Source organism: Lepus europaeus, chromosome 9, assembly GCF_033115175.1.
Source record: "Lepus europaeus isolate LE1 chromosome 9, mLepTim1.pri, whole genome shotgun sequence".
Classification (NCBI taxonomy): Eukaryota; Metazoa; Chordata; class Mammalia; order Lagomorpha; family Leporidae; genus Lepus; species Lepus europaeus.
In genome coordinates, this window is record NC_084835.1 from 12,639,600 (window position 1) to 12,782,308 (window position 142,709).

General features: G+C 48.9%; 2 protein-coding genes and 1 long non-coding RNA gene across 3 annotated transcripts; 2 read left to right on the forward strand and 1 right to left on the reverse strand.

The window, feature by feature from the left end:
* Positions 1 to 5,418: 5,418 nt before the first annotated feature.
* Positions 5,419 to 24,680, forward strand: LOC133766809 (uncharacterized). The gene is made up of 3 exons (XR_009866761.1): positions 5,419 to 5,509; positions 14,273 to 14,363; positions 24,390 to 24,680. It is a non-coding gene; the product is annotated as an uncharacterized LOC133766809 (long non-coding RNA).
* Positions 19,781 to 87,325, reverse strand: RAB7A (RAB7A, member RAS oncogene family). Its single transcript, XM_062200564.1, has 6 exons — positions 87,145 to 87,325; positions 37,204 to 37,264; positions 35,753 to 35,879; positions 25,168 to 25,386; positions 24,855 to 24,983; positions 19,781 to 21,226 (listed from the first exon to the last, which is right to left on the reverse strand). The coding sequence occupies exons 2-6, from the start codon at positions 37,254 to 37,256 to the stop codon at positions 21,131 to 21,133; spliced, it is 624 nt and encodes a 207-aa protein (XP_062056548.1). The 5' UTR covers positions 37,257 to 37,264; positions 87,145 to 87,325; the 3' UTR covers positions 19,781 to 21,130.
* Positions 87,326 to 121,040: 33,715 nt separating this feature from the next.
* RPN1 (ribophorin I) lies at positions 121,041 to 140,242 on the forward strand. The gene is made up of 10 exons (XM_062200565.1): positions 121,041 to 121,343; positions 124,533 to 124,597; positions 129,958 to 130,264; positions 133,048 to 133,257; positions 134,066 to 134,258; positions 135,195 to 135,294; positions 136,479 to 136,617; positions 136,842 to 136,961; positions 138,420 to 138,665; positions 139,645 to 140,242. The coding sequence occupies exons 1-10, from the start codon at positions 121,083 to 121,085 to the stop codon at positions 139,825 to 139,827; spliced, it is 1,824 nt and encodes a 607-aa protein (XP_062056549.1). The 5' UTR covers positions 121,041 to 121,082; the 3' UTR covers positions 139,828 to 140,242.
* Positions 140,243 to 142,709: the final 2,467 nt, after the last annotated feature.

Sequence of the window (142,709 nt, forward strand, 5' to 3'; positions counted from 1 at the left end):
CCCCTGATAAGCCCATCTGAAGTAGGGGTCCCCTGCCCCCCCCCCCCCCCCGTCAGCCTTCCTCCTTTCTTCTCCCCGAACTCCTTGTTATTTTTTGCATTCATATGTGAGTCTCTCTGGCCCCCACCAAGTCCCCTGCGTCTGGCCAACAAACACTTGTTTGAATCATGGAAATACGGAGTCCCCACTCAAACAGGGACGTTGGGCCTACGGCCCTGCCACCTAGCCACCTGCGGACAGCGGGTCCCCACGCCGCCAGCTGCCCGGGCTTGGAGCAGGGGCTCCGCCCGGGCGAGGACACAGGCTCAGGCTTCGGAGGCTGAGGGATCTAACTTGTGGAGCCGCGGGAGACGGGCGCTATCTCTGGGTCCGAGCAGCAGCGCTGCCCAGCACCAGCCTCCCATGCCCAGTAGCCTTGAGAGCGCTGCCCACGCGTGCCTTCCCTCGGCGCCCACGGACAGGGCTCTGCCGCCAGCGCGGCCGTTAGGCGTTGGGCGCGCGCGCCGCCCGGCCCCGCCCTCGTCTCCATAGAAACTCGGGACGCCTGCGCGCGGGGCGGGGCGGGGCGGAGAGAGCCGGAGAGGCCCAGACCCGCACTGCATGGCGACCCTGCCCTGCTCCAGGACGGGGTGGGCGCCTCCTTTAGCAACGGGGGCACGACTGACCCACGGCCCAGAGAGTTTGTGCCCTGGGCCGTGGTTTGCTAGCAGCCCGGGAGCTGCAGACCTGCTTGTCCTGCCGCTCTGGGCGCAGTTGAGCTCCGTGTTTGCCGTGGGTGGGGCCCTTAGGGACGGCGAGGGGGAGGCTGTGAGCGCAGGGGGACAGAAGCCCTAGGAGGACCTTTCTGCTCCGCGGACTGCCCCCGTCTCAGATCGGGGCCAGCTCCTCACAGAAGCTCCGCCCGGGCACTCTGCTGTCTTTGATATGCCTGCACCTGCTGGCTCCCTCCCTCCATCAGCTCCCCAGCCCAGGCCACATTTGTGCCTCCCTGTAAGGGGCGGGGCAGGGGTGGGGGAACAGCTGCTGGCTTCTTTCCCAAGATCCCCTGCACAGATTTTTATTTATGTAATTGTTTTATTTGAAAGGGGAGAGAGAGAGATCCCATATGCTGGTACACACCCCAAACGGCTGCAACAGTAGAGGCTGGGCCAGGTCAAAGCTAGGAGCCTGGAACTCCAGCCAGGAGTGGCAGGGACCCGAGTACGTGGACCGTCACTGGCTGCCTGCGCTCAGAGCCTCCCCCCTCAGCATGTGCTTTAGCAATAAGCTAAACTTGGAGCCAAGATTTCACCCCAGGTGCTCAAGTGTGCAATGCAATTAATGCAGTTGTGTCTTTATCAGGAGTCCGAGTAGAAGATGTCAAAGGTTAAGAATTGTCTATATACAGGGGCCTGCCAAACAAAGCTGATGACACCTGAGGCCACCTAGCGGAGCTGGCTTCTAGAGTGGCCTTTCTGAAAAATTGGGGTCCAGCATTGTGGCATGGTGGGTAAAGCCACCGCTTGTGCCACTGGCATCCCACATGAGCACTAGTTTGAGTCCTGGCTGCTCCACTTCCAATCCAGCTCCCTGCTAGTGCACCTGGGGAAGCAACAGGAGATGGCCCAAGTGCTTGGGCCCGTGCACTCATGTGGGAGACCTGTAAGATGCTCCTGGCTTCCATCTGGCCCAGCCCCACCCATTGCAGCCAGTAGGGGAGTCAATCAGCCAGTAGAAGGTCTCTTGCTCTCTCTGTCACTCTGCACTTAAAATAAGCCTTCAAAAAATTTTTGAGAGTTCTCATCCACCAGCTCATTCTCCAGTTGCCCACAAAATGACCAGGATTGGGCCAACTGAAGCCAGGAGCCAGGAATCAAATCCTAGTCTCCCACACGGGTGGCAGGAAAACAACTACTTGAGCCATCACTGTTGCCTTCCAGGGCGTCCATTAGCAGGAACCTGAAGCCGGGAGCAGAGCTGAACTTGAAACCTGGCACTCTCACATGCCACTTGACCTCCAGGGTGGCCATCTTCTACTACTTTCCCTGGCCATAACAGAGTTGAATTGGAAGAGGAGCAGCCAGGACTTGAACCGGCACTTCAGGCCAGGGCATTAACCCAGTGTGCCACAGCGCCGGCCCCCACAAGATGATCTTAAGAGGCAGGAAATCGGTATTTTTCCTATATAATCTCTTGCACACATATGTGTGCGTCTATATTTAAACAATAGACTCTAAAAAATTCAGATTAAAGAATAAAACACTGTGGCAAGTAAAACAACACTTTTGCAGCCCTGATTGGCCGGCAGACTGGAGCCACGGTGGACTTCAGTGCACTTGCAACATCATGCCGCTTGTGACCTTGGCAAGGCTTGCTTATTTATTTATTTATTTATTTATTTCACATGGGATGCCGGCACTGCAGCCGGCGGCTTTACCCGCTATGCCACAGCACCAGCCCCAGGGCTCCATTTATTTAAACACTGCTGGGCGCCCCATCTCTGCATGTGGCAGAGCCGCGAGGGCCAGAGACTTCCGCCCTGTTAGCAGGGCTGTGTGCCCTGCAGGGCGGGCCCCTGCCTGGCTCCCTGAGACGTAGCGGCTGCTTCGGGAAGATGTTTTGCCAAACCAGTCAGCCCTGGTTCTCTTGGCCGCTCCCCACTGCGCGCAACTGCCAGTCCTGCCACCAGGGTGCGCCCGTCTCCTGGACCGCTCCCCGGAGGCTCCTGGGGCGCCCCGGAGGCCGGAGCGCTGGGGAAGGAAGCAGAACTCACTGGCTCCCGGCTGCTGCCACAAGCCTCCTCGAACCCAGCCCGAGATTCTCAGACTCGGGGCTCCAGCCACGCTGGCTTCCTCCTCGCCTGGTTTCCGGGCTCACCAGCCACCTGCCGCATCACCAGCTTGGCACGCACTGCGGGCACAGCCGTGCGAAGCCAAGGAGCGGCTGCCTCCTCCAGGCCTAGGTGTTGGCTTCCCAAAGGGACAGGAGAGCCACAGCTTCCTCCAGGGACCCTGCAGCGTGCAAGGAGGGCGCCGCGGAGCAGCTCTGCCGGCTGCAGGTCTGATCAGGAAAGGAGAAGGGGCGTCTCTCTCCCCACACAGAACAGGAACGGACGCGCACCTTGGTTTTTCTTCCCCAGTATGGGTGCTGGACGCAGTAATTCCGGACTCCTTTCCTACTTCCTTTTTTTTTTTTTTTTTTTAAGATTTATTTATTTGAAAGGCAGAGTTAGAGAGATTCTATCCGCTGGTTCACTCCCCAAATGGCAGCAACAGCCAAGGCTGGGCCAGGCCAAAGCCAAGAGCCAGAAGCTTCATCCGGGCCATCATCCGCTGCTTTCCCAGGCCAATTAGGAAGGAGCTGGATTGGAAGTGGAGCAGCTGGGACTCAAACCAGCACCCACACGGGATTCCCGCACTGCAGGTGGCAGCTTAACCTTCTGTGTCACAGCGCCGCCCCCTTTCCTACATCTCTAAGAAGCCCTGGACTCAAGGTCTGTGCTAGTACCCAGAGGCATGGTTCTCCCGTCCCTGGGTGAGCTTTTAAATATACGAAGCTGGGGCCGGTTCTGTAGCCCAGCAGGTAAAGCTGTCACCTGCATTGCTGGCATCCCATATGGGCACCGGTTCAAGTCCCGGCTGCTCCACTTCCTATCTAGTGCTTTGCTATGGCCTGGGAAAGCAGTAGAAGATGGCTCAAGTCCTTGGGCCCCTGCACCCACATAGGAGACCCGGAAGAAGCTCCTGGCTTCGGATCAGTGGAGCTCAGTCATCTGGGGAGCGGACCACCAGATGGAAGTCCTCTCTGTCTCTGTCTCTGCCTCTCTGTAACTCTGCCTTTCAAATAAATAAATCTTTTTAAAAACTTAAAAATACCCAGCTTGGGGCCCACGCTGTGGGTTTTAAGTTGCAGCTTGCAATGCTGCATCCCTTTTCAGAGCCACAGCTGGAATCTCAGCTTCTCTGCTTCTGATCCAACTTCCTGCTTATATGCCTGGAAGACAGCAGAAGATGCCCCTGCCACCCTTGGGAGACCAGGGTGGAGTTTTGGGCTCCTGGTTGCAGCCTGGCCCAGACCTGGCTGTTGTGGTCCTTCGTGGAGTGAACCAGTGGATCTGTCTCTCCCTCTCTCTGAATTCTGCCTTTCAAAAAAAGAAATAAGGGGCCGATGCTGTGGCATAGCGGGTAAAGCCACCTCCTGCAGTGCCGGCATCCCATGTGACAGCACCAGTTCAAGCCCCAGCTGCTCCTCTTCTGATCCAATTCTCTGCTAATGTCCTGGGAAAGTAGCAGAAGATGGCACAAGTGCTTGGGCCCCTGCTCCTGTATGGGAGACCTGGAAAAAACTCCTGGCTCCTGGCTTCAGACCTGCCCAGCTCTGGCCATTGTGGCCATTAAGGGAGTGAACCAGCGGATGGAAGACCTCTCTCTCTGCCTTTGCCTCTCTGTAACTGTGCCTTTCAAACAAATAAATAAATCCTAAAAAAAAAAAATTTTTTTTTAAAGACAAGGCTTGGGGCCAGCACTGTGGCACAGTGGGTTAAAGTCCTGGCCTGCAGTGCCAGCATCCCATATGGACGCCGGTTCAAGTCCTGGCTGCTCATCTTCCAATCCAGCTCTCTGCTAACGGTCTGAGAATGCAGTAGAAGATGGCCCAAGTGCTTGGGCCCCTGCACCCACATGGGAGACCAGGAGGAAGCACCTGGCTCCTGGCTTCGGATCAGCTCAGCTCCCGCCGTTGCAGCCATTTGAGGAGTGAACCAGCAGATGGAAGACCTCTCTGTCTCTACCTTCCCCTGTAACTGTCTTTTAAATAAATAAAATATTAAACAAAGACGAGGATTGTGGTGCGCCTTGCAGCGCATCAGGTTAAGTGCCGCTTGGGACACTCAGAGTGCCTGGGGTCGAACCATCTGCTGCTTTACTCTCCAATGGCTGCAATGGCCGGGCTGGTCAGGCTGAAGCCAGGAGCCAGGAACTTCATCCGGGTCTCCCATGTGGGTGCAGGAGCCAGAGGGCGTGGGCCATCCTCCGCTGTTTTCCCAGGCCATAACAGAGAGCTGGATCAGAAGAGTAGCTGGGACTCGAACCGGTGTCCACATGGTAAGCCGGCATTGCAGATGGCGACTTAACCCACTGTGCCACAGCACCGACCCCTAAATCTCTACTTATCTGAGAGGCAGACAAGTATCTCTCCCCCGCCCCTCTCTCTCTCTGTGATTTTTCAAATGAATAATTTTTTTAAAAAGTTTAGCTGAGCTAAAACTCTCGTTTACCCACAAAGTGGTGCTGTTTCTTTAACTGTCGGTAGATACGCCCACCTTCCCAGAGTGCACCTGTCCCATCCGGGCCCCAAGCCCAGCTGCCTATCAGATTGAGGTACCGCCCCTGCCTTATAAATAGAGGCGGAAGTCGGAGAGACGCTCTCTCAGCGCGCCATGGGCCGGCGCTGCTCGCTTTGCTCTTTCCGAGGCTCTCGTTTGCTCACCGCCGACCCGGCTCGGACGGACCTCTTCCATTCTCGCTCAGAGGTACTATTTTCAGGTTTTTCGCTATTTTTTTTTAAAATTTATTTATTTAAAAGCATAGTTAGGGCGAGGTCTTGTATCCGTTGGTTCACTCCCCACATGGCCGCTGGGGCTGGGCCAGGCCGAAGCCGGAGCCAGGAGCTTCCCCGTAGGCCGTCCTACCCTGCTCTGCCCGGGCCATTGGCAGGGAGCCGGGTCGGAAGCGGAGCAGCTGGGACTGCAGTCCACGCTTGGGTGAAAGGCGGCGTCGCGGGCAGCGACAGCTTCACCTGCGCCGCCCGCCGGCCCCCCGTTCGCAGGTTTTTCTTCCTGGTGTTGACGACCACCCTTGGGCCCGCTCCAGTTGGGTATGCCGCTGGGGCAGCCCCCACCAGCACCTGTGGTTGTGTTTTATCCCCTCACTGTCAGCTAATTCCGTTCCTGTTCGCATTGAAGACTCGCCTCTGCTTGGTGTTCGGGAGACCAGACCCTGGCTTGGAAATTGCCCACGTCGTATCCAGGTCTCCTGTGTGGGTGGGTGGCAGGGACCCAACGACTGGAGCCGTGCCCGTGGCCTCGCAGGGTGCACATGGGTGGGACGGAGCAGCCAGGAGCCCACCTACTCCAGCGTGGAACGTGGGTGTCTTCGCCGCAGGGCACAACATAAGCACCAAGGCCTGAGTGTTTTTTGTTTATTTTTACTTGTTTGAAAGGCAGAGAGAGAAGCATCTGCCATCTCCTGTTTGACTTCCCGATGTGCACGACAGCCCGGGTTGGGCCGGGCCAAAGCCGAGAGCCAGGAACCCAGCCCAGGCCTCCTGTGGGGGCGGCACACCTCCGTGGGCTTTGCCGGGGTGCCCACCAGAAGGAGTGTGTATCGGAGGTGGGGCGGGGACGCTTGTCTCCGGCACTCTGACATGGGGTGTGGACGGCCCAAGCAGCAGCTCACCCCACTTTGTCACAGCGTCCACCCCAGATTTTTTTTTTTTTAACTCTGACTCTGCTGATGAGTGGAGGCGGCACTACAGCCTTGGGGCACACCGAGACAGTGCCTTGGCAGCTCAGTTCCCTGCAGCCAGCCAGAGAGGGAAGCTGGGATGCTGGCGGGGACCCCAGCACCCTAGTTTCTGGCCTGGCGGGGGAGCCACGGAAATCCCTGGGCCCTAGGGGTCGGTGTGTCTGCCCAGCTGCTGAGTCTGCCTCTGGCGGCAGGGCTGGGCGGAGCTGCTGGCAGGTGTTCTGAAAGCCGCAGGATCAAGGAAAGTGGTTTCAGCCTGCCGCTGCTTCCCGCACCTGGGCGCCCTCCTAACTCAGCCGGCTCAGACGCCCGAAGCACAAGGCTGAGTGCTCGGGACTCGGCAGCCGGGGTTCCGTTCCTCTGCCTTGGATCTCTGTGGCTGGGAGCGGTGCCATCGCGGGCCACCAGGACTCCCGGGGAAGGGGCACGTTTGCCAGACAGCTGCAGAAGCCGCTGGGGTTTTGTGTGAAGAAGCCTCATTTTGAGGTTCCTTTCCTTCAGGCACTGATGTGTCTTTGAGTCAGTAGACTTTTTCATTTCAGAAAATCATGAAGTTGACCATTTGAACTGTTTTAAATGTACAGTTCCATAGCATCGAGTGCATGCAGGGTTGTGCAGCCCCCACCGCTGTTTATTTCCAGAGATGGGACAGTCTGAGGTGGGCATCCCAGGCGGTACGCGCCCCTCAAGTCAGTTTCTGGATATGCTGTGAGATAAGGCTCCAGCTTCCTTCTCCTGCATATGAACATGCAGTTCTCCCAACGTGAACTGATGGAAAGACTGTTGTTCCCGGGCCGGTGCTGGGGCACAGCAGGCAAAGCCGACACCTGCAATGCTGGGCATCCCATATGGGCGCTGGTTTGAGTCCTGGCTGCTCTATTTCCAATCATGCTACCTGCCAGTGTGCCTGGAAAAGCAATGGAGAATGGACCAAGTGTTTGGACCCCTGCCACCCACGTGGGAGACCCAAATGAAGCCCCTGGCTCTTGTCTTTGGCCGGGCCCAGTGCTGGCTGTTGTGGCCATCTGGAGAGTGAACCAGAAGATGGAGGATCTCTCTGTTTCCCCCTCTCTAATACTCTTTTTTTTTTTCTTTTTTAAAAATTGACCTTAGTTCTTCTTATTTTTTTTAATTTATTTTTTAAAGATTTATTTATTTGAAAGTCAGTTACACAGAAAGAGGAGAGGCATAGAGAGGTCTTCGATCCTATGGTTCACTCTCTAATTGGCCTCAATGGCTAGAGTTGTGCTGATCCAAAGCCAGAAGCAGGTACAGGGGCCCAAGGACTTGGGCCATCTTCTGCTTTCCCAGGTTATAGCAGAGAGCTGGATTGGAAGTGGAGCAGCTGGGTCTCAAACCAGCACCCATATGGGATGCTGGCGCTTCAGGCCAGGGTGTTAACATGCTGCGCCACAGTGCTGGCCCCTCTCTTTGTTACTCTTTCAAAGTATATAAATAAATCTTGGGAAAAAAAGAAAACACCGTGCTTTTCCCATTGAATGGTCTTGGCGTTCTTGTTAAAAATCAATTGACGGGGCCGGCGCTGTGGCTTAACAGGCTAATCCTCCACCTTGCGGTGCCGGCACACCGGGTTCTAGTCCCGGTTGGGGCACCGGATTCTATCCCGGTTGCCCCTCTTCCAGGCCAGCTCTCTGCTATGGCCCGGGAAGGCAGTGGAGGATGGCCCAAGTGCTTGGGCCCTGCACCCGCATGGGAGACCAGGAAAAGCACCTGGCTCCTGGCTTCGGATCAACGAGATGCGCCGGCCGCAGTGGCCATTGGAGGGTGAACCAGCGGCAAAAAGGAAGACCTTTCTCTCTGTCTCTCTCTCTCTCACTATCCACTCTATCAAAAAAAGAAAAAAAAATCAATTGACCAGAGATGTGAGGGTTTGTTTTCCGCTCCCCATTCAGTTTGATTGGTTTGTCTTTTAGAAACAGTGACACAGCCCTTTGATTACTATCGCTTTGCAGTAAGTCTAGAATTAGGAAGTGCAAGTCCCCCAACCTTATTTATTTTTGAAAATTTTTAAAGATGTATTTGAGAGGCAGAGTTACAGAGAGAGGGAGGGGAACAGATCTATTCTCTGGTTCACTCCCCAGATTTCTGCAATGGCCATGGCTGGCACAGGCTGAAGCCAAGAGCCAGGAATTCCACCAGGGTCTCCCATGTGGGTAACAGGGCCCAGGCACATGGGTCATTTTCTGCTGCTTTCCCAGGTGCGTCAGCAGGGGACTGGTCCTGAGTGGAGCACCTGGGACTCAAACCAGAATCCATATGGGATGGCGGTATCACAGGTAGTGACTTAACCCTCTGTCCAAAGCGCTGGTCCTGTTGTCAAGAGTGTATTGGCTGCTACTCAGGGTCCCCTGATTTTCCATATGACTTTTAGGATGAATTTTCCTATTTATGCAAGAAATGCTGCTGGGATTTTCATAGGGATTGCCTGGAATCTGAAAGTTGTTTTGGGTGGAACAGACATTTTAACAATGCTAAGCCTTCCAATATGTAAATACAGGACTGTCTTTGCATTTGTTTAGGTTGTCTTTAATTTCTTTGGACCATACTCTTGTTAGCTTCCACTGTACGAGTCTTTGGGCTCCTTAGTTATATGTATCCCTGAGTATTTTTTTGATGATGCTGTTGCCAATGGAATTTTTCTTAATTCAGTTTTGGAATGCTCATTGTTTGTGTATAGAAATGCCATTCGTTTCTGTATATGGATTTTGCTTCCTGCATCTTTGCTGAATAGTTCATTATCTTCAGCAGTTTGCTGTTTGGTTGGTTCTTCACAGTGTCCTATGTGTAACATGTCATCTATAAAGATATTTTTTATCTTTTTCTTGCCTGCCTGAACTTTTTTTTTTATTTGACAGATAGAGTTAGACAGTGAGAGAGACAGAAAGGTCTTCATTCCATTGGTTCACCCCTGAAATGGCCGCTATGTCCGGCGCTGTACCAATCCAAAGCCAGGAGCTGGGTGCTTCCTCCTAGTCTCCCATGCGGGTGCAGGGCCCAAGCACTTGGCCATCTTCCACTGCCTTCCTGGGCCACAGAGAGTTGGACTGGAGGAGGAGCAACTGGGACTAGAACCAGGCGCCCATATGGGATGCTGGTGCTGCAGGCTGAGGATTAACCAAATGAGCCACAGCGCCGGCCCCGCCTACCTGTACTTTCAAGAACTTGCAGGACTGTATGGAAAGCAGGCCTCTTTGTCTTGTTCCTGATCTCGGATGCACAGCTTTTTACTTTCATCATTTGGAGTTTTTATGTATGGCCTCTATCAAGCTGAGGAAGTCCCCTTCTGTGACTGGCATACTGAGTGGTGTTTTGTTGTATTGTTGTTGGTAGTTTTGGCCGTGAAAGGGTATTGAATTTTGTTATGCGTTTTCTGCCGTGAGGCTACCATGTATCCCCACTTTGATTCTCGTAGCCCATTCCCTGGATTGGTTTGTGTTGAGCCATCCTTGCATTCCAGAAAGCCCAGCCACGGAATTGGTGACTTGGTAGAATTTTGGTGCTCTCCAAGACACTGTGAATTACTGTCAGAGTTGGAGTACCTATGCTGCAGCAAGGAATGACAGGTGACTAGCTTCCCTGGCCTCCACAACTCTTTTTTTTTTTTTTTTTTTTTGACAGGCAGAGTGGATAGTGAGAGAGAGAGAGACAGAGAGAAAGGTCTTCCTTTTTGCCGCTGGTTCACCCTCCAATGGCCGCTGTGGCCGGCGCATCTCGTTGATCCGAAGCCAGGAGCCAGGTGCTTTTCCTGGTCTCCCATGCGGGTGCAGGGCCCAAGCACTTGGGCCATCCTCCACTGCCTTCCCGGGCCATAGCAGAGAGCTGGCCTGGAAGAGGGGCAACCGGGATAGAATCTGGTGCCCAAACTGGGACTAGAACTCGGTGTGCCAGCGCCACAAGGCGGAGGATTAGCCTGTTAAGCCACAGCGCCGGCCTTTTTTTTTTTTTTTTTTTTTAATATTTATTTATTTGAAGCGCAGAGTTATAGAGTCAGAGGCATAGAGTGAGAGATCTTCCATCCACTGGTTCACTCCCCAAATGGCTACAATGGGTGGCCCATTGTAGCCCATCCGATGCCAGGAGCTTCTTCCGGGTCCCCACGGGGATACAGGGGACCAAATTCTTGGGCCATATTGTGCTGCTTCCCCAGACCATAGCAGAGAGCTAGGTGGTAAGCAGAGCAGCCAGGACTTAAACCGGTGCCCATACTGGATGCCAGCACCATAGGCGGTGGCTTTACCCTCTCTGCCACAGTGCCGGCCCTAGGTAACTTTTTTTTTTTTTTTTAAAGATTTGTTTTTTATTTGAAAGTCAGATAACAGAGAGGCAGAGGCAGAGAGAGAGGGGTCTTCAATTCACTGGTTCAGTCCCCAGATGGCTGCAATGGCCAGAACTGCGCCAGTCTGAAGCCAGGAGCCAGGAGTTTCCTCTGGGCACTGCAGGTGGCAGCTTTACCTGGTATGCCACAGCGCCGGCCCTCATTGACTCTTCAGGTAGCCACGACAGGGAGATCTGGGCCAGGCTGAAGCCAGGAACTCTGTCTTGGTCTCCCAAATGGGTGGCAGCAGCCCAAACACTTGGACATCTTTTGCTGCCTTACCAGGTACATGAGCAGGGTGCAAAATTGGAAGTAGAGCAGCTTGGAGTCCAGTGGGTGCTCTGACATGGGATGCTAGCATCAGGAGTGGTAGCTTAACTCCTGTGCCAGGACACTGGCCTCTTTCCAATTTTTTATATGTTTTTTAAAATATTTATTTATTTATTTGAAAGTTTAACAGAGACAGGTGTTCACTCCGTAAATGGCCAATGGTTCACTCCCTAAATTGCCGCATACCACAATGCCAGACCCTCTTTTTCCAGTTTTTAAAAGGAAATCTAGAAAGCTGGGTTTTGTGTGATAGTTTCCCGTGTAAAAAACAGTGGTTGAAGGGCCGGTGCTGTGGCATACCAGGTAAAGTCGCCATCTGCAGTGCCAGTGTCTTATATGGGCACCAATTCAAGTCCCAGTTGGTCTACTTCTGATCCAGCTCTCTGCTTATGGCCTGGGAAAGCTGTAGAAGATGGCCCAACAGCTTGTGCTCCTGTACTCGCGTGGGAGACCCTGAAGAAGCTCCTGACTCCTGGCTTTGGATTGGTCCAGGAAGGGCAGTACAACTCCGGCTGTTGCAGCCAACAGGGGAGTGAGCCAAGGGGTGGAAGACCTCTCTGCTTCTGCCTCTGCCTCTCTGTAACTCTGCCTTTCAAATAAATAATAAATCTTTAAAAAAAAAAAAACAACAGTGGTTACATGTAGGCAGAGTGGGTTCAGCAGTGTGTGCAGGGCTGCAGCTTGGTGGCAGTGGTAGGACGCTCAGAGTAACCACTGGTGATGTGTATTCAGCATTTTAAATGCCAAACCTCCAGTGTCTTAGGAAGCAGCAGTGGGCTGTACATATTCCAAAGTACAGTCCCTAAAATAGTTTTTATCAGCTAAACTCTGGCTGCCATCAGAATCAACTGGAGGGTTTTTTTTTTTTTTTTTTTTTTTAAGATTTATTTATTTATTTGAAAGGTAGAGTTACAGAGAGGCAGAGAGAGATAGAGAGGTCTTCCATCTGCTGGTTCACTCCCCAGATGGCCGTAGCGGCCGGAGCTGTGCCAGTCTGAAGCCAGGAGCTTCTTCCAGGTCTCCCACGTGGTTGCAGGGGCCGAAGGGCTTAGGCCATCTCTGCTGCTTTCCCAGGCCACAGCAGAGAGCTGGATCGGAAGTGGAGCAGCTGGGATTCGAATCAGCGCCCATATGGGATGCTGGCACTGCAGGTGGTGGCTTTACCCACTATGCCACTGCACTGGCCCCCTGGACAGGTTTTAAGAGGCTATCTAGGCCCCACCACAGGTCTCTAAGTCCAGTAAAGCAGCAGAGGCCCAGGCTCCCAGGTGACTGACACCCAGCCTGGCTCGGTAGACAAGACGTCTCCTGGCCAGTTGCAGGTGGCTGATGAACTCTGGATCAGTTTTCTTCTCTACAGAGGCTGTACCTCAGCAGGCTGACAAGAATTAAAATGAGTCATGAGAGGGGAACCTAGGGCACAGGAAAGAAAAGTTAGAGTGAGAATGACAGGGAGCGAACAGGTAGACAGGCTACAAGCTGCCTTGTGAACCCCCTGAAGTTCAGTGTTGAAGGCCCAGCACCTGTACCCCAGCACAGAACTGTCGTCGGAGATAGGGCCACTGAGTTTGTGATAAAGGTGAAGGGAGGTCTGTGGGTGTCTGCTAATGTGACACCTGGGAGCCTGGGACAGACACAAGGGGAAGACGTGAGGAGAGGCCTAAGAAACAGCTCTGTTGACACCCACCCTGGCTCCCAAATGGTGAGAAAACAAATTTCTGCTGTTGAAGCACCATGCGGTCTAGTGTTTTTTACAGTAGTCCTGGCACAGGATCCAATCACAGGACGAGTCAATGAAAAAGTGGGATCTGGAAGTGGTTTGGGACTTGGTCATGGTCAGTGTTAGGTTCAGGTTAATGACCATCAGAGTTACAGGGAAGGTAAGAGCCAGGGTCAAGATGAGGACAAGATCATGTAAGTGTTAGATGGGTTGAAGTGTGGATGACAGTTTGTGTCCCAAGGATGATTACGAGTAGGGTGGAGGTACAGGTCAAGGTCAGATAGCAGCTTCAGGACTACAGCAGCTATTTCAAGGTCAGGAAAACTGACATAGTCAAGGCAAAAATGTATTACAGGATAGAGGTCAGATTTAAAGTCAAGTTCAGAATGAAACCAACCATAATCACAATGAGCAAGGTTAGGGTCTGGGTCCGTTCAGAGTCAGTGGCAAGGAAAATCCAAAGTTCAGTGTCACTTCACTCTTGGGCCTTTAAAGGTAAGGGTGGCTCAAGGTCAGGCTGAATCTTAATGTGCAACGTGGCAGAATGCTGGTCAGCACCGCGGAGAAGACTAAGGCCAAAGTCACAAGGACAAGGCTGGGGTCAGGGTGAAGGTTATTTTAAGGCCAAAGCAGCTCAAGGGGCTGGCATTGTGGCACAGTGGGTTAAAGCCCTGGCCTGCAGTGCTAGCATCTCATGTGGGTATCAGTTTGAGTCCTGGCTGCTCTACTTCCTATTTGGCTCTCTGCTATGGCCTGAGAAAGCAGTAGAAGATGGCCCAAGTGCTTGGGCCCCTGCACCCACGTGGGAGACCAGGAAGAAGCTCCTGGCTCCTGGCTTCGGATCAGCTCAGCTCCAGCCGTTGTGGCCAGTTGGGGAGTGAACCAGCGGATGGACAACCTCTCTCTGTCTCTCTTTCTCTCTGGCTTTACCTCTTTCTGTAACTCTCAAATAAAATACATCTTTGAAAAACAAAATAACAAAGCAGCTCAAAAACAGGACTATCATCTTATGACAGGATGACTAACAAGGTCAGGTTCAAGATCAAGAATAAACTTAGGGCCTGACACAGCCAGGATAATGCTCAGGCTGTTTCAGATTCAAGGCCACGAAAAACATCAGTGTGTTGGGTTCAGTACTGTAGTTCAAGTTAGTCCTGTCGATTGGATGCAGTTTAGCCCCCAAGGGCTCCTGTGGTGCAGACTCGGTCCTTAATGTGGTGACGTTGGGAGCAAGAGGTGGACCTTGAGTAGCTGTAGCCTCGAAGGCCACTGAGGTTCTTGTGGACCTCGGGTTAGTTCTTACAGGAGGGTTAGGAAGAGAGTAAGCGTGGCCTGGCCTCTCCTTACCCTGGCTTCTTACCTGGTCCTGTTCTCTCCCTCTAGCATGTGCACCTGCCATTGTGATGCCATCTGCCAGGATGTCCTCACCAGAGCCAAACCAGTGCTGACACCGTGCTCTTGAACCTCCGAAACGGTGAGCAGAGTAGACCTCTGTTCTTGAGAAAGTCACCCAGTTTTCAGGCATCTGGTTTTAGTAATGAAAAATGGACTAATACAGCTTGTATGGCAAGTTAGAAAATGAGGGCAAAACATGGTCAGGAGAATGCTGAGGGTGAGGACAGGGGTGTCCTCATTAGGGCCAGAATCAATTTCCAAGGCAGAATAATGTTTGTTTTAGGATGTCAGGATTAAGGTTCAGGATCATGGTTAACTCTTGTTCAAGACACAGAGATCAGATGCTCATGACTCAGGTCCATGTCAGGACACGTGTGGATCTGTCTCAGATGAGGGCCAAGGAGTGAGTGAGTGTCAATCAGTGTGAGAAGTTGCCAAGATGTTCAGAGTTAGGATAAGGGTCAACTTCAAGATGATGATCAAGTTCAAGGCTGTAGTCAGCATGCCGGCCTCAGGTCAGTCTCAAGGTGAAGATCATTAGTTGGCATTTAGTTTTAAAGTGTGAACAATAACGAGAGATGGATATAGATCTTCCATCCATTGGTTCATTCCCCAAATGACTACAATGGCCAAGGCTGGGCCAGGGCAAAGCCAGGAGTCTGGAGCTTCTTCCAGGTCTCCCATATGGGAGGGGCCCAAGCACTTGGGTCATCTTCTGCTGCTTCCCAGGCCATCAGTGGGGAGCTGGATCGGAAGTGGAGCAGCTGGCATATGAATTGGCACCCATATGAAGTGGCACTTTATTGGGTACACATAATGCTGGCCTGTGATGCTTAGTTTCAAATTCATGTCAAAGTCAAAATTGGGGAAATTCATGATTAGAAAGACAATCACAGGGTTAGACCTTGAATCATTTAGAATTTAAAAAAAATATATTTATTTTATTTATTTGAAAGAGTTACAGAGGCAGAGAGATAGAGAAGTCTTCCATCAGCTGGTTCACTCCTCAGTTGGCTGCAACAGCCATAGCTGTGCGGCTCTGAAGCCAGGAGCCAGGAGCTTCTTCTGGTCTCCCACGTGGGTGCAGGGGCCAAAGGACTTGGGCCATCTTCTGCTGCTTTCCCAGGCCATAGCAGAGAGCTGGATCAGAAGAGGAGCAACTGGGATTAGAACCGGCACCCATATAGGATGCTGGTGCTTCAGGCCAGGGTGTTAACCCACTGCGCCACAGCACTGGCCCCGAATCATTTAAAAAAAATTTTTTTTTGACAGGCAGAGTGGACAGTGAGAGAGAGAGACAGAGAGAAAGGTCTTCCTTTGCCGTTGGTTCACCCTCCATTGGCTGCCGCGGCTGGCACACTGTGGCTGGTGCACCGCACTGATCTAAAGCCAGGAGCCAGGTGCTTCTCCTGGTCTCCCATGTGGGCGCAGGGCCCAAGGACTTGGGCCATCCTCCACTGTACTCCCCGGCCACAGCAGAGAGCTGGACTGGAAGAGGGGCAACCGGGACAGGATCTGGCGCCCCAACCAGGACTAGAACCTGGTGTCCCGGCGCCGCAGGCGGAGGATTAGCCTAGTGAGCCGCGGCGCCGGCCTCATTTAAAATTAAAGTCAATTTTGTTAAAAAATTTTTTTCCTTAAATTATTTATTTAAAAGGCAGAGTTAGGGGGAGAGACAGAGATCTTCTGTCAGCTGTGTCACACCCCAGATGGCCAGGAGACAGGAGATTCTTCTGTGTCTCCCATGTGGGTGGCAGGGCCCAAGCAATTGGGCCATCCTCTGCAGAGAGCTGGATAGGAAGTGGAGCAGCCTAGACTTGAACCAGTGCCAGATGGGATGCAGGCACTGCAGACGGCGGCTTTACCCGCTGCACCACAGGGCCAGCCCCTCAAGTCACTTTTGAGGCTAAGATGAAGTCAAAGGTATCTCAAAGCCAGGGAAGATTAAGATCAGAGTCATGGTAAAAATTGAGTTCAAGGTAAAGCGCAGTGACCAGAGCCGTGACGAGTGGGTAAAGCTCTGCCTGCAGTGGGTGCCAGTTCAAATCCTGGCTGCTCCTCTTCTAATCCAGCTCCCTGCTATGGCCTGGGAAAGCAATGGAAGATGGCCCAAGTCCTTGGGCCCCTGCACCCACGTGGGAGACCTGGAAGAAGCTCCTGCCTCTTGGCTTTCAATCCATTCAGCTCCGGCCGTTGCAGCCATCTAGGGAGTGAACCAGTGGATGGAAGACCTGTCTCTCTCTGCCTCTGCCTTTCTGTAACTCTGCCTTAAAAATAAAATAAATCTTTTTTAAAAAAGTGTAAGTTGGCCGGCGCCGTGGCTTAACAGGCTAATCCTCCACCTTGTGGTGCCGGCGGCACACCGGGTTCTAGTCCCGGTTGGGGCGCCGGATTCTATCCCGGTTGTCCCTCTTCCAGGCCAGCTCTCTGCTATGGCCCGGGAAGGCAGTGGAGGATGGCCCAAGTGCTTGGGCCCTGCACCCACATGGGAGACCAGGAGAAGCACCTGGCTCCTGGCTTCGGATCAGCACGATGCGCCGGCCGCAGCGGCCATTGGAGGGTGAACCAGCGGCAAAAAGGAAGATCTTTCTCTCTCTCTCTCTCTCTCTCTCACTATCCACTTTGCCTGTCAAAAAAAAAAAAAAGTAGTAAGTTAACAAAATTTAGGAGACATGGTCAGAGTCATGCTGAGATTCAATTTCAGGGTCAAAGTTGTTAGATGAGGTGGAAGATCATGGTGTAGATGAAGTTTTTTATTTTTTTAAACATGCTTAATGTGTATTTTCATCTGCTTGAAATGAAGAGCAATGGAAACACGGAGAGAGTGTGGGTAGGGAAGAGAATGACGCCCGCAGTTGCCAGGGCTGGGTTAGGCCAAAGGCAGAAGGCACATCCCATCTGGCTGCAAGGGCCTAAGCACTTGAGTCACTGCTGCCTCCTAGGAGGCATTAGCAGGAAGCTGCACTGGGGGCAGAGTTGCTGGGACCAGTATGGGATGCAGGTGTCCCAAGCAGCTTAACCCACTGTACCACAGTGCACACCCCTCCCCTCGAGAAAAATTGACAACAGACATCACCCCCCTCCAAAAGTGTTTTTTTCCACTTGATTTGAAAGGCAGACAGAGAAAGATCTTCTATTTGCCGGTTCACTCGCCCAGTGCTGCCAGGAGCCTGGAACTCCGTGGAGGTGTTCCCCATGAATGGCAGGGGCCTAGTACTGGGGCCGTCCCTCACCTGCTGCCTGCCAGGCTGTGCATTGACAGAAAGCTGGATTGAAAGCAGAAGAGCCAGGACTTGAACTAGATTCTCTGAAACGCGTGTGAGCATCCCACGTGGCGACTCTAACCACTGTACCAAATGCCCGCCCCTGTATGAAGTTCCAAGTCAGGATTAAACAAGGACAGGTTCAGGAGAGTGACCAAAAGGAGTTTCAAGGTTAATGTGATGTCCATGAAGATTTCCAGAGTCCTGATGGAGAGCTGGTTCAGTATCAAGGTCAGGTTCGTGTTAAGGTAAGAGTCAGGTGAAGCCATGGTCTTGGAGTGTGTGTGGTAGAGCATCAGGGTCTAGATCAGAATCAGTGACTCAGAGTGAACATAAATGCCCCCATAGACATGGGCTCAAAACAAGCTTACAGAGTTAGAGCCAGTTAAGGATGAGACTAAGCGTTAGTACTGAAAAGAACTCGTACTAAATGCAAGCAGGCTCCCCTGCTGCCATCTGACACCAGTAACCCCACATGGCATGGTGGTATAAAGCGGGAGGCGCGTGGCACGGTCTCGCTGCGAGATGCATGGTGGGATACGAGGCGCATCCTGCTGCACGCTATTGGCAGGCATGCGAGATGCACAGCCCTAGACTGAGTCATCTCAAAGGTCGACTCTGAGAACTAGTTCCTGTGAAGTGACAGCAGCTTAAGCAGTGGCACGTTAATTTCAATGCACGTTCTTAACGTGAAGAGGAATTAGAAGGAATCCGAGGAAGAGTTTAGATGAGAATCCCTCTTAGTACGACGACTCGGGTATTCCCAAAACCAACAACTCCTAGCTTCCAGGGGCAAAGCAAAGTGAGTAAGCCCGGCAGCACGGTGCACGCTGGGCAGAGGGCCTTTGCCTCACTCAGGAGGACCGCGGAAACACATCTGGACTCCTGTTGCTTCCAAAAAGTAGCTTTACTGCTTCTCAGCAACTGAGCTGCGAAGAATGCAACCGCAGCTACACAGACTTACCTCAGTTCACGTCCTCGCTCTGAGGACGAACACGCTCCGAAGAACTCAAACGCAGTCCTAGAGCTGTCAAAAGCAGGGCTCATTATCATGGCTGACTTAACTTCCAAGTCATGACAAGGGTCAGATTCAAGGTCATTTAAACAGGAATCATGTTAGGATGATTACCAGTGACAGTACGGGGGTGAAGATCACGGATGAGGCAAGTTTAAGGCCAAGGTTAAAACCATAGTCAAACATGGTAATGATTGAGATCAGGGTCACTTAGAAGGTTTTCTTCAAGGTCACTTCTAAGTTAAGGCAGGTCCCTTTTAAAGTGATCATCGGTGTTAGCATGAGGGTAGACATCAGAAGTTACGTCCATTTTAATGTCTCACTCTAAGTCAGGACCAGAGGAACGGTACCCTGATTCATGGCTCTGGGCATTAGTGGGCCCTAAGCTGGAGAGGACTCTGCTCCCCTAGAGACCAGTAGCAGCCGGTGCAGTCCAGCGTGAAACTTGGCAGTGGAAAGCACCGAGGCGGTGCAGTTGTAGGTGTGCGTGGTCGCCTGCGGGGCAATGCTCACATGGGAGGTGTGGCCGCGAGGCATGAGCAAAGCCACTGAGGCACCTCAGGGAGGTGGAAAAGGAGACGGCCACAGCAGAGGAGAACCCAGGGTCTGAGCAGTGAGGCACTTCTGCAAAGCCTCCGAGTTGGCTTGCATGTGTCAGAACACAGGGCTTTGCTGCCGAAAAACACAGAAATATGTGGTATCTAAGTGTTAGCAACCAACTCAAGGAAGACACGCAGGGGCGAGTGTCTGGCGCAGCACTTGGGACGCCCATGCCCTGTGTCGGAGTCACTGTGGTTGTCTGGGTCTGCTTGTGACTTCAGCTTCCTGCTTAGTGTGCATGCTGGGAGGCAGCAGGTGATGGCCCCACCTCTGGGTCCCTGGTACCCATGTGGAAGATCAGGGCTGGGTTATTGGCTCTGAGCTTTGGGCCTGGGCGGCTGTTGCTGCCTTGAGAGGTCTGCTTTTTAAATAATGAAGACAGACACCACGGGGCTATGGTTATAGCTACTCCTACAGGCTGTGCCTGGCCTGTGGGGCACCAGCAGTTCGCTGCTGCTCCATCCAGGGTTCCCACGTCTCATTACTAACACTGAACTAGGCACAGGTGTCAGGACTGGCCGCCTCGGAGAAGCCTGTGTGTCCCGCAGCACCCCGTGCCTGGGAAAGCACTTGCTCTCTGAGCCAAGGCTCTGGCAGAAAGAAGGCAGAGGCAGATGGTCTTGTTCTGGTTAAATTTTATTGGCATCACGTTCATCTCTTTACAGAAGAACTCGGCCCACACCCTAGAATGTAGACCTTTGGAAAAGGGGGAAGTGCTCTGTTACGCAAGCTACAACGCAGGGGCAGGTCCTAGGAGGGGGACAGAACTGTCAGGTTCCAACCAAAGAAACAGGTGCATTAATGATGGGCAGTCGTAGGGTGACGGGGAGGAGAGGAGAGGCTAAGAGGTCTGCTAACCTAAGGACACCACAACCCTGAAAAGAACGCCTTCTAGAACAAAGGTAGAATCACCAGGACAGACGTTAGGGTTTCCCTTCCCTCCTGCAGCAGGATGCTTATTTAACAGGGGCGTTGTGAAGGGTGGAGCAAGAAAGGAAACGAGAAAAAAAGGGAAAATGAAAACTCCAATTTTTGCAGTAACAGCTGTTTATCCATTGCACACACCACTGTATTAGGCAAATCAACCTTTCGGAAAATTTAGACACAGAAGGGCTCGAGACAGTTTCCCCCGGAGAGATGAAGAGCGTTCTGGCTCTCCAGTCCTTGATAAAGGCGCCATCATTCGTGCATCTACTGTACAGAACACTGCCACGATTGGATGTCCAAGTCCCAAGGTGCTGACGCTCTGTAATCCAGACAGGGTTCAACCCTCCATCTCACACACCTGCATTACAGGACTTAACACATAATCCAAGAATTTCTTACACTAATTTATACATTTTTAATTGGTTGCATATATTAACATGTACTATAAGATTTTTTTCTAAGAAGCATTACATAATAAATGGATACTGTAAAAAGATCTGATTAGTTAAAAGTAACAAGCATTAACAGATACATACAAAACTCAGCCTGATGAGACTGGGTGTGAGCCTGTAACGAAGCGCGGGGCACCAGCCTTCCCAAGGGGCAGCCTTCAAGGAGGGGGCGGGGTATAGGGTAAAAAGACCACAAGACCGTTAAAAAAATCAGATAACTAGTTGGACAGATTAACTGTAAACAGTTCTCTCTCTCCAGTGGACACAAAGAATAGCTTCCAATGCTGACTCCACGTGAGAACACGCTGTGCGGCCGGCCTGTCCTGCAGCCACACACGAGGGCTCATGTGGGCGGGCAGGCCCCTAGGAGCTGCCCCAGGCATGGGCTGGAGTTTGCCTGCTCGCATCAGATCTGTGTGTGTGTGTGTGAGAGAGAGAGATGTGTTGGGCGTGACTGTCTGGAGGGTTTCTTTTGGCAGCTGGAGGTGAGAGATGACTCTGTTTGGTTTAGGAGAGGAGAGGGGCTTGTGTCTGAAGGCCTAAGTGTGTTCTTGTTGTGAAGACTCTGTGCTCTACTCTCACTGCCTCTTCAGCAGCTGCAGCTTTCTGCGGAGGTCTTGGCCCGGTCGTTCTTGTCCAGTTTGATGGGTTCCGGAAATTCATTGTACAGTTCCACCTCCGTTTCCTGGGCAGAGAGAGGAAGGGGTTGATTACTTAGGGCCCTTTCTGCACAGGAGTCAGCCCAGGGAGGTGAGGAGGGAGCAGGGGGCAGTGGAGGGGGCTCTGAGTGGCAACTGCCAAGTGAGTGTGAAGAGGGAGACTGGGGCGGGAGCAGCGCAGGCTTCCCGTATGGTCTGCATTGTGTCTAACTCGCCAGGCAACCCTGGTGGATGTGCTGAGGCTGGGCGCCGGCTGCCCCTTTTGCTCCCGGAACCCCTCTGCACCTTGCCTTCTTGCACTCAGCTTTCAGACTGATGCCCTGTGGCTATCATTTCTTTTTCTTACAAAGGCGTAACAGACTTGGATGTCCCGAACGCCGCCGGCTGAGCGGCATGGCTGCGTGTGGGGTGGGTGCACAGTAAGTGGACCATGGCGCTGCAGCAGAGCTCTCGCTGAGTGAGCAGGTTTCCACTGAGGAGCAGCTTGCTAGTCTGGGGTGCAGAAAATGCGCCCTGTCAACACCACGCACCAGTGTGAGTGGAGGTAGAGCTGGGAGTGTTTCTATTCGTGACAAATTCTCTACAAGAAATGACTGCATGCACAGTAGCCATGGCAGTAGCAAGCCTCTAGAGCAGTTTTAAAACCCCCACGCCCGAAGTTGTACAGTTCCCGGGCTTTCTGTGTATTTGCAAAGCTGGCAACCATCACTACAGAAGCCAGAACATCAGTACTCCTCAGTGGTCACTTCCCCAGCCCAGTGCACCATCTACCTCAAGTCGCATAGCTTTACCTACTCTAGACATTTAACTTAAAAAAACTTTTTTAGAAGCTTATTTGAAAGAGTTGGGGCTGGCATCCCATAGGGACACCAACTGGGAGTCCCGGCTGCTCCTCTTCCTCTGCTGTGGCCTGGGAAAGCAGTGCAAGATGCCCCACATGCTTGGGTCCCTGCACCCATGTGGGAGACCCAGAAGGTCCTGGCTATCTGGGGAGTGAACCAGTGGATGGAAGACCTTTAACTCTGCTCTTTCACTTTCCAGGCAGCCGAAAAGGCTGGGGCTGGGTCAAGTCACCGCTAGGAGTTTATCTAGGTCTCCCGTGTGGGTGCAGGGGCCCAAGTACTTGGTAGTCCATTTTCCACTGTTTTTGCCTGTTAGGCCACAATGCTGGACTCTGATTTAAATTTTTAGTTATCTGACAGACAAAAAAATTGAGGCAGAGAGAGAGACAGATCCTATCTTCTGGTTTACTCCTCACATGCCCAAATTGGCTGGGCAGGATCACAGTGGGAGTGCACTCCAGAGCTCCCACATGGGGGCAGGAACCCAGTTACGTGAGCCCTCACCACTTCCCACTGGTGGCAGAAAACCAAAGTAGTCAGGTCCAGAGCTGGCTTTTGAGCCCAGGAACTCCCACACACCACACCAGGTGAAGTGCCTAGCCTTGAAAACCTCTAAGTATTAATTATTTCTCATGAAGCAGAATCCTGTGAGACAGGCTCCTGAGCTTCCCTGAGCACGCACGCTACAGCAGGCACCGGCTGCTGTATTCCTTGTTACTGCTGGACCCCATGGCAGGGGTTGGGGAACCCAGTTTTTTCTGTTTACTCATCAGCTGATGGACATACACACTGTTTCCGCTATTACAGTGACAACCATGACCTAGTCACCCAGTACCTCAGAATAGCCAAACACTGAAAATCTTACTGTAGGCTATGAAACAAGACCTAAACCAAAAGCTGTGAAAAAGAAATGTTTGTGTCTCCAGTTCTTACGTCCAGTGAATACGCACAGCGAGGGTCGGTGTCCTGGCCACGAAGAGGGCTCTCAGGAAAACCCGACTCTGCCAGCACCTTCAGCCTGGATTCCAAAACTGAGCCAACAGCATGTGTGCCGTCCCAGCCCCGTGCAGGGACCCTAGCCCAGCAGCCTGAGCGCACCAGTACAAGAGCAGAGACGCAGTTCCAGTCCAGCTCGCAACAAGGTTTTATTTGGGGATGAATATAAACGAGACTGAAACTACTACTTTAAATGGAAACTGTCCCCCAAAGAGCCAAGAAAACCAGAAACAAGAGTGAGTGAGGGACAGTCTGTCTGTTGCACTACAGAGGCGGCCTGGGCCCCAGAACACGGCCGTGGCCGGCACAGAAGGAGGAGACCAGAAATAGATACCAACATCCACAAACACTGAGGACAGCAAAGGTCACGTTGTGATTCGTTTATGTAACAGGGACTATTAATATCTGAAACAAGCAGTTCTCTACCTCCGAGAAGAGAGCCGAGGCAACGTGTAACCTCCAAAACAACGTACCTGCCTAGAGACTCCCTCGATTCTTAACAGTCGGCTGGCGTATGTAACTGTTTATCCTTATTTCACTGTTAGTATGCCAGGAACCCACAAGAATGGCCGGGTGTCCAGCCAAGTGCTACGTACTGGGCCTCGGCAGCAGACAAACACCAAATGGCCAAGGGAGGGACTCGTCACCACCCAGGTGACAATGACTGGCAGTGGACATGGATGCCTGCTGGTAGAGAGAGAGAAAACCCACATTGTGGGTGAGCACTGAAGTACCGCTCCCCTTGGAAAAGCACTACGATAGCACCTCTTACTAACAGGACATCCGATCATCTAACCCAAGGGACTAGCACGATAACAGGGACACAGTCACCGAAAACAGAAACTGACAGTAATGCCAGGGAACAGGTGGAGAAATTTCTTAACACACATTTGGATTCTCATGCAATTACATGAACATTATGGAAAATGCAAGTTATTAACCAAGGTGTGGGGATGGGTTCAAAAGGCCCCAGGGTGCCCTGATCTTCATTACTACAGAGCTGGCTGCGTCTTGAGTGAAGAGCTCCTCAGTGGGCAGGAGTGCAGCCCTCAGCAATGCCCAGATTCTCCAGTCCTGGAACAACCCAGGAAGGACAATCTCCCTACCCACGCAGCTGGTGGTGTGGCACAGTGGGTTAAGTTGCCACCTGGGACAGCAGCCAAGCATGGACTGAGTGCTTGGGCCCCCGCACCAGTGTGGCAGATCCAGAGACATTCCAGGCTCTTGGCTCACCCCAGCCATGGCAACCATTTGGGGAGTGAACCAGCGCGTGGAAGACTACCTTTCAAAAATGCTTTTTTAAGAAGTTACCCAGCAGCTATGAATAAAGTTTTCCCGCCTTTTCTTACAGGGAAGGTGACGGAGGCTCATATTGGCAGCAGAGTGAACTAAAGTTCATCTCCTCAAAAACCAGCAGCAGGGGCTGGTACCATGGTTAAAGCACCAGCCTGTGGGTGCCGGTTCGAGTCCCCATTCCTCCACTTCCGATGCAGCTCCCTGCTAATGTGTCTTGGAAAACATTGGAAGACGGCCCAGGAAGAAGCTTCGGATCAGCTCAGCTCAGCTCTGGCCTTTGTCTCTTGTCTCTACCTCTCTCTTTCAAATAAAATAAAATAAATCTTCAGCAGCCCAATCGGGAGCCTCCTAGCAAGAATGGCGTCAGACAAAAGCTTCTAGAAATGAAAGGGCAGTGAAGCCTAAGTAGAACCCAGATAAACACAGAGGTTCTGCTGGCTACACAGCAGAGAGTTGACTGGAAAAGATGGAGGCCAGGCAGGGCTGGGCCAGGGGCACCCACCAGCTGCTGCGCACCCACCTGTTTAAGTGCGTTCCGTGCAATTGTCTGGAAGGCCTGCTCCACGTTGATGGCCTCCTTGGCACTGGTTTCGAAGTAGGGAATGTTGTTTTTGCTGTAGCACCAGGCCTGTGCCCTCTTTGTGGCCACCTAGAATAGGAAGCATGGCATGTAACATTCTGTCCCCAACCTGCAGCCATTTTTCAAGGACTGAGACAATGACTAAAGCACTTAGGAAGGGAAGATCGATGGTTAGAACTAACACTAGTTAGAACTAAGAACCATGCCTAACATCCAACAGAGCCCTCCAAATTGCCCCACCTTTAGCACTTACTTGTCTGTTTTCGAGGTCAATCTTATTTCCCAACACAACAAAGGGGAAGTTTTCCGGATCCCGGGGACTGGCCTGGATGAGAAACTCATCTCTCCAGCTATCAAGCGTTTTGAAAGTGTTGGGGGCGGTCACGTCGAATACCAGAACGCAGCAGTCCGCACCTCTGTAGAAGGCTACACCGAGAGACTGGAACCGTTCCTGTCCTGCTGTGTCCCAGATCTACAGAGACAAAACAGTCACTCCTTGGGAGATGCTGGGCAGAGCAGCAAACGCGCGTGTCTGTGTTTTGCCAGATAATGGCCGGGACTATAGGGCTACCCACAAAGACAAGTGACTTCTGAACCAGAGCACCCCCGCAACCCCAACTGTGTGTCTATTGGGGGGGGTCACATTTGAGTGCAAACACTAGGGTGCTAGAAACATTTTGTCACATAAACAGGTAAAAAATTTTTAAGAACTTACTTGAAAGAATTACAGATAGAGGGACACATACACACACACACACACACACAGATCATCCATCCACTGGTTCACTCCCCAGATGGACAGGCTGGAGACAGGAGCTTCATTGAGGTCTCCCACAGGGTGGCAGGGCCAAAACACTTAAGCCATCTTCCGCTGCTTTTCCCAGGCCATCAGGCAAGAGCTGGATTGAAGTGGAGTGGCTGGGACGTGTACTGGTACCCATGTGGAATGCTGACATCACATTCACCTGCTATGCCACAATGTCATTTCCCATGGACAGAGACGTAAAATTCAAACTTAAGATTCACAGATTCTAGGAACCTTCAGGAGTTGGAGGCGATTACTTGAAAGGTACATGTTTCATGTATGAAAAGTTCAGTATGTTTTATTTATATAGTGCAATTTAAAAAAAACTAGGACTCAGCATTGTGGTCCAGATTAAGCCACTACTTGTGATGATGGCACCCTGTATGAGAATGCCAGTTCAAGTCCCAGCTGCTCCACTACTGATCCAGTTCCCTGCTAATGCACCAGGCAAAGCAGCAGATGATGGCCTGGGTAACTGCAGCCCTGCCACCTAAATGGGAGAACTGGATGTATGTCTTGGCTCTTGACGTAGCTCAGCCCTGGCTATTTTGGCCATCTGGGGAGTGAACCAGTAGATGAAAATTTCTGTCACTCTGCCTTTCAAATAAAAAAACCAGTAAGTGTTAAAACAACAGGGGCCGGTGCTGTGGCGCAGAAGGTAAAGCCACCACCTGCAGTGCCAGCATCACATACAGCAGCCAGTTCAAGTCCTGTCTGCTCCATTTCCAATTCAGCTCTCTGCTATGGCCTAGGGAAGCAGAAGATGGCCCAAGTGCTTGGACCCCTGCACCCACGTGGGAGACCCAGAAGAAGCTCCTGGTTTCAGATTGGCCCAGCTCTGGTTTTTGCGGTCATTTGGGGAGTGAACCAGCAGATAAAAGACCTCTCTCTAACTCTGCCTTTCAAATAAACAACAACAAAACACCCTGTTAGAGGTCAAGAAAAAAGTTACAAGAACATAAATAATGGAGTAAAACTGATATAGGTAAAACTGGCCAAAGACCAGCACCTTGCTTGGTACCATGTTAGGCTCCAGAGAAGCCTAGATTTCCTCACCGCTACAGATCCTTCATGGTGTAAGGATGAAGTGTAATAAAGACAAAGTAGTCCTTTTTTTTTTTTTTTTTTGGACAGGCACAGTGGACAGTGAGAGAGAGAAAGGTCTTCCTTTTCTGTTGGTTCACCCCCGAATAGCTACTATGACTGGCGCACCACGCTGATCCGAAGCCAAGAGCCAGGTGCTTCTGGTCTCCCATGGGGTGCAGGGCCCAAGCACTTGGGCCATCCTCCACTGCACTCCCTGGCCACAGCAGAGAGCTGGCCTGGAAGAGGGGCAACCGGGATAGAATCCGGCGCCCTGACTTGGACTAGAACCTGGTGTGCTGGTGCCGCAGGCAGAGGATTAGCCTGTTGAGCCATGGCACCGGCCATACAAATGTCCTTTTTATTTATTTGGAAGGCAGAGTGGCAGAGAGAGGGAGAGACAGAAAAGGAAAGATATTTTCTCTTCACTGTCTCACTGCCTAGATGGCCACAAGGGCAGGGGCTGGGCCAGGCCAAAGCCAAGAGCTTGGAACTCCCAGCTGGTTTTCCACGTGTGCGGGTGGCAGGGGCCCAGGCACTTGCTCTGCTTTTCCAGGCTCAGCAGCATGGAGCTGGATGACAAGTGGGACTGCCAGGACTCAAACTAGTGCTCTCATACATCTGCTTAACCAGCGGTACCATAATGGCAGCACTTAAATTATTCTACCTCCCTCTGAGTGGGACTACATACTCCCCTGGCCAACAGTAACAGCATATAAGAATGCTGGGAATACCTGCTGCTTCACTTCTGTATTTTTTTTTTTTAAAGATTTATTTGAGAGGCAGAGTACAGAGAGAGTTCGTCCACCTACTTTGCTACACTTCAGTCCCAGCTAAGGCACCTAGAAAGGCAGCAGATGATGGCCAAAGTCCTTGGGCCCTGCACCCACGTTGGGGAACTGGAAGCAGCTCCTGGCTTCGGCCTGGCTCAGCCCTGGCTGTTGTGGCCATCTGGGGAGTAAACTAGTAGATGGAAGACCTACCCCTCCTTCTCTCTCTCTCTCTCTGCCTTTCAAATAAATAAATCTTAAGATTTATTTGAAAAGCATAATTAGAGAGGTGTCAAGATCTGTCTGCTGGTTTACTCCCCAGATGGTCACTACAGCCAGAGCTGGACCAGGCTGAAGTCAGGAGCCAGGAGCTTCTTCTGGGTCTCCCAGGCAGGTGCAAGACCATCTTTTGTAGCTTTCCCAGGCCATGAGCAGGGAGCTGGATCGCAAGTGGAGCAGCCAGTACACAAATGGCATCCCTGTGGGATATATGCAGGCCTCGCAGCAGGCAACTTTACCCACTATACCACAGCACTGGTCCCCCAAGAGGAAATTTAGAGGACTCTGTTGCTGTTAGTGAACTAAATGGTTATTTGGAATTCCGTTACAAAAGATGACAACCAAGTCACATTAAAAAGCTGGAAAATTGAAAAATGTTTCAAAACTGTGTCTTACATAAAAGGCAGAGAAAAGAGGAACACAGCTCCCACTTACTGGTTCACTCCCAAATGCCCTGAGGAGTGGGCACTGGGCCAGGGCCCAACAAGGAAATGGGTGCAGCTCAGGTCTTCCCGTGGGTGGCAGAGTAACAATTCTTTGAGCCATCACTGCTGCCCCCTTGGGTCTGCGCTGGCAAGATGACAGTCAGGACCTGGAGCCAGGAGTCAAACCCAGGCAGCGTGGATGTGCAACAGGGGTACCTTAACCAGCAGGCCAGATGCCTACTTCCTGATGTGACTAACAGTAACACTGCCATTTTAATTTCAGTTTCTCTTCCTTCTTCCAGTAAATGACTCCTGAAGAAACGTCAAATACTTCTACCCTCTACTATCTTCAAGTTCATTTCCAAAAGCTATTTATACACACACACATACATACATACAGGATAGTCCCTGTCTTAACAATAGTTTGACTTACATTCCATACCATCCTGAAGTCAGAAATTTATGCATACAATCACTCCCATTTTGGGGGCCGGTGCTGTAGCGCAGCGGGTAAAGCCACTGTCTGTGGTGCCGGCATCACATACGGGCACCAGTTCGAGACCCGACTACTGCATTTCTGATCCAGCTCTCTGCTCTGGGCTGGGAAAGCAGTGGAGGATGGCCCAAGTCCTTGGGTCCCTGCAGCCATGTGGGAGACCTGGAAGAAGTTCCTGGCTCCTAGCTTTGGATCAGCTCAGCTCCAGCCGTTGTGGCCATCTGGGGAGTGAATCAGCTGATGGAAGACCTGTGTCTCTCTCTGCCTCTCCTCCTCTGTGTAACCCTGACTTTCAAATAAGTAAATATTTTTTTAAAAAATCACTCCCATTTTCAGTGCAGTATTCATGAATTACATGAGATATTAAACACTTAAGATTTGTGAGACCAGGGTTATGGCGTACGGGTTAAACTGCTGCCTGTTGGGGCCGGCGCCGTGGTGTAGTGGGTAAAGTGGCCATAAAGTATATGAGCGAAAGTACAGAGGATGCTGGTTTACAAGACCACATTCCACACTGGAGTGCTTGGGTTCACCTCCTGCTTGTGGCTTCTGGTTCCAGCTTCCTGTATGCAGATCTTTGGAGGTAGCATGGATGCCTCAAGTTGGGTCCCTGGCACTCACAGTGGGAGAGCTAGACTGAGGTTTCTTTTTTTTTTTTTAAGGATTTTTTTCTTTTTTTATATTTCAAAGAGTGGCAGAGAGAGAGAGACAGACAGACGGACAGTCTTCCATCTGCTGGTTCACTCCCGATGGCTGCAGTGATCCAAGGCCAGGAACCAGGATCCTCCTCCAGGTCTCCCATGTGGGTGCAGAGGCCCAAGGACATGGGCCATTTTCTGCTGCTTCTGCAGGACCATTAGCAAGGAACTGGATAGGAGTGGAGCAGCTGGGACTTGAACTGGCACCCACATGGGATATTGGCACTTCAGGCAGAAGCTTTACCCGCTACAGCACAGCACCAGCACTGGCCCCTGGACTGAGTTTTTGTCTGCTGGCTTTGGCCTGGCCCATCCCTGGCTAGTGGAGAACAGACTAGTGGACAACTGCTCTTTCAGATTCTCAAGAGAAACAAATAAAATACATGGGAGAAGCCTGGGCAGGGGAGACAGCACTTAAGATGCTGTTTGGGATACCCGCATTTCCTATGGGGTCCCTGGGTTTGAATCCTAGATCTGCCCCCAAGTCCAGCTTGGGAGGCAGCAGCTGATGGCTCAAGTGGATAGGAGAATGAACCAGGAGAGGTAGATCTCTGTCTCTCAATTTTAAGAGATACAGTAGGATGTGCACAGATTATATGTAAATACTATTCCATTTTATGTAAGGGACAAGATCAGCAGCAGATTTTATTATCTACAGGGATCCTGGAACCATCCCCCATGGACGCTGAGGAAGATTCAGTCAGTGTGGGAGTTCTGTCCTCTTAGTATTACGGTCACAATTGTAAGACAGGTACGTACATACGACCAAAGCGCACTTCCCACCGCAGCCCTCGAGGTTCACCCTGTAGAACTCGGGCACCCCTAGGTCTGTGGAGGGTGAGTGTCCTAGGGACTGCTACGTTGACTGTTGCTTTTGGAACCTGTGCTGCCTGGATCACTGAAAGGTCGGCTGTAGTCAATGCTGTTCCTTCAAATTTGGCTTTCTCCACTGGCAGCCTCTCCCCAGAACCTATTTTAAATTTTCCATTATTATTCATATAGACTTCTATTTATCCCTCTTTAGAATCTGGGCTTCCTAAAACTGGATTGGTGCCACAACAGTTCTGGAAACGACTTGACAAACCTCATCTTTAATCTCTCTCTTCCCTCTGAGACGGATTAAAAGTAGGTCTCTCCTACTCAATGAATCTTGTTTTTACCTTAGCCAGCATCCCATGAGTGCCAGTTTGAGTCTTTCAAATAAAAACTATTTTTTAGAGATCTTAATTCCCGAGTTGCAGATTTCTGCTTATGTCTTTCCTCCCCAGATCGCTGTAGCTTGTTTCCTCGGCAGATTTAAGGCTGTCTTATTTTCTTGAGGTGAATTGACAGAACATTGTTCACACATGATCTATACACCGCGCATCAATACGTTCCTTCCTTCCCTTTTACTTTTTTTTGCTGTGAAGCTTACAGTATAACTACAGGCACTAGACTGACACAGCTCCGGAACGGATTCATCACGTGTCACTGGAACACAGCCTCCTGACTCCTTTACATATAAACAAAATACTCAGAAAAAGTAGGAAGCCTCCTGGTCACAATGCCTTGTTTTCTTTTTGAGCACCTGCTGCTAAAAGCTTTTGAAAATTCCTCAAGAAGTACAGTGACAAAGCCTTTGTCCAGGCAGTGGCTTTCACATACCTCCAGTCTCTGAAACCAGCGGGGGAAAGCCCAAGACCCAGTTCGTCCACTTTCCAGACGTCACTTAGACCCCCTGGGTCTCCAGCCACGGTCTCTTCAGGAGTGAAGCAGTCGAGGGTCCCAGCGTCCTGGGCATGTTGGGACTGACCGTAATGACCCTGACCCAGCAGGGGTTGGGCCCTGACCTCCAACCCCCTAGCCTGCATGGCTACTAAGCCAGGGTTCAGTCCGGCAGACTTGAAGTCCCCTGTTAACTGGGGGCAGCTTGGAGTTCTCTAGGTCATGTCCTCTCCCAGAACCCTGCAGTCGCTGTATGCCCTTCTGTTGCTACTGAAGACCGTGTTAGTCTAACTGCTGTTCCTTTTAGGTCATCTGGCTTTTCTCTATAGTTGCTTTCAGGATTTTATCTTTTGCTCTTCTGCAGTTTTATGTTTTGTTTAGTAAATCTGCTCAATTCTTAAAGGTGACCACTTTCTTGAGCTGTTTAATCTGCAGCTTAGCTGTTCACTTAGTTTATTTCTATATAATTTTTTCACTTCTTCAAGATCTACTTCTCCATATCCTCATTTTTTTTAGTGTCCCTTTCCATTGTGGTTTCTGTTCCTTTTTGAAATGTTTCTAATCATTGCAAACATTACCTGTGTCCATCATTTCCTCATGTGCTTCTAAGTGTCCCCATGGTTGCCTGTATGTTACTTTTGTTTCTGCCAGGATTGACAGGGGTTTGTGTCAGATTACTTATTAAAGATCTGTTTATTTGAAAGAGTTACAAAATGAGAGGTACAGGACAGATCTTCTGTTGTTTCACTCCCCAGATGGCCAAAATGGCCAGGGCTGGGCCAGGCCGAAGCCAGGGGCTTCTTGTGGGTCTCCCATGTAGTGCAGGGGCCCAGGCACTTGAGTCATCTTCTGTTGCTTTTTCCAGGCCGTCAGCAGGGAGCTGGATCAGAAGCAGAGCAGCTGGGACCCGAACCAGTGCCCATACAGGATGCCAGTGTCAAAGGTGGCAGCTTGACCAGCTACACCACCACGCTAACCCCTCCTGTTAGATTCTTTGCCACGTGGAGTAGAAACTTAGAATCCACACGTGTGGATCGCAGGACTGAGATTTTCCAGCAATGAAGCAAAAAAATCCCAGTCCACACTTCAGTCACAGTTCCCCCACCTCCTTAGCCTGCTTTCATTTCCTTCCCAAGTCCTAGACTGCGTGTGTGCACGCGCGTACGTGTGTGTGCAAGGAGCTTCCCAACGCCAGTGCCTCTACCCTGTGTACACACCCTGCCCCTACATAACTGATAAAATCCCCTTCTGTCTACAAACTCCAGCGCACCATGGCAGGAGCCTCCGAACTTCCCATTGCCTCCAGTTCCCTTTGTCTTGTAAGCTGGGAACTCCTTTTCTCTCAAGCTGGACCAACCAATTGGCTGGCTTATTTAATTATTTATGCTTATTTATTCACTTATATTTACTTGTTTATATTTCAAAGAGAGAGGGGGAGACACAGAAGTATCTTCCACCTGTTGGTTCACTCAGCAAATATCCACAACAAATAGGGCTAGGCCAGGCAGAAGCCAGGCATCAGGGTCTCCCACACGGGTGGCAGGAACTCAAGCTGGGCCATCCTCTGCTGCCTCCCAGGCACACTAGCAGGGAGCTAGATTGGAAGTAGAGTAGCCAGGACTCAAACCAGAAACTCCGATATGGAATGGCCGTCCCAGCTTAAGTCACTATGCCACAATGCTTGCTTTCTGCAAGTTGCCTTACTTAAGTTTTAGTTATATTTTTTTCTTCCAAATATTTATTTTATTTATTTGAAAGGCAGAGTTACACAGAGAGAGGAGAGGCAGAGAGGTCTTCCATCTACTGGTTTACTCCCCAGATGGCCGCAACGGCAGGAGCTGCACTGATCCTAAGCCAGGAGCCAGGAGCCTCCTCAGGGTCTCCCAAGTGGGTGCAGGGGCCCAAGGACTTACGCCATCCCCCACTGCCCTCCCAGGCTACAGCAGAGAGCTGGATCGGAAGAGAAACAGCCGGGACTAGAACCGGTGCCCATATGGGATGCCGGCACTTCAGGCCAGAGCTTTAACCTGCTGTGCCTCAGCGCCGGCCCCAAGTTTTAGTTATATTTTTAAGCTCTTTCAGTGTACGTGTGATTGAAGTGGGGAACAACTGTCATGGAAAAAGGAGTTTCAAAATGCAAGCTCTGGGACTGGTGCTGTGGCATAGGGATAAAGCTGCCACCTGCTGTGCCAGCATCACATATGGGCGCCGCTTCGAGTCCTTGCTGCTCCACTTCCAATCCAGTTCTCTGCTATGGCCTGGGAAAGCAGTAGAAGATGGCCCAAGTCCTTCGGCCCCCAAACCCCTGTGGGAGACCAGGAAGAAGCTCCTGGCTCCTGGCTTCAGATCAGTGCAGCTCCGGCTGTTGCAGCCAACTGAGGAGTAAACCAGTGGTTGGAGGACCCCCCTCCTCTCTCTCTCTGCCTCTCCTTCTCTGTGTAACTCTGACTTTCAAATAAATAAATAAATTTTAAAATCAAAATGCAACCTCTGAGCTAAAGCAAGGGCACAAGCAGGAAACGGTGAGCAGTAGCTCTTCCTGCCATTTTTTTCTGTGGCCATAATGGTACATGTGAATGTCCTGGATCAACTCTGAAGAACATCAAAAGTGATGGAAAAAGAGGCAAACGCCAGGTTCTCATAAGGCTACACTCCAAAGTCACGGTCAGTTTCTAACTATGATGATGGCATGTACACACAAAGAGATCCTCCATCTTTTGGTTTGTTCCTCAAATGCCTACTACAGCTGGGGCTAGGACAGGCCAAAGTCAGGAGCCCAGAACAATCTGGGTCTTTCATGTAGACAGCAGGGATCCCAGGACCTGAGACATCACCTGCAACCTCCCAGGAGCCGCATTACCAGGAAGCTGAAATCGGAGAGCTGTGTGAACGCTGGTGCTCCCAAGCAGTGTCTTAACTTCTGTGTCAACGTCCCTGCTCGGCCCTAGCCAAGATTGGATGTGTAACTCAAAGACTGAAACAGCTGACAGCATGACCACACAGGCAATCAGGATGAAAATACAGCACAGGGGCAATCCTGAGATTCTTTTCCAAAGGATATTAAGCATATTTAAAAATAAAATACCTTAACAGAAGAGGGGAAAAACACCCAGAAGTGAACAGTTTGCAACCAGAGTGAAGGCTTTCAGAAAGTCAAACAGGGGTGGGGTAAGCCGCAGCGTGGGACACTGGCATCCCGTACCAGACTGCAGGTTTCAAGTCTGAGTCCTGAGTACTGCCCTTCTGACCTGGGAAAGCAGTGGATGATGCCCCAAGTGCTTGGGTCCCTGCCACCTTCATGGGCAACGCCATGGCCCAGTCCCAGACATTGTGGGCATCTGGGGTGTGAGTCCGCTGTTCTCGCCCCCATCACTCTGCTTTCCCGATCTATTCATCTGTCTGCCTGCTTAGCTGAAAAGCTGTACAAAGGGATTTGTTCAGAAAGATTCAAGGGCAACCCTTGCAGCATTAGGCTGATACACGAAAAAACCAGCCGAGCTTCTGAGAAACACAGCTTGTGGGGTCAGACAGGCCAGATTAAACTTAGAAAAATAAGGCAACAACTTTCATGAGTCCTTTAACACAGAAGGGATGCAAAAATTTCTGACTTAAAACACTGGACAAGTATATTAGAAAAGGGACAAGTTATAAATTCTAGACACAAAACAAGGACCTGCAGGTGGCCAAACTTAGCAAAAACCAAGACCAAAACAAAGAGCAACAGCAACATCCCAGGAAGTTCACTTAAATTTGAATTCTGGAAAGGTAAAAGCCCCTGCGATGCTGGCGTCCCATGTGCACAGCGTGGTTCATGTTCTAGGTGCTCCACTTAGGAACCAACTCCCTGGTAATGGCCTTGGAAAAGCAGTGGAGATGGCCCAAGTGCTTGGGCCCTTGCACCCACGTGGGAGACCTGGAAGAAGCTCCTGGCTCTGGTCTGGCCCAGCCCTGGAAGATCTCTCTCTTTGAGTCTTCTTCTAACTCTGCCTTTCAAATAAATAAATAAATCCTTAAAAAATTCAATTTCACAAAAAACATGAAATACTTTTGGAATGTATTACCATGCAATATTTGGGACATACTTACACTAAAAAAGTAGTTTATCTGAAACTGAAATTTAATTGGATGTCTTGTATTTTTTTTTAAAGCTTTATTTTATTTGAAAGGCACAGTTGGGGGGGTGGGGGGGATGCAGATCTTCCATACGCTGGTTCATTCAAATGGCTGCAATGGCCAGGGCTTGTCCAGACTGAAGCCAAGAGTTTCTTCCAAGTTTCCCATGTGGGTGCGAGAAATCCAAACACTTGGGCCATCTTTGTGGCTGCTTTCCCAAGTGCATTAGCAGGGAAATGGAGCAGCTAGACTTGAACTGGCGCCCACAAGGGATGCTAGTGTTAGAGACAGTGGCTTTACCAGTTACAGCATCTTGTCTTTTATCTCACAGTCCTCGCTCTTACCAGTTATCCATGAATACAATAGTGGGATTTGAAGACCAAGAAAGGAAAATTGCTAGGCATGAAAAAAGGATGTAAACTAAACTGGCAAAGCCTGGTTGGCACAGTGAGAAAGTGTGCTTACCTGCATCGTAACTAGCCTGTCATCCACCATCACCTCCTTGGTCAGAAAGTCGGCTCCTATTGTGGCTTTGTACTGGTTACTGAATTTCTTGTTCACGTACTGGTTCATGAGTGATGTCTTACCAACTCTGAAATTGGAGAAAAACCACGGTATAAATTCAAATGAAAGAATGAAGCCAACTTCAACATTTGCAGTTTTGGAAAAAGGAATCTGCCTGTGTCGAAGGAGAACAAACAGCCCTCAAAGCAAAGGCCGGTGGCAATCACCCATCGAGACCTTCCCCTGGGATAAAACACGGGTCCAGATGCGGTCTGATGCTTAACAACCTTTTGTCAGTTTGGTAGAGGCAACTCAGATGGCAAAACCTAGTATTATTTCTCTCCTTCCAGGAGGATGCCAGCCCTCGCTTCTAAAAGGAGCTTCAGTATTAAGATCATTTCACTCTTCCAAAAATATCACTGCTGTCTTGGGTGTTTCTCCATTTAGCGGTTGTCATTCAGTTGGATGAAGTAATACAAGGCGGAAGCAACTGGCTCTGAGCAGACACACGCTGCTCAGCCAAGCTGCTGCCTTACAGCTTCAAGTCTGAAGCAGAGGAAGAGCCAGCAAGTCACCAAGTCAGCATCCACCTAAAGTATGTTCTTCCAATGATGTTTTTCAGCAAGAAAACACTGTTACCGCTTCCTCACACAGCCGGGAGCAGTGCTCACCAGCCCACACCGCCTCAGCCAGCACTGTCAGAAGAGGGGAGGCGGAATCTGTAATGGAACAAGGTCTGGTGATTCGTTTTAGACAAGTATGGGTAAGGCAAGCCTAGGAACACCTTTCCATGGAGACAGCAGGCGGGGACAGGGCAGTGACCACGCACCTTGGCCCTACCTTACTGGCCTCTGACATGGCAAGCGGTAGCTTATATAAAAGGTTCCTTGGTGATTTAACTAATAAGCCAGCCACACCAGAAACGTCACCAGCTTTTTAAAGGAGTGGCAGGGAGCTTTGACATAAAGAGGCATACCTGCGTTTACCCTTGTTTAAATACGGGCATCTTCAGTGAGACAAGGGATCAGAGGTCACTGGATGCCATTTCTGCAAAGCTCCCAGACACTGAAGTTAGTTACCTGGTGAGCAGCACACCTAGAACCAGGGGCTCAGGCTTTCACGCACAGATCTGAGTCAAACACACCAAAAGGAGGCAGTGGGCACAAAACCACAGATGCAAAGCAAGATGCCAAATCTATGGAAGCAGGACTCCCTGCCTGCCAACTCTGGAGTTCCATGAAAACGATGCTCTTTGTAGAGCTCAAGTAGTCATCCTCCCCGAAATCATGATGAAATCAGAGAACAAGCGGTTACAGAAGATGCCCCGAATCACAGGGCCTGACGCCCCGTGTGGTAGCACAGAGGGTTGAGCTCCAAGCCAGTCTTAGTTCCAATTCAGGAGAAACACTTACCCAGAATCTCCCAAGATGATCACCTTCAGCAACACTTTCTTCCTAGAGGTCATCTTTCAAACTAAATGAGGAAAGGAGAAAGCACCGTGAGTATGATGACGGTAACAAGAAGCCCCTCCTATGGCCCAAGTGTTTGGGCCCCTGCACCCGCATGGGAGACCAGGAGGAAGCACCTGGCTCCTGGCTTCGGATCGGTGTAGCTCTGGCTGTGGCAGCCACTTAGGGGGTGAACCAACAGAAGGAAGACCTTTCTCTCTCTAACTCTGTCAAAAAAAAAAAAAAAAAAAAAAGCAAGCCCCTCCTTTGGCGCGGACAGCACAGGTGCTAGGCCATCCTTGCCTCTTTTCCCAGCACCCAGAGGGCCCAGGAAAGCACACTCCCAGTTAGGAGAGGTCAAGGCTGGAAGCTGCAGGGCAGGATGTCTTCTGTTTGCCTGGCTACTGGATCAGCATTTGGACTAATGCTCCAAACTGACTCAACAGCCTGCTCCTTGCTTCATTCAAGTCCCTGTGGGAATGTTGAGAACCACTTTCATCCTCGCCTTTGCTCTCCATCCCATTACCTTGCTTTATTTTTCTTCAGAGCAATCATTTTTATGTACTGTATTTGTCATTTGTCTACCTTCTCTTTTGCAATAATTTCCATGAAGACAGTTTTTTTTTTTAAATGATGGGGATGGTGGGGGGGTGGGGGTGGGAGAGGCAAGGAAGGGGAGGGAGATGTAGAGCAAGAGATCCTCCACCCCTGGTTCACTACATAGACAGGTGTTTGGGCCACCATCCACTGCCTTCCCAGGTGTATTAGCAGGAAGTGGAATCGGGAGCAGAGGCGCCAAGACTTCAGGCAGGCACTTGAACCCACTGTGACTGAATGCCCACCCCAAAGACAGTTTGGTTCCACATTGCACACTTGGTGTCAAGCAGAGAACTGCTGTCAGCTGTTGTGATGGCATGTGAGTGCTGCTCCACTCTGCAGCTCGAGGGACCACCTTTTTTCCGGAAGACCTTTCAGGCAGGCTCACTGCCTCTGAGCAGGTAATATGGCGATGCCTATCTGGGCTCAGTTCTCTTCCAGCACTTGCCACGCCATGCTCAATGTACTTGTCGAGGCCCTCTGTCTTAACTACCTCTCAGCTGACCCAGCGACCTTTAGGGAAGGAGTGGGTCTCAGAAGCACTGCTTGTTCCTCTCAGCACCGACCACCCAGCTTCTTCAACATTGAGACTGAAGCCGTCTACAGTGAAAACGACTTGAGCACGCTAATGCTGAACCCAGACTGCTGGGATTTTTACTCTGGCTTTGCCAACGGACTTTAGGCGAGTTATGTAATTTTTCTGCTGGGGAGGAATAGCGACGTAAGACTGTTTCTGTCCTAATGATGTGGTGGAGACTGAATGAGCAACACGCTCAAGTCAGTGACTAGAATGCACTAAGCGGTTAGTCCACACTGACCGCTACTGTTACAATGGGAGCCAAATGCAGAAATGAATAAATAACTGAACAGAGTCCAGAAGGGAATGAGAGAAGCAGAGGATGGTCCAGGACGAGGTAATTAAGCCACACCCTCTTTGCAACTCTCCTTGTTCAACTGCACGCAAGACCACAACTAAAAGGAAACATTTGAATTGACTACCGTGCCACAGGGCGTGACCAGATGGAGAACCCCATGCTCCTCAAAGTGCCCTGCAAGGACAGTGGGCGTGGGCGTGGGGCTCGGCCCCACCCCCCACCCCTCGGGAGCAAGGCCCCCTGCCCATGCTGGGACTGTGAGGACCCTGCATCCCAGCACAACAGCAGCTGTCTAGAAAGCTCCTACTAGCTAGTGCTGGTTAGAAGGCAGTGGGGGAGCACTGGAGTTCCAATAGCTGGCTTCCTTCAGTCTCCTGTTTTGTTAGTTTGTCTTATTCATCAATGGGGTTAATTCCCCAAACTATCCATTATATGCAGAGAGCACTGGGCCCTACCTTCCTTCTCAGGGGCTACCTTGACTGACCAAACATTCAAAGTCTCAACTAAGGTCTAGTATTACATTTCAAGCCAAAAATCACATTATGACAGCTGGGGCAAGGTTCAAACCCAAAGAAAGGACACAGAAGGGATGAGGAGGCTGGCGTTGTTGTACAGGGTAAGCTGCTGCCTGTGATGCTGGCATCTCATATGGACAGTGATTCAAGTTCCTACTGTTCCACTTCCCATCCAGCTCCCTGCTAATGCGCCTGGGAAAGAAGCAGAGGATGGGCCAAGCGCTTGGGCCACAGTACCCACGTGGGAGACCTGGAAGAAACTCCTGGCTTCCCGCTTTGGCCTGGTCCTGGCCCGGGCAGTGTGGTCATTTGAGGAGTGAACCAACAGATGGAAGATAGCTCTGTAACTCTTTCAAATAAATAAATCTTCAAAAAAAGAATATAACGCATATATAATGCAAAAAGACAAGATAAATCTTCCATCTACTTGTTCACTTCCCAAATGGCTGCCAATAGCCAGGGCTGGGCCAGGCTGAAGCCAGTAGCTTTTTCTGGGTCTTCCCTTGGGTGCAGGGACCCAAGCCTTGGGCCATTCTCCACAGCTTTCTCAGGCACATTAGCAGGAAGCAGGATGGGAGGTGGAGCAGCCAGGTCTTGAACTAGTACCTATGTCAGATGCCAGTGCACTGGCGGTGTCTTTACCCACTATGCCAAAGTGCTAGCCCTGCAAAAACATTCTTAACGAAAATTTATTAAAGTCAGTAATCCAAACAGATTTGGATAACATGATTTGTTAATAAGCTTTTCATGACTAAACCAATGTTACTTAATACTATTTTAAAAAATGAAAAGAAATACACTTTTGCGTCCATGTTTCCACACAACAGGTTTCATGTTGCTTTTCTGAGCCCTGTGTTTCTGGCCCACGGAGGCCTCCAGGCAGTGCCCATGTGGCCACCTTACATGGGATGCAGAGTACGACAACCCAGAGTTGCTTCCTTCATTTTTAGCCCCCGTCACAGTAATCCCAGACACCACCGAAGGACAAAGCCCGGAAGCCACCTAAATCAGCACTACAGCAGGCACACATCCTCAGCATACAACTTGGCATTTTGTTCTTCCTACATTATCACTCATCTTTGTTTCTAGTGCTTGTTTTCCATTACAATCTTAAAGTCTAATGTTCCTTTGAGTGAATTAAGCATTCAAACAGCCATTCTTGTTCTTTATTTAATGTATCAAAAATACAGAAAAACTGTCTATAATGAATAGAAAAAAATTTCTTCCAATTAATCTACCTGTTAATGCACCTGGGAAGCAGTCGAGGATGGCTCAACTGCCCCTGCCACCAATGTAGGAGACTTAGATGGAGTTCAGGCGTCTGGCTTTGGCCTGGCCCAGCCTAAGATGTATTTGTGGAGTAAAACAGTGGATGGAAAACCATTCTGTCTCTCCCCCTCTGTCACTCTGTTCTTCAAATAAATATAAAGAAATCATATATATATATATATATATATATATATATATATATTTTTTTTTAAATAGGGAGGTGTTTGGCCTAGCAGTTAAGAAGCTGGTTAAGATAACTGTGTTCCATACCAGAGAGCCAGGGTGGAAACCTCTCTGCTCCTGACTGCAGTTTGTTAATGCAGACCCTGGGAGGCTACGGTGATGGCTCAGGTGACTGGGTTCCTGAAACCCACACAGATCTGGATTGAGTTCCTGGCTCTCAGTTTCAGGTCCCAAATCAGGACACGGTAGGCATTTGGTGAACCAGTGATGGGAGCTCTCTCTGCCTCTCAAATAAATAAATAAATATTTTTGAGAACTTACACAAAACGCTAACATGGACTTACTTCCTTGGGATACAGCAATATCTGGGGGATGAAGTGGGGAGATCTCCCCAGGCTGCGACTCCTAAGACTGTCACTGCAGCACCCTGCTGATAAGCACTGGCAGAGGGTCACAGATGGCAGGCAGGGTAGCAGTGCCAGCTCTTGCACAGGACCAGAGCCAAGGGCTCAGGCACAGGGAGACTGGGTGGCCTCACATGGACGCAGAGCCCTCCTTCCCCAGGTAGCCAGTATCCCTTCTGCAGCTCCTCAGGCTCCCCACGAGAAATTTGTTTTTTAAAGATTTATTTATTTATTTGAAAGTCAGAGACCCAGAGAAAGTTCCTAGCTCCTGGCTTCAGATTGGCTCAGCTCCAGCCACTGCTGCTGTTTGGGGGAGTTCACTGGCAGATGGAGGATTTCTCTCTGTAACTCTGCCTTTCAAATGAAATCAATAATAATAATAAAATACCCAATGCCTACTCAGTGGAGGTGAAGACTATGCTGCCGCTGCTGCACTTGGTCTGAAAGCAAAGTGTCTGTGAAGCCATCAATGTAAAATGCAGAGGACAATACTGAAACAGGAATTTACCACATCCAGGGTCACAGAGCACAAGTGGCAGAACTGGAATTACCACTTAGTCACCACACCGTTCTGCAACACCAGCTCCTACCACAAAGACTGTAATTCACAGAGGAATACACCTCAGGTTTGGAAACCACTCATGTCTGTACCACTGTTTCCATTTATATGTTGTATCTGATATAAAGCTACAATGATGACAGATTATATGAACAAGTATTCAAAGCTCACAAGGCTGAAACCATTAAATTAGTTAATATTCCATAACTCAGTAACTTTTTAAAAACATTTATTTATTTGAAATGCAGAGTAATGGGAAAGCAAGACGGAGAGAGAGAGGGATCCATCTTCCATCCTCTGACTCTGACTCTGCCCCAAACGGCTGCAACAGTCATGGCTGGGCCAGGCCAACCCAAGAGCCTGGAACCTCACCTGGGTCTCCCACAGGGGTGGCAGAGGCCCAAAGACCTGGGCCTTCCTCTGTTGTTTTCCTAGGGGCATCAGGGAGCAGGATCTGAATTCAAGCAGCTGGGACTGGAACCGGCACCCATATGGGATGCTGGTGTCAGGGGTGGGTGGCTCAACACCAATCCCCTGCTTGATGTTTCCAAGCTGCTCATCTAGAACAGTGGGGCCCTAACCAGAAAGTTGACTCTTCTTTTTTCCCTGGACCCTTCCCAGGGTCCAGAAAATTCAAGAAAGTACAAAAAGAAGACAAAAAGCTGCTGATAATCCTATCTACTGGCAGCAGTCAGTATTAGTATCAGAGTATATGTCTTTCCATTTTCCCTCAAATGGTTCAGATTAGGCTGTATATTAACTTTCCACCCTATTTTTCTACATTAAATAAGCATATGGATATTCTCAGTCCTTCCCTTGTTAAGAGTACAGGTGTTGGGGCCGGCACTGTGGTGCAGTGGGTTAATGCCCTGGCCTGAAGTGCCAGCATCCCATGTGGACGCCAGTTCAAGACCTGGCTGCTCCACTTCCGATCCAGCTCTCTGCTATGGCCTGGGATAGCAGTGGGGGATGGCTCAAGTCCTTGGGGCCCTGCACCCATGTGGGAGACCCAGAGTAGGCTCCTGGCTTCAGATCAGCGCAGCTCCAGCCATTGCAGCCAAATGGGGAGTGAACCAGCGGAAGGAAGAGCTCTCTCTGTCTCTACTAATCTCTGTAACTGTGTCTTTCACATAAATTACATTTTTTTTTTAAAAGAGTGCAGGTGTCTTTAATTATGAGATGAGCCTATGCATACATGAGTACTTCATAAAGTTTGTGGAAAATGAAATTAAAAGGTAAGTTGGGTGGGGTGGTTGGTGTAGCAGCTGGGACACCACATGTGACACCTGCATCCTATGCCGCAGTGCCTGGTTTCAGTCCCAGCTCCTCAGCTTCTGATCCCGTTTCCTGGTGATGTGCACCCCAGGCGGCAGCAAATGCTGCTTCAAGAACTTGGTCAGTGCACCCACGTGGGAGACCTGGATCGAGTCCTGTCTTTGACCTGGTCCTGTCCTGGCTGTTGTGGGCATGTGGGGAGTGAACCCGCAGAAGGGAGATTTCTCTCCATCTCAGTCTTCTGAACAAAACAAAAAATCAAAATCATAGATGCTTATTTTTGTGAAAAAATTTTTTTGAAATCCATGAAGTTTTTAAAAAAATTCATGGAAAATGATTTTTATGAAAAAAACTGAATGGTTTTCAAAATTTCTTGCAGTGAAAGAAAGCATCACGGGAACACAGATTTGGGCAGGATTTAAGTACATTCAAAAGGACCACTGTAGACGTTAGCCAGTATGCAGTATTAATAAATCCCATCCTGTTTTCTTCCAAGACTACAGGCTGTGTACATGACCATTAAAGTCAGTCATTCTGCCCTCAAAACAGACAGAGGTCACAGCACAGAGTGAGGGAGGCAGGCAACAGTTGCTCATAAGGTTCTGACAAAGCTCATGAGCAAGAGACCAGAATGCGTTCCAAATCACAAAATACAACTGCCCTGGTCTCCCAGCTGAACAGAAGAGTCTGCTGTGTACAAAGAAACTTGCCAGTGAAGAATCCAATCAGGGCCTCTTACGGTGGAACAGTACAGCCCTCGAAACAATGACCATTACTGAACTTACTGAACGTGCTCTGGGCCAGACACTCAGCACTTGACTGAGGCAATAATTTAATTCTCACAACAAAGCCTGTAAGGTAGACACTAAAAATCCCCATTCAACAGATGAAACAACAGACAAACATTCAAGTGTGAAGCTGGAGCCTAGAAGTCATTACAAAAGCTTGTATCTCAGAGGGCTGCACTGTGGCGTAACTGGTGTTGCCCACAACCCTTATGGGTGCCAGTCTGAGTCCCGGTTGCTCCACTTCTCATCCAGGTCTCTTGCTGTGGGATGGGAAAGCAGATGACCCAAGTGCATGGGCCCTGCACCCATATGGGAGACCTGGAGGAAACTCCTAGCCCCTGGCTTTGGATAGGGGCAAACTCCAACTGTTGCAGCCATTTGGGGAGTAAACCAGTGGATGGGAGACCTCTCTCTCTCTCTGCCTCTGCCTCTCTGTTAACTCTGGCTTTCAAATAAATAAATAAATCTTTAAAAAGGAAACTCAAAAAACAAACTTACATCTCAGCCAATACACTGGGTTTATTATCACCAAGACCAAAAAGGCACTCTGTGCTTCAAAATCATTCAAAGGCTGAGAGGCAGAAAAGACACAGAAGCACGGACAACTGAGGCTGAGCAATGGTGTCTGGGAGTGTAACTCTGTTCCCACTCCTTCTGTACATATTACAAATTTCTATGGTAACAAATTTTACAATCTGTGTATTAATAAAATAACTGGTTAGAAAAATCTAGCAAATACCTTCTAAAAAGGTGTAAATGAAAGATCATGTTATGGTTCTGACAAGCACAGGTAGCTTGGAATTGAACTGGCTAGGTGCTGTCATTTGTTTAAAGATCTACTCTTGTTCTGACCTTCCTTTTTCTATTTTAGGCGGGAATCCAGATTGATCTTTTCTCTCCATTCTCTCTCAGACTGATCTTAGAAGCAGCTACTTTTTTTTCCTAAGATTTATTTATTTGACAGGCAGAGTTGCAGAGAGGCAGAGGAGGTGGGGGGGGGGGGAGAGGAGAAGAGAGGAGAGAGAGAGAGAGGTAGAGGTCTTCCACCCACTGGTTCACTCCCTAGATGATAGCAATGGCCGGAGCTGCGCCGATCTGACGCCAGGAGCTTCTTCCGGGTCTCCCACATGGGTGCAGGGACCATAGCACTTGGGCCATCTTCCACTGCTTTCCCAGGCCATTAGCAGAGAGCTCAATTGAAGTGGAGCAGCTGGGACTCGAACTGGCACCCATATGGGATGCTCGAACTATAGGCAGTGGCTTTACCCGCTATGCCACAGTGCCGGCCCCTGAAGGGAACTCTATTAGTGAATTGTGGTCCTCTAACAGAGTTCCATTTCTACCCAAGTGATTCTATGAGGTTATAAAAAATAATTCTTTGAGATGCTGAAATTTACAGGACTTGAAATACACAGTTCATTAATAATGCACAACGGGGCCAGCGCTGTGGTGCAGCAGGTTAACACCCTGGCCTGAAGTGCCAGCATCCCATATGGGTGGCGGTTTGAGACCTGGCTGCTTCACTTCCGATCCAGCTCTCTGCTATGGCCTGGGAAAGCAGAAGATGGCCCAAGTCCTTAAGCCCCTGCACCCGGGTGGGAGACCCGGAGGAAGCTCCTGGCTCCTGGCTTCGGATCAGCACAGCTCCGGCCATTGCGGCCAACTGGGGAGTGATCCATGGGATGGAAGACCTTTCTGACTCTCTCTGCTTCTCCTCTGTGTAACTCTTTCAAATAAATAAATAAATCTTTTTAAAAAATGCATAACTTGTATGTGATTTTATTTATTTGAAAGTCAGATGCATGCGTGAGAGGGAGAAAGAGAGAGAAAATGAATACGAATCTCCCATCTGTTCTTGGCAATGGCCAGGGCTCACATCAAACTGCTCTCTGGATCTGACCCTTTACAGACTTTCCCATGTTAGTCCCTTAACATTTTTACCACGCCTTCTGGGAACTTCTCTGGAGTTTGTTAAGTGACCAATAACAAGTAAAACTTCCTGACTGGTTATTTTTGATATGCTGAATGTTTTCCTTAGGCATTACACCTATAGCTGTCTGGTCTTTCTTTTGAAAATGTTCACTACCGGGGCCCACATGTGGGACACCCAGAAGAAGCTCCTGGCTTTGGATCGACCCAGCTCCAGCCATTGAGACCATTTGAGGAGTGAACCAGTGGACGGAGGATCTCTCTCTCTGCCTCTGTAACTCTGCCTTTCAAATAAATAAACAAATCTTAAAAAAGAAAATGTTCCCTATCTCTGTAGGTGTTATTCTCTCCCTGCAGCACTATATTTATGCTGCCCTGTGTCATGATGATGTCATCTGGCCTACAGACAGCAAACCTTTAGAAGGTGGGTCTGGCCATCTGTTATCTTTGGGATTGCCTTTTGTTTCTGGTGAATGCTGACATTCTCAATTTAGCACAGACATGTAGATTTAAGTCATAAAATCCTAGCACGAATGAGCTTTCCTTTAATTAATGTGGATGTTAGGATGTAACTGAACACAGCTTTATCTTCAGAAACAGATGTGGCTACCAGATTACCCCGTGACTGCCAGTGTTAGAGGACAGGGCACTATGATCAAATTTACCAGAGCTGATCCTTTTCTTAAGCCTTGGAAATCTCCATAAAATACTGCATCAAAGCAGCTGAATGTGAATTTCAACTAAATGTTCCTTATCTGTCCTTGAGCCTGTTGGTGCAGCAGCTCCTGAACTGTCCAAGGAGCAAACTGCTTCAGCAAGTCAAGAAATTCTGTAGGCTTTGTTCAGCCTCACTACAGGCTCCCTCTTTTGCCAGATTCTACTCCAGATCTGAAACACAGCGTCACCCCACCAGTAATATCTCTCTCTGCTTTCACGGAGCTTTTCGTAGACCATCTTTATGTTGAGCCACCTCACACTTAACATGTCTAACATCAAGGCAAGCAGCCTGTGCCACAAGGCAGAATTATTGGCATATGCAGTGTTTGCCCAACCAGCTAGGGCTCAAATGGCAGTTTCCGCCTTTGAATTCCAAGCTTCAACAAAGAAAAGGGAGGTGGTAACTTTTCTGAAGCCACTCAAACCAGTCATCTGCAGGGCCCAGTTCTGAACTCAGGCAGTGAAGCTCCAGAGCTCCTGCTCTTCAAGTTAGGTGTTTCTGTAACAGTCATTCTCCAACGCTCAGGTGTTGTTCACTGGGTGTCTGTCCGGCTAAACGCTATTTGTAGTTCTGCTTTAAGGAACTAGAATCAAAGCTCCTCAACGTAGGAAAGCTCAGATCCTCAGAGATGGCCAAATTGTTATAGTGAACACAGGAAAGAACAATGGCCAGAAAGTGCCTACCCTCCACACAGGAGGCAGCGCAGCAGTGGTGCCCGAGTTGAAGTCCCAGCTATGGTTCTAGTTCCAGAGTCCGCTGATGTGCAACCTGGGAGGCATCAGGAGACAGCTCAAGTACCTGAGTCCCTGTCGCCCATGTGGAAGACCCAAATGGACACCTAGCTCCTGGCATCTGCCTCCTGATTTGCCTGCAGTTGCTGTGGGCATTTGGGGAATGAATCAGCAACTGGAAGATCTCTCTCTCTCCAAATGTAAAAATAAATTAAAATTTTTTTAGTTCCATCAGACCAGAGAACATCCTCCTTAGAATTCTATGCAACTTCATAAAGAATTCACGTTCCATTCTCAAGTACACATTTTTTTTTTTTTAAGATTCATTTTATTTATTTGAAAGACAGAGTTACAGAGAGAGGTAGCGACAGAGAGAGAGAGGTCTTCCATCCGCTGGTTCACTCCCCAGGTGGCCGCAACAGCTGGAGCTGCACCTATCTGAAGCAAGGAGCCAGGAGCCTCTTCCAGGTCTCCCACATGGGCACGCTGGCCCCTCAAGTGTGCATTCTTATAAGAACCGTGATGTTGGGGTCGGAGCTGTAGCGCAATGGGTTAAAGCCCTGGCCTGAAGCTCCGGCATCCCATATGGGCGCCGGTTCTGGTCCCGGCTGTGGCCTGGGAAAGCAGTGGAAGATGCCTGGGTGCCTGGGCCCGAAAGAAGCTCCTGGCTCCTGGCTTCAGATCAGCTCAGCTCTGGCCATTGCAGCCATTTGGGGAGTGAACCAGCAGATGGAGGACCTCTCTCTGTGTCTCTGCTTCTCTAACTCTTTCAAATAAATAAAATAAATTTAAAAAAAAAAAAAGCTGTGATGTTCAGAAACAATGAACAGTGTGAAAAGATAATCTGCAAAATGAGAAATAATTAAAACATAGGAAATTCCACTCATAGCAAGGTAACAATTTAAAAACAGGAAAAAACTTGAATAAACACTTCAAAAGAAGAGAAAGAAATGGATTATTAATGAAAAAATACTTAACATTAATTATCAGGGAAATGTAAAGTAAAACCTAGCACCTCACACGTGCTAGAATGGCTATTACCAAAAAGTCTAAGTATAACAAGTGTTGGAGCGAATTAAGAAAATGGAATGTTACGGAAAACAGTAGGAAGTTTTTTTAAAAAATTAAAAATAGAAATACCAGATGACCCAGCAGTTCTGCTACAGCATATATGTCCAAATATATGGTACATATACTTCCATGTTCATGGCAGCATTCTTCACTATAGGCATAGAATTAACCTAACTATCCATCGGTGGATGAATGAATAAATAAAATAGGGAACATCGTCACAATGGAATACTATTCAGCCTTTAGAAAGAAGGAAATCCTGGCTGACGCCGCGGCTCACTAGGCTAATCCTCCGCCTTGCGGCGCCGGCACACCGGGTTCTACTCCCGGTCCGGGCACCGGATTCTGTCCCGGTTGCCCCTCTTCCAGGCCAGCTCTCTGCTGTGGCCAGGGAGTGCAGTGGAGGATGACCCAAGTGCTTGGGCCCTGCACCCCATGGGAGACCAGGAGAAGCACCTGGCTCCTGCCATCGGATCAGCGCGGTGCGCCGGCTGCAGCGCGCCAACCGCGGCGGCCATTGGAGGGTGAACCAACGGCAAAGGAAGACCTTTCTCTCTGTCTCTCTCTCACTGTCCACTCTGCCTGTCAAAAAAAAAAAAAAAAAAAAAAAGAAAGAAAGAAGGAAATCCTGCTATTTGCAACAACATGGATACACCTAGAGGGCAGGCACACAAGGACAGTGATCTCACATAAATGTGGAAGCTAAAGAAGTGGAAGTCATTTGCGTGGGCGTCCCAAGAGACGGTCTACCACTGCATGGGATGCTGCCTCCTGCAGCCCTTTCCAGACTGCCACCGCTCAGATCTGTCCACTGGGCTGCCGTCTACCTCATCCTGCCTCTCCACCTGTTTTCAACCCTCAGCTCCTAGGATAATCTCTGTTGAACTACAAGACTCAAACCCAGCAGCTTCTGACTAAACTAGCAGTAAGTCTCTGGGCTGACCGGACATCAGTTCAGAACAAGGGCTGGGCTGCTTAGATTTTAAATCAAATCTAAATGGCAATACTCAGTGTGGTGACATGGTGTTTGGTACCAGGCATGAAGGTGTGCAGCAAGAGAGGGTTATCAGGGCAAGCCAGACCCACATGTTATCAAAAGAAAAAGAGAACTATTTCATACCCACCATGATAATGACATACTGTGTATATTTTGATAAATGTGGAAAAATCAGAACCCTTATATGCTGCTTGTAGGAATACAAAATGTTACTGTCATTCAACATTCTGGCAGTGCCTCAAAAAGTTAAACATATGACATAGCGATCCAATTAATAAGTTTACACATGAGAAGGGAACTGAAATGTTTGTTCACACAAAAACTGGCACACCAATACTCACAACAGCATTATCCATACTGGCCACAAAGTGGAAACAATCCGTGTCCACCAATGTGTGGCTGGACAAGAAGCTATGAGGAAGCAGTAATCTGCGCACGCACAGGACTGAAGAGGCTGGAAGGGGAGAGCAGGTAACAGACCCTACGCTGTTCCGCAGAAAGGACAGCCTCCTCCCCTCCCGTTAGCTGTGCTGAGACCCACTTCCCCAGATTTCCTCATTCCTGCCGAGAGCTCTCCCCACCCTGGGCAGTACAGCGACAGCCGTGACCACACCCACCTCTGCCCTGTAAGAGCTCCCTGCGTGCTGGCAGACCTGTCCCTCCCGGTGTCGTGGGTTCTCCACCTCTCGCTCTGTCGCTGACACTATCTGAACTGGAATGACCTTCCTTCCGTCCTCACGCATCACCTCTGCTCATCTACTCACCAACCAGTCTTCCTCGGCCCCATTCAAGGGACACCTCTTAAAACGAAGAAACACCTGCGTCCCGAGTTGGTCCCTTAGTCCCTTTGGGCTGCCGTAACAACATACCTTACTGTAAACTATAAACAAAAGAGATGTATTGCTCAAGGTCCTGGAGGGTAACAGTCAGGCTCAAGGTGCCAGCAGAGTCTGGGTCTGGTGAGGGCCATGCCTCACAGACAGGGCGAGGCAGCTCCCTTCCACTTCCTCCCTAAGTATATGAATCCCACTCAAGGCAGAGTCCTCATGACTTACACACTCCCCTAAGGCACTATCTACGACCACATGGTATTCGGGTCCACACTGAATTTTAAGGGGATACTAGCATACAAACAACAGCAGCTCCTCTATACAAGTATAAATAAAAATCAAGGGCAGGCATTTGGCTTAGCAGCTAAAACACAGGTTAGGGCACCCACACCCCATATCAGAGTAACTGGGTTCAAGTCCCAGTTCTGCTCCTGATTCTAGCTTCTTGCTAAGGCACACTTCTCTCTAAAACTCTTTAAAATAAATAAATAAATCTTAATAAAAAAAAAAAACTTATTTGAAAGGCAGAGCAGGGGGAAGGATGGTGAGAGAGAGAGGAAGGCGGGGGGGGGGGGGATGGAGGAAGGGAGGGAGGGAGAGAGAGAGAGAGAGAGAGACATAGAGAGATCATCCATCTGTTGGTTCACTCCTCAAATGCCTTCAATAGTCAGGTCTGGGCCAGGCTGAAGCCAGGACCCAGGAATTCCATCATGGTCTCCCATATTGGTACCAGGGGCCAAAGCACTTGGGCCATCTTCCACTGCTTTCCAAGAAATTAGAAGGAAATTGGATTGGGGCTGGCCTCTTCCTGTGGTGCCTGCCGAGTCCCAGCTACTCCATTTCTGATCCAGACATGGTGGCCTCAGGAAGCAGTGGAAGATGGCCCAAGTGCTTGGGGCCCTGCAACCACATGGGAGACCCAGAAGAAGCTCCTGGCTCCTGGCTTTGGATCATCCCAGCTCTAGCTGTTGCATCCATTTGGGGAATTAACCAGTGGACGGAAGATCTCTCAGTTTCTGTCTCTCTATAATTCTGCCTCACAAATAAAATAAATAAATCTTTTTTAAAAAGAGAGAGAGGCCGACGCCGCTGCTCACTTGGCTAATCCTCCGCCTGTGGCGCCAGCACCCCGGGGTTCTAGTCCTGGTTGGGACGCCAGATTCTGTCCTGATTGCTCCTCTTCCAGTCCAGCTCTCTGCTGTGGCCCGGGAAGGCAGTGGAGGATGGCCCAAGTGCTTGGGCCCTGCACCTGCATGGGAGACTAGGAGGAAGCACCTGGCTCCTGGCTTCGGATCGGCACGGCGCGCCGGCCGCCAGTGCGCTGGCCGTAGCGGCCACTTGGGGGGTGAACTAACGGAAAAAGGAAGACTTCTCTCTCTGTCTCTCTCTCTCTAACTCTGCCTGTCAAAAAAAAAAATAAATAAAAAATAAAGAGAGAGAGACTTATCCTCTTTTTTAATTAATTAATTTATTTATTTTTGACAGGCAGAGTGGACAGTGAGAGAGACAGAGAGAAAGGTCTCCCTTTTCCGTTGGTTCATCCCCCAACAGCCGCTACAGCCAGTGCACTGCGGCCGGCACGCTGTGCTGATCCAAAGCCAGAAGCCAGGTGCCTCTGCTGGTCTCCCATGCAGGTGCAGGGCCCAAACACTTGGGCCATCCTCCACTGCACTCCTGGGCCACAACAGAGAGCTGGACTGGAAGAGGGGCAGCCAGGACAGAATCCGGCGCCCCCACTGGGACTAGGACCCGGAGTGCCAGCGCCGCAGGCAGAGGATTAGCCTATTGAGCCGCGGCACCGGTCCTTACTCTCTTTAAAAAAAAAATAATAATAAGGATGCTGGATCAGAAATGGACCAGCTGGGACTCAAAGCAGCACTCTGATAAGGGAAGCCACACCACAAGAGGTGGATTAAACCATTGTGCCACAAGGCCAGCCTGGGTAACTGTAACAAGCACACATGCCTCACACCAAACCTTCTCCAAGTACGCAGGTGGGTTTACAGTAACACATTTAACAGGCTCCTATGCTGGAAGACAAGAAGGCACTCAGTACTCTTTCAGATTTGTGTCATCCTTCATGACGTGGTGGGGGAAGAGTGTGGTAAGAGTCCAGACAGTTAAAAAGAAAAGGTCTGTAATGAAAAATAAATCACACGGCTTGTTTGGTTTACTGTGCTGGTGAGAAAATTCCCAAAGAATAGAACATCAGTCAATATTCTTCCCAATTCCTGGAGATGAGTTAGCGAAAACACTTAGAAACGTTCACACAGCAATTTCTACATGTGGCCTAGAATAACCTAACCCATTATGTTACGCTCAACACTGTCAACACTGCCAGGAGTATTTCCTATCTGGGTTTTCAAATTTATTAGCATAAAGTTACAGAAATCATTCTTGGAAGATCTCTGTCTCTATCTGCTGGTTCACTTTCCAAATGGCTCTAAGAGCTAGTACTGGGCCAGGCCAAAGCTAGGTCTCCCACACGGGTGGTAGGGGCCCAAACACTCGGGCCATCTTCCACTGCTTGCCCCAGGCCATTAGGTGGATCTGAATTAGAGCAACCGGGACTCGAACAGGCACCCATGTAAGATGCTAGCATTGTAAGCAGTGGCTCAACCTACTATGCCACAAGGCTGGCTCCTAAAATTTATCACTCTTTTTAAAAAATGATTTATTTATTTGAAATGCAGAGAGGGATAGACAGGGAGATCTTCCATCTGCTGGTACGTTCCCCAGAAGGCTGCAACGACCAGGGCTGTGCCACAGTGAAGCCAGGAGCTTTTTCTGGGTCTCTGACATAGGAGCAGGGCTCCAAGGACCTGGGCCATCCTCTGCTGCTTTCCCATGTGCATTGTCAGGGAGCTGGATCAGAAGTGGAGCAGCCAGGACTCGATCCAGAGCCCATACAGGATTATGGCATCACAAGCTTTACCCACTCTGCCACAATGCCGGCCCCAAATTTATCATTCTTAACCATTTTTTTAAAAAAGAGATTTATTTGAAAGGCAGAGCTACAAAGAATAAAAGGAAAAGAGAGAGATCTATCTGCTGGTTCACTCTCCAAGTGGCCCCAACACCTGGGACTGAGCCAGGCAAAAGCCAAGAGCCTGGAACTCCATCCTGATCTTCCACATGGGTAGCAGAGGCCCAGGTATTTGGGCCATCTTCCACTGGTTTCCCAGGCACATTAGCAGAGAGCTGGATTGGAAACAGAGCAGCCGGGACTCAAACTAGTGTTCATAAGGGATTTCAGCTTCACAGGCAGAGGCAGCTTAACCTGCTGTGCCAAAATGCTGCTCCCTTTTCTTTTTTTCTTTTTCTTTTCTTTTTTTTTAAGACAGGCAGAGTTAGACAGTGAGAGAGAGAGAGAGACAGAGAGAAAGGTCTTCCATTGGTTCTCCCCCGAAATGGCCGCTACAGCTGGTGTGCTGCGATTACCAGAAGCCAGGAGCCAGGTGCTTTTTTTTGGTCTCCCATGCGGGTGCAGGTGCCCAAGCACTTGGGTCATCCTCCACTGCCGTCCCAGGCCACAGCAGAGAGCTGGACTGGAAGAGGAGCAACCAGGACTAGAACCTGGTGCCCATATGCGATGCTGGTGCCGCAGGCGGAGGATTAACCAAGTGAGCCACAGCACCGGCCCCTGGTCCCTTTTCTTAACCATTTTATAGTGTACAATTCACTGGCATTAAGTAGCACGAGATGTATTTTTATTCTACAACAAATTTAAATGTTTACTTTAAGGTAACTCACAAAACAAAGGTCTGAGTAGTGCCAAGTCCAGAAAGGACCCTGCGAAGGCAGATGCTGCCCCATCCTGCATGGGAGGCACAGCAACACCATCTGCTGACCTGGGTGACGCCACAGGGCGGCGGGCACGGACACAAAGGAAAACACTAAATGCCCCTGCCTCTCAGCAATGCCTAAAACAGACCATCAATTTAGTAATCGAATTCTATACAAATAATTCATGTTCTGATAATTTTACTATAACGCCAACTATTTTTAATAGTTAACAGCTGTTGCTGTAGTGTATACATGCCTTATATTTTCAGAGAAGGAATCCATTTTATAGAACTAAGTATTAAAGACCTAAATAAAGGACTCCTAGCTTTGAGGTCATGCCAGTTTGGGGAGAGAGGCCTTGATCTGTAAGACCTACTCAAGGATGATGACCTTAGAATTATAACAGATTAATTTTCCAAGCACCTACACTGGGCCAACCATTAGGGAAGCGAAGAGAGCAACCACAGTGTTCTGCCTGCTTCACGTTAGGCATAAGGAGACACTGGGTAAGCAGAGGAGATGACGACAGACATGAGACTTCTGAAACTTTAAAATAATCAGATTGTATTACTCTGCAATCAATGGAGACTTTTAACACGAAGAAAGGGGTTGAAGGTGACCAGGCATCTAACCCACCCTGGAAACTGCTTTCCAAAGAAAGAGGACGTCTATAGCTGCATCTTCAACCAGTACAGACGTCTTCTGGGGAATGAAAAGTCCGAATTCTAATATTTAAAATTGAAGATTTAAACACAAGGTAAGAAGTCTCAGAAACATCTGTGTTTCCTTGTTATACATCCACTTAGGTAATGCATTTGGAGGCTGGCAAAGTCTGACCCTGGGTTCTCTACAAGCTCTTTACGTAGGGCAGCCGTTTTACACAGTGCTACGACACCACTTGGGACACCCACAGCCTGTCCTGGGGTAGCTGGCTTCAGGTCCTTTCTCTTGATTATGTGCAGCCTGGGAAGCAGAACTGGTGGCTAAGGTGGTCAGGTCTGCATAAAGAAAGCCTTGTAAACAACCCAACGCTGTACATAGAGCCACATCTTCTGTGCCGTCACTGCCGTGCTGGCATTAGAGAATGACATGATTTGCCGGGCTCCCTCTGAAGTAGGCAGGCATACAGGTTAAAATTGATCAGATTTGTGAACTGGAAGACCACGCCTTCGCCACGCCCCTGTGTGACCTCATGCCCCTACCTGGCCACACCTGGGTGCCCATCAGCCAATCAGGTTAATTAACCACTCCCCTTTGGAAGTGGGTTAAAAGCGGGGACATGGTGTGGTCCGGCCTGCTCCCCCCCCCCCCCCCCCCCCCGGCCTCTTGCTAGGAGGGGGCTTGCTGTAGCCCCGTGCCTCCACGGCACATGGCCTTCGGGCCATGTGCTCTAGACTTCCTGGCCCAGATACAGGCCTAGATGCTCTTCCACGTGGCTGGTTCCTGGCGCTCCGTATGAACCCCTATTTACCTCTCTCTCTTAAATAAAGCTCTCACTCTCCTCCTATGCATCTTTCTCACTAAATAAAAGCTTAAAACATACCATGCTGCCTCGTTTATCTGTGCCGGTATTTAGAATTCTTCTCTAAATATTAGGCAAGAACCCTTTTGGGCTTATTAATATTGGGAATTTAGTAATAAGCCCATGGTGAAATCATAAGGCACCCCAAATTCCGGTAGCACAAGTGGCACCCTGGATAGCATTTCTAGGGAACTTCAAGGGGCCACATTTTAGTGTAAATTTTAGGCGGTCTTCTCCGATTTCACCTCTACAAAGAGGACTAGGCCAGAGAAAACTTCATGATTATAACTAAGTCAGGCTAACCTATAGGCTGGAGTACTGATCTGAAGGTCTCCTTAGCCAAAAACCTTTCATGTCCACATTTCTCCTCTGTTACGGCAGCTAGACCCACTACTTCACTTCCACACAAAGTCTTCATTAACAAAAGATAAATGTTAGATAAATGAACTGACTTTTTTGCCTGTTTGAGTACATCTGGGTGCTCACAAACCAGATACTCTACAGGGTAGGAAGCAGAATTAGAGAGAGACAGAGAGAGATGTATTCAAAGATCAATACAAGGATGCTGATGGACAAACTCTTGTTAGGCAGGAAGTTAGGTAAGAGCTTCTGTGTGTGACAGGCCTAAAGAGAAGCCGTCTATGTCCAGCATCTGCATCTGCATCTCAAAGTCATCCCGATAACATTTTGGGGGCAGCCCAGTATTCGTATCCTGCCCTGCTCCCTTCTACCCATAACCTGCCAGGTAGGGAGGTCCCGCACTTTGCCTAACAAACCTTCCACAATCTCCCAGATGCAGCCCAGTATCTGCATTTCAAACACCCTGCTGCGGATCCCAATTCTCTAGGGGACCTTCCTCTAAACTCAGGACAGCGCCAGCTAGCCTTCCTCCCGTCTGGTACCTTCAGGGGAAAACTCAGATAGGAGCTTCTTAAAATTTACATGCATAAAATCCTTTGTTTCGGGAGATGTGTCAAGACAAAGATCCATCTCCTTAAAAACTCCCCGCCTCAACCAGACTGTGTGCTCAGCCCTCTGCCTCTCCGCTGAGCCGCCCGCCTGGCCTGGTCAGGTGTAATCTCTCCACTCAACCATGTAGCCTTGCTCCCCGCCCCCAAGTCCGAGCGACTGGGTGTTCTCTCTCAGGTTCTATCTGGAGGGGTGCCCATCTGTCCTTACGGATGTCCCTTCCCTAATAAACCTTGCTATTTTGCCTCCCACTGCTGTCTTACGCCTGAATTCTTTCTTGCGCGAAGACAAGAACCCTGTCATTCACCAGTAACACCCTTTCAGAAACTTTTTTAAAATAAAATCTGTGTATTTAAAAGGCAGAGTTACAGAAGGGAAAGTAAGGGGTGGGGGGAGAAAGAGAATTATCTTCCATCTGGTGGTTCACTCCCCAAATGGCTGCGATGGCCAGAGGTGGGCAAGGCTGAAGCCAGGAGCTTCTTCTGGGTCTCCCATGTGGGCTCATGGGCCCAAGCACTTGGGCCATCATCTGCTGCTTTCCCTGGTACATTAGCAGGAAGCTAGATTGGAAGTAGAGCAGCTGGGACTTGAACCAGCACCCATATGGGATGCCGGAGTCACAGGTGGCAGCTTTACTGGCTACACCATAATGCCAGCCCCAAAACACTGACTCTTAACTAATGCTGAATGTATTAAGGCTCCCCAGAGAAACAGAACAGGTGATTTTATGTAAGTGTTTTGTTTTTTTTTTTTTTTTTTGCAGGCAGAGTGGACAGTGAGAGAGAGAGACAGAGAGAAAGGTCTTCCTTTGCCGTTGGTTCACCCTCCAATGGCCGCTGCGGTTGGCGCGCTGCGGCCGGCGCACTGCACTGATCCGATGGTAGGAGCCAGGTGCTTCTCCTGGTCTCCCATGCGGGTGCAGGGCCCAAGCACTTGGGCCATCCTCCACTGCACTCCCTGGCCACAGCAGAGAGCTGGCCTGGAAGAGGGACAACCGGGACAGAATCCGGCACCCCGGCCGGGACTAGAACCTGGTGTGCCGGCGCCGCTAGGCGGAGGATTAGCCTATTGAGCCGTGGCGCCGGTGGTAAGTGGTTTTAAAAATACACTTATTTATGTGAAAGAGAGCTCCCACCTAGGGGTTCACTCCCCACATACTCACAACAGCTGGGGCGTAGAAGGGCTAAAGCCAGGAGCTGGGGACTCAATCTGTGTCTCCCATGGGGGCGAAAGGATACCATCAAGCTACTGCCTCCTCCCAAAATGCACACTGAGAGTAAGGTGGGATCTGTATCACAGCCAGGACTCAAGCCCAGGTACTCCAGTGTGGGATGCTGGTGTCCCAAGCAGAGTCAACCACTAGTCCAAATACCGTCTATTAACGATCTTATCACAAGGAATTTACCCAAATGACTATTCAGGCAGAGCGGTCCCACAATCTGCTGTCCAAAGTCTGACAGCCAGAAGAGCCAGTAGTGCAAGTTCAGTACAAGTTCAGAGTCCAAAGGCAAGAGAACACTGATGCCTCAGCTCAGACTATCAGGAAAAAACGTGAATTCTTTCTTGCTCAACCTTTGGCGCTGTCCAGGTCTCCACTGCGCAAGGCCTGCTCACTTGAGGAAGAGCAAATGCTCATCTCGAAACCAAGCCCCAACTCGCGTTAATGTAGACGCTAGATACCATTAAGATCCTCGTCTTACTCAGTCCCTCAGCCTCCCGACCTCAGCTTGACTTTCCTTGCCCTGCTGTTAGGATTGCAAACAAAGCTGTTATCCAGACTAGCCCACAGCACTGAGGAGCAGCAGCTCTCTTCAAAGGGCTCCCGATCAGCAGACTCCTCAGATCATTCATGTCTCCTGCAGAGACTTTTTTTAAAGGCAGAGTTACATAGAGACAGAGATAGATAGATCGATCGATAGATTGATCGATTTTTTCCATCAGCTGGTTCACGTCCCAAATGGCCACAATGGCCAGGGCTGGGCCAGGGGGGAAGCCAGGAGTCTGGAGCTTCTTCCAGGTCTCCCACCTGGGTGTGTTAGGTAGGAAGTTAGAAATTAGCCTATGTCTGTGAGAGGGGCCTGGGAAGAACAGTTATCTGCAAAAGCCCAGAAGTGTACCGGGGAAGCAGCCCAGCATTTTGCACTACAAAGCCCTGCCTACACTGCAGTAACTTCACAGGTGGTCTCAGCCTTCCCCTCCCAGGGAAGCCCCCCAGGAGAACCCTCTCTCCTCAGTACCAAGCCTTCCCCCAAGGGGAAGCTCCTCTGGTGGCACCAGAGGGCGACCCAGTCTGACGGCACTAAGTAGTGAAACTCTGGGAGGAATTTTACCCAATTCACACTCAGCAAACTTTTTGTCCTGGAGGAGGACAAGGACGGGAATGAAAAATGGCAGGAAGAACTGGACCCCTTTCCCTCAGAAGCCCTGGTCTGAATATCTTAGCTCTCAGTTCTTTCCTGAAACACTCACAGCCTGTGAGGTGTACTCTCTCCATCAAAATGTTAGGGAAGAAGTTAGAAATTAGCCTATGTGTGTGTGAGGGAGGCCTGTGGAAACAGACACCCTCAAAAGCCCAACATCTGTACTTCAAAGTCCTGCCCAGACTCTGAAAACCTTCAAGGTGATCCCAAACTTTTCCCATGGGAAAGCTCTCTCCTGAGCACCAAATGGGCTACCTGGCCTGATAAACATCCTTCCTCCAAGGCAGGCACCCTAGGGGAAGCCCCTAGGCCCACAGCCAGCAAGACTCTCCCTGTCTGATAACAAACTTGGGAAGAAATTCTTCATATTACCCTTTGTCCTAGAGGAGGAGGAGGGGAAGGAGAAACCAGGACCCTTTTCCCTTCTAACAAAGGCTGCACTCAAGCTCTCCGCTCTCTGCTGAGCCCCCCCCCCCGCCCCGCCCACCGCCGCCTGCGGGGTGTACTCTCTCCATCCAACCCTGTAACCTTGCTTTCTCTCCCCCCCCCCCCCCGCGAGGTGTACTCTCTCCATCCAACCCTGTAACCTTGCTTTCTCTCCCCCCCCCCCTTGCCTGCGAGGTGTACCCTCTCCATCCAACCCTGTAACCTTGCTTTCCCGCAGTCTGAGTGACTGGGCACTCTCTCCCTGTCCCTTCCATTCGGACGGATGCCCTGTCCCCAATAAAACCGTGCTACTTTGCTCTCTCTCTCATGCCTGAATTCTTTCTTGCACGAAGACAAGACCCCCAGGACTTTTCTCTGGTGACAGAACCATGCGATCTTGCTTTCCCCAGACAGAGTCACTGGGTGCTCTCTCTCAGATCCTACCTGGAGAGGCCCCCACTGTTCTGACAGACGCCCTACCCCACTAAACCTTGCTACTCTGCTCACCACTCCCCTGTCACACATCTGAATTCTTTCTTGTGTGAGGACAACAACCTATGCCACCTACCTCCAGTAACAGGTGAAGGACACCACGCACTCGTGATGTAGGCAGGCACGCAGGCTAACATTGATTAGGTTTGTGAGCTGGAACACCACGCCTTCACCACACCCCTGTGTGACCTCACACTCCTACCTGGCCACACCTGAGCACTCACTGGCCATCAGGTTAATTAACCACTCCCCTTTGAAGTGGATTAAAAGCCTGGGACGCGGTGTGCCCACCCCTTCTTTTCTTTGGCTTTTTGCCAGTACAGGCGCGTGGCCCATGCTTCCTGGCCTAGATGCTCCTCCACATGGCTGGTTGCTGGTACTTGGTATGAATCCAGATATATCCCTCTCTTTTAGATAAAGCCCTCACTCCCCTATGCATTTCTCTCACTGAATAAAAGCTTAAAAATGTACCAAGCTGCCTTGTTCATTTATGACGATATTCAAAATTCTTCTCTGAATATTAGGCAAGAAGCCACACAGGCTTATCAATACTGGGAATTAATAAGCACACGGTGATATCACATGGCACCCCAAATTCCAGTTTCACTTGGGCCATTTTCTACTGCTTTCCCAGGCATATTAGCAGGGAGGTAGATCAGAAGTTGAGCAGCAGGGACTCGAACCAGTGCCCATATGGGATGCCCACATCTCAGGTGGAGGTTTAACCTCCTACACCACAGCGCTGGCCCCTACAGGTAACATCTTGATGTCCAGTTTGTCTTGAGAGATCTTTTCCAGTAACCCAGGGTCACGAGCAACAAGTAACCTGCATACAACCCCTAGACTGATGGGAACCCACTCTGCAATCAAATCCCCCTAAAGGACATGATCTAGCCAATCAAAGGAGAGCCACAGCACGCACACCAACCAGGGACTGCAACATGAATCCAGCATGCTCCCCTCAACCCCAACTTCAATCTACAGCAAGTTTTACTTCTAATCCTTTGAGGAACCAAAGAATTAACTGGTAGCTGATGGGACAAAGACATAAGCCTCAGCCATTCTCCAGAAGAGAGATAATATTGGAATTTATTCCTTGCCCTTGAATCTCAATTCAGTCTCATATTTTATTGTCTTTGTACCTCACCCACACATTCTTGCCTATGAGACCCAGTGGCCACATGAAAGACTAGTGTGTAGGAATTCACCTCTACCTGCTGCCCTCTTCCCCCACCCTCCTGCAGACTTATTTTCTCTGAATAAATTCGGTCTGGCTATAGATTCCTATTCTGCCTCCTCTCTGTTCTATGCCTCTTTTCCTAACATTTTCGTGTCCTGTTTGAGAAGGCACCAATCTGCACTCTTTTCCTAACAACAGCTACCTGGTTTTTTGCTCTATGCTTTGCAGTAATTATCTACTTTCTTTCACCAGCCCGCTGTCAGGAATTGACTTGTTACACCAGGTGAATGGACCTAGTTTTGGGGGTGTTCCATAACAAGCTCATCAAAAACACCATCACCCACACATCCAAAGAATAATCCAAAGATAATCAAATTATCTGGACAGCTGAGGCACAAAGTTGACACAAAAAAATCAGTCGACACATAGGGACAGATATGAAAACCTCACAGAAGTCAGCTGAGGCTTCAGGTAACACAGGGTACTGTGATGCACAAGCACAAACATGAAAACAAGTGCTGAAGCCACGCCCCTATCTCTGATGCCTTTGATGTAGACTTTATCCCACCCCAGTACCTCTCCCTCAACTTGCAGTTCCTCTGTAAAAGAGAAACACTCATAAATTAAGGGAGTGATGCAAGGGTAAAGACAAGCCAAGACCCTGAATCAAGACTCAAATTGCTCCTATAGTTAACATCTAAATGCAGCCTCTATTCTGAGAGCTTTGCAGGAATACACAGGCCCTGGTCAAAGGTGATGCCCAATCTAATCATAGACCTGGACAGAATGGAGCCCACTTTTACTATTATCAGAGACCAATCAAAGGAAAGCCACACTCTAGGTAATCAACCAGAGGCCCACACAGGAGCTCAACATGCACTGCTGAACCCCCACTTTAAACTGTAAGATTTACTGCCTTTAATCCCTCCAGAGTCTGCAAAGTGAGACAGAACTGCCTGACTCCTTGCTCTGTGCATTGCAAGTAAGCTCCTAATCCTTTCCACCATCCCAGCGTCAACGACCTGCTGGTGTGGGGCAAGCACGTGCTGTTTGAGGTTCTACAGCAGTTCCTCCAACTGATGTGGGGGGACCAGACAGGAAAATTATGTAGAACAGCCGAGCTGGAACTTCTGCCAGTCCTACATCATAGCTCTCTCACCTTATCTGTCAATTTAATATGCCCACCTTCCTAGAATATCCCTGTGTCTCCTCTGGGACCAGGAAGGAGACGCCACAATGGCCATGTGGAGGTGCCGTGACAATCCCAGACAGCTTCATGCACACTAACCTCCACCTACACCCTACGTTGTGTGTTCAGTTTTTAAGTCCCCACCCTGAATCTCACCAAAGAGGCTGACAATATGGAAGGGTCCCTTCTTCTGCTCCTGACCATGCTTAAGGACCCCTCTACTGCCTCCTTCCCCCTCCTCTCCACACAGGAAGCTCTCTGGTCGCTCATGAGGAGTACTGCTCCATGTGGGGTGGCCCATACTCACAAATCAATGTATATTCATTTTGTTTTAAATAAATCCTGTCCTCACTGTGCACTGTATTGATGCCTCTGTTTTGAATTCTCTCTGTGGGGAGAAGAACTTGAAATAAAGATTAAGATACACAGGTATGAGGCAGCCAAACTTGGGGAGTATTCTGTAACAGTGTTGAAGAACAGAAAGTCAAAAGTTTCACAAGAATTTGCTTCTATTTCAAAAATTACACCACAAAGTAGGTTCAAAGGGAACCAAGTTTAAAAACCATTGTTGAGGGCCACTGTGGCAAAGCAGGTAAACCCACTGCACGCAGCGTCAGCATCCCATATGGGCACTGGTTTGAATCTCTATTGCTCCTCTTTTGACAGAGCTCATGCACCTGGGACAGCAGCAGCAGATGGTCCAAGTGTTCGGGCACCTCCACCCACGTGGGAGACCTGGAGGAGGCTCCTGGCTTTGGATTGAATCGGTGCGACTCTGGCCACTGTGGACATCTGGGGAGTGGACCAGCAGATGGAAGATCTCTCTCTCTCCCCCATCTGTGGCTCTTAAATTAAAAAAGATGTATTTACTTATTTGAAGGACAGAGTTACAAAGAGGGAGGGAGAAACAGAGAGATTCTCCTTCGCTGGATCACTCCCTAGATGGCAGCAACAGGTGGGGCAGGCCAGGCCAAAGCCAGGAGCTTCATCCGTCTCCTACATGGGTGCAGGAGTCCAAGGAATAGGGGGACCATCTTCCACGGCTTCCCCAGGCACATTAGCAGGGAGCTGAATGGGAAGTGGAGCAGCTAGGACTCGAACTGATACCCATATTTGGGACACCAGCATTGCAAGTAGAGGCTTAACTTACTACACCACCACAACGCCCCCCGGGTTTTTTGTTTCTTTTTTCCTATGCCTATTATTACCTACTTTTGAAAGGCAGAATGAGAGCAAGAAATAGCCCATCCACTGGCATACTCCCCCGTACAGTCAGGGCTGGGCCAGTTGGAAGCCAGGAACTCCATCCAGATCTCCCACAAGGGTAGCAGGAGCTCAAGCTCTTGAGCCATCATCTGTAGCCTCCCAGGATGCATCAGCAGGAGGCTGGACTGAGGCAGAATAGTGAGGACTCAACCAGCACTCTGATTTAGAATGCAGAAGTCCCAGCTGGTGGCCTAACGTGTGCCACACTGCCCGCGCCAGGACTAACATTCCTCATACCTATGTTAGGCTCTTTTCACAACACTGAATGCTATGCACATAATATGAGACATTAAGACAGGATTTACTTTGATCTTCTTGGACAGCACATTTACTTTAGTATTCAAGAGCTCAGGTTCCCTGCAACTACTCAACAACCTAATCTAATTACGAAACCACATTTCCTGATTGGAGGTCAGGAGTTCAATCGGCTGATACACTGTGGATTTTTTTGGAGTAGGAATTTTAAAAAAAAGATACTGATCTTTATGTCTGTATTTGTAAAACAAAGGAGCTGCAAACTGAAGATTCACTGACCTTTAAGACAGACGGAAAGTGAGATACAGTACAGCACATCCTTACCCTAACACCAAAATAAAATATTCAGAGGATGCTCACTTGATCAGACATCACAGATGTATTCCAAGGGTAAAATGCTCACAGAGAGATGGCCCCAGAGAATTTGGTGGAATTCCCCCAAAATTAAAGAGGATATAAGCTCCCAGTCCCTCACAGATACAAGTCAGCTACTTGGGAAAGCCTCCTGGAATACAGAAAACCCAATCTGAGGAAATATGGAAGTCACAAGTATGCTTCTTGGACGGCAGCCCATATGCCATGGACAGCCGTCCACACAGCATGGACAGCCTCTGGCTGTCCTGCCCGCTGCGCTCTTGCAAGCATCTGGCACAGTCAGTGGTTCAAATGCCACCCTGTGTTGTATCTCCTTTATAATTCTTCAAAGGATTTACCTGAACTCACTGTCTCTCCCCCTCTCTGTAACTATTTGCAAGAATGAGATACATATCTTCCACTCACTGTTTCACTCACCAAATGCCCACAACAGCTGGCCAGGCAGGAGCCAGGAGCTCAGAACTCAATCTGGTTGGACTATAGTCTGCAAAGATTTAAACACACAGGAGGGGTAGGTTCTGAGATCTATGGCACAGCAGGGAGCTCCTAGTCTATATTAATGTATCTTTCAAAAGAGCTCAGAGTCCATTGTCAGTGTAGAACAAGGAGACCCAGAAGTCCACGGGCCCTGGAATCATGATGTGCAGGATCAGCCCGATGTGAACTTAAACAGCTGTAGAAGGGAGCAGGAAGTCCAGACTCCTGTGTATTGGGCATGCCCAGTCAGAGGCCTTGGTTCTGCAGAGGACAGAAGTGGGCCGGGTACCTGGGGGTGCCCCTCTGGGAGGCATTCAGGTCAACAGGACACCTGGAAGCACCCTAGCCTTCCAAATGCTCCTGTGCAAGAGCATGGGGTGAGCTGAAAGGAAGGCTCGAGGCCACCTAGAGTGGACGGTCCTCCGGCCCCCACCTGAGGAAGCTGCAGGGATGGGGCCCTCTGCCCACCCTGCTGATTCCTTTCTTCCATGTTCATGGGGGAGGAGAGATGGTTCTTAGTGATTGATTCCGTCTTCCAACTCTGCTGGTAGAGTGGATGCTCCCCCAAGACAATCCCAACTCTTGCTGTCCATCCTCCTGTTATGTGTGCTCCAGTCTGAACAAGTAGTCAGGCAGTGCTTGCAAAGCACAGAAAAGGTAAAAGGAATGGGCCGGAAGGTAAAAACACTGCTTACAACCCAGCATCCCATATGGGTGCCTGTTTATGTCCCAGCTGCTCCATTTCTGATCCAGCTCCCTGCTAATGTGCCTAGGAAAACAAAAGATGGCCCAAGTCCTTGCTAGGGACTTCACCATTTAGATGGGAGACATGAATGGAGTTCCAGGCTCCTGGCTTCCACCTGGCCCAGTCACGGCCCTTGGGGGAGTGAAGCAGCAGATGGAAGATCTCCCTCCCCTTCTCTGTATAATTGTGTCTTTCAAATAAATATATAAACTTTAAAAAAAAAGTTTGGGGCTGGCACTGTAGCACAACGGGTAAAGCTGACACCTACAGTGCCAGCAGCCCACATGGGTGTTGGCTCAAGTCCCAGCTGCTCCACTTCTGATGCAGCTCTCTGCTATGGCCAGGGAAAGCAGTAAAAGATGGACCAAGTCCTTAGGCCCCTGCACCCGTGTAGAAGACCTGGAGGAAGCTCTTGGCTCCTGGCTTTGGATTGGCCCAATTCTGGCCATTACGGCCATTTGGGGAGTGGACCAGAGGATGGAAGATATGTCTGTGTGTGTGTGCACATGTGTGTCTCCATCTGCCTCTCTACTAACTCTGCCTTTCAAATAAATAACTAAATCCTTAAAAAAAAAAAAAAAAAAAAAGTTGGGGCTGGCACTGTGGAATAGTGGGTAAAGCCTCCGCCTGCAGTGTTGTCATCCCATACGGGTGTCAGTTCGGTTCCAGTCCCAGCTGCTCCAGCTCTCTACTATGGCCTGGGAAAGCAGAAGAAGATGGCCGAAGTACTTGGGCACCTGCACCCGTGTGTGAGACCAGGAAGAAGCTCCTGGTTCCTGGCTTCAGAACGGATGAGCTCAGTTCCAGCTGATGCAGCCATTTGGGGATTGAACCAGCAAATGGAATACCTCTCTGTCTCTCTCTCTACCTCTGTAACTCTGCCTTTCAAATAAATAAATAATTTTTTAAAAGTTACATGGAAAAGTGACTTCAGAAAATTACCAAGGTTAACCCCAACCAGTCCCAGCAGTCCTGAAGGGCTAAGGCTCCAAACAGTACACGAGGCAGAAATGCAGACTCTGTGTCTGACACGGCCAGACACACACGTCACCTAGACACACTAGGTCCTGCTGGCATATAGCCACTCTACCCTGAGGCCGACACACACGGACAAAGTCCTGAACCAGACCAGACTAAGCATCACAGACGGCCTAGGTATGGCCCCCAGGAGTATCAGGGTTCTTCTGTGCATGCTGCTGAGCTTCCTGACTGTGATGTTTTCTCCTTTTGGTAGCCGAGACACAGAGCCTTGTCTCTGGTCCGCCCAAGAGCCAAGGGGTACTCAGCAGTGGGCCAGAAGTCCTGGGTGGGGAGTGTCAGAGGGAGGATTTATGGCCAGAAACTACTGTCTGGAGGGCTGGGAGAGCTTATGGGAAGCGGGTCTTTCCTAAGGCAAGTTCTAGAGTGCCAGTTTCCAGGTATTTCTAAGTAAAGCAGTGATTGTGTAGTTTGAGAGCCCAATGGGCTTCCTCAGGAGCCAAAGTATCTAGAATGACCTATGGCACTTGCGCATGGACTGGCTTCACTGTGTGCACCATCTTGAATGTGCAGTGACTTGGCCTGCTAGTGATCATGGGCAGGGACAGGGCGCCAGGCTTGTCATTCCCCTCCGCTCCCCAGTATGCATTTCCTTTATACCCAGCAATGCAATGCACAGGCAACTAGTGTTGCTGTCTCTTAAACTTATAACTGGCTCCAAACCTTTCAGGGCAGGCCCCAGTTTCTCTTACTCTCAAGACCCTCCCCTTCCTGTCCCCATGCAAGCTCTTTTCAACCCCTGCCTGCTTGAGCGTTTCCACTTTGAGCTCCCTGGTTTGCAGTACATTCCACATCACCTCCAGGCCTCTCCCTGGTTTGCAGTACATTCCACATCACCTCCAGGCCTCTGCATGTGCCTTCCTCTCCGTAAAGCCGACACATGCAGGGCACCCAGCTGAGCTCCCTGGTTTGCAGTACATTCCACATCACCTCCAGGCCTCTCCCTGGTTTGCAGTACATACCACATCACCTCCAGGCCTCTCCCTGGTTTGCAGTACATTCCACATCACCTCCAGGCCTCTCCCTGGTTTGCAGTACATTCCACATCACCTCCAGGCCTCTGCATGTGCTTTCCTCCCCGTAAAGCCGACACATGCAGGGCACCCAGCTGAGCTCCCCTGGGCTCCCAGAGATGCATCAGACATAGATCGTGCCGTGAGGACCTTTAAGTCCAGCTGGGGATGTGATATAGAGACCTAACGCCTACAGAGCAGGCTCACCTGTTCACAGGTACAGAGGAAGGACAAGCATAGAGCACTGCCTGACCCACCGGCTACTGAAGCTGAAAGGACAGCTTCTAAAGGAGGTGGGTCTGGCAGACCTCTGCGGGGTGTGGCTGACACATATGGAGAGGAGGCCTTTCAAGGCAATGAGAGGCCAGCCAGTGGTAGGAACACACAGCTCAGAGACAGAACCATGTCAGGAAATGGTGGGGAGACTGCCCCCTTATTCCCAAGGCAAACCACCCCACCCACTCCCACTGGTGCATTTTACTCTGGGTCTCCTAACTGAAACATATGGCCCTGTAACTGATAATGGAACATTCTCCTAATCAGACATTAGGTAGCTCTGACAGCAGCTCCTTCTCATCTACTTCATTAGTCCAAGCTGCAGTAGGAGAGCTTAACCCACTGACACTCTTCTTTCCTTTTCTGCATATGTCCTATTAGTCTTCCTTGGTGGTTATCTAGGGATTACAATTAATAGCTTAAATTTACAAACTAGTTTGGGCGATTACAATTTCATCTTAACAGTATGCAAATATTCTGTTCCTATACAACAAGTAAGGATACTCCTAAGTTTTCATAGAAAAATGGGATTTACAGTTAAGTTAATTTTGGTGCAAAAGGATTTGAAATCTATGCATAGATTTTTCATACCACATCTTCAGACACACCTCATGTTTGTGCTACCTTCTGCAGTACCTTCATCTGTCTTTCCCCTTTTACACTGCTACTGTCGCAGATGACATATTTATAAGTCAAGTGCTCACTAAGACAAATCCCTTTATGCTTTTGTCTTTTCCAGACAAACAAAATAATAGTAAAACCGGCTTTTGTAACTACGTCTGCGGCTCCTTTTACCAGTGTTCCCAACTTCTTTTTCTGGCATCAAGGGTCTAGTGTCTTCATTTCAGCCTGAGAAACTTCTGTCTATCCCGAAATATCTCAATTTCTCTTTCCCTCATGGAGGAGAGTTTGCTAGCTACAGAATTATTAGCTAGTAGTGTTTCTTCCTTCCGACTCTGGACACGTCATCCTACGTCTTCTAGCCTCCGTGAGCTCTAGAGGAATCGGCCATCAGGACCTTACTAAGGACACTTCACACAGACAGTCCACAGCTTAGGACAGCTCAACTTAGGCTTCTTGATTTTACAACAGGACAGAAGAGGTACAAAGGCAGCAGGTTTGGATTTTTAATCAGATCTGAATTTTTATCTTTTCTCCATACAGCAACATGCATTATGACACTCTTGGGATGCTAGGCAGCAGCAGTGAGCCACAGCTGTCAGTTGGCCACGAGATCACAAGGGGGAAACAAGAGGCACACTACAGTGGACCGGGTTGCTAAGGTGGAATGGTTAGTAGGTGAAGTGCGTTAAATGTATTTTTTACACTATTTTCGACTTACAGCAGGTTTTTTGGGCTATGAGGTGAGGAGCATCTGTGTATCACAAGTCAATTATCTTTCTCACTTCACAATTTGACTACAGTGTGTCTCATAGCTGATCTCTGAACTCCCTGGAGTTCTTTCAGCTTACTGGACTGTATAAATTTATGTTTTTCATGAGATGTGGGATATTTCAGTTATTAATTCTTCCCAAAAAAACTTTTGTTCCTTTCTCTACTCTTCCGGAATTCCTATAAGATATATGTTGGCTCACAGGCACTTCAGGCTGTTAATTTTTCTTCACTCTTTTTTCTATCCCCAGACTAAATAACTTCAATGGTTGTAAGACAGAATAGAGACAGGACATACAAAAATCAAGCCTCTCCCAAATCCACATGTAATCATTCCCAGCTCCCAGGCAATGAGAAACAAAGTGCACCAAAATCCTTAGCACAAAAGACCCTGTACTGCCTATTAAGACTCCCCAGCCAACATGCACATGCTCAGAACAGAACAGCTCAACCCATACATCACCTTCCTGGGGAGATGGCAGTGAGCAACACTGCCATTTGGAGTGTGTTCTTTGCAAAAGAAGCAACCACACCTGCCAAGAACACTTAGCCAGGTCAAATCAAAGAGCCACGTGCTGAGGGGGATGGACTACAGAAGCAGACAGTGCGGCTAACCCTCTCCAACCCAATAAAAACTCCAGTTCAGCCTCTACTGGGGAGCAAGTCGAGGCCCTGCTATATCCCTTGTACTGGAGCATAAGCCACCAAAACACCTTGTTTGAGTTGAATGCAGAGTTCTTGACAAGTTCTATTTGCAAGTGAACCAAAGAACATCCATTTTACCCTCAAGTCCGTAGTTAGGCTTCCTGAAGTTTATTACTTGCAGTCAGCCTCAATATGAGATAGAAAATTTCAGAAATAAGCAAACTGTAAGTTTTAAACTGTACTGAGTAGCATTTTAAAATCTTTTGCCATTCCACATACCCAGAACATCAACCATCTTTCTGTCTAGTGTGTCTACACTTACACACTAATTGCCCACACTAATCATTCAGTAGCTGCTTTGGTTATCACATCTACTGCTTCAGGTATTACTGATCGCATGTGTTCAAGTAAACCTTATTTTAGGTACTAATGGTCCCAAAGTATAAGAGGAGTGATGCTGGCAATGCAGACATGCCAAAAAGAAACCATAAAAGTGCTCACTTTAAGATGATGAAAAGAGGGGCCAGGCTGTGGCATAGCTAGTAAAGCCATGGCCTGAGGTGCTGGCAACCCAAGTGGGCACCAGTTTGAATTCCAGCAACTCCACTTTCAATCCAGCTCCTCACTAATGTACTTGGGAAGGCAGTGGAGGCTGGTCCAGGTGCTTGGGCCCCTGTACCCATGTGGGAGACCTGGAAGCAACTCCTGACTTCAGACTGGCCCAGCTCCAGCCACTGCAGCCACTTGGGGAATGAACCAGCAGATGAAAAGTATCTCTCTCTCTTTCCACCTCCACCATCCATCTCTAACTCTGCCTTTCAAGTAAACTAATCTAAAAAAAAAAAAAAAAAAAAAGATGAAAAGAAATCCTATGGTGAGGTTGCTAAGATCTGTAAGAATCAATCTTCTGTGAAATTGTGGAGGAGAAAGGAATTCATGCTAGTTATGCTGTTGTACTTCAACAGTTGTAGCCACAGCACAGGATCAAGAGTTAAGACGGAAAGGGTCAGAGCCAATGCTGTGGCGCAGCAGGTACAGTCGCCGCCTGCAGAGCCAGCATCCCATATGGGTGCCGGTTCAAGAATTGACGCCTCCACTTCTGATCCAGCTCTCTGCTATAGCTGGGAAAGGAATAGAAGATGAAGATGGCCCAAGTCCTTGGGTCCCTGCACCCATGTGGGAAACCGGGAAGAGGCTCCGGGCTCCTGGCTACAGACAGGTGCAGCTCCAGCCATTGCAGCCAACTGGGGAGTAAACCAGCAGATGGAAGACCTCTCTCTCTGCCTCTGCCTATGTAACTCTGCTTTTAAAATAAATCAATAAATCTTTAAGATAAAAAAGGGCATTAAATTTGCAGGGAGCAGACAGGAACAGAAAATGAGTTGACTGATGGCAGCATGCCTTGCCAGAGAGCACTGTATACAGCCATGCATGGCTTAACAATGGGCTATGTTCTAAAAAGTGCACAGTTAGGCAATTCTGTCATTGTGCAAACATCATAGATCACAGTGACACAAACAAGGATGCCTGCGCAGTCACTGGGCGATACAATTTTATGGGACTATTCTTGTACATGCAGTCCACTGGTCAAAATATTGTTCTGTGGCACAAGGCTATATACGGTTCAGTGCTATCCACAATCTCAGGCATCCCCTGGGGAACTCGGAATATATCCCCTACTCTGCCCTACATTTTTCTTTTTGGTTCTTTTTTGTTCAGAGACTATATTCCTGATCTTGACCCCGTTAGCTCACTGAACATTCTGAAGCTGGTTGATTCAGTATCTTTGATCAGTAATTCCAGTATCTGAGCTTCCTAGGGGATGGTTTCTGTTAACTTGTATGGCTGGTAATGTTTGCTGAGAAATGGGCATTTTAAGTATAATGTGATCCGAGCATCCTTTCTTTACAGACAGCTGATTCTTGGTCATTAAGAACCACAATAGTTAGTATCTCAGTACAGCGCTCACACAGGACAGCAGCCTTGCCTTCTTGGACTTCCCGAGTGTCCATTAGGTTCCAGGGGTTCAAAATAGTCGATTCCAGTTCTCTTTCCTGCTGAACATGGTACAGGAATCCACCTTCAGATATCCCTTCTCCATCAGTTTGACTAACAATCATGCCCAACCTGTAGTCTTTTAATTTAATGAAGATCAGTGACCCAGTCCAATTTTTAGAACTTAACAGAAAGCTCATTCAGAGCCTGAATCACTGCTAATTCTCTCAGTAGAAAGGCCAGGGTATGTGCACAATCTATTGGGCAGACAGGTTTGATCTGGTCACTGTTATGCAAAAGGATCTGTTGAGTCATCCACATAAACCCTTCTGCAAACCTCCCGTAAACAGAGAACACTACCACAGGAAAGGATCCGGTGAGTGGCTAAAGTAAAAATAGTTTAATAGAAAAGCAGATGTGAGACATAAAACTAGTGGATTCTGGGTTGCAGCACTGTTCAAAACAGAAGAGAAATGTAGTAGTAAGAGGTGGTAGAGGGGCTGGTGCTGTGGCATAGTGGGTTAAGCCTCCACCTGCGGTGCAGGCATCCCATATGGGCCCTGGTTTGTGTCTGGGTTGCTCCTCTTAAAATCTAGCTCTCTGCTCACGGCCCAGGAAAGCAGTGGAAGGTGGCCCAAATGCATGGGCCCCTGCACCTGCACAGTTCACCCAGAATAAGCTCCTGGCTTCTGATACCTTGGGGAGTGAACTAGCAGATGAAAGACTTCTCTCTCTTAAATAAATAAAATCTTAAAAAAAAAAAATGGTAGACAAAAAACATGAAATATAACTTACATTAAAGGCCTTTATTCTGGAAGCCAGTATCCAGTGCTCTGAAGCACTTTTTTTTTTTGACAGGCAGAGTGGACAGTGAGAGAGAGAGACAGAAAGGTCTTCCTTTTTTTTTTTCCGTTGGTTCAACCCCCAGTGGCCGCTGTGGCCGGCGTGCTGCAATGATCTGAAGCCAGGAGCCAGGTGCTTCTCCTGGTCTCCCATGCAGGTGCAGGGCCCAAGCACTTGGGCCATCCTCCACTGCACTCCCGGGCCACGGCAGAGACCTGGCCTGGAAGAGGAGCAACCGGGACAGAATCCGGCACCCCGACCAGGACTAGAACCCAGTGTGCCGGCGCCGCTAGGCGGAGGATTAGCCTATTGAGCTGTGGCGCCCGTCTGAAGCACTTCTAAATCACTGTACGAAGCACACATCAGAACTTTAATAATTGGCTGAAATATTTATCTTGCTTTGTTTTATTGAAAGCATCTTTCTGGAAACATAAACAAGAAAGGATAAAAAGAACGATCCACACAGATAAAGTATTTAGCTTTCACTGCAGCAATCTTCTCTAGGCTGCCATTTAAAAAAATATTTTATTTATCCATTTTTATTTGTTTGAAAGGCAGAGAGACAGATAGATCAATCTTCCATCAGCTGGTTCACTCCCCAAATGGCAGGACTGGATAGCTAGAGCTGGGCCAGGCCAAAGCCAAGAGCCTAGAAATCCATCCAGGTCTCCCACACCAGTGGCAGAGGTCCAAGCATTTGGACCATCTTTTGCTGCTCTCCCAGGCACATTAGCAGGAAGTTAGATCAGAAGTGAAGCAGCTGGGACTCAAAATGGCACACATATGGGATGCCAGTGCTCACAGGCAGTGGCTTAACCCACCGTGCCACAAAGCTGTGCCACTAAATCTTTAAAAATCATTTTTTGAAGATTTATTTATTTTAAATAGTTACAAAGAGGGGAGGGGGCGTCTTCCACACACTGGTTCACTCCCCAATTGGCAGCAATGGCTGGAGCTATGCCGATCCGAAGCCAGGAGCCAAGAGCCTCCATTGCTTTCCCAGGCCATAGTGGAGCTGGATCGGAAGTGGAGCAGCCGGGACTTGAACTGGTGCCCATATGGGTTGCCAGCACTGCAGGTGGCAGCTTTACCCACTACACCACAGTGCTGGCCCCTTCTCAGTAATTATTTTTTATCAGTAGTATAAGGCAGGACTTACAGTGCCTGGAAGCTAATGCTTTAACAGCTAGCGATCTCAATAAAAGAAGGTCTTCAAAAACAGCAAGAACTATCAGCAACTGACCAGTCAGTGGCTTTGCACCTGAATATGATCACTGGTGAACAACAACAAAGGAAGCTGAGAACTTGTATCCTGCAGCACCAGGGGCATGGTTAGTCCTGTCATTCAGCGACTCTGCTGTGCTTGCGCCTGCTCCCTCGTCTGTGCAAAGCCTGTACAGAAGGCTCTCCTGGTTTTACAGCCACAGCCACCATCTGTGTAAATATGACCCCATCATGTCTCGGCTGTTTTAATTAACAGTTTAATCCTTTCGACCACAATTTCCCTCAGCTATCACTGTTTGTCACTCTTCTATATATGGAATGATGATCATGACAAAAATGGGATTAATGTGAAAAATGAGCACCACAAAACCTTTTGCTTTTAACTAGCCACATCCCAGTCCTTCCTAACTGGGCTCTTGAACAACAACGTACTCGAGTATCACAAAGCCCAACTGCGATCATTGGTGTGCTGCTTGCTTTCCTGCTGCTTTCAGTGCCAATTCTTTCCCCTCATTTTCAGGCCATGCACCGTCTCAAATCATCTCCCAAGAATGGCTGCCTTCCTAGACAGCCTGTTTCCCAGTTCTGCCACACTGACACAGCGCAAAGTCCCAAGTGTGCTTTCCCTCCCCTCTCCACGTGTCCCTCTTAGTCAAGAAAACCTGAATGGAGAAAAGAACTCTGTCCCTAGTTCAATCTACAATACAGATTCTAGGGCGTGGGTGTGGGTGTTTTGTTCCTTAAATGACCCATCTATCAATTTGGATTACCAGGTGCTAATTCCAGTCTCACTACTCCGGATACTAAGCATGTCCTATTGTCTGTCTCCTCATTCGACAATGGCAAATCAAATGCCACTTAGCTTGAATTTGAGAAGGTTAAGCAAAATAACAGCTAAGCTCTATAAAAAGAGTCTGTTTCAATACAAACCTGGTTCCAGGTATTCAGTTTCCAAGAGGAGGGAAAACCCAAAAGCAGTTTACAAAGAAGCTAAGTGCTCTGCAAAGCAGTTCTGGTTAAGGGGACTTCGGTCTCCAGAATCAGCAGTGTCTTGAATACGATGCTCCCACTGTTCTCAAGCTTTCTAAACTCAGGTACCAAACCAAAAGTTGGAGAGTCTTTAACAGGAGTCCAGAATGATGTTGTCTTTTTCTTTTCTTCTCAAAGAAACTAGAAAGCAGACAGCTAGTAAAACAGTTACATAAGAACTATTTTCAACAGCTCAAAGTTGTTGCTATCAATCTAGATTATCTCAGGCATTTAATCAGTAAAACAGAATGCCCATAAACTGCTAGAGAAACCCACAAGGAGCTGCCTGGCTAACTACTTTCTTCCTCCACTCCATACTCCACCTCCCTTTAACCCATTGTTAAAGACACTGCTGAGGAAGCACAGCAATTATATTCCAGTCTAATCTCTCAACATGATTTCTTCAGGCAAATTACAACACCAAAATCATTCCTCATCGATGACTGGGGTACCTTCTGCCTTACTCAACTTCATAGTTGTGAGGTTCAAGGGAGAGAATGCTCTGCCCAATCCAGCATTATGGAAGGAAGCATTACCCTGTTAAACAAATTCTTTGACATGGCATTGCGTGCCTGCCTTCCTCACTAGGAACTGGCTCCCATATATGTGAGGATACGTCCAGAAGTTTGTGGGAAACTGTAATTAAAAGTAGAAGTATATTACTGCGCAAAAAAGTTATTTCTAACAATGGGAAATGTGAAGAAAGTATGCACAGATTTGAAAAACTGCACGAAAATAAACACCTTTCGTTTCCATTTTTCAACAAACCCTCTGAACTGCCCCACACAGTCACTCACACATTGGAGATACTACAATCCCTGCCTCCATTCATTTGCTGAGGCCATTTTCCCTCCCAGTATGATGGTTTTTCCCTCAGTATTAATTTTCCAAAAATCCACTAAGCACCTCCCTAACCAACCTAATCTTCTAGCAACTCTAGCATTTTAAAAAAATATTTATTTGTTTGAAAGTCAGAGTTACACACAGAGAGAAGGAGAGGCAGAGAGAGAGAGAGGTCTTCCATCTGCTGGTTCACTCCCCAATTGGCCCTGACAGTCAGAGCTGCGCCAATCCGAAACCAGGAGCCAGAAGCTTCTTCCAGGTCTCCCATGTGGGTGCAGGGGCCCAAGGACTTGGGCCATCTTCCACTGCTTTCCCAGGCCACAGCAGAGAGCTGGACCATAAGTGAAGCAGCCACAACTTGAAGTGGTGCCCAAATGGGATGCCGGCACTGCTGGCGGTGGCTTTCCCCACTACGCCACAGCACCGGCCCCAGCTCTAGCATTTTCTTCAAGCTACTTTTTAAAAGATTTTATCTGAAAGCCAGAGAGAGACATACAGAAAGGGGTCTTCAATTTGCTGATTCACTTCCCAAATGCCCCCGACAGCTGGGGCTGGGCTGGAGACCCGACCATGCCCAAGCCAGAAGCCCCCAACTCAATCCAGGTCTCTCACATGGACAGGCGTCCACATACTTCAGCCATCAACTCAATCCAGGTCTCTCACATGGACAGGCGTCCACATACTTCAGCCATCCACTACTGCCCCCACAGTGCACCAGAGCAGGAAGCTAGACTTGGAAGTAGAGCCAGGCTCAAACCCAGACATTCCCAAGAAGAATACAGGTGTCTCAAGCCGTGTCTTAGCCACTGCACCAAATGCCAACCCCAAAACTACTTTTACGATTCTCATCTGCCCTTTTCTACAATCATTTCTAAGCCCCCAAGGCCCTTATTTTACATTCCTCAGCTGCCAGCAAGTTTCCTTATAGCAGACAATAAAAATCTGTCAACTGAACACAGATCATATAGTTTATCCTTCAACAGAAATGGAAAATTTTTAAACAAAAGTTTAATATTTCAAGATCTGTTCTAGAATAATGATTCATTATCCCTTTAAAGGGCTTTCTGCTGTGAGAAGCAATGTCATATAATAGTATTTCAACCAAATTGAGCCCTAAAGTGAAAAAATTCAAGGTCACTCAGCCAATATCTGAATGGTCAATGAGAGCACACAAAATAGTCTCACACATAGCACAAACCTGAGATGACCTAACATTCTAAGGACTCACTTTATCAAAGCAAAAATTAAATAAATATATCTGATATGCCTAGATTTATCCTTCACAGGTTATTATTATTATTATTATTTTGGAGGAATTCTACCATCAGGAACAGATCCAGATTATAAGAGCAAACTAATCAACAAGGGCAACTATGTATGGACAACTGCTCACTCACTACACTGAAGCCACTCAGCTTTTCTAATCCCAATGGATGTAAATAGCATTTAAAAGAGGCAATTGCGGCCAGCGCCATAGCTCACTTGGCTAGTCCTCCACCTGCGGTGCCGGTACCCCGGGTTCTAGTCCAGGTTGGGGCGCCGGATTCTGTCCTGGTTGCTCCTCTTCCAGTCCAGCTCTCTGCTGTGGCCCAGAAAGGCAGTGGAGGATGGCCCAAGTGCTTGGGCCCTGCACCCGCGTGGTAGACCAGGAGGAAGCACCTGGCTCCTGGCTTCGGATTGGCTCAGTGTGCCAGCCATAGTGGCCATTTGATGGTTGAACCAATGGAAGGAAAATCTTTCTCTCTCTCTCTAACTCTGCCTATCAAAAAAAAAAAAAAAAAAAAGGCAATTGAAAACTATCACATATTTTACTCCAAGTATAATTTCTGCAATTCCCTCAAGACTTGCCTTCACTATTAAGGAAACAAACTGTACTACAGGGCCACAAAGAAATAAGCAGGGCTGGCTCTGTGATGTAGCAGGTAAAGCCACTACCACCTACATGGCAGACAAGGACAGAGCTCATGGTTTAGGGCCGGCCCAGACCTAGCTGCTGTGGCCATCTGAAATCTGTCTCTCTATCTGAGCTTTAATAAATAAACCGGGGGTGGGGGGTGGGGGCAGACTTCTAGAGAGGTTAAAATAAAGACAGAAAATAACAAGAGTCAGTAACAAAGTAGATTATCTGTAACTCACTTACTGCCGGAAGGAGCCTAAACAGATACAACTTTGACCAGCAAGACTTTTAGCCTAGAGGTTAAGATGTCCCTTGGGTGTGGGATGGGCCGTGTCTGTGAGCAATTAAGTTGTAGCTGGGAAACCCACATCCCATATGGGAGCACCTGGTACAAGTCCTGGCTGCTTTGCTTCCTATCTAGCTTCCTGCTATCCTGCTAATGTGCACCCTGGCAGCAGGAAAATGGATCAAGTAATTGAGTCATTCACCAGGGAGACCTGGAGTAAGAATTTTGGGCTCCTAGCTTTGGCCCCACCTAGCCCTGGCTGTAACTAGCGTTTAGGGAGTACAGTAACAGATGGAGGATCTCCCTCCATCTTTCAAATAAAATGAAATTTTTAAATATACATTTTTTAAAAATGCCAGTTAAGATCCTGGAACCATGCCCCACACTGATCTGCCTGAGTTCGATGCCTAACTTTGGCTCCTAACTTCAGTTTCCTGCTTTGCAGACCCTGGGAGGCAGTAGTGATCACGGCAAGGGAAACTGGGTCCCTGCTGCTCACACAGCTCCAAGCTTGGCCTGCCCAACCATTTTTGGCATCTGGCGAGTGACCAGCAGATGGAAACTCTGCCTCTGCACCTCTCAAAAAATTAATTAAAAATTAATTAAAATAAAAAGTTTAAGGCCGGCGCCGTGGCTCAACAGGCTAATCCTCCGCCTTGCGGCACCGGCACACCGGGTTCGAGTCCCAGTCGGGTCACTGGATTCTGTCCCAGTTGCCCCTCTTCCAGGCCAGCTCTCTGCTGTGGCCCGGGAGTGCAGTGGAGGATGGCCCAAGTGCTTGGGCCCTGCACCCGCATGGGAGACCAGGAGCAGCACCTGGCTCATGCCTTCAGATCAGCACGGTGCACTGGCCGCAGCGCACCTGCAGCGGCCATTGGAGGGCAAAGGAAGACCTTTCTCTCTGTTTCTGTCTCTCTCTCACTGTCCATTCTGCCTGTCAGAAAAAATAAATAAAAATAAAATAAAATAAAAAGTTTACAGTAGGGGCTGGCGCTGTGGTACAGCAGGTTAAAGCCCCAGCCTGCAGCACCAGCATCCCATATAGGCGCTGCTTCGAGTCCCGGCTGCTCCATTTCCTATCCAGTTCTCTGCTATGGCCTGAGAAAGCAGTAGAAGATGGCCCAAGTCCTTGGGCCCCTGCACCCACGTGGGAAACCCAGAAGAAGCTACTGGCTTCTGATCAACTCAGCTCTGGCCATTGCGGTCATTTAGGGAGTGAACTAGCACATGGAAGACCAATATCTCTCCTTCTCTCTCTGGCTCTACCTCTTTCAAACAAATAAATCTAAAAAAGAAAAATTAAATGTTCTTTAAAAAAAATGTGTATGCGAGGGAAGTGCATGGAAAACATAGTAAGAAACTTTGTGAAGATTTAAAAATATTTTGCACCAAAATAAACTTATTTTTATTTTATTTTTCCACAAAATCTTTCAAAGTTCAAGGAGGTCATAGGAGTGGGCCCTAATTCAATATAACTGATGTCTCTGAGGAAAGGAAAACAGGACCCTGACACAGGGAAGAAAAGGCAGCCGCCAACAAGCCAAACGGAGGGTTCTGAAGAAAGTACGCCTGCCAATACATTAGTCTCAAACTTTTAGCCCCAGACTAAGAGAAAACAGGTTTCGGATGGGTAGCCCATTCAGGGGATGCTATTTGTTGAAGCAGTCCTAGCAAATGAACACAGACACATACCCTAAAACTCAGCCTTTCTACCCAACACACACATGAGCTATCGCATAATGGAAGGCTACTGATAAATGGACTTTGAAAAAATCTATTTGAGGCCGGCACCATGGCTCAACAGGCTAATCCTCCACCTAGCGGCGCCGGCACACCGGGTTCGAGTCCCGTTCGGGGTGCTGGTTCATCCTCCAATGGCCGCCGCGGCCGGTGCGCTGCAGCCCGCGCACCGCGCTGATCCGAAGGCAGGAGCCAGGTGTTTCTCCTGGTCTCCCATGGGGTGCAGGGCCCAAGCACTTGGGCCATCCTCCACTGCACTCCCAGGCCATAGCAGAGAGCTGGTCTGGAAGAGGGGCAACCGGGACAGAATCCAGCGCCCCGACCGGGACTCGAACCCAGTGTGCCGGCGCCGCTAGGTGGAGGATTAGCCTGTTGAGCCGCGGCACGGCCTAGGGTATTCTTACATAAGGGAAAGAGCAGGACGGTGCATCAGTAAAACCACTGAGCTGGGTTTCCACAGAGTAAATTCGCATCCTGGTCAGGCCACTGGGCACCCAGTCTCAGCTAATCTTAGGCAGAGTCAGTCGCTGTGAGCACCAAATGAAACCATGTGTTTGTTAAGTGGAAGCACTACACAAATACTTAAAAGCAGCTGGAGAAAAATGTTGTAGAGGAAGGTTTCTACCCAGTGTTTCAACAACCATCAAACTGAATGGTATAGGTTAGACGATTCAAGCGTGGCTCTTAACCTGTGGGTTGCTCAGGTGGCCCAGACTTCTATAGAGGTCCCCAGATATCTGGAAGCACAAACTAACTAAATACCATAGGGAAGAGACACTGTTATTCATAAAGTACATGCTGGGTTTTTTACAGGCTAATTCATGGTTTTGTCATTAAGTACCGTCAAATAACTCAAACTAAAAAGTTTATCAAATAAAAGAGCAGCTGTTAAATCATCTGGGGTGCCAGTGCTGTGGCTCAGCAGGTTAAAGCCAGGGCCTGCAGTGCTGGCACCTCATGTGGACACCAGTTCGAGTCCTAGCTGCTCCACTTCCAATCCAGCTCCCTGCTAATGTGCCTGGGAAAGTAGTGGAAGACAGCCCAAGTGCTTGGGCCCCTGCACCCATGTGGGAGACCCAGTAGAAGCTCCTGGCTCCTAGTTTTGGCCTGGGCCATCCCTGGCTGCTGCGGCCTTTTGGGGAGTGAACCAGCAGATGGAAGAAATAAATCTTTAAAAAAAAAATCATTTGGGACATCTGTATCCCTTTTAGAGTTCCTGGGTTTCAGTCCCAGTTCTGCTCCCAGTTCCAGCTTTCTGCTAACGTGCACGCTGGATAGCAGCCAGTAACGGCTTAAGTACAGGAGGAGATCCAGACAGAACTCCTGGCTTCAGCCCGGCCTGGCCCCGGCTGTCGTACACATCTGACAAAATTTGAGGTGTGATGGGGCCAGCGCTGTGGCGCAGTGGGTTAACACCCTGGCCTGAAGCGCCGGCATCCCATATGGGTGCCAGGTTCTAGTCCCGGTTGCTCCTGTTCCAGTCCGGCTCTCTGCTCTGGCCCAGGAAGGCAGTGGAGGATGGCCCAAGTGCTTGAGCCCTGCATTCGCGTAGGAGACCAGGAGGAAGCGCCTGGCTCCTGGCTTTGGATCGGCGCAGCGCAATGACCGCAGCGGCCAACTGGGGAGTGAACCAGTGGATGGAAGACCTCTATCTCTCTGGCTCTGCCTCATTCTGTAACTCTGTCTTTCAAATAAATAAAATAAATCTTAAAAAAAAAGTTTTTTTTAAATTTGAGGTGTGAACCAGCAGATGGAAAAATCTATCTCTCTGCCTTTCAACAGCAAAAAGTAAATGGAAATCAACTTTTTTATTATATTTACAAAGACTGGAAAATAGTAGCACAGCTATTTACTTCACTCAGTAATTTTTAAAATACTCCTGAACTGAGATGGCTAAGCTCCCTGAACACCAACAGGAAGCAGCACACCGGCTTCACTTAAAGGTTGATGGCAAACAGAAGAGAGACCGTCCTTCACTCTCTGGGACCAGCCACACAAACAAGACCATGTGAGCGCCAAGCAAGGCCACAGGATTCCTCACACACGCCCAGGGCCTCAGGCTGCCCATCATATGCTTCCTTAGATTTGCTCTGTCCCAACAGCAGGAAGTTCAAGGAAATGCATAACACAATCAGGCATCCTGATTGCCACAGCAATGGTGACATCACCAACACAGAGAGCCCCAGGCAGGACTCCTGGCCTCACGCTCTTACGTCTTCAGGCAAACCAACTGCCTGTCACAACTGGAACCAACTCACAAGCTTTCTTCTTCCCTCAGTGAGACATTTTATAAGTAGCTTTTCTCAAAGCTGGTTTTGAAATTACAATGTGGAATACTAAAACTGAAACCAGTCAGGCATTGCTAAAAAGCCTGTTTTGATTTCACCCCTATCATGTCTTCCTTTCACTCACAAATCACATATCACCCTTAAGAGTTAAAAAAAAAAAAGTTTTAAAAACAAAAATGGAAACCATTTTTCTGTATTTAATGCTGCATGTGTGAAGGCAAAAACAGAACACAGGGAAAACAGGACAGCAAACTACTGAACAGACCAACACGCTGCAAAATATTTTGCAACAAATTACAAAGAAAAATAGAGATCTATTAGATGGCATTAACAGATGTGTGTTTAATAACACATAGGAATGGATGCCTGAGAATACAACGGCAACTTTATCTGGGAGATAGGAATTAGCAGAAAGCCAATAGCCAAAACAGGGTGGGGGAGGAGCACCTCATTTCTAGAGCTTCAGTCAGCATCAGATGACATCAGTGCCAACGGGAACCACAGTTTGCAGCCTTAATCGGCAAGACTCCTCCTCCTCAAGTCCCTAGGAACACCTTGACTGCAGCTCCCAGTCCAGTGTCTACAATCTCCCAGTCCAATGTCTGGTCAACTCTATCTCAGCCACAGGAGTATTTATTAAATTATATGGAGAGTCAGATAATTTATCATTGGGAAACTGGTTAAATATCTATATGCCAAACCTCAGAGAGAAACAGTGCACAAGATGATTGTCATACATGTGTGAAGTGGATTTGTTAAATCTGTGCATGGAAAGGTAAACGCTAAACATAAGAGCAAAAAAGCTCAAATTTCCTTGAACGCTCATTAAAACCTAATCAACCAAAACATCTGCTTCGCTAGGTGGTAGGGCAGAGAGCGGACTGCAAGCCACCCTTCACAATAAAGTACTGCTCTTTGATTGTGGATTTTTTTTTTTTTTTCTTGACAGGCAGAGTGGACAGTGAGAGAGAGAGAGACAGAAAGGTCTTCCCTTGCCGTTGGTTCACCCTCCAATGGCCGCCGCGGTAGCGCGCTGCGGCCGGCGCACCGCGCTGTTCCGATGGCAGGAGCCAGGTGCTTCTCCTGGTCTCCCATGGGGTGCAGAGCCCAAACCCTTGGGCCATCCTCCACTGCACTCCCTGGCCACAGCAGAGAGCTGGCCTGGAAGAGGGGCAACCGGGACAGGATCGGTGCCCCGACCGGGACTAGAACCCGGTGTGCCGGCGCCGCAAGGCGGAGGATTAGCCTGTTGAGCCACGGCGCCGGCCTGATTGTGGATTTTGAAGTCTTATGTAGAGTAGGCACAGAAAGAACAAGGAAAAATAATGCCAAAGTGTTTGCTAACAATAACCCAGAGGGACATGCTAATAAAACTTTTTAGGGTGCCTTCCCGTCCACTCCACCCTATTTGTTAACTTTGGTAGTTCCAGCACAAACAGAAAAGCCACTTCCTACTCTCCCCTTTAAACACACGGGAAGCAGGGTGGCATGGGGCTCTGATGTAGAATGGGTACATCAATGACTGCTAGGTGCTGTATTAAGCCTCCTTGTGAACTAAGGAAAAACTCCACTGTGTCAAAAGTGCCTGTGCTTAAAGTCACTGCAGTGCAATGTAATGACACTACCACGGACTTTCGTGAAAGTGAACAAAAAAGGTCACGAGAGCAAACGAGAGACAAGTTTAATGTTGAAGGTTACTCTTCAAAAGACATGATAAATTCAAAAACATAACACTACCTTCTACAGCCTTTCAAAAGCAAACCATACAAACGCTACTGTTAAAATGAACCATCTCAGGGCCGGTGCTGTGGTGCAGCACATAAAGCTGCTGCCTGCAGTGCCAGCAACCCACATGGGCGCCGGTCCAAGTCCCCCCAGCTCCACTTCTGATCTAGCTCCCTGCTGATGGCCTGGGAAACCAGTGGAGGATGTCCCAAGTGCTTAGGCCCCTGCACCCACATGGGAGATCTGGAAGAAGCTCCTGGTTCCTGGCTTTTGATCAGCCTAGCTCCAGTCACTAGGGGAGTGAACCAGTGGATAGAAGATCTCTCCATCTGTAACTCTGCCTTTCGAATAAATAAATCTTTAAAAATAAAGTTTGGGGGACAAGCAGTATTGTGGTGTACTGGGTTAAGCCTCTGCTTAGGACACCCACATCCCATAATGGAGTGCCTGGTTCATCTGCCTCAAACTCTGCTTCTGATTCAGCTTCCTCTTAATGTACCTGACAGGCAGCAGAGAACAGCTGATGTACTGAGTCCCTGCCATAGGAGGTGCAGGTGGATTTCCCAGCTCCTAGCTTTAGCTTAGCCCAGACCTGGCTTCAGCAGGTAGTGACCCAACGAACGGAAGATGAACCTCTGTCTTTGTCACTGCGCCATTTAAATATGTTTTTAAAAATTTCATTTATTTGGGCTGGCGCCGTGGCTTAACAGGCTAATCCTCCGCCTTGTGGCGCCGGCACACCGGGTTCTAGTCCAGGTTGGGGCGCCGGACTCTATCCCGGAGGCCCCTCTTCCAGGCCAGCTCTCTGCTATGGCCCGGGAAGGCAGTGGAGGATGACCCAAGTGCTTGGGCCCTGCACCCGCATGGGAGACCAGGAGAAGCACCTGGCTCCTGGCTTTGGATCAGCGCGATGAGCCGGCCGCAGCGGCCATTGGAGGGTGAACCAGCGGCAAAAAGGAAGACCTTTCTCTCTGTCTCTCTCTCACTATCCACTCTGCCTGTCAAAAAAAAAAAAAATTTTTTTTTTTTTTCATTTATTTGAAAGGCAGAGTTACAGAGAGAGACAGATCTTAGATCTGCTGGTTCATTCCCCAAATAGCAGCACTGGCTGGAGGTTGGCCAGGCTGAAGCCAGGAGCCAGGAGCTTCTGGGTCTCCCACATGGGTGCAGGGTACCAAGCACCTGGGCCATCTTCCACTGCTTTCCCAGGTGCATTACCAGGAAGCTAGATCAGATGTGGAGCAGCCAGGACTTGAATCAGTACTCATGGTATGCTGGAGTCAAAGGTGGCGGCTTAACCCACTGTGTCACACAATGAGAAGTCCATCATTCCACCTTTCAAATAAATCAAACTTCTTTTTAAAAAACAAACGTCTTAAATTTAGCTAGAACACTAGACTGCGTGGATCACAAGTCCATATGCAGAAATGAGAACTCTCTTCCCAAAAGCCTCAAGTTCTACTGCCAAGTGACTCCACAGCAGAATTCCATTTAAAAGTCCTTGAGAACCAGAACCTTGCCCACCCACCTGTGTCAATGTCTGGCAATATGCTGATACAGGGTGGATACTCAAAACATTTGATGAATGAATGAAAAAGTGCTTATCCTTACTCTCCATTTTATTTATTTGACAGGTCAAGTTATGGACAGTGAGAGAGACAGAGAGAAAGGTCCTCCTTCCGTTGGTTCACCCCCCAAATGGCCACCACGGTTGGCGCTGGGCCGATCCCAAGCCAGGAGCCTCTTGCGGGTCTCCCATGCGGGTGCAGGGGCCCAAGCACTTGGGCCACCCTTCACTGCCCTCCCGGGCCACAGCAGAGAGAACTGGACTGGAAGAGGAGCAACTGGGACTAGAAGCCGGAGCCCATATGGAATGCTGGCGTCGCAGGTGGAGGATTAACCAAGTGAGCCACAGCGCAGGCCCCCCTTACTCTCCTCTAAACTCAAAACGTTGTACTAGGCTACAGCACTTACCACTCACCTAAATATATCAGGCTGGGGAGCGAAGTTTAAAAAAAAAAAAAAAAAAAAGGACAAATTAGAATCCTTGGAGGTGGTGAGCACTACCGTTTAGCTTGGACTGTATCTTCAGGAGAGCTAATCCTAACTCGCTTTCCAGTTCTTAGACTCCAATCTGAACAAACCCTTCCAAGTCTGAAGGGAGAAACACACTAAGAGGAGACTTTATTAATCCATGGAGAGAAGTCATGCGTCTCATCAGCTGCTTGTCACAAGGAAGAGACAAGAGCCTGTTCTTTTGGGATCCAAAGATGCAGTATTTTCAACAGAAAAGAATCAATGAGATGGACACCCACCGACTAAGGTCCTAAGAGAGGTTTACATGGCAGGTTTGACACCTAATCAACCGAAGATACAGGTAACAAAATTTTTCGAACCTCAGGTAAGTATACTGCCAGAATTCAAAGGCTCCTAATTTAATGACACAATCTTAACTAGTCTCAACTGCAACAGAATGTGACCTAAGGTAGGCTAAGGCTACCAGACACGTGTTCAAACGGCATCGCCAGCAAAGAGGTGGAGGGAGACAGAGCAGACACCAGGTGGCAAAAAGGAAAAATCGCAAACTTTCGGGGCACTGGACCGCGCTGCCACTCTCTAACGGAGGAGAGCCTTAAGGGCCCTGAAGGCCCGGGCTTCGACCTCTGCTCGGCAACCTGCTGGCCCCATGATCTCCAACAACCCACCTAGCGTCTGTGTTCTTCGAGCTTCCTGACCCTCACCGCGGCGGTCGTGATTCAGAGGGCCGCTCAGGGGCCAGGGCCGCGGCTCAGCGCGTCAAGAGCTGCCTCCACCCGAGCGCCAGTCCCGTGCCACCGCGCCTGGGAACGCAGATGACCACCCAAGCACCTGCGCCCCTGCCACCCCCGGAGGAGACCAGGACGGAGCTCCTGGCTCCTGGCCTCACCCCAGCTGCTGCAGGCATCTGGGGAGCGAACCAGACGATGGAAGCTGGTGCGCTCTCCCCCTCCGCCACTCTTTCAAATAAATAAATTTTTTAAAAAAGACTGAGAGAATTAAACATAACCCGTGCCAAGGCCGTGCCACCCAGCCCAACACACGGTCAACGCTCAGATGTCCGCCGTTGTATTCCACAACCCCACTCCACCGCCCGCCGGGAGACAGGCTAAACTGAGCAACCGGCCGGCCGGACACCGCCGCAATCCAACAGTTCTACTGCCAACCACCGCCTTTTCGCCGGCAAGTTTTCAAACTTTCGGCATTTACGTGACAGCTCCGGACGCGTCCTGGAGCCAGAGGCGTCTCACATGCACCCGAGTGTCAGCGAGCCCCGCGCACGGGGCCTGACTCAAGGCCTGACTCAGTGGCCGCCAGGGCACCTGCCCCTCTGCCAGGGGCGCACGGAGCAGGGCCCGGCCCCGGCGCCCGCCCCCAGGCCCGCGCGGTCCGCGGCGCCGGCCCAGCGTCCCGGGACACGGCCGCGGGCGGGGTCCGCTCCGACACCGGCCAGTGCGCCGCTCCAGGAACTCTACCGGCCGCGGGGCCGCCGCGCCGCAGGACGCCTTCCCGGCCTCCAGTCTGGGCGCAAACCAGTAAACAAGGAGTCCGCGAACGGCGGTCCGGGGTCGGCAGCCCAGCCAGAGGTCACACCCGGCGACCTCTGACCTCTCCCCGGCCGGGCGCGGCCCGGGCCAGCTCCTGGGGGACTAAGCAACTTCGACATCGCCCGCGAGGCCCGGCCCGGGACCGGGCCTGCCCCAGGCAGGGAGGACGAGAGGCCCTGGCGACTGCCGGGGCTGAGGAGGGGGATGGGGCCAGGCAGCCGGCCGGGCTGGGCCCGCTGCTTACCGCGACCGCTGCGCTGGGAGCTCCGGGCCGGGCGCGTCGCGAAGGCTCCGGACGACGAGGAGACGCAACGGCGGACAAGGGCACACAAGTCCGAGTTCCGGTCCACAGCACGCTCGGGCGCCTCCAAGCCTCCAAGCCCGCCGCTGCCGCCGCCGCCGCCTCGGGCTTTATGGCCAAGACTCCGGCCCCGCTCCCACTTCCGCCACTGCCGCCGCCCCGAGCGGAAGTACCTGTCACGAGACACTCGACGCCCTGGTGCGGGGGCGGAGCCCCGCCTCAACCTTGCGTCACGTTCCGGCCGCCCTGGGGCCGAGCCTGGAGTACGTGGTGCGAACATGTCTGCTCCCTTCTGGTTGTCGCCATCTTCGAGGCCCGTGCAGGGAGCAGGACGACGCCAGGCTCGACCCACAAACGGATTTCTCAGCCGTCCCTCGTTACCCCGAAATAAAGAGTGCCGGGGAAAGAGGGCGAGGACAAACTAGCCCTTACAGTAGCGTCTTTGTCCAGAAGACACTGAACCAGCCGAGTAGTCCTGTCGCGCTGGGCGCCCTAGGTTAACAAAGCCAGGGCTGGAGAACGCGGAGTAGTGAGACAAGCTGCTGTGCTAAGACAGGCAGTCACGTTTACTGAGCACCTACTCAGCACGTGTGCTACACTTTTTATCTCTTGGTTCACTCCCCAAATGCCCACAAAGGCCAGGGCTGAAAGCCAGGACGCCGTCCTCAGGGACACAATCCATGCCTCCCATGTGGTGGCAAGAACCCAGCCATTGAAGCCATCACCTCTGCCTCCAGGGTCTTCATTGGCAGCAAGCTGCAGCCAGGAATGGAACTCTGGTACTGATACAGGAGGTGGTATCTTTTTTTAAAAAGTCTATTTATTTGAAGGGCAGAGAGAGAGAGAGATGTCTTCCATCCACTGGTTCCCTCCCCAAATGGTTGCAACAGCCAGGTCTGAGGCAGAGTGAGGCTGGCAGCCAGGAGCCCATCCTGGTCTCTCACATTAGTGGCAAGAGCCCCAGTACTTGCACCATCTTCCACTGTCTGCACAGGAAGCTGGATGGAAGCAGGGCAGTTGGGATTCAAATCAGCACTCTGATAGCAGATGCTGGCAATACAAGCAAAAGGTGGCTTAACCAAATACACAACGACACCAACTCTCGGATATGGGCATCGCAACTACAGGCTAAACTGTTCCCTGTGCTACACCTTTGAGTTGTCTGCATTTGTCTTCACTTTAACCATTTAATGAAAATCATCACCATGTCAATGGGAAAAGGCTGTGTAAAAAGGTTAATGTAAGGTGTAGTCATGGCAGAATATGGCTGACCCAGAACAGGGAGACAAACCCAGTGACCTTACTGAGTCTTGGGAAGTGTTTCAAAGTGGTGAAGTGCCAGTATGAATTTATGTACTCATAACAATACATTTTTATTTATCACTACACAGTGAAAATGTATTGACCTGAAAAGGTGGGCTGTAGGTAAGCAGGGGAGAGATGGACAAATTTCTTACAGATAAGAGATTACTTTCTTTAGAACATGATTGATTACAAACATCATTTCCAAAAAGAGGATATTGATTAATTTTAATGTTTATTTGCATTTACTGGAAAGGCAGAGCATTAGAAAGAAAGATTAAAAGGGAGAGATCTTCCATCTACTGGTTCATTCTCAAATGCCCACAGCAGCTGGGCTGAAGCCAGGAGCAGAGAACTTCATGCAGGTCTCCCACATGGGTAGCAGAGCCTCAAGCACTTAAGCCATCTTCTGTTGCCTCCCAGAATGTATTAGCAGGAAACTGGATCAGAAGCGGAGTAGCTGGGACTCAAACCAGCACTCTGATATGTGATGTAGCATCCCAAGCAGCTGTATAACCCTGTAGCACCACAATGTCCACCCCTGATTAATTTTTAAAAGGAGATTTCTGGTGGCTGGCATTGTGGTGTAGCAAGTAAAGCCGCCGCTTGCAGTGCCAGTATCCCATATGGGTGCTGGTTTGAGTCCTAGCTGCTCCATTTCTGATCCAGCTCTCTGCTATGGCCTGGGAAAGCAGTAGAATATGGCCTAAGTCCTTGGGCCCCTGCACGCACATGGGAGACCCGGAAGAAGCTCCTGGCTCCTGGCTTCAGATCAGCTCAGCTCTGGCCGTTGGGGAGTGAACCAGCAAAGGGAAGACCTCTCTCTCCCCCTCTCTCTGCCTCTGCCTCTCTGTAACTCTGACTTTCAAATAAGTAAATAAATCTCTCTCTCTCTAAAAAAAAAAAAAAAAAAAAAAAAAAAAAAAAAAGGAAATTTCTGGGAATACATGAGATAGATGAGGAATGTATAGTTAAAGAACAAAGAATTATGCAAGGTTGTCCCAGATGGCTAAGACAAAACACAGTCTGTGTGCACATCACCCAAGTCAAACTGACCCAGTGAGTAAGATTAAAAGCCTTGTCCAAACACTCCTCTGTAGGAGTTTTTCTTGCATACTTCGCAGGCTTTTTAGAGTCAGCTTATTCTCGCTGTTTTACAAAGAAGGAACCAAGATCCAGCGCTGAAAGTCAGTCAAGCTAGCTCACATAATAAATGGTTAAGCCAGGTTATGAACCAAGGTCTGTATGATGTCAACGTGTGTGTAACCTTTCTACTAGACTGCAAATGACTGCACCAATTATCCAGCTGAGCGATAGTGACACAGAAGCAAATTAGACATTATCAGATTGCTTTACCTGGTGGAAAACATAATCCGAGAAAAAGTAAAAGAGCTAAAGGCTCCCTGAACTTACTATTACAAGAGACACAATAAAGATAGATTTTGACATAGGTCCCACAAGTGTGGCTCAGCCTCCAGATACCAGTCCCATCTGAACATATCAAGATCCACTCAGAAATTTTTATCTCCATCTTCAACAATACCCTCTTAGAATATTTTTCTTATTTGATTCATGAAAACTCCATTGGTTCCACTGTTCCATCCAAACAGCTTTGGAATCATTCTTAACTCCTGTAGCAGGTTGAACAGTGACCACAGAAAATGTATGTCCCATATCTCAGAAGCTGTATGTGACTTTATTTGGGAAAAGGGTTTTGGTGGGTGTAAAGATCTCAAGATGAGATCATTCTGGATTATTGAGGTGGGCCTAAATCCAGTGACAGGCATCCTTATAAGAGACCTAGAGAAGAGACTCAGAGAAAAATTACGTGTAGATGGGGTCAGAGGAGATTTAGTAGTGAAAAACCCAAGAATGCCAACAGCTGGAAGAGGGAGAAGAAAGAAAAATCAAAGCTTGATAAAGGCTTGTAGTCTCCAGAATGTGAGAGAACACATTTCTGTAGTCTTCTTTTTTAAAAAAGATTTTTATTTTTATTTATTTGAAAGACAGTTACAGTTCACTCCCCAAATGGCTGCAACAGCCAGAACTGAGCAAATCCGAAGTCGGGAGCCAGGAGCTTCTTCTGGGTCTCCCACAAGGGTGCAGGGGCCCAAGGACTTGGGCCATCTTCTACTGCTTTCCCAGGCAATAGTAGAGAGCTAGATAGGAAGTGGAGCAGCCAGGACTAGAACCAGTGCCCATATGGGATGCCGGCACTTCAGGCTGGGGCTTTAACCCGCTGTACCACAATTCCGACCCCTGTAGTTTTCTTTTTTAAAGATTTATTCTAGGCTGGCGCCGCAGCTCAATAAGCTAATCCTCCACCTTGCGGTGCCGGCACACCAGGTTCTAGTCCAGGTCGGGGCGCTGGATTCTGTCCCGGTTGCCCCTCTTCCAGGCCAGCTCTCTGCTGTGGCCCAGGAGTGCAGTGGAGGATGGCCCAAGTGCTTGGGCCCTGCACCCCATGGGAGACCAGGAGAAGCACCTGGCTCCTGCCTTCGGATCAGCGCGGTGCACAGGCCGCAGCGCACCAGCCACAGCAGCCATTGGAGGGTGAACCAACGGCAAAGGAAGACCTTTCTCTCTGTCTCTCTCTCTCACTGTCCACTCTGCCTGTCAAAAAAAAAAAAAAAAAGATTTATTCTATCTATTTAAAAGGAAGAGTTGGTGAGGGGGGTAGATACATCTTCCATCTGCAGGTTCACGCCCCAAAAGGCCTCAATCAATGGCCAGGCTGGGCCAGAATGAAGCCAGCAGCCTAGAATTTCTTCTGGTCTCCCACTTGGGTGGGAGGGGCCCAAGCACTTGGCCCATCTTCTGCTGCTTTCCCAAGCACTTTATCAGGGAGCTGGATGGGAAGTGGAGCAGCCAAGACTTGAACTAGCGCCCATATGGGATGCTGGCATTGTAGATGGTGGCTTAACCCACTGCACCACAATGCTAGCCCTGTAGTTTTGTTGTTGTTTTTTTTTTTTTAAGATAAATCTAATTAGATATTCAGATACACAAAATACCTATACTCTATAATCCAAGACAATGGATTGTTATCAGGGTTTTAAATTTATATCTCACATACTACAGTGTTTTCTTTATTCATTTTTTATCCCTTCTTAGGTTGTTCTAGCATGCATGCTCCATCAATTCATGTGAGGCTTTTAGGTTACATGTACATGCACACACAATGACAAGTACACATAAAATTTCACACATGTACACTTCTACTCTCAAATGCCTTTTTACTGTTAATTTTAAAATTAGTTCATGCATTAATTTCTACAAACAATACAAGAAAAAGAAGAAAACAAATTTTGACAAACAAGGCAGACATGAAATACGTTGGATGCCTAACCTCTTGATTGTACTCCACTGCTGGAAAGCTCCACAACAGAACCTCCTGTGTCAGCTACTGCTGGTGTCATTATCAGTTCTCTGAGGAAGCTGCAAATGCTGCTAGCAATGTAATTAAAGGTTCATAGATGACTGCCAGCGTTACAGGCTTGCATCGTCACGTCTTAAAAGTCAGTAAGAGATGGTGTAGATGTCCAGATAGCCAATCTTCTTCTTCTTCTTCTTCTTTTTTTTTTTAACAGGCAGAGTGGACAGTGAGAGAGAGAGAGACAGAGAGAAAGGTCTTCCTTTGCCATTGGTTCACTCTCCAATGGCCGCTGTGGCCGGTGCACTGTGGCCAGCGCACCGCGCTGATCCGAAACCAGGAGCCAGGTGCTTCTCCTGGTCTCCCATGCGGGTGCAGGGCCCAAGGATTTGGGCCACAGCAGAGAGCTGTCCTGGAAGAGGAGCAACTGGGACAGGATCCAGCGCCCCGACAGGGACTAGAACCTGGTGTGCCGGCGCCGCAGGCAGAGGATTAGCCTAGTGAGCCACGGCGCTGGCCCAGATATCCAATCTTCTGAAGATGATAAACCAGAGAACAATCTGCATGCTAAGTATTCTAAGCGTCCTTTACTATTCTCACAACTTGGCAAGAGGTAAAATCTGAACCAGCAGTTCTTAGGAACCCAGCCCCACTCTGGCCCACCACAGACCTGGGATCTCACTCCACCCCCAGCTTAGAACCTCCACTCTTCTCAGATGGCTCTGCACTTGGGTAGCTTGAGAGTTACTGGGAAACCAAGGGCTGCAAAAAATCCTAGCCCAGGCTAGGTAAGGGGTGGAAGTACCGCATTTATATACTTTTTAAAAAGACTTACTTATTTATTTGAAAGGCAGAGTTACAGAGAAGCAGAGGCAGAGAGAGAGAGAGAGAGAGAGAGAGAGAGAGAGAGAGAGAGACTCCCATCTGCTGGTTCAATCCTAAATGGCCAGGGCTAGGCCAGGCCAGGCTCTTCTTCTGAGTCTCCTACATGGGTGCAGGGGCCCAAGTACTTGGATCATCTTCGGCTGCTTTCCCAGGCACAGGAACAGAGAACTGGATCAGAAGTGAGGCAGGGGCTGGCGCTCTGGTGCACAGGTTAAAGCCCCAGGCTGCAATGCTGGCATCACATATGGGTGCCGCTTTGAGTCCTGGCTGCTCCACTTCTGATCCAGCTCTCTGCTATGGCCTGGAAAAGCAGTAGAAGATGGCCCAGGTTCTTGGATCCCTGCACTCATGTGAGGGACCTGGAAGAAGCTCCTGGCTCCTGGCTTCGGATTGGAGCAGCTCTGGCCATTGCAGTCATTTGGGGAGTGAACCAGTGGATGGAAGACCTCTCTCTCTCTCTCTGTAACTCTTTCAAATAAATAAAATAAATCTTTAAAAGAAATAAAGAATAAAAATAAATAAAAATAAAAAAGCAGTGAGGCAGCTGGGACTTGAACCAGTGCCTGTTTGGGATGGCAGTGTCACAGGCAGCAGGTTTACCAGCTACGCCACAGTGCCAGCCCACATTTCTGTACTTCTAAAGCCACCAAATTTATGACAAATTGTTACAGAAGTCCTAGGAAATTAATTCAGCTCTCTTCTCTCGTATCCTTCATCCACGGCCTTCAAAACACATCTAGAACATAATCACTTCTTAATAACTTCACCAACACAACTTGATCTGAATGGCCAATATTTCTGATCAGGATTTATTGCAACAATTTATTGATTTATTTCCTAGTCTCATTCTTTGTTTTTATTTTTTTAAGATTTTACTTATTTACTTGAGAGGCAGTTACAGACAGAGAGAAGGAGAGACAGACAGAAAGGTCCTACATCCACTGGTTCACTCCCCAGATAGCAGCAATGGCCAGAACTGTACTGATCTGAAGCGAAGAGTCAGGAGCTTCTTCCAGGTCTCCTGCACAGGTGCAGGGGCCCAAACACTTGGGCTATTTTCTACTGCTTACACCTTACACAGGCCATAGCAGAGAGCTGGATCAGAAGAGGAGCAGCTGGACACAAACCAGTGCCCATATGGGATTCTGGTGCCACAGAGAGAGGTTTAGTCCACTGTGCCATGGCGTTGGCTCTCTCACTCTTTGTTGTTGTTGGTTTGTTTTTTTGTTTTTAGGATTTATTTATTTGAAAGGCACAGTTACAGAGAGGCAGGGGCAGAGAGAGAGAGAGAGAGAGAGAGAGAGAATGGTCTTGCATCGTTGGTTCACTCCCCAAATGGCCACAACGGTCCTCCACACAGGTGCAGGGGCTCAAGATCTTGGGCCACCTCCTACTGCTTTCCCAGGCCATAGCAGAGCTGGATCAGAAGTGAGCAGCCAGGACTCAAACCGGCACCCATATGGGATGTTGGCACTTAGGTGGCGGCTTTACCCGCTACACCATAGCACCAGCCCCATCACTCTTTGTTTTTAATGTTTACTCATTTATGGTCATCTGTTTGAAAGGTGGAGTGATAGAGGCAGAGGGAAATCTTCCATCTGCTGGTTCACTCCCTAAATGACAGCAAAAACCAAGTCTGGGCCAGGCAGGAGCCAGGAGCCAGGAACACCACGTGGGAGCACATGGGCGGCAGGGATCCAAGTATCTGGGCTACTTTCTGCTTCTTCCTAGGCATATTAGCTGGAAGCTGGATCAGAAGCAGAGTAGGAACAAACACATACTCTGAAATGGGATGTCAGCATTGCAAGCAGCAGCTTCACCTGTTATACCAAAATGTCAGCCCCTGCCTATTTTTTAAACTATTTTTAACTTTTAACCAGGAGACTATTAACTATAAAATATTTCAATTTTGAAAACAATTCCGTAAGTGGTCACTGGGATGCAGATGGTAAAATGGTGATCTGAACAGTGATGGAAGGTTAGGAGAGAGGTGATATTAGACACAGGTGGTCATTTGAACAGAGACCTAGTGACACAGGGAGCCAACTTGTTGAGAACACCTGAACAAGAGATGTTACAGGTGGAATGAAGAGGAAGGGCAAAACTATGCAGAAACAAGGTGTCCCGTTTAAGGAACAACCCAGAGGCCAATGTGGTTGGAGGCGAATGAACAAGGAAGTGAGTGGAAAGACGTGAGGTGGGAGTATTAGCAGGAAGCTGAATCACAAATGGAAAGAGGTCGGTGCTGTGGCATAGCCGGTGAAGCTGCCACCTGCAGTGCCGGCATCCCATATGGGCATGGGTTTGAGTCCTGACTGCTCCACTTCCGATCCAGCTCTCTGCTATGGCCTGGGAAAGCAGTAGAAGAAGGTCCAAGTCCTTGGGCCCCTGCATCCACATGGGAGACCCAGAAGTAGCTTGTGGCTCCTGGCTTCTTTGGGCCTTCCAAGTGAGTAAAGAATGGCGGCAGCCTTGTGGAACTTGAGGCAGTGACAGAAAATAAAGCATGTAAATAAGTGAAATCTATGTTGTATCAGAGAGTGAACCGTGTGATGAGGGATGTGGGATGGGGAATGCCCTGCCTTCTGGTCTCACTCCCCCACAGTAACGCCTCCCACCACGCTGGCCCTCTTCCTGCCCCCTCACTGGGGACCTCCACCCTTCTAGTTCCTCTGTCCGGAACAGTCCCTTCTCCTTGCCACCCCCGGCAAAGCTTGCTACCTGGCTGGATTCTCCTTACCCATCTCAGTTTCAGCTCGATCCACAGGGCAGGGAAGCCCTCCTGGATAATCCTGTCAAATGCCATTTTCCAGTTACTCTAAAAAAATAATTTTTAAATTTTCCACTGACACTTGCTAACTGTGCATATTTACGGAGTGCTGTGTGATAACCCAATACATGAACACAACGTGTCATGATCAAGTCAGGGCGGAGAGCATTTCTATCTCTTCAACCATTTATTATATCTTTGTGGTGGGAAACATCAAATTGGTCTCTTCCAATTCTTTATGAAATACACAGTAATCAGCCTGCTGTGCCATAGAGAATGGTAAATTATCCTCCCTGACTAGCCATCCATGCATTTCTGGGCACCCACTACCAGCCCTGCCCCACCTTCCCCATACTCTGTTCCTCGTTAGCTCATGCCTGTCGCAGTGACGTTTCTCCCTATCCCCACTCCCAGAAGTGAGCCTGTGTGTTTCTGCATTTATACATCTTACACTTCCCTGTAGAAGCACCTCATCTGATTTGCTGTTACAATGCTGATACCTGGACAGGATCTGGACCACAATGGGGACTCAGCATTTATTGAACTACTGATACATTCATTGCTCTTGTACCTTGTCCTCACCTTTTTACCTAAAGAACTCCCATTTTTCCCTGAAGATTTGTCTAGCAAGCAGCACTGAGCAGACGTGACATTGCAGCACTGAGTTAAGCAAGGTAATGCTGGCTGCTATGTAACAAACAGGCCTCCTAAAGGAATTGTATCTCAGACGAAGCAGAAGCAGGACATATTGATCCAGGCATGGGTTTTTCCTACCAGTGGCAGCACCATTCCCAGGGATCCTATCAGTGCCTACAGACGCTGGTGGCATGGCAACAGCGCTGTGGAGATGGCACGCCCTTGCTGTGGAGGTGACACACACGGATCAGCTCACATTCCTGTGAGAGGAGCGAGCTGTAGGACCACACCTAGATGCAAGAGGGGTGGGAACAGGCCATCCGTGTGCGCAGCCCCTGGCCAGCTGCGAGAGGGGGAGTAAGTTCTGGTGCACAGCTTTCTGCCTCTGCCACAAGTACACTGTGAGACATGCTAGATGAAGGAAGCAAAGGAGCCAGAGTGAGCCAGGAGAGACCTCATGTAGCCCATGAGACAGGGTATAGTCAAGGAGGGCCTCCCAGAGGAGGCAGTGCTGCGGTGACTCATGACAGCTGAGTCAGCATCTGCTGGGTAAAGGAAGGGGATGGTTACTGCCTTCAGACGGACAGCGTGCACAGAGGTCTGCAGCAAACAGCACGTCCTCACTCACTCCAGAAACCATAGACATATGCACTGCTGAGGGATAGTGCTGGGGAAAGGAAACTGGCATGGTGAAGAGGCCGAGCAGCGTGACCACGTCACAGGGTCCTTGAATGTGCATGTCGACACAGGCTTCTCCCATCTTCCTGGTCTTGGCTCTCGAGATCAAACACTGAGCATAAAGACTGCACAGACGTGAACTGCAAGGACGTGTGCTGCTAGCAGGGCAAGAACAGGCCCAGGAGCACAGGGCGCCAGCAGAACCTGCCCTACCACAATCACTCATCCCTCCGCCTCCAACCCCCACGAGCAGCCAAAGTGCAAGAAGAAGTGAGAAGGAAGTCACTGCCGCTGGAGAGCAGCGGGTGTTTCCCCTTCCTCACTACTGTCAACTGAGGGGATTCTGAAAGACTCTGAGGGGTGCTACGTGCAGGGGAGAAGAGCATCTCGTTTTTGAAGGCAGCCGATGAGGTGCTCCTGCCCTCTGCCCCTAGAGCATCAGTGAGGAGGGGAGGAAGAGAGGGGGCTGCAGGGCAGCACCTGCACACCGCCTGGGGGAGGCTAAAGTGTGGGGTTTTCCCAGAGTCCAGGCATCGGTCCACAGGGCACTGGGGTTAAGCCACTGTATCAGTTCTCTATTGCTGTAAAATGAAACACTCTAAAACTCAGTGTCATAAAACAACAGTCACTTGTTATATCAAGATTTCTCTTGGCCAGGAGCTCAGATAGAGCATGGCGTGACTGATCTCTAATCCACGTTATCTGGGGCTTCCTCAACTGAAAGAGTCAGGGCTGGGGCTGACACCTGCTGCGAAGGTGGCTCACCCATACAGCTGGCAGCTGTATCACTTCAGTGTCCTCCTAAGAGGGCTGCTGACTTCTCCCTGGGAGAACAATCCACAGGGCCAATGCAGAAGCTCTTAGCGCCTAACAGCACCCAGCCCAGGAAGTCACACACTGCCGTGTCTACAGCTCAGCTGGGATGAGTTCAAGAAGAGACTACACATGCAGATGTAAACCAGAGGGTAAGGATCACTGGGACCAACTGTGACAATGGAGACCACGTCCACAGGGTGAGTTTCTTAGCCAGGAGGGCTGGAGAGTGGAAGGGGAGATCTTGAGAGGAGATGTGAGAGTGGGAACACTTCAAACCCAAGGCCGATCACCCTCATTATGGCTCTGAGCTATGGGAACCCTATGTATTTTTTTTCTATACTTCTTCCTAGTGTACTTGAAAGATACAAAAAGAGACGAGAGAGAGAATCTTCCATCTGCTGGTTCACACTCCAAATGCCCACAATAGTCAGGACTGGACCAGCTTGAAGAGCCTGGAACTCCATCCAGGTCTCCCACATGGTTGGCAGGGGCCCAAGCACTTGAAGCATCATAGAGTGGCCTCTCAGAATGCAATAGCAGGGAACTGGATTGGAAGTGGAGATGCTTGGATTCAAACCAACACACTGACATGGAATACAGGTGTCCCAAGTGGCAGCAAAACCCGCTGTGCCACAATGCGTGCCCCAAGCCCCCAGGGTTCTGTAGGTGACTCCTGTATGCACTGTGCAGGTCTGCAGGCTGCACACAGGATGCTGGTGAGCAGTAAAGCACAGTCAGAGAGGCAGCAGTGACACTGTGCTGCTACTAAAAGATCACCCTTCCCCAACTGCCCTCTAATGTCACCTTGGTCATAAATCAGATGGCTGTGCATTTATCGGTCTATTTTTAGACTCCATCCTGTTCCATTGATCTAGCTGCCTATTCTTATGTCAATACCACATTGTATAATATACTTACATAGTAATAACTAATACATAGTAGTGTTAAGTCCTCCATCCTTCTTCCTCTGCCAGACTGCTTTGGATATTGTTAGATTCTTGTACTTCTCTAAACACATTAGAATCAACTTGTCGGGGCTGGCATTGTGCTGTAGCAGGTAAAGCCTCTGCCTGCAATACCAGCATCCCACACAGGCACCAACCAGTTCAAGACCCGCCTGTTTAACTCCCAGCAAATGTGCCTGGGAAAGCAGAAGAAGATGGTCCAAGCATATGGGCTCCTACACTCATGGGGGAGACCCAGAAGCAGTTCTGGGCTCCTGACTTTGGCCTGGCCCAGCCCTGGTCATTGCAGCTATTTGGGGGAGAGATCCAGCAGATAGAAAATTGCTGTCTCCCTGTCTCTCCTCCTCTCTCTGTGACTCTGCCTTTCAAGTAAATAAAAAATAAACCTTAAAAAAATTTTTTTAAACAAATAATCAACTTTTCAATTTCTACAAAAAAAATTTTGCTAGAATACTGACTGCAATAGCACAGTATTCATGGATCCATTTAGAGGAAATTTTATCAAGCCATACACTTAAGAATTAAATATTTTTCTTTTTAAAAAAGATTTATTTATTTGAAAGGCAGAGTTACAGAGAGGCAGAGGCAGAGGCAGAGAGAGAGAGAGAGAGAGAGAGAGAGGTCTTCCATCTGCTGGTTCACTCCCTAAATGGCCACAACGGCAGAGCTGGCCTGATCCAAAGCCAGGAGCCAGGAGCTTCTTCCAGGTCTCCCATGTGGCTGCAGGGGCCCAAGGACTTGAGCCATCTTCTACTGCTTTACCAGGACATAGCAGAGAGCTAGATCGGAAGTGGAGCGGCTGGGCCTAGAACCGGCCCCCATAAGGAATCCCAGCACTCCAGAAGGCAGCTTTACCCGCTAAGCCACAGTGCTGGCCCCAATATTTTTCTTTATGTATGTAATGACTTGAAAAATAATTTAAAGATTTTTTAAAAATTTATTTCAAAGGCAAAGTTACAGAGAGAGTAGGAGAGAGAAAGAGAGAGATCTTGCATCCACTGGTTCACATCCCAAATGGCTATAATGGCCAGGGCTGGGCCGGGCTGAAGCCAGGTGCCCAGAGCTTCTTGTAGGTCTCTCATATGGGTGCAGGGGACAAGCACTTGGGCCATTTTCTGCTGCTTTCCCAGGCACGTCAGCAGAGAGCTGGATCAGAAGTAGAGCAGCTGGGACTCGAACCAATGCCCATATGGGATGCTATTGTAGGCATTTGGAGAGTGAACAAGCCATGAAAGATCTTTCTCTTTCTCTCTTTCTGTCTCTGTCACTCTGTCTTTCAAACAGTACAAATAAATAAACATTTAAAAAAGACTAACACAATGAAGGTTGGACCTCTGGTGCAACAGCTGGGTTGCACTTGGGACACCTGAATTCCACATCAGAATGCTGGGTTGAATCCTGACTCCACTTCTGATTCCAACTTCCTGACAATGTGGGCCCTCAAGGGAAACAGATGATGGCTCAAGCAGTCGGGTCTCTACCATCCACGTGGGCGGGAGACCTGGATTGAGGTCAGGGTCCTGGATTTGGCCTGGCCCTGGCCCAGCTGTTGCTAGCGTTTAGGAGATCCCGCTGTTTCTGCTTCTGTGTCTGTCTCTGTCTGACTTTCAAATAAAGAAAAAAATATTTTTTAAAATAAGAAAGTAATTTGAAAAATAAGAAAGGATATTTTCAGGCTTCACAGAGGTGTTAAAACACACTGCTGTCCACTGGGAGGTAGCAGGTGTTGGCTCACATTGTTGGGTCTCTGCCAGCCCTGTGAGAGACCAGGATTAACTTGCCAGCTTCTGGTTAGGCCTGGTCTATCCCTGCCCACTGCGAGCATTTGAGGACTGAACTAGCAGATAGGTGCTCTATCAATCTGTCTCTGTCTCACAAATAAAATTAATTAGTTAAAAACTGCTGGGGCTAGAGTTACAGTATAACAGAGTAAGCCTTTGCATGTGATGCCGGCATCCCTATCCAGCTCCCTGGCTGCTCCGCTTCCAATCCAGCTCCCTGCTAATGCACCTGGGAAAGCAGCAGTGCTGGCCCAAGTACTTGGGCCCTTGCCACCCATATTGGAGACCCAGAAGAAGCTCTGGGCTTCTGGCTTTCGTCTGGCTCAGTTCTGGCTATTGTGGCCATTTGGAGAGTGAAGCAGCAGATAGAATCTCTCTAACTCTGCCTTTCAAATAAGTTTTGAAAACTCTTTTTAAAAGTACATGGCTATCATATTTAGACTTTGACCCTGAGGTAGTCAGAAATACTGGGAAATAACTAAAATAGGGATACTTTTCTCAATTTTTTAGAGATAACAGTAGATTGACAAGCAGTTGTAAGAAATAGAGATTTCACGTACACTTTGTTCAGTTTCTCTGAATGGTGACATTTTGCAAAACTTCAGTATCTTATCAGCACCAGGATATTAACGTTGGTATAATCCAGTGTCTGTGTCTGTACGCACACGTGTGTATGTGTGTACTAAGTTCTACACAATTTTCTCACCGTGTAGGTCTGAGCAGCCACCACAGATTCTGGGGTTCTCGATGCTTTGCCTTGCTCCCTGTCGTCCTCACTCGGGAACCTGGGCTGCAGGAGCCAGTCTTCAGCACCTGGCAGACATGTGCTGCTGTGTCACGGAGTGTGAGCACAGAACGTCATGTTCTGGCTCTTCAGGGCCTCCACCCGGACGGAGGCACGTCACCTCCACGCATGTTTTATTAGACAAAGGCTGCCACGCCTAACTCCGTGGGGCAGGGAACCACGATCCCAGCACGGCCCTGGAAGGAAGAGAACGTGGGCAGTGATGAGCAGCTCTGATGACCACCATCGCACCCTTTACACATCTGCCTCCCTCCACGTGCACTGGGAGATTCTCTCAAGGCCCGTTCTCTGATTCATTTCTTGGGGAAAACGAGGAAAGCAGAACACAAACAGCCATGTAAAACTTTCAAAATAACCTAAGACAAGGGCACTTTTAAAAGTTCATGGAAAGGCAGGCATTTAGCCAAACAGCGCAGACATTCTCAACCCACATCGGCACACTTGGGTTTGAATCCTGGCTCCAGTTCCTTTACTTTTTTAATTAATTAATTTATTTGAAAGGTAGTTACATAGAGAAAGAGAGAGACAGACACAGACACACACACACACACAAAGAGAGACAGAGAGAGAGAGAGAGAGAGAGAGAGAGAGAAAGAGAGAGAGAGAGAGAGAGAGAGAGAGAGAGACAGATCTTTCATCTGCTGTTTCACTCTCCAAATGGCCACAACATTTGAGCCAGACCAAAGCCAGAAGCCCAGAGCTTCTTCTGGGTCTCCAATATGGGTGGCAAGGGCCCAAGTACTTGGGCCACCTCTGCTGCTTTCCCAGGAGCATTAGCAGGGAGCTGCATTGGAAGCGGAGCAGCCAGGACTCAACTAGTGCTCATATGGGACCTTCACCTGCTGCCCCACAACACCAGCCACGGATCCACACTCCTGACACCCAATCCCACCAGTACAGACCACGGAAGCAGCAGGTGATGGCTCAGGTAGTTCAGTTCCTGCCACCCACGTGGGACACCTGGATTGCATTCCTAGCTCCTGCTCCAGCCTTGGCCATTATGGACATCTGGGGTGTGAACTACCAGATCACAGAGCTCTCTCTCCTTCTATCTTTCTCTGCCTCTTGATTTAAAAAAAAAAATCATAGAAAATGGAATTAAAAGATAAGTTTATTTTGGTGCAAAAATTTGAAATTCATGTATATAAGAGGTCTCTGAAAAGTTCATAGAAATGCACTTTATAAAAAAATTAGATATGGATTTCAAAATATCGTTTGCACCAAAGTAAATTCATCCTTTGATTCTGTTTTTCCAAGAACTTTAAAGAGTACTTTCTTATTAATAATGCCTGCCACTGAGAGAGAGTTGCCCAATTTTCTTTTTTAAGGTTTTTGTGGAGACTGTCTCAAGTGTAAAACAGTTATTTTGGTCATTTCTTGCACCCCACTTTTTTTTTAAAAAGAAGATTGTTTTTCTGAGAGGCAGACATTGAGGGCGAGCAAGCAAGAGTGAGAGGCAGACAGAGAGAGCTCCCACCCACTGGTTTGCTTCTGAAAATGTCAGCAATGGTTGGAGGTGGCCAGGACCACAGTCAGGATCTGGGGACTCAGTTCAGGTCTCTCATGTGGACGTCAGGAACCCATTACTTGAGTCATCACCTCCGTCTCTCCCAAGGTCTGCATCAGCAGTATCTCAAGTCAAGAGTTGGAGTCAGGACTTACACCTAGGCACTCTAACATGGGGAGTGTGTGTCCTGACTGCTAGGCCAAAGCTTGCCCTTCCTGAAACATAAAAAAAAAAAAAAAAAAAATTAAACTTATTTATATGAGAGGCAGAGAGACAGAGAGAGAGAGAAGGAATACAAGGAGGAGGAGGAGACGAAGGAGGGCAAGGAGAAGAGCAGAAAGAGGATCAGAGGGGAGGAAGGGGGAGGGAGGGACAAAGTCCTATTTGCTGGTTTACTTTCCGAATGCTTGCCGCAGCCAAAGCTGAACCAGCCTGAATCACGAGCTGGGGATTCAGTTTCGGTCTCCCACGTGATTCCAGTCGTCTGAACCCTCACTTGCTGCCTCCTAGGGTCCAAAACAGCAGGCAGCAGGAGCCAGAGCCAGACACTAAGCCCAGGTACTCCATTCAAGATGAGGCTGTATTAACTCCCAGGTCAAATACTCACCTCTCAACCTTAAAACAAACAAACAAAAATTTCATTAACACTATGTAACTATACAGGATTTTTCATCCTTTTTGAATACATACTTCTTAACACAGTTGGATTCCTAATCTAAGCACCATTTTACAATCTTTCTTGATTAAACATGACTTCAAAGCTTATTATAGGGGCCAGTGCTATAGTGTAGTGGGTAAAGCCACCGCCTGCAATAAATAAATCTTTTTACAAAATAAAAATAGGGGCCGGAGCTGTGGCGTAGTGGGTAAAGCTGCCGCCTGCAGCGCCAGCATCCCATATGGGCGCCGATTCGAATCCCAGCTGCTCCATTTCTGATCCAGCTCTCTGCTGTGGCCTGGGAAAGCAGTAGAAGATGGCCCAAGTCTTTGGGCCCCCGCTCCCACGTGGGAGACCTGGAAGAAGCTTCTGTCTTCTGGCTTCTGATTGGCGCAGCTTTGGCTGTTGCAGCCAATTGGGGAATGAAACAGTGGATGAAAGATTTCTCTCTCTCTCTGCCTCTCCTCCTCTCTCTGTTTAACTCTTTCAAATAAATAAATAAATCTTTATAAAAATTTAAAAAATAAAGGAAATAAAATAAAATAAATACGAGGCTGGCACTGTGGCATAGCAGATAAAGCCACTGCCAGCTCCAGCTGTTGTGGCCATTTGTGGAGTGACCAGCAGGTGGAAGACCTCTCTCTCTCTCTGCCTCTCCTCTCTCTGTGTCAATCTTTCAAATAAATAAATAAAATATTTTTTTAAAAAAAGTTTTTTAAAAAAGTTTCCAGGTCTCCTATGCAGGTGCAAGGGCACAAAGACTTAGGCCAAAACCCCACTTCTTCTTCTTCTTCTTTTTTTTTTTTTTTAATTTTTTGACAGGCAGAGTGGATAGTGAGAGAGAGACATAGAGAGAAAGGTCTTCCTTTTTGCTGTTGGTTCACCCTCCAATGGCCACTGCGGCCAGCGCATCGTGCCGATCCGAAGCCAGGAGCCAGGTGCCTCTCCTGGTCTCCCATGGGGTGCAGGGCCATCCTCCACTGCCTTCCCGGGCCACAGCAGAGAGCTGGCCTGGGAGACGGGCAACCGGGATAGAGTCCGGCGCCCCAACCAGGACTAGAACCCGGTGTGCCGGCGCCGCAGGCGGAGGATTAGCCTGTTAAGCCATGGCGCCGGCCTAAAACCCCACTTCTTAATACACTACATTAGCCATTACATTTCAACACTGGAATTATGCAACTCAAATGAACACAGGGTGCTTATGAATTGGGTGAGCAGCTGGAGATGTGGGCTGGGCCTGGGTGTTGGAGAGCAAGATGCTTCATTTTCAGACTTTGGTGGGTATGCTGAATTGGCTTTTTGTAATTTCTTTCTTTTTAAGATTTATTCATTTATTAGAAAGATGGAGTTATACAGACAGAGAAGGAGAGGCAAAGCAAGAGAGGTCTCCCATCTGCTGGTTCACTCCCCAAATAGTCGCACCAACCGGAGCTGCACCAATTGAAACCAGGAGCCAGGAGCTTATTCCGGGTCTCCCCGATGGGTGCAGGTGCCCAAGGATTCAGGCAGTATTCTATTGCTTTCCCAGGCCAAAGCAGAGAGCTGGATGGGAAGTGGAGCAGCCAGGACTTGAAGTGGTGCCCATATGGGATGCCAGCATTGCATACGGTAGCTTTACCCACTACGCCACAGCGCCGGCCCCTTTATAATTTCTTTCAGCTTCCCAGTGTAGCTTTACATGCTGCAGACTCTAGAATTTCCCAGCTTTCTCTGTAGCTAGAATTCTAGATAGGGGCTTTACTAGTTAGATGCACAAATGAATGACATAGCAGCTAAAAGACTGGGCCACTGCCACTCTACCCAAGTTCCTACTGCTGGCCAGCATGTCCAGGGGGACATGGTATCGGCAGCAACAATCCAGGTTGTCTTCAGCTTTGTGGGAGCTAACAGAGATCAAAAGGTCACAGAAGTGGTGGCAGAGGCTTTTATTTCTTGGGATCACAATTCCAACAGCCCCCGACTCCCCCATTCTTCACTGTGGGACAGGCTGCAGCTTCCATGGTGGCCCGCTTTCTTGTTTTGTTCTGGGTGCACTCCTGAAGGTTCACCTACAGAATATTCCTGTAGGCCCTCCCAGGTTTTCTAAGTATTTAATTGTCTGTATTAATTCTTCTTCTGATTAAAATTCTCCAGAATTGCTTCTGTTTTCTGTAATGCACTCCTGATTGGTCTGGATGCCACGCAGTCCAAACTTACTGCCTGGCTGTATGCCCACTACAATGTGGCTCTAATTCAGACACGCACTCTCTGTCCATGGGCATGGACGGGCATGCTGCTGTTAGGCCCGTGATCGTGATCCTACATGGATACCTCCACCAGCTCTCCTGGCCTGGCCTGCCACAGGTAGAGAAAGGGCTATTTCAGAGAGCAAGTTAGGGAAGCAGAAACCCAGCCTTCTTTGTAGCGATTTTGCTTCTGTGATACATTAGTTCTACTTTCTACACCTAAAAATGAGGGTGATACAATAGTCAGCACAACTCAGGTCATCTGAGCATCTTTAGAACATGCTGAGCAGCCAGCCTAGAGACGCAGCAGTTAAGCTGCTGCTTGGGATACTGACATTCCATACTGGAGTACTTGTTCGAGTCCCCATTGCTTTGCTTCCAATCCAGCTCCTGCTAATGTGACTGGGAAGGCAGAGGATATTGGCCCAAGTATTTGGATCCTACCACCTACAAGGGAGACCAGGATGGAGTTCCTGGCTCTTGTCTTCAGCTTGGCCCAGAACTGCCTGTTGTGGGCATTTGGTGAGTAAACCAGCAGATGGAAGATATCTGTCACCCTGCCTTTCAAATAAATAAAATGGAAAAAAAAATCTTTGGAGAAGTGAAAAACTCCCCAGTCCACTTCCTCCTCATGGCTGTGGTCATTCACTAGCCCACGGTTTCCCTCTGCCACGCAGACAGCATTCGGGAAACTGCCATGCCCTTAGCCTGGGAATCCAACATGGCTGCTTTCTCTAGGGTACAGGCTGGAGGTGAAGAGCAGTCTTCAGGTTTAAGCTCTGAGAGGAGTGGTGTGGCTGGCTGGGTCTCTGTTGCTGTTTCTCCTTGATTTTCTATCTCATTCTGGGCTAAAGTCTACATCCCAGAAAAACAGAAGTGAAAGTGGAGCTGGGATGGTACATGGCTGGGATACTATCTGTACACAAGCTCTGAGTTTCCTTCTTAAAAGCCAGTGGCTCACAAGGCGCCAGGGCCAGGGCCAGGGCTGTGGGAAGAAGTAAATGGGAGAGGGGTAAGGTCCGAGCCTGCCTCCTGGAGCAGCTGCACCTCTTGGGTCAGTGAGTTCCACACAGCTCTGCGGCAGGAGACGCAGCCAATCAGCAGGGAAGGACATGATCTCTGGCTGGGGCTGCAGACTACTGCTCCTTTTTATTTTTAGATTTATTTATTTATTTGAAAGGCAGAATTACAGAGAGAGAGGTCTTCCATCCACTGGGTCACTCCCCAAATGGCTGTTTTTAGATAGTAAAAACAGTTTGAGAACCATTGTCTAACAGCTTTTTTGGGCCCAGCTTCAAAGAAACATAGTCCCAGTGCCTCATTCAGCCACTGGCCCTGAAGATAGCCAGGGAAGAAATGGGTGGGATGGAGAGGAGCGCCACAATGAATACGATGGAACCAGGCAGGTGAATGAAGTGGAGAGTGAGTCCCCAAGCAGGCCTTCACCAATGTGTCCCTTTTTAATTCACCTAACCTACTTAAAAAAACAAAGATATACTTTGGTCTTAAAGTACCCCTCTATAATTATTTATTAACCATGAAATAAAATGTTACAGTGGAAAACAAATGACCACAATTAACTTTAGTAGTACAGGTTAAGCATCCCTAATCTGAAAATCTGAAATGCTCCAAAATCAAACTTTTTGAGCATCAACATCAACACAAGCTGAAAATGCCACCTCTGACTTTATGTGACGGGTTGCAGTCAAAACACTGGTGAACTAAAATATCATAAAATTACCTTAGGGGCCAAGCACTGTGGTACAATGGGTTAAACTCGTACCTGCAATGCCAGCATTCCGTATGGGAACTGGTTAGAGTCCCAGCTGCTCCACTTCCAATCCAGCTGCCTGCTAATACGTCTGGGAAAGCAGAAGATGGTCCAAGTACTTGAGTCTCTTCCCTCATGTGAGAGACCTGGATGAAACTCATGGCTCCTGGCGTGGCCCAGCCCTGGCCATTACAGCCATTTGGAGAGGGAACCAGCAGATGGCAACTCTTTCTCTACCTTTCCTCTCTCTCTCTAACTCTACATTTCAAATTAATAAATCTTTTTTAAATTACCTTCAAGCTATATATATGAAATATAAATGAATTTCTTATCTAGGTTGGATACCAACCCCAAGGTATATCATTGTATATATGGAAAAACTAACCCCCTCTACCATCCCCAAAATCCAAAATCTGAAACACTGCTGGTGCCAGGCATTGTGGGTAAGGGAGACTCTGACATTAACCTGCATCTAGTTCATGTAACACCACACACCTCCTGAAAAGATGCACTGAGAAGGATACATTGCCATGCAAGTATTTCTGCTGAAAATGCATAGCTTGGTTCTAATAAGGAAACATAAGGTAGACCCAAACTGAGGGAGGGAGATAGACAAAAAATAGCTTGTCTATGTTCTTAAAAAATGTCAAGGATGGGGTAGGAACTTGACCTAGCAGCTAAGATGCCAGTTATAATGCTCATGTCCCACATGGCCGTACCTGGGTTCAAGACCTGCCTCTGGCTCCTGACTCCTGCTTCTTGCTAATGCAGACACTGGGAGGCAGTGGTGATGGCTCAACTGATTGGATGCACCCATGTGGGAAACCTAGATTGACTTCTCAGCTCCCAGCTTCAGCCTGGCCCAATCCAGCCCTGGCCATTGCGGGCATTTGGGAAGTGAACCAAGTTTTTTTTTGACAGGCAGAGTGGACAGTGAGAGAGAGAGAGACAGAGAAAGGTCTTCCTTTTCCGTGGGTTCACCCCCCAATGGCCGCTGAGGCCGGCATGCTGCGGCCGGTGCATCACGCTGATCCAAAGCCAGGAGCCAGGTGCTTCTCCTGGTCTCCTATGTGGGCGCAGGGCCCAAGGACTTGGGCCATCCTCCACTGTACTCCCGGGCCACAGCAGAGAGCTGGCCTGGAAGAGGAGCAACCGGGACAGAATCTGGCGCCCCAACCGGGACTAGAACCCAGGGTGCCGGCGCCGCAAGGCGGAGGATTAGACTATTGAGCTGCGGCGCCAGCCCCAGTTTGTTTGTTTTTATACAAAAATAAAAGCAAAAACAGGTGCCAAAATTTGACACAGTAGTTACGATGCAACTTAGGATACCTACGTCACATATTAGGGTGCCTGGTCAAATGCTAGTTATTTTTTATTTGCCTTACCAAAAGAAAGATACACTTTGATCTCACCTGGGAGGCAGTAGGTGATGGCCCAAGTACTTGGATCCTTACCATCCACATGGGAGACCTTGACTGAGTTCTGAGCTCCTGGGTTGCTCCCGGCTGTTGCAAGCATTTGGGGAGTAAGACAGCAGATATCTGTCTGCCCCTTTGCTTTTCAAATAAAGAAAATAAAAATAATTTTAAGTAAAAAAAAAAAAAATAAGAGAGACTAAAAGGACATGACAACAAAATCAATGAACGGTCCTGGCTTGGAACTTGGACCAGGAAAAAAAAAAGCCACAAAGGACATTATTGGGACAAATGAAGAAATCTGAATACGCACGGTGAGTTAGACAATAGTATTACATCAATGTTAAATTTTCTGATTTTGATAATTGTGCTTTTGTGACAGAATATCTTTTTTTTTTCCTTTAAGAAATAAACCTGGACATTAGAAGTGAGGCAAAAAGATGTCTTTAACTTACTCCAAAGTTGTTCAGAAACACAGGGAGTGATAAAGAAAAAAATATTTTTGGCCGACGCCGTGGCTCAACAGGCTAATCCTCCGCCTAGCGGCGCCGGCACACCAGGTTCCAGTCCCGGTCGGGGTGCTGGATTCTGTCCCGGTTGCCCCTCTTCCAGGCCAGCTCTCCGCTATGGCCCAAGTGCTTGGGCCCTGCACACCTTTCTCTATGCTGGAATAAACAAAAACATATAAAAATACATACAAACAGATTTATGGTTTCTTGGGCTTGATTGCTTTCAAAGCAGGGTGTTAGATTACTTATTACTCAGCAATTTATTTTTAAAATATATTTTAAAGTTTTATTCATTTATTTGAAAGGTAGAGTTACAGAGAGAAACAGAGAGAGACAGAGAGATTTTCCATCTGCTGATTACTCCCCAGGCCACAACAGCCACAGCTGGGCCAATCTGAAGGCAGGAGTCAGAAGCTTTTTCCAGGTCTCCCACATGAGTGCACAGGCTCAAGGCCTTGGGCCATTTTCAGCTGCTTTCCCAGGTGCACTAGCAGAGAGCTGGATCACAAGTGGAGCAGAACCCACACGTGATGAAGGAAATCCAGTGGCAGTTTTACCTGCTACCCATAGCAACAGCCCATGAAGTTTATTTTTTTGAAATCTAAGTAATGCAGACACAGGATCAAAAAATTAATAGCACTGAAGGGTTTTAATAAAGGTCAACTGGGGTTGGCGCTGTGGCATAGTGGGTAAAGCCATCACCTGCAGTGCTGCCGTCCCATATGGGCACTGGTTTGAGTCCTGGCTGCTCTACTTCTGATCTAGCTCTCTCTCTGCTGTGGCCTAGGAAAGCAGTAGAAGATGGCCCAAGGCCTTGGGCCCCTGCACCTGTGTGGGAGACCCAAGGAAGCTCCTGGCTCCTGGTTTCAGATTGGCGCAGCTCCAGCTGTTGCAGCCAATTGGGGAGTGAACCAGCAGATGGAAGACCTCTCTGTCTCACCTCTCTCTGTGTAACTCTGACTTTCAAATAAATAAATAAACCTGTTAAAAAATAAATAAATAAAGGACAACTGATGGGGCTGGTGCTATGGCTAGGAGGGTAAAGCTGCCACCTGTGACTCTGGCATTCCATATGGGCACTGGTTCAAGCCAGGCTGCTTCAATTACAATCCAGCTTCCAGCTAAGGGCCTGAAAAAAGCAGCAGACAGGTACTTGGACCCCTACTATCCATGTGGGAAACCCGGGTGAAGCTCCTGGCTCAGCTCTGACCATTGTGGCCACTTGTGGAGTGAACCACAGACTTCTCTGTGTCTCCCCCTCTCTCTAACGTTTTCAAATAAATACATCTGCCCCATCCCTCATTTTCCCCAGGATTGCAGCTCATAGCAATCATTTTTTTTAGCAGTTTTTTGGTGGTTGCTTGCTTTCCTGTCAATCATCCCTATAGCTCCAAATGGATGTGTTTATCCTATTTCTCCTTGTGTCAGTTTTAGACAATCAGCTCTTTGCTTTGTGAGATTTAATTTACTTATACCCTGCCATCCCTGACCCTTTCTGATAGATATGTGTGTGTGTGTGTGTGTGTTGAAAGATCACTTTATTTGAAAGGCACAGTGACAGAGAATGACAGAAAGAGATCTTCCATCTGCTGACATAGCTGCAATGTGGGGGCCCCTACAACAGAGTTTTTAATCATTGTTTTTAGTCATAGAAACTAACCCCCAAGGTGAATTACACAAATTACAACACTCCATCTTGGCCAGGGCCGCGACTCACTAGGCTAATCCTCTGCCTGAAGTGCCAGCACCCTGGGTTCTAGTCCTGGTTGGGGCACTGGATTCTGTCCCGGTTGCTCCTCTTCCAGTCCAGCTCTCTGCTGTGGCCCAGGAGAGCAGCGGAGGATGGCCCAAGTGTTTGGGTCCCTGCACCTGTATGGGAGACCAGGAGGAAGCACCCAGCTCCTGGCTTTGGATCAGTGCAGCGTCGGCGGTAGCAGCCATTAGGGGATTGAACCAATAGAAGTAAGACCTTTCTCTCTGACTCTCTCTCACTTTCTATAACTCTCTCTCTCTGTCTCTCTCAGTCTACCTGTCAAAAAATTAAAAAAACAAAACATTCCATCCCCCAAAGTCAACCATAACATTTGGAAATACTGGGGGGCCAGAACTGTGGCACAGCAGGTTAAGCAGCCACCTGCAATGCCAACATCCCATATGAGCACTGATTCCACTTCTGATCCAGCTCTCTGCTAATGTGCCTGAGAAAGCAGTGGAAGATGGCCCAAGCACCCTACAACCCACGTTGAGAGACCGGGATGGAGTTCCAGGCTACAGGTTTTGGCCTGGCCATTGTGGTCATTTGGGGAGTGAAGCAGTGGATGGAAGATCTCTCTCTCTCTCTCTCTCTCTTTCTTCTTGTGTCTCTCCCTCTCTGTCACTCCTATAAATAAATAAATAAATAAATCTTTAAAAAATTAGAAATGCTACTTAAAGCTTCGCATGTCTACTTGTGTAAGAGCTGGCCATAAAGACATCTAGGTCACAAGACCCTCATTCCACCTGGGCTCCTGCCCTTCACTTGTGAGGAAGTAATACTTGAGAGGCCACGAAGAACCTAAACATGCTGGCCTTGCTGTGTTCTCCCCTCAACCCAGTCTGTTACCATTAGATCACACCCTTTTCCTCAAACACAGTTCTATACGGCTGTACATTCTTAATGGAATCTATGCATAGAAAGAGAGTTCTTCCTGGGTCTTCATATTTGAAGGCACCAATGTTATGTAAAATTTTGATAAAATAACCTGTTATGCATTTATCTTGTTAATGTCTTCTGTTACAGTGGTATTACTGTGACCCTTACAATGGGGAGAAAGGATATCATACCTTTCTACTGCTACAGTATTCCTCTACCTGTTTACTTTAAACACACACACACACACACACAATCTTTCCTGGTTCACTCCCCAAAAGGCTGCAACCACTGGGAATGTGTCAGATGGAAGCCAGGAGCTCTACCCAGGTCTCCCATTGGGTACCAGGGACTCAAATACTTGGGCCATGCTTCACTGCCTTCCCAGGCACATTAGCAGGAAACTGGATTGGAAGCAGAATACCTGGGACTCAAACCAGTGTCCTAACTACTTTGCCAAACTTCTGCCCCTATGTTTAATTAAAAAAAAAAAAGATTTATTTCTTTGAAAGGCAGAGTTAGAGAGAGGCAGAGGCAGAGGCAGAGGGATAGAGAGATCTCCTATCCACTGGTTCACTCCCCAAATGGCTGTAACAGCCAGAGCTGGGCTGCTCCAAAGCCAGGTGTTTCTTCCTGGTTTCCTATGTGGGTGCAGGGGCCCAAGGACTTGGGCCATCTTTGGCTGCTTTCCCAAGTGCATTGTTAGGTAGCTGGATTGGAAGTGGAACAGCCCAGACTCAAACCAGTGCCCATTTGGGAAGCCAGCACTGCAGGCAATAGCTTTACCTCCTGTGCCACAGAGCCAGCCCCTATGTTCCACAATGGCTGCACCACAACGTTCCAGTTTCTTCACATCCTCACCAATACTGGTGTTTATTTATTTATTTTTAAGCAGAGAGACAGAGGTGGGCACACAGAGCGATCTCCTATGTACTAGTTCACTTCCCAGATTCCTGGAATATCTGGAGCTGGGTCACATCAAAGCCAAAAGCCTAAATCTCAGTCTGGGAGGCAGGGACCCAAGCTGAGCCATCCCCTGCTGCCTCCCAGGACGTACACTAGCAGTAAACCAGAGCCAATACCTTGATGTGGGACACGGGCACTTTAACCCATCTTTTTTAATATTTATTTTTTATTTATTTGGAAGGCAGAGTTACAGAAAGAAGAGTCAGAGAGACAGAGATCTTCTCCCTGCTGGTTCACTCCTCATATGGCCACAACAGCCAGGGCCAGACCAGGAGGAAGCCAAGAGCCTGGAGCTTCTTCTGGATCTCCCATGTGTGTATAGGATGCAAGCACTTGGACCATTAGCAGGGAGCTGGACTGGCAGTGGAGCAGCCAGGATCGAACCAGTGTCCATATGGGATGCCAGAGTCCCAGACGGAAGCTTAACCTGCTATGCCACAACGTCGGCACCTTTAATCTGTTTTTATTGAGAGGCCAAATATCTGCCACCTCGCAGATTATTCCTAATATTCTCAGAATGACCTTATTAAAATGGTTTTGTAATTCTTGCTTTACTGTCTGAAGGCAAAAATATTTTACTAAAAGGTACACAATAAGAAGCTAATGTCTCTTACATCACTGTGGCCTCTAAGATGATAAAAATAATAACAGATTAGGGGCCGGCAATATGGTACAGCAGGTAAAGTCACTCCCTGCAGCACTGGCATCCAATATGGGCACCGGTTTGAGTCTCGGCTGTTCCACTTCCGATCCAGCTCCCTAACGCACCTGGGAAAGCAGTGGAAAATGGTCTAAGTCCTTGGGCCCCTGCACCTGCATGGGAGACCTGGATGAAGCTACTGGCTCCTGGCTACAGCCTGGCCCAGCCCTGGCCTTTACACTCATTTGGGGAATGAACCACCAGATGGAAGGCCTCTCTCTTTGCCTCTGCTACTCTCTTCCCTGTAACTCTTTCAAATAAATAAAGCTTTAAATAATAGCAGACTGCTACAGAACTAATGTATTTCTAAATTCCCATAAAGCCTCAGAGGCAAAAATGTACCGTATCAAGCAACTCAGGTTTGTCCCAAAACAATAATAGCTAAAATTTATTAAGCATTTAGTATAGGCAAGAAACCTGGCTAACTTCTAATTACATGGTCATATTTAATAACTTCAAAATCAACAAAACCCCAAAACAGTAAGTCCAGAGTGGTATGTATGTGAATGCGCCTTCTTGTCCACAGCACACTAATAAATGCTTAGTATTGGGGTGAGTGTTGTGGTGCAGTGGGTTAAGACACAGCTTGGGATACCCATGCTCCCCGTTTCAGAGTGCCTGGTTTAAGTGCGGCTCTGGTTCTGGTCCAGTTTTCTGCCAGCGCATCCCCTGAGAAGCAACAGATGATGGCTCAAGTATCTGAGTCCCTGCTACCCACACAGGGGACAGGCATGGAGTTCCTGGCTCCAGCCTGGCTCGACCTTGGCTATTGAAGCCATGCAGGGAGTGAACCAACAAACTGAGGATTTCTCTACCTGTCACTCTGCCTTTAAAATAAGTAAAAACTTTTTTTTTAAGGCTCAGTATGGTTAGTTGCTTCATGATGGAAAACTGACACTTATTTCACATCCAAATATGTGATGCCCAAGATCAATGCCAATTCTGAAACTGCTACAACTTTGTTTTTTAAGCAGTGGAAACAACTTTCTAGATTTTTCTAGGGCAGAACTTGGTTTGAACTCTAATTCAATGTTGTCATTGTTTTCCATAAAACTTCCCTAAAGGCTTAAGATGTATCAACAAGTGAATAATCCACTGAAAACATATAGCAGAAAAGTACTTATCCGATCAACAAATAGGTCTCGAGTGCCTTCTGTTTTCCAGTTAAACCCCCTTCCATCTAACACCCTACCCAAAGACTGTATCTTCATACAGGTGGCCCTGTGGGTTAAGCTGCTGCTTGGAACACCTGCATGCCGTGTCTCACAGCCTGGAACTGAGTCCATCTGTCCTTTGGATCCCACTTCCTGCTAATGTGCCTGGGAAGCCCCTTCCTGCCACCCACATGGGAGACCTGGATGGAGTTCCTGGCTCCCGGCTTTCGGGGAGTGAACAAGACGGAAGATCTCTCTATTCTGTTACTCTGCCTTTTTACATAAAACTTTAAAAAACCAAAAACACCTCATATTAAAAAGTAGACTGTAGAAACTGCGTCTAGCTTTCAAGGATACAATCAGAATCGTATTCTTTGCAGCAAACACTTAGCTATTGATCTTAAAATTTTTATTTTTATCCTCGTAAATTCAATCTCGTGAATCCTTATCCACTGGTTCCAGTGGTGGGGGGAAAAAAAAAGGCTATTTTCCCCTATCTACCTACGTGAGGCTTTTTCTTTCAAAGCACCAACCATGGCATCAGTACTGTGCTCTCAGCCCTGCGTGTGTTCGGAGTTGGTTCCACCCGGGTACAGAAACTACAGCCTTGCTCTTTTCGGCGGTGCAGACAGCTCCCACGAGGAGGGCCTAGTTTATCCCACAGTCCCCGGTTGTGTGAGCTGGTTTGAGGTGAGGAAGAATGGCCGCGCTGCCGACGGCTGGACGAGCACACCGCCCCGCCGCGCTCCCAGGGGCTGCGGTCAGGCCCTCCCGGACCCCCGGGGCCCCCTGCCCCACGGACAGAGCGCAGGGCCGGTCCCGCAGCCGAGGACGCGCTCAGGGTGCGCGGGCCGCCATGTTGCCCTCCTCGGCAGTCAGGCAAGCTCCTGGGAACCGCCGCGGCAGCCTCCTCAGAGAGCCGAGCTGCCGTCTCCACACTCCGCGCGCCACGCTCCCCGCCACCACGACCCTCTCTCCGCGTTTCGCCCCGTCACGAGGGACGCGGCCTGCTGACGCGGACGGTCGAGGTTCGAGCCAACATGGCGACTCCCGCGCCCCCTGGCGGCAGCCTTGGAGCGGCGGGGAATCCTCCCTCCGGTCCGGCTCGGGTGGGCCGTGAGCGTTGAAGCGCGCGAGACTTGGACTTGGACTCGCTTCCTGGTCCAACTCTGAGCCTGCGCAGGGAGCAGGGCCGGCCGGCCGGCCTGTGGGGGCGAGGCCGTGGAGGAAGAACTGCCCGGTGGCGTTCATCCCCTCCGTGACCCGATGAGGCACGGAGCTCACCGCCTTTGCCCAGTCCGCTAAGCCCTGGTAGAGGGCACCTGTGCCCTGTCACTTGAGGCGTCATCTGTCCTGGGATTGGATAGTTAGGAGAGTGAGTTTTCAGATGAGTGCCACTTTATTTATTTATTTTTGACAGGCAGAGTGGATAGTGAGAGAGAGAGACAGAGAGAAAGGTCTTCCTTTTTGCCATTGGTTCACCCTCCAATGGCCGCTGTGGCGGGCGCATCGTGCTGATCCGAAGCCAGGAGCCAGGTGCTTCTCCTGGTCTCCCATGCAGGTGCAGGGCCCAAACACCTGGGCCATCCTCCACTGCACTCCCAGGCCATAGCAGAGAGCTGGCCTGGAAGAGGGGCAACCGGGACAGAATCCGGCGCCCCAACCGGGACTAGAACCTGGTGTGCCGGCGCCACAAGGTGGAGGATTAGCCTGTTGAGCCACAGCACCAGCCCAGATGAGTGCCACTTTAATACAGTAGTCACAGCCACGTGCTGGCCACATGCTTTCGCATTTGACAATGACAGTGAAGAAAGCGGAAGTCACTTGGCCAGCGTCACAGAACAGCTAGCAGCAATGCCCAGGCTGGGGGAGGGTGGAAGGTCGGGCCTCAGCTGTTTCACGCTGTCTCTGGTAACGAGAACACTGCCCATAAAGCATCCTCTAGCCTCTGGAGTGTGTGAGCTGGACGGCAGCAGGGTTTATTTGCTTATTTAGCAGTGGGTAAGCTGCCTGCCACTCTGGGAGGCTTGCATCCCATATCCGAGTGCCTGGGTTTGAGTCCCGGCTCTGCTTCCGTTTCCAGCTTCCTACTGTACCCTGGGAGGTAGCAGGTGTCCGGAAACCCGGATTGAGTTTCTGACTCCTGGATTCCACCTGGCCTAGCCCTGGTTTTGCTGGCTTCTTTGCCTGTTTTTATCTGCCTCTCAAATATTTTTATAAAAAGACCAACCATTATGGTTCTAAGCCTCTATAGCCATTGGAGAGGAAGGAGAAGACAGAAAAAAACAACCTTTTGGGTGTTAAAGAAAGTACCAAAGTAATATTCCAGAAGAGGGAGGGGGAAGATAACAGAAAAAAATAAGAGAAAGAAGTGGACCCCCGGGGCCAGCACTGTGGTGTAGCAAGTAAAGCTGCCGTCTGCAGTGCTGGCATCCCATATGGGCGCCGGTTCGTGTCGCAGCTGCTCCACTTCCAATCCAGCTCTCTGCCATGGCCTGGGAAAGCAGTGGAAGTGTCAAGTCCTTGTGCCCCTACACCCTTGTAGGAGACCCAGAAGAAATGCCTTGCTCCTGGCTTTGGATTGGCCCAGCTCCAGCCATTGCAGCCATCTGGAGAGTGAACCAGTGAGATCTCTCTCTGCCTCTGCCTCTCTGTAACTCTGCCTTTCAAGTAAATACAATTATTTTTTTAAAAAAGTGGACCCCAAAAGCATACAAACCACGGTCTGAAAGTGGACTAGGCATTCTCAGTTTCTTCTGATGAGTTGCCCACCCAGCTTATGGTGTGTGTTACCTCATTAAACTTTGCTAGCTTGCTTACTGCTACTCTGTCTCCTATCTGAAAGTCTTTTCTTAAAGGACAAGAACCTCTAATTCCAGATATTTCTAGTAACAGTCAAGTCCCTGCCACCCAAGATAGTTCCCATCTTCTGGTTTCAGCCTAGACCAGTTTTTGCTATGGGGGGAATTGAGGAGTGAGCCAGTGGATGGAAGATACCTCTCTCTCTCTCTCTTTTTCTTTTAAAGATGTATTTATTTTATTTGAAAGGCAAAGTTACAATGAGAGCAAGCCACACACACACACACACACACACTGATCTTCCATCCACTATTTCATTCCCCAGGACACAATGGCCAGAGCTGGGCCAGCCAGGAGTTTGGAACTCCATCTGGGTTTCCCACATGGGCAACAGGGACCCAAGCACTTAAGTCATCATCCTCTGCTTTTCTAGGCACATTGGCAAGGAGCTGGATCAGAAGTGGAGCAGCTGGAACTTGAACTGGTGCTCTGATATGGAATGTTGGTGTTGCAGGCAGTGGCTTAACTGCTGCAGCTGTACCACAATACCAATTCTGCCCCCCCCCCCCCCAAATTCACTATTAACCAGTGTTATGGTGTGAGTGTTTTTTGTCTCATCCAAAAATTCGTTGGAACTTTAATCCCCAATCCAACAGTATTGGGAGGTGTAGCCTTTTGTAGGTGACTCATTGGGATTAGGTGCCCTTATTAAAGGGAGGGGAAACTATGAGGATGAAGCATCAGGGGACCATCGTGGGCTCTGAGAGCTCCTCTCTCCAGAGAGCTGAACTTGCTAGCACCTTGATCTTGGACTTCCAGCCTCCAAAACTATAAGATACAAAGTTTTTGTTCTTTATAAATGCCCCAGTGTCACGTGCATCTTGTTGCAGCAGCACAAAACTAATATAGCTGGAATGTGGACAGTGTGGAAGAAGCAGAAGCACTCATCTTGGATCACGAGATGGAAGCCATGTGTTTAGGCTGGGAGAGAGTCACAATGAGGGAACCTGCATTTCTGGGTTCCCCAGGATTTTTACATGAGAAACTCATAAACATCCTTCTGGTCTAGAACATGTTGTTTTGGAGTTTTGCAGTAACAGTTTACTGTACCACACACTACTGTACTAGTGTGAGTTTTGGATTTCTGTTACTTGTCACCAAAAGGGCTTTGACTAATAAACAGCAGCAATTGGAGTGTGAAATGAAGAACTGTTCTGAATACCCTTCTGTGAGCACCTGGTGGGCTCTGCAGGTGAATTTGTTTCCTGTGACATCTGGGTAGCTCTGTCTTTGCAAAGTAGGGGAATCGTAATGTTTCACTGACCTACTGCTAATGTGTAGTGTGCCATTTTTCACACTTACTTGACTAAGTGTAAAAAACATTTCTATACCTTTTTACTGAGTTCCTGCAACACCCGCACACTATAGGAGTCATCATAGGGAAGGAATGAATCAAACTTTGGTGTTTCCCTTCCCCATAAAGAAAGGCAGGTGCACAGATAACCTCCAAGGTAACACAAAGTAAGAGAGATTAATTCTTGTCAATTATTTTGTAGAATTCCACTCAATTTTGTTTTTCTAATGTTTATATTGAAGTTATGTATTTTCAGCAAATCTTTGGCAATGTTACCAGAGAATGGCAGGGTTCTTGTCTTTGCACAAGAGAGAATTCAGGCGTGAGACAGAGAGTAGTGGAAAGTAAAGTAGCAAAGCTTATTAGGGAAGGGACATCCGTAAGAACGGATGGGCACCTCTCCAGACAGGACCTGAGAGACAGTGCCCAGTCGCTCAGACTGGGGGAGAGCGGGGTTACATGGTTGAGTGGAGAGATCACACCTGGGCAGGCCAGGAAGGCGGCCTAGCAGAGAGGCAGAGGGCTGAGCGCGCAGTCTGGTTGAGGCCGGGGGGTTTTAAGGAGATGGGTCTTGCTTCCCCACCTCTGCTCCTCTTGGAACAAAGGGCTTTTTGGATGTAAGTAGAAAAACTCCTGAGTTTTCCCCCTGAAGTTATCAGACAGGGGGAAGCCTGACTGGTGTTGCCCCGCCTTAGAAGAGCCTTAGAGGAAGGATGGTTATCGAGTAGAAGGGGCTGGGTGAGTTTGAAGTTCAGATACTGGGCTGCACCTGGAAGATTATCAGGCAGAAGGGGTGAGGACCCCACTTGGCAGGTTATCGGGGTAGAAGGGGGCGGGGCAGGATGCAAACCCTGGGCTGCCCCTGAAACGTTATCCGCATGACTTTGAGATGCAGATGCTGGACATAGACGTCTTGTCTTTAGGCCTTTGTCACACACACATAAGCTCATATCTGACTTCCTACCTAACAGGAATACCACAGAAATGAGGTACTAGGGCTGGAGTTGTTTCACAGCAGGTAGAGCCTGTGATGCCAGCATCCATCTGGGTGCTTGTTCAAGTCCAGCTGCTCTGTTTCCAACCTAGCTCTCTGCTAATGGTCTGGGGAAAGCAATGGAAGATGACCCAACTGCTTTGGCCCCTGCACCCACATGGGGGACTGGGAAGAAGCTCCTGGCCTGGCCCAGCCCCAGTTGTTGTGGCCATTTGGGGAGTGATCCAGGGGATGGAAAATATTCTCTCTCTGTAATTCTTTCATTTTTTTTCCCTTTCTTTCTTTCTTTTTTTTTTTTTTTTTGGACAGGCAGAGTGGATAGTGTGAGAGAGAGAGAAAGGTCTTCCTTTTTGCCGTTGGTTCACCCTCCAATGGCTGCTGTGGCCGGCACATCTCGCTGATCCGAAGCCAGGAGCCAGGTGCTTCTCCTGGTCTCCCATGCGGGTGCAGGGCCCAAGCACTTGGGCCATCCTCCACTGCACTCCCAGGCCATAGCAGAGAGCTGGCCTGGAAGAGGGGCAACTGGGATAGAATCCGGCGCCCCAACCAGGACTAGAACCCGGTGTGCCGGTGCCACAAGGCGGAGGATTAGCCTGTTAAGCCACTGCGCTGGCCTCTCTGTAATTCTTTCAAATACATAAATTTAAAAAAAGAAAGAGGTGCCCTTTTCAGTGGTACCGGATGTTACTATATCCTGTACCTGGGGAGATCTACCTAGATCATTTGGTTAAGGTGGTGTCTGCCACAACTCTCCATTACAAATTAACTGTTTTCTCCTTTGTAATTACTAAATATTTTAGGAGAGAGAACTCTGAGATGACGGATATCCTGTTTTTGCTTAAACTTTCGCCTGCTAATTTTGGCATTTACTGTCGCATACATTCTGCATCTCAAGGAGCAGAAGAGGCAGTCATTGCAGTGGGAGAACGGTAGGAGAGGTGAGCGAGCCAGGGAAGGGTGGAAGGGCAGGGCGGTAACAACCACGCCGGGTCACCGAACAGAAGCTCCAAGCGCGCTCGCCATCAGGCGCCCCGAGGGCAGCCCCGTTGCCCTGGAGACGGGGTCCTTTCTCTCTGGACGCCGCCATCTTGTGGCGCCAGCCGGCGCCCAATGAGAGGCTGCGCGGTGGCGAGAGGCGGGGCGGCGGCGGCGGCTCTCGGCCCGGCCAGGCGCTCACTCGGTCCGGGTCATGGAGGCGCCCGTCGCCTGCTTGTTTCTGTTCCTGGTGCTCGGGGCCTGGGCCCCGGCGCCCGGCAGCGCCTCGTCGGAGCCCCCGCCATTAGTCAACGAAGACGTGAAGCGCACGGTGGACCTGAGCAGCCACCTGGCCAAGGTGACCGCGGAGATCGTCCTGGCGCACCCGGGCGGCGGCTCCTCGTCCCGAGCCACCTCCTTCCTCCTGGCCCTGGAGCCCGAGCTCGAGGCCCGGTTGGCGCACCTCGGCGTGCAGGTGAGTGCGGGCAGGACCGCGCCGCCGCCCCGCGTGGGCACTTCCTGCTGCGCGGGGCGCAGGTTGCCCCTCCGCGATCGCGCCCCTCTCGGCCCCGGAAAGTGCGCAGCCCGGAGCGACGGGCGGGACCCGGGGGTCTGCGGCCAGGCCCGGGACGCGCGAGGAGGCCGGGGCGGCCGGGATCCGCCGCTGTAACGCGGCCCGTGCGCGCCGGCCTGCGGACTGGGACACGTCAGCACGAGCCGCGGCTCACGTGGGCCGCTCCTCGGGTCCAGCGGGCGACCCCCTCAGCCTGCTCCGCGCCTGGGCAGCCCTGGCCGCACCTCGGCTCGGCGGCGCCAGGATCCTAGGCGCCCGGCAGGGTGCCCGCGTGCACCAAACTGGCTCGATCACCCGCGTGGACGACGAATAAATGAATTAAGATGGATTTCATTGCCTTAATCCAGTATCCGGGCCACTGGAGGTTCTTTCTGGACTTCACCCAGAACACTCAGACGTGACGGGTTTTAAGGATTCAAGTTTGTACTCACTTGAAACTCCTGTTAATATAACCCATTTAGAAAAGTTTTTTTTTCATACTTGAAAGGCGGACAGCAAGAGCCACCTTCCATCCCCTGGTTCTCTCCCCGAATGCTCGCAACAGCCAGGGTTGGAGCCAGGAGCCCCGAGCTCTGGCACTGTCTGCTGCATTGGCGGCAGGGCCTAAGTACTAGTACTTAGTACCTACCGCTTCCTGGGGTGGACTGGCAGGAAGGTGAGTGGGGAGCGCCGTGTCAGATAAGGGGTGGGGGTGTCCCACAATGCAGCGTCACCCCCTGCCTGCCCCTCTGACACACTAATGAAGTTGCTAATGCACACTGTTTAAATATTAGAAGAACTCTTCTCAAAGTTTTAAGAGGCTGTCCTTGGGGCCAGGGTCCCCGCCACTTGGGACGCCTGCATCTGTTATGTCCTGTTGCTGGACCGATGGTCCCGCTTTCTGCTAATGGCCTGGGAAAAGCAGTGGGCTGCAAAGGTCAAGTCCAGGTCTCTCTCTTCCCCTACCTGTTTTCTTGTTAAATGGTTCCTAAGTACGGACTGTGTGCTTCCGGGTATTTCCATGGATACATTTACCACTCTCAAGGAAAGAAAATACCGGCTTTGGGAATAGAAGGAATATGCAAATACAGAGGCTTGGTTTTTATTACTGTTTTCATTAAATAGTGTTCATTAAGTGATTACCCAATTATTTATTGAGAGAATAGTCATTACATTGTCACATTTCTTCTAAGCACGTCTTATTCTCCGACTTAATGTGTAGTTATAAAACTGGGTTTATAGAGGTGATGTTTCTGAAATGACTTCTGTTGCCTTTCATGCCTTGTCCATGATGAAACACAAGATTTTACGCAAAGGTTTGTGGAAAGATGGATCCAAACTTGCTGTAAATGTGCGTCGCCACCTTTGAAATTTTTGAATGTTAAATCTCGTCCTTTTATAAAAGCAAGTTGTGACTTAGACCACAGCAGAAGCTCTCTATTCTGCCAAAAATAATCGCATGAAATTAATGTATATTTTTTGTTGAGTTTGAACATGGGTATTCAGTCCTGTTAACACAGTTCAGCTGATAAACATACTCATCACCTCCAGGTTTTCTTGGATCTCTTAGTTTGTTCTCTCCCTCTCTGGCAAGATAATTTTTTCTTACTGAATATCTACTCTATATCAGGTATGGTGGTAGGTGTTCTCATTTAACCCTCATAGCAACCTTCTGAGGGGTACAAGTTCTCCTGTGGCAGGTGAGCAGTCTGTCACCTGCAGGTTAGGTAATTGGATCCTCTGCACGAAGTCTTAAAGTGAACAGTAAGTCAGGGCTCTGCTGCAGGTTGTCCCATACTTTTGTGTATGTTTTGCTGTGGCACATTGCCCTTTCTGGCCCTGGTGGCTATGAGGTAGCGCTGTGTTGAGTTCTAAGACCTGCAGTTGGGGCTGGTGTTCGGCACAGCTGGTTAAACTGTTGCCTGCTTGGCCAGCATCCCATATGAGCACCAGTTTGAGTCTTGGCTGCTCTGCTTTGAATGTAGCTCCCTGCTAATGCATGTGGGAAAGCAGTGGAAGATGGCCCACATATTTGGGCACCTGCCACCACATGTTCTTCAATAGAGAGAAATTGGGGAGGGGTTCAGGGAGAGTAAGTTCTATAAAAACTGAAGATAATTTACTGAAAATGTTTTTAGCAACCTCACCAATTTCCAAAGCAGTTGGTAGGAAATATACACTCTGTGTTACGTTTATCATCCAGTTGTTTCTCATGGCCACTGGGTTATAAAGTAGCACATGTATTCACATAACTGGTCTCAGACTACAGAATTAACAAATGATTTTTGAACCAATCAGGTAATGTGACTGCAAGTTTTTTTTTTTTTTTTTTAAAGATTTGTTTGTGTATTTGAAAAGTGGAGTTAGAGGGAGGGAGAAACAAATCTTGTAGCTGCTGGTTCACTCCCTACATGACCACAGCATACAGGAATCAGCCAGGGTGAAATCAGGAGCCAGGAATTCCATCCTGGTCTCCTACTTGAGAGGCAGGGGCCAAAGTACTTGGACTGCCATCTGCTGCCTTCCCAGGTGCATTAACAGGGACCTGGGTAGGAAGTGGATCAGCCAACCTGCTGGTACTCCAGTATAGGATGGATGCAGCTTAACCCACTGCCCCACAATACGGGCCCCACTTGTTACTTCTTTAGTGGAAGTAAAAACAGTTTGGGTCATGCATGAGACTTTTCTGTTATATAAATAAATATTTTTTTCTACACATATTCATATTTGAATGTATATGAAGAAGAAAACACCCAGGAAGAAGTCTTTGAGGCCTTTAAGAAGTATTTAGAAATGTAATCTTTGTATGTGTGTATCTGATCATTGAGGGAAAATGCTATATGTTTACAGAGCTTAGTATGCCACTTTATGCAAAAGTAAATTTTTGATAGTGTGTTTTTTTTTTTTTTTGACAGGCAGAGTGGACAGTGAGAGAGAATTGATAGTGTTTTAGTGTTTCAGATGCAAAAAAAACTTACTGAAATAAAAATTCAAACTTCAGACAGTTCTGATTGTTTGAATACTTTAATGTGGATGTTCTGAAAAAGCTGGTTGGTTGCTCACAGTTTAGAAACCAAAAGATAAATAACAACCTGTTTTTCTTTGATGTAGGTGAAGGGAGAAGATGAGGAAGAGAACAATCTGGAAGTGCGAGAAACCAAAATTAAGGGTAGAAGGTAAGCTGCCCCAGAGCATCTGTATCTTGTCTTGTTAAACGTGACCCCGTCAGCGTTGGCGTGCTAAGTCTGGAGAGTTGCTTTGCAGTATTAGAGGCCTGGCGCATCAGACTTTTAAGTAGCGTATGCGGCAGCCAGCAGCAGGCTGTAGCGGATCCTGTCTTTCCTGATTACTCATGCTGCAACTGGAGTCGCTTAAGCAGTGGCAGCTTGTTTTACTAGAAAGTAGTTACTTTCCGGCCGGCGCCGTGGCTCAACAGGCTAATCCTCCGCCTTGCGGCGCCGGCACCCCGGGTTCTAGTCCCGGTCGGGGCACCGATCCTGTCCCGGTTGCCCCGCTTCCAGGCCAGCTCTCTGCTGTGGCCAGGGAGTGGAGGATGGCCCAAGTGCTTGGGCCCTGCACCCCATGGGAGACCAGGAGAAGCACCTGGCTCCTGCCATCGGAACAGCGCGGTGCGCCGGCCGCAGCGCGCTACCGCGGCGGCCATTGGAGGGTGAACCAACGGCAAAGGAAGACCTTTCTCTCTGTCTCTCTCTCTCACTGTCCACTCTGCCTGTCAAAAAAAAAAAAAAAAAAAAAAGTAGTTACTTTCCATCCCAGAGCAAGTCTCTGTAATCTGTGTGGGATAAGGATCCCTCACCAGCAGAGGGGATCTTCTGGATCCTCAGAGCCTTATGTGAGAACTCACTGTGTAAGCAGACTGCCTCTGAACTGCGGTTGACTCCTATTCTGTTTCCAAGGGGCAGGCAGTCCTCTCACTGCACCCCACCCGCCATTGCTCCTCAGCCCTGAGCACTGACAGTGATGTGTCTTTCCTGGGGGTGACTGAATTCTGTGAAGCCTGGGTATGGACTGTAGCCAGATTTTTCTGCTGCAGCCTTAGAGTGCATGAAATAGGCACCTCACCAACCCTGAGAATGTTGGATCCGAAGATTGGCCTTAAATAAGTTGCTGTTAAAATTCCTCTCCTTTGTGGCCGGCGACGTGGCTCAACAGGCTAATCCTCCGCCTTGTGGCGCCGGCACACTGGGTTCTAGCCCCGGTTGGGGTGCCAGATTTTGTCCCGGTTGCTCCTCTTCCAGGCCAGCTCTCTGCTATGGCCCGGGAAGGCAGTGGAGGATGGCCCAAGTGCTTGGGCCCTGCACCCCATGGGAGACCAGGATAAGCACCTGGCTCCTGCCTTCGGATCGGCGCGGTGCACTGGCCGCAGCCCGCCAGCCAGTGCAGCCATTGGAGGGTGAACCAACGGCAAAGGAAGACCTTTCTCTCTCTGTCTCTCTCTCTCACTGTCCATTCTGCCTGTCAAAAAAAAAAAAAAAAAAAATTCCTCTCCTTTGTAAACGTCCAAGGGACTCCTTGCCCTCTCGGAGGCTGTCTGAGGATCCTGTGTGTTTATGGCTCTGGCTGATGGCCTGCAGCACATGTCTTGGTGAGGCCCGGAGCATAGTTGTTGAGTGTGGCCTTTGTTGCTCTAGTTCCCGATTTCAAATCCTCTCTTTTTCTGCTGTTTCCTGTGTGGCCTCAGTTTCCTTTCCAGCAAAACAATGTCTGCCTCATGATTATGGTTAAGATTAGTTGAATTAATACATCTAATATTGTGAGAATGGAACCTGGTGCCCAGGAAGTCCTCAACAAACTTTGGCCTAATCACAAAGAGGGCTAACCAGTGGAATGGAAGGAGCATTCCAGGCAGAGATATCTGTAAAGATACAGAGGTTTGACATCTCATCAAGTGTTTAGTTAATTGTGCCTTCAGAGTGGCTGGAGCCCACAGGAAAGTGCAGTGTCAGGAGGACTGCGGTCAATTTAAGGAATGCTTTGTGCATCATTCTTAGAGGTGTGAATTTTATCATGCAGGCGGTTGGGAGCATTAAAAAATTTTTTACAACGTATTATTTCTGGTTATGAGTGCACACATTCTGCAGACTTAATACCTCTTCCTTTCACAGAAACTGACACATTCTGAGTTCTCAGTAAATCTATTTCAGTAAATGAATAATTATTTTGGTTACCTGACAAATGAAGTCCTTCACAAAAATGCTCTCTCATTAAATCTAGCAGAAGAGCTATAGGAAAAAAAGTTTGTCTGCTTCCTAGATGCTGGTATAGTCAGCATTGTGTTGTCTGTCTAGCCATTTATCCATTAGAAACCCTTGTTTGGTGTTTCCACGGTTTGATAAGAACATGCGTTCTTAATGATGACCCTGGAGCACTAAAAGCTTTGGAAATGTCTGGATCATCAAAGCAAAATTAGCATTTAACAACTTGTAAAATTAGGGTGGGAGAAATGCCATCAGATTGTCTTGATGGCTGGCGGGAGACAGATCAGCAGGTTAATTTGGAAGAGATGCATTAATGTGGACAAGAAGTACTGGTGTGAACCAGGAGGAAGCAGGAGGAGGGAGTGAACCTGAGATGCTTTGTAAGGCAAGAATGACCATCAGATACTGGCTGTCGGGGTCAGAGAGGCATCAGAAATTGCTTGCGGTTTCTAGTTTTAGAGTTGGTTAGATGGAAGCAGTATTAGCAGTGGGGAGTTGGGATCACCATTGATACTGGATTTGTTGAATTATCTGTGAGGTGGTCAGTGGAGCTGGCTCACAGGCATTTGAAAAGTTGAGTTTAGAGCTCAGGACAGAGCAGGATAAAAAGCAGATTTAGGACTTGAAGTCAAGAATTGGAGTGCTTCTTATATTTGCAGTAGAGTGCTTTAGAGTGTGATATGAAGTATAACAATGTGAGTTCTATAGGTTGCAGCAGGAGAATTAATCCACCTTCTGCCCTTTAAGGAGATATACCATGGAGCACGTTAAAATGCCTTCTTTTTTTATTTGAAAGACAGAGTGACAGAGAGAGAGAGAGAGAGAGAGAGAGAGAGAGAGAGATCTTCCAACTGAAGATTTGTTTCCCACATGGCTGCAACAGCCAGAGCTGAGCCAAGAGCTTCAGCTGGGTCTTATCTTTTTTTTTTTTTTTTTAATTTGAGAAGTAGAGTTACAGACAGTGAGAGGGAGAGACAGAGAGAAAGGTCTTCCTTCCATTGGTTCACTCCCCAAATGGCCACAACGGCTGGAGCTGCGCCAATCTGAAGCCAGGAGCCAGGTACTTCTTCCTGGTCCCCCATGCGGGTGCAGGGGCCCAAGCACTTGGGCCATCTTCTACTGCTTTCTCAGTCCATAGCAGAGAGCTGGATTGAAAGAGGAGCAGCTGGAACTCAAATCAGTGCCCATATGGGATGCCGGTGCCACAGGCAGAGGAATACCTACTGCGTCACAGCACCGGCTCCTCAGCTGGGTCTTCCATAGGGATGATAGGGCCCAAGCACTTGGACCATCTTCTGCTGCTTTTCCCAGGCCATTAGTAGGGAGCTGGATTGGAAATGGAGCAGCCAGGACTCAAACTGGTGCCCATATGGGGTGCCGGCATCATGGCTGGCGAAAAATAACCCATTAACACTGGCTCTTAAAACTCATTTTAAATTGGAAAAAGGCCAACCAGATGAAGCTGTTTGTTCACTCTGAGAACCGTTACCATTAACATTTTGTTGAGAGGTGAACATGTGGCCTAGCAGTTAAGGTGCTTATGGAGATGCCTGTGTTCCATGTGGGAGTGCCTGGGCTCAGTTATCTGCCTCTGGCTCTTGACTTATCTTCCTGCGAATTCAGACACTGGGAGGCAGTGGTGATAGCTCAGATGATTGAGTCCCTGTCACCAGTGCGAACACCTGGTTTGCATTCCTGGCCCGGGAACGCTCAGGGGGAGATGCCGCTATCCCAGGCTGCTGCAGAGTGTCTTGCAGAATGATAGCTGGTGACAGGCTTGCAGGCATTTGGAGAGTGAACCAGTTGATGAAAGATCTTTTTCTGTCTCCTATTTCTCTGCCTCTCAAATGAATAAATAAAAATTTAAAAATAAGGAATTCCCTTAAAAAATCATTTTGTTGAACATTTTACTGAAATAGTTTTTTCTACATACACATGTATTTTTATGTCTGAAAATTAAATCATACTTTGTTACTTGCACAAACTGATTAGCTTTTACATTGTATGTGGACATCTTTCTGTGTTTATAGCTATGTTTAGATACAAGTTTTTTTTTTTTTTTTTTTAATGAATTTGAAAGGTGTGTGAGCATGGGTGCGCGTGCACACATACACATACACAGAGAGAGAGCTGCTGGTTCTCTCCCCAAAATACCAGCAATAATGAGGGTTGAGTCAAGCTGAAGCCAGGAACCTAGAACTCTACTTGGGTTTCCCTTGGGTGGCAGGACTAAAGTACTTGAACCATTATCTGCTGCCTTCCAGGGTGTACATTAGCAGTGGACTCAAACCTAGGGAGTCCAATATGTGAGGCAGGTATCCCAAATGGTATCTTAACCACTGCACTAAATACTTATTTTTTAAAATATTTATTTATTTTTCGATTTACTTGAAAGGCAGAGTTAGAGGAGGAGGATGGGGGAGGGAGAAAGAGAGATCTTCCCATCTGCTGGTTCACTCCCTAAATGGCCACAATGGCCAGGGCTGGGCCAGGCCAGGCCTAACCCAGGAGCTTTCCAGGTCTCCCACATTGGTGCAGGGGCCAAGCACTTGGGCCATTTTCTGCTGTTTTCCCAGGTGCATTAGGAGGGAACTGGGTCGGAAGTGGAGCAGCCGAGTCTTTAACCGGCACCTATATATGATGCTGGTTTTACAGGCAAAGGGTTAGCCTGCTATGCCACAACACCAGCCTCCCCCCACAACTCAATTTTTAATGACCACCAATTTTACATTGTGTGATTCTGCTAGAATGTGTTAACTGCTGTGCTCTCATTGGATGTCGAGAGTTTTGCACTCATTTGGTATTATAAACAAACTTGAGATGAACATCTAGACATGTCTTAAAAGACTTAATGGACGGAGCCAGCGCTGTGGCACAGCAAGTTAAAGCCCTGGCCTGAAGCACTGGCATCCCATATGGGCACCGGTTCTAGTCCTGGCTACTCCTCTTCCGATCTACCTTTCTGCTATGGCCTGGGATAGCAGTAGAAGATGCCCTAAGTCCTTGGGCCCCTGTACCCACGTGGGAGACCTGGAAGAAGCTCCTGGCTCCTGGCTTCAGATCAGTGCAGCTCCAGCCGTTGTGGCCATCTGGGGAGTGAACCAGCGGATGGAAGACCTCTCTCTCTGTCTCTACCTCTCTTTGTAACTCTGTCTTTCAAATAAATAAAATAAATCTTAAGAAAAAAACCCCATATTTACTTTAAAAAAAAAGAAATGGATGAAATGTGATCTCTTAAACTTGTTGGACTTTGAACCGTTGGCTCTATTTTCAGTTTCCTTAACCTCTCTAATTCTCTTGCCTCATTATTCCTTCAGTGGGAGATTCTTCACGGTCAAGCTCCCAGTTGCCCTTGATCCAGGGACCAAGCTTTCAGTTATTGTGGAAACTGTCTACACCCATGTGCTTCAGCCATATCCAACTCAGATCACCCAATCAGAGAAACAGTTTGTGGTGTTTGAGGGAAACCATTATTTCTACTCTCCCTACCCAACGAAGACACAAACCATGCGTGTGAAGCTTGCCTCCCGAAATGTGGAAAGCTACACCAAGCTGGGAAACCCTACGCGCTCCGAGGACCTCCTGGATTATGGGCCGTTCAGAGATGTCCCTGCCTATAGTCAGGTAGGCTCAGTGGGAGATGCAGCCATCCCAGGCTGCTCAGAGAAGGCCTCACAGGGTGGATGGAGGTCTGAAGTGGTTTTAAGATCATCTGTAGAGTTTAATTTATCTATTTGAAAGGCAGACGCCGGCACACCGGGTTCTAGTCCCGGTTAGGGCACCGGATTCTGTCCCAGTTGCCCCTCTTCCAGGCCAGCTCTCTGCTGTGGCCAGGGAGTGCAGTGGAGGATGGCCCAAGTGCTTGGGCCCTGCACCCCATGGGAGACCAGGATAAGCACCTGGCTCCTGCCTTTGGATCAGCGCGGTGCGCCGACTGCAGTGCGCCAGCCGTAGTGGCCATTGGAGGGTGAACCAACAGCAAAGGAAGACCTTTCTCTCTGTCTCTCTCTCTCACTGTCCACTCTGGCTGTCAAAAATAAAAAATTAAAAAATTAAAAAAAAAAAAAAGGCAGAGAGACAGAGACACAGATCTTCCATCTTCTGGTTCATCCCTCAAGTACCTGTAACGATTAGGGCCTGTGAATCTGGGAACCTAGGAATTCAGCCTGGGTCTCCCTTGTGGGTGACAAGGACCCAAATACCTGAGCTGTCACCTGTTGCCTCCCAGGGTGTGCATTAGCAGGGAGCTGCAGTCAGAAAGAGTGACTGGGACTCACACCGAATACTCCAACTTGGGAGGCAGGGATCTCAAGCAGGGACTTAATCACTGTGCCAACTGGCTACCCCTTAAGAATTTTTTCAACAACTTTTTGAATATGAATACATGAATGTGAGTCTATTAGTGGAATTATATGACAAAAAGAATATTTCAAGAATTCTTGCTTCCACATGTTCTGCCCATTTCTTTTCCCTGGTAACTGTTTTTGATATTTTTTTAGTGTTTCTGTCTACAAATATATTCATATTCTTTCATTTATCAAAACGTCATACCCTGTGGATATTGTTTCATGGGTTTTTGGGGAGTGAGAGGGGCGCTGCCTGTTGTTGAAGTTGTCCTATGCTGCCGAGTCTTGGGGTCTGCATACCTGTTGTGCTGCTGAGAGACTTACTGCTCTGGGCTGTGCTTTCTCTAACTTATTTTTTTCCTCTACTTATTTTTCCCTACTTGAAACTAACTGGATAAGTGCCTGCTGGACACTGATTTGGATATCTTCTCCATAGGCTTTTAGAAATTTGCATATTTTTGTTTTGGACCTTTCAAAATTAATATAATTTAAAATGATTAAAATGTTCATGAGAGACTATTTGGAAAATTTGGCATCAGTTCTCAACTTTTTTTTTTTTTTTTAAAGAAAGGCCTCTCAGGTTATTCTAAAAAATTATTTACTTATTTGAGAGACAGACACAAAAAGAAAGAGGGACAGAGAGAGAGAGAGCTCCTTAAATTCTGAAGATGGCCCAGGTTGGCCTGGGCTGAAGCTGGGAGCCAGGAATTAATCCACATCTCTCATGTGGGTGGCAGAAACTCAATTACTTGGGCTATCACCACTGCTTCCTTGGTGTGTGTTAGCAGAAGATGGACTCAGGAGCCAGAGCTGAGACTCAAATCCAGGCGCCCTGATGAAGGAGACAGGGCTTTTGAAGGTGGAGGTCATGTTATGTGAATAGTGTCCCTCTGTACTCAAGAGGGTTTGGGTCCAGGACCCTCCTAGAATACCAAAATCTGTGGATGTTCAAATGATACAGTATTTGTAACCTGTGTACATCCTTTTGTATACTTAAATTATTTCCAGGTTACTAATGCCTAATGTAGTGTAGATGCTGTGTAAATAGTTGCACTGTATTGTTTAGGCAATAATGACAAGGGAAAAAAAAGATATATTCAGTACAGATATAGCTGTCAAAGGCCTAACTACATATTATACATGATGTGTGCTTGGTTCAACCATAGGTAGACAAGGTTGACGAGTCTGTATAAATCATTTGTCACTTAGAAAGTTCTCTCAACATTCTACTATGTTACTGCATTACCTTTGTAAACCATTTTTAGTGGCCATCCCCCTGATGTGATGTCCTTTAGTGTATTTGCCAAGTTTCTATAGTTGGACAGTTAGGTTTTTTTCTATACTAAGCATTGTAGTGTAGTGTATTTCTTATCACAGGATTTTTTTCTTTCTGAGAACCTAACTTTTTATATATTCTCAGGGTAGATTTTTCTGAAGTAAAACGTTTCAAACCAATGCATGTGAACATTTTAAGATCTCTTGTATGAACTTTGAAAAGGTTTAGCCAAATCTTCCTGCAGAGGGGCGGCATTGTGCTGCAGGTTAAACAGCTGCTTAGGGTGCCTGCATCTCAATGTTGAAGTGCTAGCTGGAGTCCTGGCTACTTTGTTTCTGATCCAGCTTCCTGCTAATGTGCCTGGGAAGACTGCTGAGGATGGCTGCAGTGCTTGGGCCCCTGCCACCCATGTGGGAGATCACGATGGAGTTCTTGGCTTTAGACTTTGGCCCTGGCTGTTGGGAGCATTTGGGGAGTGAACCAGTGAATGGAAGATATCTTTCCCTCTCTCACCCTCTCTCCACGCACTCTTTGTGCTCTGCCTTTTAAATAAATAAATGAATCTTTAATATATATATATATATATATACACACACACACACATATATAATGAATATTTGTTTCTATAATGTTGTAAAATGTCCAATAAACAATATTTTAAGATGTTGCATACGTTATATAACATAATTTAACCATTCTGTTGCTGATGTACAGGTTATTTGATTTACGCTAGTGTTGGTTCTTCTGTTGGGCAAAACTAGAATACCTGTTTCCTGTCTCTCCAGGATGCTTTTAAAGTACACTATGAGAACAACAGCCCTTTCCTCACCATCACCAGCATGACCCGTGTCATCGAGGTCTCCCACTGGGGGAATATCGCTGTGGAGGAAAACGTGGACTTGAAGCACACGGGGGCTGTGCTGAAGGGGCCCTTCTCGCGCTACGACTACCAGAGACAGCCCGACAGTGGGATCTCCTCCATTCGCTCCTTCAAGGTAGGCTGTGCTCAGCAACGTGGACAGTGGGAATGCTGACTTACAGTCAGTCTACCCTTTCTCTGCTCTTTGTACCTGACTACATACACTTTTTTGGGATCGGCTGATGTTTAAGTAATTGAGTGGCAGTATTATGAAAGCAATAAAATCTTAAAAAAATAAAATTTTCCCATTTATATAAGGGAGACATGTTTTTAAGAGAAACTTTGAATAGAAAAAGTGAAAAATGTACTCATAGTATCATCACTCAAATACAAGAACTGCTGACATTTTTTATAATTTCCTTTTTCTCTGACAGTGCTCTTTTAAAAAAGTCTAATGATATTGCCTGTGCAGCTGTATATCTCGTCTTAAATATGGAATCTTACAAACATTGTCATGTACTGGTTTGTTATAGAAGGGCTCACTGTGCGAACAGAGGAATCACATTCCTTCTCCCATTATCAAACACAATGTGCAGAGTTGGAAGATGCAATAAGGAATGCATCTCTGACCCTGTCACCTAACTCATGTAATTCTGCAGCATAACTTGCAAGATTATTTTTCTCTGTGTATGAAGTGTTCTATATTCACTAAAGTATTTGCAGTTCTCTTCATTATTTATTGTTTAGAATGAGTTGGCTACTTAGCAACCTCGAGTGAGTAGATGTGATTTCTAGAAACTCGGAACCCTTTCAGGGAAAGTAGACTGGTCTTGATTATTTACAGTTTGGGCACTCATGAAGCCCCAGTGCAGAGAGCTCTCCACCCTCGGGGTGGTTTCCTCTGACGGCTCTGGCGCTGTAGAGGGCTCACCCCTGTCTTGCAGACCATCCTCCCTGCAGCTGCCCAGGATGTTTACTACCGGGATGAGATCGGCAACGTGTCCACCAGCCACCTCCTTATTTTGGATGACTCCGTAGAGATGGAAATCCGGCCTCGCTTCCCTCTCTTTGGAGGGTGGAAGACACATTACATCGTTGGCTACAACCTCCCAAGCTATGAATACCTCTATAATTTGGGTCAGTCATCAACAGTAAGGAAGAGACTTTACTTTAAACTCTTAAATCCCGCTCTTCCCCAAATAAAACAGCTACTAGTCCTCATCGATGGAGAAAATGTCCCCTTGTCATTCTTAGGAAGGCTGGGATAGCAGGCCCTTTTTTAAATGAAAGGCAGAGAGAGAGAGAAACAGATCTTCCATCTGCTGATTGACTTTCTAGAGGCCTGCAACAGCTAGGGCTAGGCCAGGATGAAGTCAGGAACACCCTCTGAATATTCCGCATGAGTGGCGGGTCCCAGTTTTGGACTGTCATCTGCTGCCTCCCAGGCAGCTGGTTCAAGTCCCAGCTGCTCCACTTCCGATCCAGCTCTCTGCTATGGCCTGGGAAAGCAGTTAGAAGATGGCCCAAGTCCTTGGGTCCCTGCACCCATGTGGGAGACCGAGAAGAAGCTCTTGGCCCCTGGCTTCGGATTGGCCCAGTTCCAGCCATTAGGCCATCTGAGGAGTAAACTAGCAGATGGAAGATCTTTATAACAAAATTTTGTTTATTAAAGAGAGTGATTGCAGGGGGAGGAAGATAGAGATACTTCCATCAGCTAGTTCACTCTTCAAATGTCTGCAACAGTCAAGGATGGGCCAGATTGAACCAAGAGCTCAGAAGTCCACCTGGGTGTCCCAGATGGGCAACAGGGACTCAGTGACTGAGCCATCATGTGCTGCCTGCTGGGAAGCAGATGGGTAGCAGAGCAGCTGGAACTTGAACCAGGTACTGTGATATGGGACATGGGCATCCCAACAGCGGCATAATCTGCTGCACCACAATGCCTGCCCCAACCATTAACTATAGATTGCTTCACGCCCTTCTGTGTAAGGTGAGCACTTTCACAGCCCCATCCTTGCTGTTACCCTGTTTCCTCTGTTCTCACCTTGCTGTGTGTGTTTGCTTGATCCTCAGGCGATCAGTATGCACTGAAGATGAGATTTGTGGACCATGTGTTTGATGAGCAGGTGATAGATTCTTTGACTGTGAAGATCATTCTGCCTGAAGGAGCCAAGTGAGTGTAATTGTTCCTTTCCTCTGTGTCCCATTTCTCTCATGGTGCCCACTTGGTACCTGTCAAGGGGAACCTGCATTCCAGGGACACAGAGTAGGTACTGAGTAAATAGCACTGACTGAGAAACCTGTAGGGAACCTTGTGACTGAAGTGAAACAGAAAAGTTAGACTTGAACAAAGGCATGTGGTTTACTTATGAGGCCTTCCCCAAACAGTACCTTCACGTGACAGGTGCCATATCCAAAGTCCTGAGCAAGCTAGAGGGAATGGCCTGGGTACTAACACAACAGGAAAAGATACACAGTGCCGGCAGCCCAGTAGACAGTGTGCTGTGTTGACACTGGGTAAGAAGAATGGACTGTGGCTCTGTTTCTCCTGGGTCAGAAAGGGAGTGCCTCAGATGGTGTAGCAGGGTTTCAGGTTACAAACAGTAGAATTTGCCTTTGGTAACTTTAAGAGAATGTAGATGGGAAGTGAGGGCTATGCAGAAGTTCAAGAACCAGGCTTTGGAAAGGATGGAGCCAGCGCATCTCTAGGAGTCCAGCTGATGGGAGGAGATAGACACTCATGGGAACTTGCCCTTGACATGAGTGAACACACCTGTCGGTAGTCTGTGTCACTTTGCTGGGGATTTCTGTTACACAGGAAGCATCTGCTTGACCACCTTTGGTCATTTGTCTGCTCTCATCATCAAAACAAGAGGCACTTTGATTGTTCTTCCTGGGGATAACATTCTGTGTGGGAAGGATAGCTTTTCTATGCAAAATTAGGGTGTGCTGTTGACCAGAAGGGACAGACGTCTGGACAGAAAAAACAGTGTACCAGCCCTTGTAAGCAGCCTTTGTTCATGGCAGGAGAAAGAGACTCTGAGATAACTGCTGATGGCCTCTTCAAGTCCCCAAGAGACTCACTGGGTAGAATGTCCAGGGCTGTCTTGTACTTGCATGCACCTGTGAGTGGAGGATGCAGGGCCAGCTGATGACTCAGCACAAGCAGATCTCTCACACAGGGCTTTGTGCAGTGGATCAGCTGTCTCAGGGCAGATGTTCCCTATTGCTGGAAGGGAAGCAGAGTGGGAGTGTGTGAACTTGGTGATCTTGTAAAGGGCCCGTTAGCCTTGGAATTCTCCATGCCACTCCTGGCTTGTCGGTGGAGTTGTCTGAGTTATTCCCATCTGCCTCTAGGAATATCCAAGTTGACAGTCCTTATGAAATCAGCCGTGCCCCAGATGAGCTGCACTACACTTACCTGGACACATTTGGCCGCCCTGTGATTGTTGCTTACAAGAAAAATCTGGTAGAACAGCACATTCAGGACATTGTGGTGAGTGGCTGCACTGCCTTCTGGGCCTCCCTGCTGAGACAGTGGGTGCTGGGGCTGTGAACTTTCCCTTCTTCCCCTCCTTGAGTGCAGGGTTTAAGCCTATGGCTACCTCTGGGGGTGGGCCATGGTAGCAGGTGGTAGAGTGGGCAGCCTGAGTAGGCCTGGGTGCCAGGTTCCTATGTCCCTGCCGCTCTGTGCAGCCTGTCTTCTGGTTCTGCTCACAGGTCCACTACACGTTCAACAAGGTGCTCATGCTACAGGAACCCCTGCTGGTGGTAGCTGCCTTCTACATCCTGTTTTTCACCGTCATCATCTATGTCCGCCTGGACTTTTCCATCACCAAGGTACCCTCGAGGCTTGCTTCCTACCCTTATCAGTCAGCCTGTTGTACCTTGGTAGTGTGCTTCACTAGCTTGGGCACCAGTCCTCACAGCAAGCCCAGAGCAGGACTATCGCTGGAAGATCCTCCCCTGCTGTGGCCTCTGCTAATCCCACTGGAAAGGTACTGGCACTTGTGTCTGTGATCACCAGTGCTTCCTGTCTTGTTTTAGTTCTGGAAATAGGGTAACTTGTGGGCTCAGCTGGGGTAGGAGAAACATAAAGACGGCAGGTGGTTATTCTGCTGCTTGTCATTTGGCTGAACCACAGCTCCTCTCCCTCCCTGTGGACACTCCTTGTGGGGAGACGATTCGAGCGGCAGCTGTCCACCTGGCCCCATCAGCAACCTCCTTTCTTCTAACGTAGCATAGTTACTCGCGCTCCTGTTGGTGACCAATTTCATCAGTCTGAATAGTCTTCCTGATTTATTGTTGCCAAAATATCTGGATCCTTATTTCCTCCTTTTACACAAAAGGTAATAATGATATGTATTTTGTGTCCTTTTTTTCTATGTAAACATGCTATGGGAGTCACCCATATCAATTCTTCCTTGTTGGTTTTTTATGGAACCTTGGTTTATTTACCAGTTTCCCACATGTGTAAAACCTACTTTAAAACTTTAATAATTTATTGAGCTAAAAGTTAATTGTGCACCAGATCAGCTATGTGCAGAGCAGACTGAGCCTTTGAACTGACAGGACTTCTGAAGTGGGCACATGTGAGAGAAGACTGGAAAGCAGGGAGGGCCATGATTGGCAGGCAGGGGAGCTTGGCTTTTTCCTTTGTGGCCTGGAACGTCCTTGGAGGAGTAAGCTCTAATAAACTTCCCTGAAGCCCTCCCTGGTCTGAGCCGAACGTTCTCTTCAGCACCTCCCCTGTTCGATTTATGGCCCACTCTGGCGTTACTGTCCTGGTTTGCATTACCTTTCTGCCTTGCCAGGCTGTGAAGAAATGTCTGTCTCACCCTGTGTCCCTGGTCTGGTCCATTGCTGGACTTGGCCCAGATGAAATGTTAGCAGGGATTTGATTTTATTTCTTCTTTTTTTTAAGATTATTTGAAAGAGAGAGGGAGACACAGAAACACCCAGGTGGCTGCAATGGCTAGGGCTGTGCCAGGTCTCCCACATGGATGGCAGGGGCCTAAGTACTTGGGCCTTCTTCTACTGCTTTTCCCAGGCCATTAGCAGAGAGCTGGATTGGGAGTGGGGGAGCCAGGACTTGAACCTGCGCCCATATAGGATGCTTGCATCACAGGTAGTGGTTTTACCTGCTGCGCTACATCACCCACCCTAGGGGTTTGATTTTCTGACTTTCCAAGATAGTACCTTTTCTTGTTTGGCCGCTGGTGGTAGGTGTTATTTGGGGGACAGAATCAGAGGGGGCTCAAGCTTGGATGTTTTCACACGTGGTGTATCTCTGTCCAGGATCCGGCTGCAGAAGCCAGAATGAAAGTGGCTTGCATCACAGAGCAGGTCTTGACCCTGGTCAACAAGAGAATAGGCCTGTACCGTCACTTTGATGAGACCATTAATAGGTACAAGCAATCTCGGGATGTCTCCACTCTGAACAGCGGCAAGAAGAGCCTGGAGACTGAACACAAGGCCTTGACCAGTGAGATTGCTCTGCTGCAGTCCAGGCTGAAGACAGAGGGCTCTGATCTGTGTGACAGAGTAAGTGTCTGGCATCACTTGGCTCTGGGCCCCCGTCCCCATTTTAGGGTATTGTACCCCTCTGTCCAGAGCACTGTCTCACTGCTCTGTCCAGGTTGATACCAGGTAGCTCTGCTTCTACCTGCATGCTTGTGAGGGGAGAATGCAGCTAGCCTGTGCTTATCACTAGGTGCCTACCAGCTCCTGAGGTGAAACAAGATGTTTTGGGGTCTTGATTGTGATTGAGAGTTGGGTTTGGACGGGGCTATACAGCACTATCTGTCCACTTGGCCAGTGCTGAGAGTACCTGCTTCCTTTGCTGCAGACCAGGCTGGACCAGACCTCAGGCTGCTCATGGTATGGTAAGACGAACCCAGGCTTGAGACTTCACGGGTGTGAATCCAGGCTGTAATTCAGATTCTGTAAACCTGGGCAAGTGAATTTTCTTCAACAGTTTGCTCATGTGTGAAATGAGAATGCAGTTAGCATCTCAGTATGAAATGAGTCTAGCGCACGTGAAGCGCACAGAGCCGTGCCTGATCCATACCATGTAAAGTAAGTTACCATTAACCGTGAGGACAGTTACCTCCTCGCAGAAGTGCCCCTCAGAGTCCCCAGTCACCTGTCCCTCCTGGCGTCCCCTCTACGTCCCTTGTGTTAGTTTCTTCCTGTCACTGGCCACTTTTTGGAGCTGTGCTTTTTCATGGGCCTCTGTTCAGTATCGGGTTCAGGAGGGTATGAGACCTTACATGGCCCTTCTACAGCATAGACTTGGACGGTCCTGTTCGCTAGATGAGAGCCCAGGATGGTGCAGGGGCTCGAAGGAACTATTTACGTTGGTGAAACTGGCATCAGAAACAGGGCCTCTCTTACTCCACGGCCAGCTCCTCTGCCTGGAGCACTGTTGTATTTGCGGCACTCCAGGGTCTGTCAGCTTGGGAGCTGGTGGGGCTAGGTCGGATGGGCACTGTCAAGTGCTTCTCTGCTCTTGCCTCGTTAGGTGAGTGAAATGCAGAAGCTGGACGTGCAGGTCAAGGAGCTGGTGTTGAAGTCAGCGGTGGAGGCTGAGCGGCTGGTGGCCGGCAAGCTCAAGAAGGACACGTACATCGAGAATGAGAAGCTCATCTCTGGAAAGCGCCAGGAGCTGGTCACCAAGATCGACCACATCTTGGATGCTCTGTAGCCCCTGCCCTGGCCTTCAGGGTGGGCCCTGGGAGCCTGCACCGTTAAGAGGGCAGGCAGTGGGTGGAGGGTTGTTTGAACATAGAGACCAGCGAAGGCTGCATCTCTAATTTGCAAATGGCTTTCAAAGGAAGAGAAGCCAGGCAGTAGAAGAAGCCTCTTTTTTTAAAGTTAAAAAAAAATTAAGTCCCACGATAACAAAACATCTTTGTGTTTTGAACAAAGAAATTTTCAGTAGTTGACTGGTATTGTTTGATTCTGAAGCCTAGGGTATTTTTTAAGCCTGTAAGCACCCTGTTTCATGCCCTTCTACTTCTTGATGTTTCGGGTATTTTGTAAGCATATGTGTGTGTGTGTGTGTTTTTTTTTTTTTTTAAAGGTGTGTATGACCAAATGAAAATAAAGCAGGGACTGTATTTGTTTTTGTTCTGTTGAAAATCTCTCCTAACTTAATTCTCACCTTTGGACACAATACTTTTATCAAGTGCTTTTTATCCTGTAAATAATGGACTTGCTCCTTGGATCAGATTTGCAGGGTGGGTATTTACATTTGACATCTTAGAACATGGAGGTGTCCTAATAGGAGTATTAGCAAGTACTAACTAGCACAATAGGAGAGGTCAAGTGGCCTCCCTAAGACCACACACCAGGAGTGGAGTAGCGAAACCTCTGTTTTTGTGTGTTTTTGAATATTTTTTATATAAAGATAAGGTCATTTATTCATGTCATCTTACTGGATTACAACCCTGGCCTCTCTCCCCTGCCCCCCGCAGCACACATGCGCACCTCACAGTGGTAAATACACACATTGCATCCATGGGAAATCAAAAGACAGCACAACAGGTCTCTAGACATGGAAGCTGTCCTCGGGCTGTGCACATCCCTGGCCCACCCCGAGGTTGGCGGAGACCCAGGCCCAGGAAATGCAGAATGTCCTTTACCCTCCTGCGTCGCCTCTGCCCACAGGCCACTTGGTACCAGGTTATCAGAAACAGGGAGAAACAGGGAAAGGCACAGCATGTGACAACGTGGTTTAACAATGTGGTGAAGGTGCCAACCCTGCAGCCCTGAAATTCCCATGAGGAAACGGCCTGCAGCACCTCTGGCCCAGGCCAATGTCCAAGCCTATGGGCCCAGGATACCTATAAAAGGTTTATTTTTATTTGGAAGGCAGAGTTAGAATGATCTATCCACTGGTTCACTCCGCAAATGGCTGCAATAGCCAGGGCTGGGCCAGACCAAAGCCAGGAGCCTCCCAAGTGGGTGCAGGAGCCCAAGGACTCCAGCCGTCTTGAGCTTTCCCAGGTGTACCAGCAGGCAGCAGGATCAGAAGTGGAACAGCCACTAGAACCAGTGCCTATATGAGATGTCCACATCACAACATAGCTCCTACTCTACCATGCCAGCCCCTTGAATATCTATTTTAAGTCTATTGATAGGCAGTGAGAGAGATCTTCCACCTTCTGATTTACTCTCCAGATGCCTACATAGCTGGGGTTGAGTCAGGCTGAGGTCAGCAGCCAAGAGGCAGCTGGTACTTGGGTCATCATCTGTTGTTCCGCAGGCACACTGACAGGAAGCTGGATTTGAAGTGAGGGTGGGACTGGATCCCAGGCACTGTGATAGGGGATGCAGCTGTCCCAATCGACGGCTTAACCTGCTGTACCACAATGCCTGCCTCTTGAAAATCTGTATTCTGTGTCCTACTGAGAATTCTGCAGTGGTGAACACAGAGGAGGTTCTTACGGAGGACAAACAACCAACCCAGATTCGTAATCACAAACTGACAAAACCCTGCGAGATAAAAAGTACAAGTCCTCTAAAAGTACTGGATTAATCAGGATGGGATGGGAATTAGGAAGGCTTCCCTAGGAACTTTTTGTTTGAGCTCCGGAGGAGTTACACAGGTGACATGGAGGCAGCAAGTATTCTAGGCAGCAGATACAGTGTGTGCAAAGGCCCTGGGACACCCTGGAGCTTGAGGAGCTGAAGGGACTCCAGCTCATGAGCGGAGAGCATACGGACGGGCATGGGGCTGCAGAGGCAGGGGAGTCCTGAGCAAGACAGCGTTGCAGGACCGTCAAGGCTTTCAGCTTTACTCTAAAATCAAAGGGAGACTGCCTGCCCTGTGAGATGCTCAGAGGAGAAAACTGCTGGCCAAAGGCGGGGGTGTGAAACACGCTGAGCCTCTGTGGTCAGCAGGCAGATGACGACACTGCAATGACATGTGGACACAGTTCCGAGGCCTGGGGGCTGTGGGTGGGACTGACAGTGCTCAATGTCTGTCAGGCTTCCTCCTCCTTCTGCTCTCAGGAGTGCTCTCCCTGCTTCACTTGATGTACTCCTCCTCACCCTTCAGGTAAGAGCTTAAGGTTCCATGACCTGGGGCCGGCGCTGTGGCTTAGCGGGTAAAGCTGCACCTGCAGTGGGCCGTATGGGCACCACCAGTTCGAGACCCAGCTGCTCCACTTCCGATCCAGCTCTCTGCAATGTCCTGGGAAAGCAGTGGAGGATGGCCCAAGTCCTTGGGTCCCTGCACCCACGTGAGAGACCAGGAAGAAACTCCTGGCTTCGGATCAGTGCAGCTCCGGCCGTTGTGGCCAATTGGGGGTGAACCAGCGGATGGAAGACCTCTCTCTCTGTGTAACTCTTTCAAATAAATAAATAAATCTTAAAAAAAAAAAAAAAAAACGGAAGGGCAGCAGGAGGGAGTGCAACTGAAGACTTCCCACTATTCTGCTAGATAGCAGGAGACAGAGACCTGTCATCCAGTCCCCACAGATCTGCAAAGGCCTAGGGGAAGCCATGAGCCGGGAATTCAATCCCAGTCTCCGGCCTGGGTGGCAGACGCCCGGCTCCCTGAACCTTCACTCGCTGCCTGCT

Coding starts and splice junctions, on each gene's coding strand:
- RAB7A (XM_062200564.1), bottom strand. CDS start 37,256: ATGACCTCTAGGAAGAAAGTGTTGCTGAAGGTGATCATCTTGGGAGAT. Junction 25,387..35,752: donor ACAGGCTAGTTACGATGCAG/GTAAGCACACTT, acceptor TTGTCTCTGTAG/ATCTGGGACACAGCAGGACA. Junction 21,227..24,854: donor CACGGAACGCACTTAAACAG/GTGGGTGCGCAG, acceptor CTCTCTGCCCAG/GAAACGGAGGTGGAACTGTA.
- RPN1 (XM_062200565.1), top strand. CDS start 121,083: ATGGAGGCGCCCGTCGCCTGCTTGTTTCTGTTCCTGGTGCTCGGGGCC. Junction 133,258..134,065: donor CCTCCATTCGCTCCTTCAAG/GTAGGCTGTGCT, acceptor CCTGTCTTGCAG/ACCATCCTCCCTGCAGCTGC. Junction 135,295..136,478: donor ATTCTGCCTGAAGGAGCCAA/GTGAGTGTAATT, acceptor ATCTGCCTCTAG/GAATATCCAAGTTGACAGTC.